This window comes from Cydia amplana, chromosome 17 (genome assembly GCF_948474715.1).
Source record: "Cydia amplana chromosome 17, ilCydAmpl1.1, whole genome shotgun sequence".
Lineage (NCBI taxonomy): Eukaryota > Metazoa > Arthropoda > Insecta > Lepidoptera > Tortricidae > Cydia > Cydia amplana.
This window is the reverse complement of record NC_086085.1, coordinates 12359370-12484229: the sequence shown is the minus strand read 5'-3', so window position 1 is coordinate 12484229 and position 124860 is coordinate 12359370. Positions and strand designations below refer to the sequence as shown.

The window sequence follows — 124860 nt, the reverse complement described above, 5'->3', positions numbered from 1 at the left end:
ATTAACTTAATAACGCTGTACTCTTTAACCCTCTTACCGTCAATAGTGAGGGTGTTAAGTGAAATGACCTTTTTTTGCTTGATTAAAGCATGAAACTTGGCACAGTTGTTCCTTATATCAAAATAAGCCGATTAAGATCGGTAGCCCGAGGGACCCCCCGCTTAAGCCCGAGAGGGGGGGGGCGTCAAGTAGCGCCCCGCCCGGCTTCATTCTAAAAATTCTAACAGGCCCCGCTTAGCTAATAGGTCATATTTGGTATCAATTTCGGATAAATAAATAACGTAGAATTCATTTCTGGTATAAAAAATTGCAATTTGTTGAAAAAAAAAATAAAAAAACACAAAAAATCTAATTTTTCAAGTGTAATTTTTGTTTTATATTTATTGTCAAAATTAAACTGCTTAGTTTTTCTACATACAAAAAATATGACAATAAAGCCTATTTAATGCAGATTTTAAAAACATAACTTTTACTAACCTTTATTAAAAGGAAATTGCATAAAAAAAACTTATATCGTCTCGCGCCGGTGAATATCTTTTTACCGATATCGGCATTGATATAGACAACATCCGAAGTGCACACTCTGGAGACCGATTAAATGTATTGTTTATTGTTGTAGATTCTATTATAAAGATAGAAAAGCGTACAATTTTTTTTAATGTGTCGTTCAGTGAAAAAGGGACCTTAAAAAATTATCACAGCCAGCCTCGTGTTTGTATAGAAGCATACTCGTATTTAGTTAATGCCAACCACTCCATGGACTCCATGGTCCCTGTTCTCAATTAATAAGAAGTAAACTGTAAGTATTCTTTAATATACTTGCTTATTACATTATACCACATTTAAATTTTGCGTCTTGTGTATTAATACAGTTCCTTCCCCCGACACATGAATGGGTACATTTCGTCATTCACGTATATATGTCAGTTTCAACCATATTCTGGCCACAGCAGGGTTGTCAGAACAGTTTGGAAACAGTCGTCTGCTCCTTGCTTTCATTCCCAAGAAGACGGACTGAGCAAGTTTAAAGAGGAACTAAAGTCTGACCCCAAACATATAATCCTATCCTGATAAGGCTGCTTCTATTTCAGTAGTCGATTCATGTAAAGAATTATTTCGGGCATTTTTTAATTATTTAGCAACGGCTTTATCTGTAAGTATCACTTTACTTTGCTTTACAAGGTTATTTCACCTATCATCATATAAAGGTATAATAAAGTTTTGGCGAATGCTATTTATTTACTGCTATTGCTCCATCCTGTAGGAGCTTGAATCCTTGTATCGGCCAGGCTAAAAAGGGTCCATGCTTAGATCTCACTTTTATACACCTTATATTAAATGGGGAACCCGGGTTCAAATTCTAGAAGGCATTTATTTGTTTGTTTATCGTGAATACTTGTTCCTGAATTACCTATGGATGTTTTGAGTGTATGTATCAAATATATATGATATATATCACGTAGTACCCACATCACAAGTCTTATTGAGCTTACAGTATTACAAGGACGATCGAGAGAATGCTTGGAATACGAGTACGACTCCTGGTTTTTCAGGGCCCGATAGAAATAAATTAGAGTTTAATTTACCATGACGGTAAGCTTCACTTATAACCACTGATCTTTTAGTGAAACTCATTTCTTTACCACTAGGTAAATCATTTTGAGACACTGTGTTGACAAAACTTCGAAGAGTTAAAAGTCCTTATTTATGCCATCGCGAAATTGTGTAGAGAAACATGTCACAAGTAATTTTCCTCGTGAGATTTCGAATACTCCAAGAACCATGAAAAGTCCGATTCATTTAATATGATGGCCCTAGTTGCAGATGCTGTAAAACAGTCATTGCAAGGTATTGATACCAAAAGTAGACATGAACGTAGTCATAGCAGCTAGACTAGATTCATGCGTACGAATATTTCCCCAACTACAGGAATTGTGGGCTCACGTTGACACAGTGGAAAACACAATTATATCACATGACACACCATTGCATCCAGGTCAGGGAATTATATTTTAAGCTAATAAAATTATCTATTCTATAAGCTAAGTAAACTATCTTTTATTTACCCTAAAAGAGCGGAAGTCTTAGCCCTGTTTCGAGCATTCAGTGGAAAGGGGAGAAAAAGTGAATTCGAAGCATGGAATCTGTTCAGAGTTCAACCAAACCACTACAAGGATTCAAGCTCTTACAAGATGGAGCAATAGCAGTGGCTAAAAGCATTCCCCTAAAATACTAAAATGTTATTATATGATCGGTAATAAGTGCAATATTGAAGAAGGCAAGTTACACCGGGATATTGAAATGAACAGGAGGTCTAGCACAACTTGCGTTCTCGCGCGCGAGTCCATACTTGAAGTCGCGCCAGATGTATGGACTCGCGCGCGAGAACGCAACTCATGCTAGACCGCCTGTTGTATAATGTTATACCTGTTCTATGAGATTAAGTCACTGCTAAGTTATTTTATTATTAAATTCCATAATGTATACCTACTTCTAACAAAAGGGAGCCATATAAATGCCCTATTACGCGCAGTGTACCGAGGGGTTGATGTTTAGGTTCAGACGTTAGCTCGTCGTCAAACTTGCTCAGTCCGTCAGACTTCTTGGGAATGGAAGCAAGAAGCAGACGACGGGTTCGACACTGGTCTGACACCTGCTTTGGTCAGAATATGGTTGAAACTGACCAGAAGTAAATGCAAACCGGAATAAAAAACGCGATGCAACTACATGAATGATGAAATGTACGCATTTATGTGTCTGGGGAAGGAACCGTATTACGACACAAGACGCAAAATTAAAGTGTGGTAGGGTAATTCGCCAGTAACTGGCCACTTTTAGTAACTGGCCACCCAAAACCAAAAATTCATTTTAGGCCAGTTATGGAAAGCTGGCCAGTTTTTGGAACCTTATATTAAAATGAATTCTGTTTATAGGTGAATAGAATTCATTTTTAGTTTAGAGCGGCTAGTTATTAAAGCGGCCAGTTACTGGCAAATTATTCTACAATGTAATAAGTAAGTAGATTAAATAATACTTACAGTTTACTTCTTATTCATTGAGAACAGGGACCATGGAGTCCATGGAGTGGTTGGAATTAACTATGCTTCTATACAAAAGAGAGGCTCTATGATAAATTTTTCCAAGGTCCCGTTTTTCACTGAACGACACATTTTTTTTCTAATCAAATATTATGTACGCCTTTCTATCTTTAATATATGATCTACAATAATAAACAACACATTTAGTCGGTCTCCAGTGTGTACTTCGGATGTTGTCTATATCGATGCCTATGTCGGTAACAAGATATTCACCGGCGCGGGACGATATATGTTTTTTTAATGCAATTTCTTTTTCATAAAGGTTAGTAAAAGTTATGTTTTTAAAATCTGCATTAAATAGGCTTTATTGACATATTTTTTGTATGTAGAAAAACCAAGCAGTTTAATTTTGACAATAAATAAAAAATAAAAATTACACTTGAAAAATTAGATTTTTTGTTTTTTTAATTTTTTTTCAACAAATTGCAATTTTTTATACCAGAAATGAATTCTATGTTATTTATTTATCCGAAATTGATAGCAAATATGACCTATTAGCTAAACGGGGCCTGTTAGAATTTTTAGAATGAAGCCGGGCGGGGCGCTACTTGACCCCCCCCTCTCTCGGGCTTAAGCGGGGGGTCCCTCGGGCTACCGATCTTAATCGGCTTATTTTGATATAAGGAACAACTGTGCCAAGTTTCATGCTTTAATCAAGCAAAAAAAGGTTCGACCTATTTTTGTTACTTAAAACCTTAACTACAAAGACGTCAGCTGACGCGCGCGGCTACAGCACAATATCAATCTACCTTCGTGCATTCCGGCAAGGTTCACGATGACGCGCCGCACATGACAGGCGTGGCGTTCAAAGAGTTGATAATGGGTAAAACCATAGACTAGGAATCCTCTAGACGGAGTTTAGAGCAGTTATTTCATGAAACCGATGCTGCCAAAAATACTGGGGTGTGGAGGACGAGGTGAGCGAGTCCCGTGCCGTGATTGGTCCGTTCCAAGACACGGACGTCACACAAAGACACTTTGACTCGAAAATGGAGTAAAACTACCGTATATTTGTGGCAGAGGGGGTAGCGCTACTATGCTCAGTCTGGCGGATGTCTTGTCTGTGGGTAAAACGTGAGAGTCGTGCACAAAAACAACATTGTTTGCAGACTAAAAACTGAAAAAAGGCCATATTGTAAATTTTAAACTTTTATTTACAGAAGTGTAAATTTCAGTTGCAGACAGAATAATATTTACCACACGACTTCGATATTCAGTTCAATATCTGAAAAAAATTCAACATACGCACAATAACAGTTTCCCGGTATATTTAGTTCAAATCCCATTTTAGTTTGAATATATAGTCAAATCTGTTATATTTCTCATACATTCATATATGATATACTCTGAAATCGTTAAAATCCCGTATTGGTATATAATCCACACTGAATTTACTTTAAGGACATTATTTCTCTTAATTGATATTAACAAATAAATATTTAAAGTTAGCTGCGTAATTGATGTGACAATGTTATACAATCTCCAACCTTATTCAATTGCGATAAAGTAGAAAATTGTATATCTATGTTTAAGTGTAACAACATGGGTGCATTCTACCCTCTCTAGAACGATCTTGTTTCCACAATAAAAAAAAAACGATTTAGTATACTTTTGTGAAGTTGAATACTTCCATATTTTAGCGGCTAGACTTTTGACTGAAGCCTTTCTGTTTGACATGACATGTTTACAACTTGAACTTATCGATCTATCGTTTGAGCATACGTAGCTCGGAAAATTATTAATTAAATTGACGATATAACTCAGTCGACATCGATCGGCAGATATTACATCTCGTTCTTAGGCTGCTTTTCCACTGAGGAGAAGATTAGAGAAGACGTGCGGGATCAACCAATAGCGTTTTGTAATCCAGAGAGGAGAAAACCATTGCTATTGGTCGATTCACGTATCTCCGCCCCTGTGGAAAGGCAGCCTTACGTCAAAAAGAAAGGTCTTGCTCAAAAACCGCGCAGCAACGTTAAGAAACTAGTGTCATTCTATGGAACTTGCTAACATGTAAACAAAAGTCACTAGTAAATTGACATTCAGAGACAATTTTAATATGGCGGTTTGTTTACGTAGTTAGCCAGTTCCATAGAATGACACTTTAAACTAGTTTAAAACGTATAAATTCGGCCTCTCTAAGGCTTTCTTACAATAATCTATACAATCTTCTCGGAGTCTAAAGCGTATCGGATAGGATCAAATATTACTAAGAGCTTTCAATGAGCAAATACCAAAAAATTAGATTTATTACAGAAAGTATGTTCCACTAAATTACCATAATTATTATTGTAATATTTGTAATGATAAAGTAAAATGCTAGTGAAATTCATAGACCGACTCAGTCTGTTCCGCCCAACATCACTTATGACGTTGTGACTCAAATAGTGGGATTCAAGATGGCGACTCAAACTTTTTTCAACTTGGTCGAACCGAACGATCACTTGTAAATCTTATTGCAAGGAGATAAGGTTTACCTTGATACATGGAATAATATTTGATAGTAGTTATCATGAATCCCATTATTCAAATCATCAATTTAAATAGACATTCCCTGTCTCTGAAAAACAACCGGTACTCAACTTTTTAATCGTTCACATTACTAATTATGTTGAAAATTGGCAATACAAGTAGAAGTAGTTTATTGCTCAGCAAATTTAAAATCTTGCTTAATTTGTTTTAAATAAAAACAAAGAGCTCTTTTACTCGAATATTTGGCCAAGTCTGTGAGAATGAGATAGCTATATTGAGTACCGGCCCCGGAATGTCGACAGTAACACACACACACAAGCACTTACACCGAATTGACACCATCATTTCCGTGGCTAACCCTATTCGTTCCATGGCACTTATTGATTAAGAAATAGAGTTCAAAATCTCACACATTTTTGATTTTAGTTCTAAAGAACAAATAGGCTATACCCATTCTGTACCTGAGACGCAGAGTAAAGTATGTTGAATGACAAGAACTATTTTAGGACCGTGAGCGTAGGAGGGGCTGCAAAGTTGTGGCCTAAATTGGAAATTCAAATTTGATATTTACGCTAACACTACAGTTCACGCGCGTTTCGTTGTGCGTTGGAAGGTCTGTCAACTAGAAACATATTGACAATTTGACATTAAAATTTCGTACCATTTATTAAATCACCTTCTGTGCTACCCTTACAATTTAAGTACGCTCCCTTTAGCTTTAAATATTATAACAAATCGCAGGGTAACTGACAAGAGTGACAAGACTACATGTAGGACAAAAAGGTACTGGCCCCGTGGACAACATGCCAATCGCTAACTCTCCGTAGCGAACGAAACGCGACTGTCACTGTCACACTAATATGGAAGAGTGATAGAGAGACATAAAGCGATTCGATGGCGAAGCGATAGCGGATGTCACCATGGCTAGGCCGCCTGATACTGTAAGTTACTAGACTAGAACCCTCAGCTCTATACTCAACCAAAGCGAGGAAAAGCGCTTTCTTTCAATCTTGTTATAGTCTAGGTACATGAGATAGCATTATGACCTCGGCTGTCACATTTGTTGAACGGTACTATAGTATGACGTAATAACTCTGTTTCTAAGGTACAGAATCCCGATTGCACGCGCCCGCCTCGAGCTAACCGACTGTACAAAGCGAAGTTATATGCTAGAGTAAAATATGGCGACGGCTTTCTACCGATCAGGGCCTGTGAAGTACCTACTATTCAAAACTCCCAAACCCAGTAAAATATGAAATGCTTTTTCAGAATATACACTTTTCCCAAAACAACAGGGTATTTGACTACTAGTCAAATCAGTTTCTTTTTTCGAACTGTCAAAACGATTTTGCTTCTATGGAATTTATATGAAACCCTAGCATGTGACGTCACGATCAAATTACCTACTCTTTATAGTTTTATACGGGTTTTAAAATAGAAATAGTGCCTAAAAATAACTGCCGATTACGTTTCTATTAATCTTTTGGTGCTTTATTTCAAACATGGTGTAAAATAATTTATGTTAAATACAGTCAAATATCCTATTAAATAAGAAGAGTAATGTATTACCTAGGTAAGTAATCGTCGATCGTAATATCGATCAAAGACAATCGATTTGGAAATTAGCCTCCGATAGATGATAGACGGGTTGGTGTTGTGTCGCCCATCTTATAGACACAGGTTACGTCAAAAATACACCAAGAAAGTAAGTTAGTAAAGCCTATGGCAATGATATAAAGCCTATTTATGCTATAGTAAGTAACGTAAGTTTGCAAAAAAAGGTATATCCAATAGTTTGCATTAGATTGAAATTCAAAGGAAATAAAAATCAATTAATTTTAGAACATGAATATTTTGGGAAGATACTTAACTTTTCCAAAACCAACCTTTTTGGAATACTATGTTATATAGGTACATTCAGTAAATATTCCTAATTCGGAAAAGTGCATATTTCGAAAAAAAAATGGGCTTAGAAAATGGATTCTTGGCGAGTAACTCCACGGCCCTAAGAATCTCAAACTGTCAATAGAGAAGTGACCGAAAAAAATGCGGCTTATGTTCTCTCACCTAGATAGGTGGCTGATGGCGACTGTACTTTTTTTGCCTGAAAATTTTCAATTCGTATGTTAAGGTGATCTTCGCAACCTTACAGGTTTTGGACCCGATGTGGTAATTTATTAAATTGTAATTGATACTTATAAAGAATTTGAACTGTTATTATCTAATAACAGTCCCACATCCATAACAGTACCACATCGGGTCCAAAACCTGTAAGGTTGCGAAGATCACCTTAACATACGAATTGAAAATTTTCAGGCAAAAAAAGTACAGTCGCCATCAGGTAGCGGCCGAGGTGCTCAAAAATATCTGAACACGCCCTCTAACGCCTTGACAATAGATATTTGGGGCATTATCTATGAAAAGGGACCTTATTGTCGATGGCGCTTACGCCGCACAGCGTCCCGCGTATTTATATCGGAGCATCGTAAATATTGGCGTAAGCGCCATCGACAATAAGGTCCCTTTTCATAGATAACGTCACATTTGTGAGCACTTTGGCCGCTCCGATATATCTGATGGCGACTGTACCACTTTGTCGGCAATCAATAAGGCACTAAGACAAAGGTGCAAGTAGTATTCGCTTATTGACCGACAGAGTGGTACGTTTTTGTCTGGATATAACCATTGACGTATATCTTAGGACGCGCCTTACGGGCACTAAAAATGCTAGTTAAGCGGTGTCACTCGCGAATTCGAGCCAATCGTGCAATCTAATGCAATTAGTTGCGACCAATTGCGCGCGTGATGCGAACTCATCAACCAATCGCGTTACAGCGGTATCATACCGCTGTACAGCCCTAGTAGCACGGTCGCATTTTTATCGTTTGTCACCATGCCTATCACGTTCTAACAAGTATGTAAGTGCGAAAGTGACGGGCATAGTGACAGTCGATAGAAATGGAACCCTGCTGAGCCCGCTGGCCCCATTCATGCACCATTCTTAATGCCCGTAACGTAAGGCCAGTTTTGAGATATGTCAATGGATATAACACTATATATACGTAATTAAAACGCCTTACTGGCTTCTAATAGTTCTAATCTCACTGGAACGCTCTATTGGTGCATCAGTTATAAGGTTATAACACTTGTTCCCAAACTTTCAGAGCTACTGTTCAACATTTTGACATATTTCCTTCATTCGCTGCAGTGATTTATAAATACATACATTTTAGTACTTATACAATAATTTAAACTTGAGTGAACTAAAAATATTAATAATTTGAATAACAATAAATAATCACAGTACAATATTATCTACAATAATGATAATAGTAACATTTTAGAACAGTGTTTCTCAACTTTTTACCATAAAACCCTTTGGAGTCAACGAAGATTTTTTTGTCATGAATTATGTAGATAAATACCCCTAAGGTTAGGAAGGTTGAGAACCCCTGCTTAAAAATGTCTGATAAGATCAGGATAGAAGCTCTGCTTTACGAACAATCAGCTTTATCTCGTTAGCATAAAACACATTTTTGTTTGGCGAAAGTGCCACATACATGCCATGCCATATAAAATAAGGCTGGGGGCCATCAAAAGTTACACGTCCTATATTTCTAAAATTTTGAAAAGTCATGCTCTGAACTGCTGTAATAAGTAGAGTACGAACGTACTCGTATATAATCTGTGAGCCTATCGCGAACACGGAAATTCGCAAATTACGGGCATTTTTCTCTTTTAATTCAATTAAGGCGTAATTAGAGTGACAGTGAGAAAAGGCCGCAATTCACGAACTTCGGTGTTCGCGGTAGGCCCTCTGGTATATCATGTGCTGTTATGTTATGATATCTTAGGTACAAAAGAGACCCAATAAGCGCCAACCAGTAAAATACAATACAACCCTTGTAAGGTTGTAATATCTGCCCGGCTAGCACATGATTGGCGCGACAGTATCTCGCAGTGAGATAGACTACCCGTCCCTCTTTTATTAAAATAGTTAGAAAAAGACGGGTATCTCACCGCGAGATACTGTCGCGCCAATCATGTGCTAGGGGTACTGGGAGACCTAGCTTTGCTCGGAAAACATATAATTATTAAATACTCAAAAATGCGCGTTTCACAGAGATAAGACCTAGACCTAGCTAGATTGACTTTGCGCCCCCGAAAACCCCCATATAGCAAATTTCATCGAAATCGTTAGAGCCGTTTCCGAGATCCTCAAAATATATATATTTAAATAAATATACAAGAATTGCTCGTTTAAAGGTATAAGATACATTGTGAGCATTTTCAAAATGTTGACCAAATAGGTTTTTATTTTAAAATAAGGTCGTTGAGCCAATAAAAAGTGGCTCTGACCGTATACCGATACAGGTGACTCACACAATGAAAGTTTCGTTCATTCCATTCGTGCCCTCTGATTGGTTGACCTCTAGGTCTATGATTGGTTATTTGAACCCACAGACAAAACATCCTCCAGACTGAGCATAGTAGCGCTACCCCCTCTGCCACTAATATACGGTAGTTTTACTCTATTTTCGAGTCAGTGTCTTTGTGTGACGTCCGTGTCTTTGAACGGACCAATCACGGCACAGGACTCGCTCACCTCATCCCCCGCACCCCAGTATTTTTGGCAGCGTCGGTTTCATGAAATAATTGCTCTAAACTCCGTCTAGAGGATTCCTAGTCTATGTTTGAACCATAGTATACTTGTATCTAGAAGGGCGGTGGCGTAGTGAGTTTGGTAGCAAGTCTCATAGGCCCCTGAGCCCGCGCTTCCATCTCTCTCTGCCGCTATAGTTGCCACTCTTCACACTATCGACAAGGTAACCAATTACCATAGTATACTTGTATTTAGAACGGCGGTGGCGGCGCCGCGAGTTTAGTGGCAAGTTTCATGGGTCCCTGCCCTCTCGCGCTGCGCCGAGCTTCCATCTCTCTCTGTCGCTGTAGTTTGCGCTCTTCACGCTTTCGTCGTATCTCGTCCATTTTTGAGGCGTTGTTTTCTATAATAAACCGGGGATATTACTAAAAATACAAGACACAATGTTAACTTGGCCATTGTGAGCGTTATTGCAACTAAATATGGTTCACCAAAGGCCAGTTAAGTAGTTGTTGTTAGGCTATGGTTTAATACCTAATTGTGATAATTAAAAAGCCAATCACAACTATAATTGCTAAATTATGTATATATGCTTAACCCCTTTCCAGACCGCACCAATCTACAAGATTTTCCCAAAAAACCCAAATATATTCCAGTTAATCCAGCTTTGATGACTCATTTGAAGACAAGTCATATTTCCCCTAAAAGCGATCTAATTTGATCCTTGAAACTGAATGCTAAAGTTGAAATTCTATTGGTTTCGTACATACGAAGCCAATAGAATTTCACACCACACCACATGGTCGATAAATCGTACTATGACTGGAAGTGGGTTAAGCTTAAGTGTCTTAAATTTTTGGTTTATGCCACAAGATGGAAAACCCAACACGCACGGGAGCATGCGTGAACTGAAGGGGGTAGCACCTTCTAATTGGCACGAAACATCAACACCAAATTTACATTTTCGATTTAGGTGATAAGATGAAGGGCACATATATAATTTGTCAAAGGACTGTCTCATTTCAAACATAGACAGAGAGAATCATACTTTTTTATCTTTGTCTTACACTAGTACTAGCACCCAAAAGAAGGATGAGTATAGTTTTCCTGGTTCTTACTGACTGACAATTTGGTTTGACCAAGTATACATGGTGATGGTTACCGTCAGCGTTCTCCTCGATCGGCTCAAACTCCCCGTCCTCCCAACCACCGAGCGAGTCGTTGCTGTTCTGCTGCGCCGCGAGCCGGTGCTCCTGCAAATTGTGTTTATACAGGGTGGATTTTCTTTTTGGGTCAGTGAGGGCAGCTACCAGATCCCGTACTGCTACGAGAAAACGGTCTAAGAAGACCTTCCCTCGATTTCAAATTAATGAAGATTGGCTTTTACAGATTTTGGAAAAAACATACAGGGTGCGAGAAAAAGGTCATTTTTGACAAACTTTTTTTTTGATGCCAATCGATCCCATTCCTATTAAGGATCAAAAGCTTGTATGGAACCAAAAAAAAAATCCGGCTAGAAAAGCCACAAATCGAGGAAAACTTTTCCCATACAATTTGTATGAAAATGGAAACTTTTATTTTTCACATGCTGTTTTTGTATGCCAATCGATTCCATTCCTATCCAGTATCAATAGTTTCCTAGGGGTCAACTTACGGTAATGTACTAAAAAGCCACAAATTAATAAAAACTTTTTCCATACATTTACTATGGGGAAAATGTGAAATGTTATTCTCAATTTTCTATCTCGCCCATCAGTCCTACATCAATGTATTCATACAGTATTATGGTCCTTAAATGTAACAGGACTGATTGGCCAGATAGAAAAATGTGAATTAAATTTCACGTTTTCTCCATAGTAAATGTATGGAAAAAGTTTTCTTTAATTTGTGGCTTTTTAGTACATTACCGTAAGTTGACCCCAAAGAAACTATTGATACTGGATAGGAATGGAATCGATTGGCATACAAAAATAGCATGTGAAAAAGAAAAGTTTTCATTTTCATACAAATTGTATGGGAAAAGTTATCCTCGGCTTTTCTAGGCGGAAAATTTTTTTTGGTTCCATACAAGCTTTTGATCCTTAATAGGAATGGGATCGATTGGCATCAAAAAAAAAGTTTGTCAAAAATGACCTTTTTCTCGTACCCTGTATGTTTTTTCCAAAATCTGTAAAAGCCAATCTTCATTAATTTGAAATCGAGGGAAGGTCTTCTTAGACCGTTTTTTCGTAGCAGCACGGGATCTGGTAGCTGCCCTCACTGACCCAAAAAGAAAATCCACCCTGTATATATTTTTTATTTATTTATTCAGAAACAAAAATATTGGAAGGATGGCAGACCGTTTAATCCTCCTGAGGCCCAGCCAAAATCCAATATTTGCCAGTAAAATTGAACCTACAGCATAGAGGAAATCGAGTTGAAGTTTCTTTATTTGAAAAATTCAATAAACAAAAGAAATGCAACTCTGTGATGATTTAAATCAAACAATAAGTACTATACGTAGGACCTTGAGCCTTTGGAGGCTAGATATCGCAGAGTGATAAAGCAAGATATATTTATAAACGGTGTGATATTGCTTCGATTAGGGAAGGGCGGCATTATTTGGTGTAGGAGTTAGTTATTTTACACTTTCGTTTTTATCGGAACGGGTCAAAAAACGAACCTTAAAGTCAATATTTCTGTTGCGTTAAATTGTATTAATTATTTATTGAAACTTTACTTTATAATATACATATATGTAGTTAGTACCTTGTGTTGCAGCGCGGGGCGCACGTATGTAGCGTTAGCGTTGTTGACGGCAGGTTCTATCCACGAGGAATTGTTCCAAGTTTCCGAGGGACTGACCAGTTCGGCCTCTGCCGACTGAAAATAAAGCAATACAATGTGTAATAGGGGTAATATTGCCCAACTTGTTAGCAAATATCTGGGAGACCGAGCTTTGCTCGGAAAACATATAAAATAAATAAAAAGCCTTTTATTTCGTTGCAGATTACAAAAATAAGAAAAAAAGATACAAGATTAAATTAAATGCTAATATGTTAGTAGTAACTATTCATTTTTGTTAGTAATAGAGTATTTTTTACATTTAGTATAATTGGTATTAATTTTAATCTGCAAGAACCCCTCTGCAGGTGAAGGCTCGGAAAACATAAAAACTCAAAAATGCGCGTTTTCCCAGAGATAAGACCTAGCTGGAACGATTTTTCGCCCTCGAAAATCACTATAACAAATTTCATCGATATCGTTATAGTCGTTTCCGAGATCCCCGAAGAAATATATAATTATTTAATTATACAAGAATTGCTCGTTTAAAGGTAATATCTGGGAGACCGAGCTTTGCTCGGAAAACATAAAAACTTAAAAATGCGCGTTTTCCCAGAGACCTAGCTAGATCGACTTTTCGCCCTCCGAAACCCCCATATAGCAAATCTCATCGAAATCGTTAGAGCCGTTTCCGAGATCCCCGAAATATATAAATATACAAGAATTGCTCGTTTAAGGGTCGCTTGCACCAAACTGTTTGTCGTCGTTAGAGTTCGCTAAATTATATTGTATGGAGAGTTTCATAGTAAACTGCCGCGGCGCGTCAGGTGACGTTGATCGGTCTGTCAAATTCGGATGATGGAACTGGCACTAAAGGTATAATATTCTTACGGGTTGTTCCTGTAACGTGCCCCACTCGCCGTTGTCCCAGTCGTCTTCGCACAGCGTGTTGAGCGGCGCCGCGGCCGCCGCGCTGCCGCTGCTAGCTGGTGACTTGGCGCTCGCTCCCGTGCCTATAAGAAAGAGTCGTTTCTGTGTGTTTACGACTAAAGGTGGGTCCACACGTCACAGACTTTAGTCTGCGCAGCGTGTCTGTACAGACTTAAGTCGGTGCAAATGGGACGTGTGGACGTGAAGTCTCAAGTCTGTAACGACATCTGTGCATTTTTGTATCTGGCATCAAAAAGTCGGCGCAGACATGCGTGTTTGCGCCGACTACTGCACTGTGTGGACGTATGTTCAGACTTGTTTGGGTCAACTTACGACAACTTTGGTTAATTAATTCACAGTTTGCTTTGTTTTTATTATATAAATGAACGATTTAAGAAAATATCAAGAGAATTATTAGTTGAATTTATAGATCTATATAAGTCCCGTCCAGCTGTATGGAAAATTAAGTCCAAAGAGTACAGTAATAGGGATATGAAGACGTCCGAACACCACGAGGTTTAAGGAACAACTAACATGTCTGTATCGTGTGGACGATGTGAGTCGCACATACTTTTGTCCGTGCAACATTCTGCGCAGCGCAAGTCTGCACCGTCTGGACCCAGCTTAACACTAGTTGTATATTGCCTTACCGCATATAACGTTATACTTGTTGGCAAGGTATAACAGTAGTTGTGTGTGATACAAGTGTGAAAAGAAAACAATTCTAAACGAATGTTGTTTAAGAGTATCACGAGTTGGTAATTACTGTACTGTACTGTACACAACGTTGTATTGTGTGTAGCAAAATTAAATTTAAACGCAAAGAGAAATAATTAAAAATAAATATGATTCATAAATAGTGTTCACCTATCTACTTTTCCGCACTTTTAGCTTGTTAATTAAAAATATAGATCAGATTAGGCAGAAAAACTTATTTTAATTTTATGTTTCAGGTCATTGGCGGATGGGTGTGATACGCAGAAGACATTTTCTAGTGATAATTAGGAAAATTGTATACTTATACGTAATATAATAAATAGGAATTAAATTAAATGAATGGACTATTATTTTCACTTCGTTTACGAAACGATTTAAAATCGCATATTAGATTAGGTGAATAAAAAACCGGCCAAGAGCGTGTCGGCCTGCGCACTAAGGATATATCGTACAATACGAAAGAAGCAAAAATAAAAGTGGCTTTTTATTTTTGGATTCCTTAAGACTCTTCTTCAGGTATTACAGATATTATTTATCCCAGTTTTGCTTATTTTCCCTTAGTCAGTGCACTAAACCTTAGCCCTGTACCAAATTTCAGCTCTCTAGATTTACTGGAAGTACAAGTTCTATTTTGATGATCAGTCAGTGAGTCAATGACAACTTATGTAAAGTCGCCATCAGATCTATCGGAGCGGCCAAGGTGCTCACAAATATCTGAACACGCCTCTATTGTCAATGCGTTAGCGTGCGTCACATCACCAAACCCGTTGTCTAAACAGGCGGCCTAGCCAAGGTGAGAATCGCTATCGCTTCGCCATCGAATCGCTTTGTGTCTCTCTATCACTCTTCCATATATTGGTGTGACAGTGACAGTTGCGTTTCGTTCGCTACGGAGCGTTAGCGATTGGCATGTTGTCTACAGGGCCAGCAATGCATAAATCTTCTACAATAGACGCAAAGGCCAATGATGATGAGAGTGCGTGTTCAGATATTTTGGAGCAGGGATGTTGCGAATATCCGCATCGGCAACCACGGAACTTCCGCATTATTTTCAACATCCGCATCTGCATCCGCATCCGCATAAAATCGATGCGGAGTTTAATGCGGATGCGGATGTGGAACAGGTCGGTACAGGAACGTCTTAGCATTCGCGTAAGTGACGACTGCTAGGTAATTTAGTCATTAGCCAAAAAAACCTATTAGAAATGAGCAGTCAAGCGTGAGTGGGACTTAATGTACGGAGGAACCCTTGGAACGCGAGTCCGACTCCCACTTTGCCGGTTTTATGAAATAAAAATTACTAAAATGTAATATTTGACGTTTTTTATGTATCTATCTTGACATCCGCATCCGCATCCGCGGATGTGAGATTGTGAGCCTTTAAAACTCATAAAATCGGCATCCGCAACATCCCTGTTTTGAAGCATCTCGGCAGCTCAGATATATCTGATGGCGACTGTACATGTACGTACCCGCGATCGCGACTGTACATGTACGTACCCGCGCTGGAGTCGATCTCGCCCCACGCCGACATGTCCCAGTGGTCGGGGTCGTAGTCGGACGCGGACTCGCTGTGCTCCAGTGACGTCATAGATGTCACCGACGAAGTTGTAGTCGACATGCTTGACGATGACGGTTGCTCTGAAAAAAAAAATAACGAACTGTCATTAGGTGCGTAAATACCATCGCCCGCACTGTTAACTGTACATCTTTTGTAATAAGGTCCACCGATGTACAGCTAGGGGTGTTGCTGTTTGTACAGCGGACGTATTTCTCCCTATTTCGTGTTCGATTCCACTTGTGTTAAAAAAAAAAGCTTGAGCTGTATTCTAAAATCATTGGTGGTGGATAAAGGAAATCCAAAAATAGAAATTTCGATCCACCCTATTAGGTATAGCATGAATACGTGACTGTAAAACATACCTAGCGAGCCCGGCTTGGACAGCACGGACTTGGGGTGCTGCGCGCGCGCCGTGTCCGAGTGCGAGCGGTAGAACTTGGCCGTGACGGCGGTCACTGCCCAGCCCACGTTGCTGCTACTGTAGTTATAGTTACCTAGCGAGCCCGGCTTGGACAGCACGGACTTGGGGTGTTGCGCGCGCGCCGTGTCCGAGTGCGAGCGGTAGAACTTGGCCGTGACGGCGGTCACTGCCCAGCCCACGTTGCTGCTACTGTAGTTATAGTTACCTAGCGAGCCCGGCTTGGACAGCACGGACTTGGGGTGTTGCGCGCGCGCCGTGTCCGAGTGCGAGCGGTAGAACTTGGCCGTGACGGCGGTCACTGCCCAGCCCACGTTGCTGCTACTGTAGTTATAGTTACCTAGCGAGCCCGGCTTGGACAGCACGGACTTGGGGTGTTGCGCGCGCGCCGTGTCCGAGTGCGAGCGGTAGAACTTGGCCGTGACGGCGGTCACTGCCCAGCCCACGTTGCTGCTACTGTAGTTATAGTTACCTAGCGAGCCCGGCTTGGACAGCACGGACTTGGGGTGTTGCGCGCGCGCCGTGTCCGAGTGCGAGCGGTAGAACTTGGCCGTGACGGCGGTCACTGCCCAGCCCACGTTGCTGCTACTGTAGTTATAGTTACCTAGCGAGCCCGGCTTGGACAGCACGGACTTGGGGTGTTGCGCGCGCGCCGTGTCCGAGTGCGAGCGGTAGAACTTGGCCGTGACGGCGGTCACTGCCCAGCCCACGTTGCTGCTACTGTAGTTATAGTTACCTAGCGAGCCCGGCTTGGACAGCACGGACTTGGGGTGTTGCGCGCGCGCCGTGTCCGAGTGCGAGCGGTAGAACTTGGCCGTGACGGCGGTCACTGCCCAGCCCACGTTGCTGCTACTGTAGTTATAGTTACCTAGGGAGCCCGGCTTGGACAGCACGGACTTGGGGTGTTGCGCGCGCGCCGTGTCCGAGTGCGAGCGGTAGAACTTGGCCGTGACGGCGGTCACTGCCCAGCCCACGTTGCTGCTACTGTAGTTATAGTTACCTAGCGAGCCCGGCTTGGACAGCACGGACTTGGGGTGCTGCGCGCGCGCCGTATCCGAGTGCGAGCGGTAGAACTTGGCCGTGACGGCGGTCACTGCCCAGCCCGCCCACGTTGCTGCTGCGTTGCTGAGGGATGGAGTGGCCGTGTGGACGTCAGCCTCTGTAAACCACAGGTATTGATAGTATATTATACAATCGTCATGAAGAGATTTTCGGTCAAGTACCGTGCAGCCCGGGGAAGGACATAGGATAGTTTTTATCAAGGGTCTCTATTGTTTCCCAAAAAGTTTTAAGTCATAATGTATTGTTTGCCCGCATTTTCGTGTCATAATTTATTTGGTTCAGAAACGAGTCACTTTTCAGGATTGCCATAAAACAAATCTAACCTAACCTATCTACAGGGTAACCTTACGAAAATCATGAAAGTTAACGGTTTCAGGTTTATGACTAATGATAATATATGACCAACAATACATTATGACTTAAAACTTTATGGGAATCAAAGGGACCCCTTTTATCAAACATCATTATTTCACGCAGACGAAGTCGCGGACAGAAGCTAGTTATAAGAAAAGTATCTCAAAGTTTTTGGACAGCAAGTTTTAGACAAAATCATGTGTGAGTACTTACTGTGAGTGCTATTTGATACATACCCATTCCTTCCTTCAGACTTGGATCTTCTGAAACCTTCTCTAACTTGCCTAGGAAGCCCTTGATAGTCCTGAATGCTGCGTCGCGGACCTAGAAGTATAGGTATCATCAAAGACCTATTGATTGTGGAAAGAATAAGACAAAATTTCGTGCTTTTAATTTGATAGCTAAACTAGATGGCGCTGTACAGCTCGATAAATTAGAAGGTAACTTTGATTGTCAAAAGTTTACGTTTGAAAACATATGGCGAGGATTTTTGTCAAAAAAATCATTTTTGATACAAGCTTTTATCGCTGACTGTACTCGTCGAGACAATTCTAACAAACCTAAACATAATTTAGGTTGCGTTGTTTTATCACAGAGATCGTATGGCCACCTCCTGTCTCCATCATTAGATATACTCGATGGTACCAAATGGCATTGTCACCCAAATTACATTACATACGTAGGGGAAGTTACAGCTAAATCGAATAATGGAAGGTGGATCTAATTTAGCTAACAAGATTTGACCCGAACATATACATATATACACATAGAAATATTGCAAGTTAAATAAAAGCTTGTAAAATATGAAGAACAGGAAAAAGAAAATGTAGAATTGGGTACTTTCCTACTAGTCAAATCAGCTTCTTTTTTAGAACTGTCAAAACGATTTGCCAATATGGAATTTACATGAAAACGTGTGTAGTGACGTCACGGCCAACTCGCCTACTTTTTATATTTCTATCTGATTGATTAAATATAAATTGTGTTTAAAAATAACTTCTATCTATGTTTTTCTAAGAATTATCTGGTGCTTTATTTCGTGCATAATGCGAATTAATTTATTTTAAGTAGAGAAAAGTACTCAATACTCACTAATTTCGGAAAGTACATATGCAGAAATATAAAATACCTGAAGTCAATCAAGCATTTAACTAGGTTAACGAACTTTTTGTCTCAACACGCCAGTTACAAAGCGACTCGAGTATTTTAAAGGTCAAATAAATTTAACACATTTTAATGAATGATGACAACATTCGCTTCGAAATGAGAACAATGTCATCAGAATGTCAACCTTTTTTTATCTGCTTGTAGTTTTATAGGAAGTCAGATAATACTACGAATGAACTTTTGTTTATTTTTTTTGTGACTTGACTGAAATTTAAAGATATAATACGCAGAAAACTGGGTCAAAGTTGTCAGGCGCCGTAGCCCATGCTTGCAACTTTAATAGTTTTCGTAGTCGACATGATTCTTAGTCTGCCAGCTCGTGACCTGAATTGAAAACTTTAACTATTAACAGATTAACACCTATAAGCCGGCTGCCCCTAAAGATCACGTACGCTTTATTGCTCTATCTATCGGATATCATCCGCCGATATACCGACCTTCATGTCTTGCGACCTAGAAAATAAGTATTTTTATGTTTTTACTTTTTATGTAATAGGCAGTTTTACTAATGTAGTTTTATAAGTGTCTTGTTACTAACAATCTATGGATCTACGGAATCGGAAAATAAATAATTTTAATTTTATTATTATTTATTTATTGCGTGGTGTAGGGTCTGCCATCTAGTGGATCATGCCCTTAGTATATAACCAAACGGAGTAGCCATTAACAGGTGTTCCCCTCTGTCGAAAATAGGCAGCCAATGGTCATACACTGACGTGTACTGACGTTTATCTGACATGGCTATTTTTACGTTACGCATACATTTGACATGCCCCCCCCCCCCGCAAAAATCGGCAGACTTTTTTGTACAGAAAATTACAGACAAGGCGTCTCCGTTTAGTTATATCCTCGAAGATCACGCTAGTGAATAGGGGGCTTATGTGCTGCCGCCAACAGTTTATGCACGTTATATAAAGAGTAAAAATCTGTCTCCACCTCGTTCATTTCTTACCTGTTTCTCCGGATCGTTAGTCAAAGGGCACAACGCCGGCAGAACTCTGTTAGCCACCTCAGCCAACAGGAAGTACTGCTGTGTAGCCGCCAGCGCTAGCACGCCGGCCTGTCGCGCGGGCGGGAACGCGTCGCGGGTGGCTCGCACGAACGCAGACACGAGGACCTTCTGTCGGATCTGGGGGTGTAAGTGCGCCGCCACCTTGCCTAGGCACACTGTCGTGTTTGTCCTAAAAAAAATATTTATTTCGGGAATTGTAGGGTTGCCATGTGTTGTAATAAACTAATATGTATTTTTGTCAAACATTTTTTTGTCCAATATTACAGTCACATGCGCATGCACTTTAACGTCTTCAAAATATAGGCTTTGATTACATATTTGCGAACACCTTGGATGCTCCAATATATCTGATGGCAACTGTACATAACCCTAACAACCCATCCATAGAGCAAAGAATGATTATTAGTGCATATGCATGCGAATGTCTAGCCTCGTGCCACCCACCATACAAAACTATAGCCAAGGAAGTTAGAACGTTGTTGTATTTTCAATTAGGTTAAATTTAATTTGTTCGAAAATTTTGCGAGACAAATGAAATGCTACCTACTTTGTTAGGGTTCCGTAGCCAAATGGCAAAAAACGGAACCCTTATAGATTCGTCATGTCTGTCTGTCTGTCCGTCTGTCCGTCTGTCTGTCCGTCCGTATGTCACAGCCACTTTTCTCCGAAACTATAAGAACTATACTGTTGAAACTTGGTAAGTAGATGTATTCTGTGAACCGCATTAAGATTTTCACACAAAAATAGAAAAAAAACAATAAATTTTTGGGGTTCCCCATACTTCGAACTGAAACTCAAAATTTTTTTTTTCATCAAACCCATACGTGTGGGGTATCTATGGATAGGTCTTCAAAAATGATATTGAGGTTTCTAATATCATTTTTTTCTAAACTGAATAGTTTGCGCGAGAGACACTTCCAAAGTGGTAAAATGTGTCCCCCCCCCCCTGTAACTTCTAAAATAAGAGAATGATAAAACTAAAAAAAATATATGATGTACATTACCATGTAATCTTCCACCGAAAATTGGTTTGAACGAGATCTAGTAAGTAGTTTTTTTTTATACGTCATAAATCGCCTAAATACGGAACCCTTCATGGGCGAGTCCGACTCGCACTTGGCCGCTTTTTTTTAATTAAGGTTGACTTTCCATCGAAACTGAGTGTACATCCTAATGTGCATTGAGCGGCACGAGGCTAGTAAGTTTCGCGCGTTCAGGAAAACATCTGTAGGGTTTTATTAAATACATTTCTCAATTAATTTGTGACACTATTTTTCCTCTCATTCTTAACTACTCATACCTTATGCCGCCCTGGTCGTTTTTAGACTGCAGCCTAGCGAAGTGCCTCAGCACCTCAACGTTGAGATTATTGTAGTTGAGCTTCGACGCCAGGTGCACTATGGACTTGACCGTCTGTTCGCGTATACCAGGGTTGTTATCTAGATTCCTAGCTAGTAGCTACTCCTACCTTATGCCGCCCTGGTCATCTTTAGACTGCAGCCTCGCGAAGTGCCTCAGCACCTCAACGTTGAGTTTATTGTAGTTGAGCTTCGACGCCAGGTGCACTATGGACTTGACCGTCTGTTCGCGTATAACGGGTTGTTGTCTAGATTCCTAACTACTCATACCTTATGCCGCCCTGGTCATCTTTAGACTGCAGCCTCGCGAAGTGCCTCAGCACCTCAACGTTGAGTTTATTGTAGTTGAGCTTCGACGCCAGGTGCACTATGGACTTGACCGTCTGTTCGCGTATACCAGGGTTGTTATCTAGATTCCTAGCTAGTAGCTACTCATACCTTATGCCGCCCTGGTCATCTTTAGACTGCAGCCTCGCGAAGTGCCTCAGCACCTCAACGTTGAGTTTATTGTAGTTGAGCTTCGACGCCAGGTGCACTATGGACTTGACCGTCTGTTCGCGTATACCAGGGTTGTTATCTAGATTCCTAGGTAGTAGCTACTCATACCTTATGCCGCCCTGGTCATCTTTAGACTGCAGCCTCGCGAAGTGCCTCAGCACCTCCACATTGAGATTATTGTAGTTGAGCTTCGACGCCAGGTGCACTATGGACTTGACCGTCTGTTCGCGTATAACGGGGTTAGTGTCTAAAAACCCGTGTACCACTTGGGGGAAAATTTGGTCGTTTACCTGTGGGAAAGTAAGATTTCGATTGTTCGGAATATATTCCAGATTTTTGAACTGTAATGAAACCAGGTGCCTATTGGGTCGCGTTCTAAGTTACATCAAAGTTTTAATTCGTAAACACAATAGAACCCGCTCAATACGATCACTTTTAGTAAGATTTTAAGTGTAAAACGTCAATTTATAGTGGTCTCTGCAACTTGTTTTCAAACATATTTTCACAGTACTTTCAGAATCTTCGTAAACCGATTTTACTGTAGGTATATGAGTGTGGAGAAGATATTAGGATATATAAATACTTAGAATTTGGATTTCCTTGAAGTGAATTTATCATTTCGGTCCCCAAAAAGGTAGGTCAAAGTTTATTAACATTCAATCAAAGTATTTTCTTGACATCTTTATAAAATAAAAGCGATCTAAAAACACGAGTCTACAACGTTTAATTTATTTCACTTATCAAGAAGACATCAACCTTATTTAACTGTGCACTTACCGTGGTGTTCTGCAGATGCATGATGAATTGGTCCAATTGTTGAAGCAGCCGCGACCGCGTGGTGCGATCGTTTGACGCAAACAACTTTACCACGCAAGGCACGATCTGCTTTTGGTACGATTCCTCGTCCAGCAGTTTACCTAGCTGAAAATTTTATTTAAAATTAATATAAAAAATCACTGATATATGATGATTAATAATAAACTACTAGGATTTTGCCAGGATTTGGCACATATATTAAACCGTTCAATTGAATTATTAATATATAATTGACCTTTTAAACAGTTAAAACCTATCAATCATAATTTTCCTCTTGAAAGTCGCACGTCTTGACCGCTAGGCTACCAACGCTTATTAACCGCTCATAAACATTTTAATGAGTATTAAAAAAATTCTCTTTTAATTTCATTAACACTTAAATCATCTAGGTATTCTAGGTAATACATTTTAAAATATCTGTAGGTATTAACATTTTCTCCGTATTTAGATTTAGGTACCATCTTAACTCTTAAGAATCATAAGAGCTAAAAGACAATACATACTGAAAACCATTCCACGTTATCTAGAATCTAGACTACACTCGAAATTACCGCCGCCATATTGGTTGAACATCAATTTAAATATCAGAGTAATTATTCAGACGCCAATCGTGCAATCATTATCAACATACTCCAATATTTGAACTCCAAAGCACCAATTTATGAACAAAAATTTGTAGTAGAAGAGTTGGATAATTTAAAGCCCCGTCTCCATATCGCGCGGCAAGCTATCGAACATTGGCTCGCGCGGCAGCCGCGCGCAATGAATACCGGGCTGGCTGGCTTAAGAATCAGTGCGACTTTATCTTACACTTTACACCTCATCTACAATGAATACCTCTTATGATATGAACATACCTTGAACAAGGGCGCCAATACCGCCGACCCCGCGTCCCCATAATGGAACGCTGTCAACAACTGGGGCAGTATCTTGTGGACGCACACAGCGTCCGGAAAGCTGTCCAAGTACTAGCTCAAGGCCATTGTAGATCTGTGTACTGAACATACCTTGAACATGGGCGCCAATACCGCCGAGCCCGCGTCCCCATAATGGAACGCTGTCAACAACTGGGGCAGGATCTTGTGGACACACACTGCGTCCGGAAAGTTGTCCAAGTACTAGCTCAAGGCCATTGTAGATCTGTATACTGAACATACCTTGAACATGGGCGCCAACACCGCCGAGCCCGCGTCCCCATAATGGAACGCTGTCAACAACTGGGGCAGTATCTTGTGGACACACACCTCGTCCAGAAAGCTGTCCAAGTACTAGCTCAAGGCCATTGTAGATCTGTATATTGAACATACCTTGAACATGGGCGCCAACACCGCCGACCCCGCGTCCCCATAATGGAACGCTGTCAACAACTGGGGCAGTATCTTGTGGACACACACAGCGTCCGGAAAGTTGTCCAAGTACTAGCTCAAGGCTATTGTAGATCTGTATAGTGAACATACCTTGAACATGGGCGCCAATACCGCAGACCCCGCGTCCCCATAATGGAACGCTGTCAACAACTGGGGCAGTATCTTGTGGACACACACAGCGTCCGGAAAGTTGTCCAAGTACTAGCTCAAGGCCATTGTAGATCTGTATAGTGAACATACCTTGAACATGGGCGCCAATACCGCAGACCCCGCGTCCCCATAATGGAACGCTGTCAACAACTGGGGCAGGATCTTGTGGACACACACTGCGTCCGGAAAGCTATCCAAGTACTAGCTCAAGGCCATTGTAGATCGGTATAGTGAACATACCTTGAACATAGGCGCCAACACCGCCGACCCCGCGTCTCCATAATGGAACGCTGTCAACAACTGGGGCAGTATCTTGTGGACACACACAGCGTCCGGAAAGCTGTCCAAGTATGAGCTGAGCGTGGAGAAGAACCGACCCTTCTCGATCTTATCCTTGATTTGGATCTCTTCTAAAAACAACATAGTGTCTATAAGGTCGTTTTTGAAGTAGCCACCCATTTTTCGACACCTGAGAAGTATACAAAAAAATTGGTATTATTTTCTAAATTATAATATAACAATACAAAAGCTAACGAATTGGTAACGTCCACCATACCAGCCGCGGTAGTATGGTCGCGTTTATCGCCTGTCAAGTTCTAAGAAGTATGTAAGTGCGAATGTGACGCATGACACGACAGGCGATAAAAACTCGACCACGCACCGCCGCAGATGTGGCAAAATGTGAAGCAAAAAACCGGCCAAGTGCGAGTCGGACTCGCGCACGGAGGCTTCCGCACCATCAACAAAAAATAGAGCAAAACAAGCAAAAAAAACGGTCACCCATCCAAGTACTGACCCCGCCCGACGTTGCTTAACTTCGGTCAAAAATCACGTTTGTTGTATGGAAGCCCCACTTAAATCTTTATTTTATTCTGTTTTTCGTATTTGTTGTTATAGCGGCAACAGAAATACATCATCTGTGAAAATTTGAACTGTCTAGCTATCACGGTTCGTGAGATACAGCCTGGTGACAGACGGACGGACGGACGGACGGACGGACAGGACAACGGAGTCTTAGTAATAGGGTCCCGTTTTAACCCTTTGGGTACGGAACCCTAAAAAAAGAAGTAGGTATTAATCGAATTTAAACTGTTGTGAGACATACTAACATTTAACAATTTTGACATTTAAAACATGTCGCGCGAGTGACTTAAAACAAGTGAGTCTAAACAGTAAAATTATTCAATTCAAAGTAGGTATTATTTTACAATTATGTTTTATTACAGTTTTCTAGTACTAAGGTTAACTGTTGACTAGCAAACCCTATAAATACTATACCTCGTAATAATATCAGCAGGGTTGGGCCGAGAAGTAGGGTTGGCACTGACTAGCTCACAATACAGGGTGCACAGCTGCTTCGGAATGTAGTCCAGTGTCTTGAGGGCTGGCTGGGTTTTGAGGGGGCCATTAAAGGCCTCCCAGATGAGACAACCGAGGCCCCACATGTCTGTTGAACTATAAAGCACAATTTGTTAAGATTTTTTTGAAAAATAAGTTTTGGTAATTTGAATTGAAGTAAAGGCCTCCAAATAAATTTGCTAATATGATTTTTAAATGTATGTTAAACTATATAAGCCCAGAATCAACTTTTGGTCAAAACTACTTAAGTTTACGAGCTCTTGTTTTCTACTAATTTAAATTTTAATTAGTAGGAGTTTTTGCCAGCAAGTGGTAAACAATGCAAAAGGCATATATGGGTTAATGTAAAGAAATAAACAAAATTTTATTATGAAACATAAAACAACATATGAATTATGAAGCAGAAAAATAATATTTTATCTGAAACTGTCAAATGCAACATTTCTTCACTTATTGCTTTATTTATTTGTACAAGTGATAACTTCTACTGAATGAAATTAAATTGAATATGTACAGGTGATATTTTATAACAGTAATTCGTGTGTATCTTAGACTGTAAGTGGGTTTTGCAACCTTAATTGTGTTGCTTAACTTCAAACTCAGGTAAATCCATTCGTTCTTCTCAGCAAATATCTACCCTATTACCTTTTCTTAATACCAAAACCGCATAATCTGACACATGGATTTACTCGAGTTTGAAGTTAAGTGACTCAACTTATATCAATAGTACCATTTTGTAACAGCCTTCAGTTTGGCTGGATCCTTTTTCTCCGGAGGATCATATATTTCAAGTGCCGGTAGAATTTTCATAGGAATAGGGTTTGAAGTGTCCTGTCCGTGTGAAGTGAGGAACTCGAAACCTCCGAGCTTCCACTCGCCGGCTTGCGTGACAAAGACAGAGTATAAGCAGACATTGTTGTGTCTCATGTTACCATCATTATTGAAAAATGATAGTGCTCTCTGTAAAAGAAAAAAAAAAGTTACAACATGGACAAACAAGTTTTATTTAAATATTGTAAAGTCATAGGACCTTTATATTTATACTAATTTACAAGTGAAATCAATAATTGAAAGTAGGTAAAAAATAACTTGTTAGATTATAGGTATAGGTACTGTATACTGTTCCAAGTGTAGTTAGAATACAGCTTATAAGATTTTTGAGTGCAATTAAAAATGCAGAGGATTAAAATTTTTAGTATAACACATTTTGAGTATTTTAATTATAGCTTTAATTTTAGTTAAGTTTAGAGTATTTAAATTTAATATTTGGCATGTAATATCAACCTTAATAAATAACATTTTTATTTATTATTTGTTGATATTTGTGTTACAGCCACCAACTACTTCATAGAACTAAAGCTCTACATACAAATGTATATGTGGCAGTACTTACAGTAATTTGGAAAATTCCCCAAGCTAAGAACAAGTCTTTTTGTTGGCCTTCAAGTTTCATATCAACTATGTGGGTAGCTAAAGGCTCTACATATTCTGTAGCTACATATAAAAATTTCTCAGTTTCACAGCTATCTAAATAATGTAAAAGGCTAGGGTGTCTCATAGTCTTAAGTTTCTTGAGTGAGGCCTTTGCTACGTCGAACATCGTTTCCGAATTCTTTTGTACGTCGAACAGGAATATCGATACTTCATCTTGCGTACCCCTTTTCTTTCCCTTGTGCAAAGACCACACAGTCTTATCTTCTAAACCACGCACTGGATCACCCACTTCATAAGGAAAATCCTTTGTAGGATCTCGCGAGAAAAACGACCACATATTGCGTTTTTAACAACACTTCTTTTCAACTAGAACGCATGATTGTTAATGGATGCAGTTACTTAAATCACAAGTTATATTAAGGACTATTTAATTATAAATATAATTATTTTCAATTATAACACCTTTTAAACATTTAAATCCCTTATAAACATTTACGAGAAAAAAAAAGAATAAATGGTGAATGAAGTGATGACAAAACTGGAGTGACAGTTCAAATGTTCAAACTTTTTTAAATGTTGAGACCAAGGTTTGAGGAAAACAGTCCAAAAATAGTCAATTTTAGCGTTTATTGCGGTATCTCAAACAGCTCGGCTAAAAATTTTGACAGATTCGGTGGCAGTTCTAGGATGGTTCTAGGTTATATTATGAAATTAATGAACTTTATTTATTTATTCTATCATTATTAAAATAATTGATACTCCAAGTTATAATTTGTGCTAAGTAGAGTTATTTTTCTTTTCTAACCATGTCTAAATCAGTAGCAAGACTTAAGTCTATGAAGAAAGTTGCTGATAAGATTGATCATTCTTCTAAACTAAGAACCAATATTCCTGCTGGAATGGCTGCTGCTGGTCCACCTTTAGGGCCTATGCTTGGTCAGGTATGCATAATCAAGTGTATTTATCCTTAATTAAGATAATAATATCTTGTATTTCACAGTTATAACCTATATTTCAGCGAAACATTAACATAGCTGCGTTTTGCAAGGACTTCAATGAGAAGACTGGAAATATTAAGCAAGGAATACCGTTACCGACTAGAGTGAAAGTGAATTCGGATCGATCATACCAGCTGACGATTCATCAACCACCTGCAAGTTATTTTCTTAAGCAAGCAGCTGGTATTAACAGGGGTGCCATGGACTCTGGTACGTTTAAAAAACCGGTCAAGTGCGGGTTCGTTTAATTCGCGCACCGAGGGTTCCGTACAAACTTTCAATTTTCTCATTTATTTGGTATTTTTTGTATGGGAACGAAACCGGTATTATTTCGTTCTTTGCTAATTACTTAATTTCTAATTGGACAATCTAATAATACAAAGTCGTTACCTAAAAACACAACTGAGTCCTACATTTTGAGTATAAAATAATTCGAAAAATATGGTTATTTCGTAGTTTTTGCATAAAACCGGTTCCGATCCCTGGAGTGAAGATTGTCCTAAAATATTTATAAAATTTCAGGCAAGGAGATAAGTGGAAAGATCACATTGAAGCATTTGTATGAAATAGCTAAAATAAAGCAGCAAGATCCCCCTTTGGAGTGGAGACCGCTGGAGGAGATCTGCACAATGCTGATTGCCACGGCTAGGACTTGCGGGATTCAAGTAGTTAGAGATTTAGATGCTAAGGTAAATGTTTTAAAACTCTTAACACATTAACTGCCAGGAACTCGCTAGGCGAGTTCACTGTTCGTAGGCGCTTTTCGCTACATACGGTTTTTCCTTGCTCAGCAGCAGGTGCAGCTCGCGCTGGCACTGAATGTGTTAATCGCCATCTCTTAATCTTAAAACTCAAATCTAATTAAAGTTGACACTTCAATTGTTACTGACGACAAAGTGTTAAAATCACTAAGTGTAAGGCCTGAGTGGACGCTCGAAGCGGAGCGTTCGGCGGGGCGTGCAGCGTGGCGTCAGGCTCACAAGTAATTTGAGCAGCGTGCACTAAGGCCGCTCCTATACATTTGCATTTGTTTATCATGCACGCCGCACGCCCCGCCCCGCTGCACGCCCAACTCGAGCGTCAACTCAGGCCTTACACTAAGGGGCTATCAATTCACTATTTTGAGCAATTGTGCATGTGCAATCTATAAATAGATGGCGCTGTATGAGCGCGGTCTGGGTTGGGCGTCATCGTGAACCTTGTCTGTATGCACGAAGGTTGATATTGAGTTGTAGCCGCGCATCAGTTGACGTCTTTGGCAGTCAAATGGTCAATCAACTATTTCTTGTTGTTATTCTGTCCCATCAGCGAGGAGACAATAGTAGCATAGATTGTTAGAAGAACTGCTGTACCATGTTACTAACATGTTCAGTAGATGTCACATTATGGAAAGGTCTTATAACTACCATAAAATGCAAGTTTGGTTCATTTAAATACGAAAAACCTAGAATTTTAAGAATGACTCAGGAGACCGTAACCATAGCAACGTGTGACAAAAAAAAGTTGATTAACCTTTTGGACGCCAATGACCGATATATACGCACCGTAGGTTCAACGCCAAAGACCGATTAATCAGTCACAGACCACAGAGCAACATCGACCTACGTGCATATACATAAAGTTCAACTTCAGTTTTGACACTTCAATGATGTGGCGTCTGAGTGACAGCTTTTGTGTTTGACATAGCGTGGAAAAGGTTAACCCAACTGCTTGATAATAATGATAATCATGTACAGTGCAGCACTATCTAATTACAGCTGTTGAGTTTGCTACAATAAGTACCTACTTTAGGCGTCTCAGTATGCCATTGTCTAAGCTTATAATTATGCTAGTAATGTTTGATTTTATTGCAAAACATAAAACTCTGTGCCCCATAATACGAGATTGCCCCACACATAATCTTTTTTTTTTGCTAGTAATTATTTAACATTTTATATACTTCCAAATTTCAGGAATATGAAGAGTTCCTGGCAGAAAGAAAGCTAGCAGTAGAGGAACAGAAGAAACAGCTCCAAGAAAAGAGAGAAGCCAAAATGTTACGAACTGCGTAGCCCTGACAGTCGGACTGTTAGAAAACCGTTATACTTAGTTTAAATATAGTTGTACAATAGTTCAAAGGTATGTTTGTTTTAGGCTCATTTTCATAATCACATCACGATTCCTGTAGTTTTTTTTAAATCTAGTATTTAAACACTAGAATTACTGCCCATATCACAAAAAAAAATGGCGTTGACGTCATCGAGTGTCATCTCGCATCAGTGCAGTTTCAAAGAGTTAGGGCCACCCCACATCTAGCGTCTTTCGAGCGTCGGCGTCTCTTCGGCGTCTACAACTCTATGGCCCTGCTCGACGCAACGTCAACGCAACTGCGCAGCGACGTCATAGCGCTGACCGACGCCGACGCTCGAAAGACGCCAGATGTGGGGTGGCCCTTAATGGTACTTTTCTCAAACATGCAATGAAATGTCGTCGCTCCGGGCGTTATATCAGGCTTCGAAGTATCACGTTTAGGGCGGAGCAACTCCAGAGAACTGTAAAGGAATTTCATACGAAATTGAAGGCCTAGGCCGGGAAGTAATTTTTTTTTAAATTCTAATGTAAACATGGGGTCTGTGTCCATGAACAGACTAAACAGCCGAATTAAATATTTTTTTTTTATATTTTTGGTGAATGAATGGTTATCGGACCAAAATATCCGTGTTAACGCCTGTTATACACGAACGTACTGATATTAAGAATACGAATCTGTATGATTCAATGTGTAGATGAATAAATTTAAAATTTTGTCTATACGTAAGTCACCAGAGACCATAGACAATATTTAAAATCCTCTGCATTTATTTTATTTATAGAAATTGAGATTCTTATTATCAGATTGTGTATAATGGCCCTAATAAGGTCTATTCGAACACTACACACGCGAAATACGGACGACTTCCGTAAAAAAAAAACAATTATGGCGTGATTGGAAGAAAAATTAAAAAACTTTTGTTGTGAAGTTGGATTTTTATTATAAAGATTATAATAGTACATTACTGCAGACGCCGGGAAAGAAGGGCTTGCCGGGTGAGTAGGTATAGCCGGCCGACCGTAGGGAGGCCGGATAGTGATACGAAGCCGGCAAGACCTTTTCACGGCTAGGCATGTATAGTGCTTTTCTCAAACATGCAATGAAATAAAAAAATACACCACTCAAAAAAACAAATTTATAATCTTTATAATAAAAATCCAACTTCACAACAAAAGTTTTTTAATTTTTCTTCCAATCACGCCATAATTGTTTTTTTTTACGGAAGTCGTCCGTATTTCGCGTGTGTAGTGTTCGAATAGACCTTATTAGGGCCATTATACACAATCTGATAATAAGAATCTCAATTTCTATAAATAAAATAAATGCAGAGGATTTTAAATATTGTCTATGGTCTCTGGTGACTTACGTATAGACAAAATTTTAAATTTATTCATCTACACATTGAATCATACAGATTCGTATTCTTAATATCAGTACGTTCGTGTATAACAGGCGTTAACACGGATATTTTGGTCCGATAACCATTCATTCACCAAAAATATAAAAAAAAATATTTAATTCGGCTGTTTAGTCTGTTCATGGACACAGACCCCATGTTTACATTAGAATTTTAAAAAAAATTACTTCCCGGCCTAGGCCTTCAATTTCGTATGAAATTCCTTTACAGTTCTCTGGAGTTGCTCCGCCCTAAACGTGATACTTCGAAGCCTGATATAACGCCCGGAGCGACGACATTTCATTGCATGTTTGAGAAAATTTGTTTTTTTGAGTGGTGTATTTTTTTATTTCATTGCATGTTTGAGAAAAGCACTATACATGCCTAGCCGTGAAAAGGTCTTGCCGGCTTCGTATCACTATCCGGCCTCCCTACGGTCGGCCGGCTATACCTACTCACCCGGCAAGCCCTTCTTTCCCGGCGTCTGCAGTAATGTACTATTATTTCACGTAAGTAGTACCATTTATAATTAGACATACTTTTGCAAAAGGGAACTACTAAATCAGCATAAAAATTTTGACTAGTTTATTTTGCGAATTTTGTGTCGTTAGATCTCATTTGTAAAATAATATCTAGTGTCTAGTGCAGTATCATTTCATCTTTTCCGAGACTGGTATGATTTGCTCTATGGCGTTTATTAGTTTGAAAAAAGTGTATTGTACCTACCTTCAACTTCTGCAAATTTCATATATATTTAGAAATGAAACAACTATTGTAGTAAAATATCATATTTATTATGTACATATTCACTTTTGCCATCATAAGAGTACTTTGGCCGATCAATTTTAAATAATTATGATATGGCTGCTTCCCACGGCTGCAAAAGTCCAGAATGTATCATTTAAAGTTTCATAACTTCAACTCCAAAATCTTCACATAAAGTAAATGTCCATTCAAGAATAACAAAATTACAAAGTCAACCTCGATAAATTCAATCTTCAAACGCATGAAGAAGACCAATGTACTTTGCGTACATAGGGTAACAATAAGTCTCCAAGTTACATCATGATTCATGATACTGTTTCAAGTTATGTAGGAACATGTTTCTTACATAAATATACACATGTCCCACATATATCTTACCAGTCTACAAGATTACCTACATACGAACTACCGACAAAAATAAACAACACATTTAACAACCCTTGTACTTGAATACTTTTAGAAACGATACTAGGTTGTGACCAGAGTCACATAAATTGTCTAGAAAATAATCTATGAGAACAAAAAACTACTTACCTCCTACTAGGTATCACATGAATAGTGGCCAGCTCCTCCTTACATCAGACTCAAATACTTTAAAAAATAATACAACGAAATCATGCTAAGCTTATAAGAATGACTATACATTATAATAAAAAATATATCCAATACCATACCAACTCTCTATACAAGTCTTCAAAAAATAAACTATAATGTCACTCTCTATACACAACTCAGATCTCATAAAAGGTCCAGTTACATTTGCAACATATCGTTGGTAACTTGACAAGCTCTGGACGATGAAAAATTATTTTTCATAGAAAATATACTTACTAAAGCTACTTTTGTACTTAAATCAATCGTGGATGCGTGATCGTTTGATCACAATTTTGACCAGAAATCGGCCTATTGAGATCTTTGGACTACTCTACTAGTATAGGGCGATTCCGTGCATAATTTTCTTATTAGATAGGATATAAAATAATGTTATTATAGTCACATGTCAGTAGCCTCACCAGAATTAATTTAGGAATGGGTGTCGAGATTTTAAATTGGCAGATTCCACTGAAGTTCAGTGAGTCAGTAGTGGTCATATTGACCGCTTAGCAAGTTATAGTCATAAGTGTATGGTCAAAGTCGTCAACAGATTGCGTCAGGGGCGGCGGCGACGCGCCTAAGTTTGGGGGAGTTGGGTAGGACCTCTGGGAGCTCTGTCACCTTGTCTATGGTGAAGTCGGGTAGGTCTGAAGACTCCTCGTCTTTTTGGAGGGGGATCCACACGGTGCCGCCGAGCTCTGCCTCTTTTCCACCCTGAAAATAACGAAAATTCTAGTGTTCAATCTTGATGAGATACTTTTCTTGAAGGGTGAAGAATGTTTGAAACTATTATACAGTTTTTATAGCAGAATCGTATTGGTATGGTAAGTAGCAATATTAAAAGAGGGTTACATTCTCGAAAGTAAAGGGAAGGTAAGTTTAAAAACATACGCATTTCGTAGTAAATAAAAAGTTAATTTTATACTTGGCGTGTTTCCATTTCAATGTTGACAACATGGGTTAGTTTGAGGCACGTAAAATGCACAGCTGATATTTTGAGAGTAGTTTTTCTTTTCAATTTTACTTCAATGTTTCAGCTAATGAAAATAGTTATTTTCGATACAAGTGCGAAAAAAAGGAAATTCGAAACGAGTGGCGATAAATTAAAACACGACCGAAGGGAGTGTTTTAAATCGACACGAGTTGCGAATTACCTATTCGCACGTGTATCGAACTACGTTTTACAGTACATATAGCACTTTAAAGTTTCGACATACGCACGAAAAGTGCCATTTTACGCACTGGTGCGGAAAAGTAGGCCCATATGTACTGTAAATAGTATTTTCATTAGCTGCAATTAAATTAATAAATAATGATCTTCCAAAGATTTTTTTTAAACTTAATATTAGTCATGCAGAAATCTTTATAGAGCTGTATCTCCTAAAACGTGCGTCGTGGCGCAAAAATGATCAGATTTTCGTTCAATACCCCTATCACTAGGTACATAGTTTAAAACAAAGTCGCTTCCCGCTGTCCGTCTATCCCTATATATGCTTAGATCTTTAAAACTGTGCAACGGATTTTGATGCGGTTTTTAGGGTTCCGTACCAAAAAGGTTCAAAAGAAACTCTTATTTTAAATAGAGTGATTCAAGAGGAAGGTTTATGTATACATAATTTGTTAACCCGTGCGAAGCCGGGGCGGGTCGCTAGTTCAATAATAAAAAAACCGGCCAAGTGCGAGTCGGACTCGCGCACGGAGGGTTCCGCACCATCAACAAAAAATAGAGCAAAACAAGCGAAAAAACGGTCACCCATCCAAGTACTGACCCCGCCCGACGTTGCTTAACTTCGGTCAAAAATCACGTTTGTTGTATGGGAGCCATTCTGTTTTTAATATTTGTTGTTATAGCGGCAACAGAAATACATCATCTGTGAAAATTTCAACTGTCTAGCTATCACGGTTCGTGAGATACAGCCTGGTGACAGACGGACGGACGGACGGACAGCGGAGTCTTAGTAATAGGGTCCCGTTTTTACCCTTTGGGTACGGAACCCTAAAAAGCTCACCTTAATGTCGGTCTCAAGTTTGTCTCCAACCATGATGCAATGTCTCGGCTCGACGTGGAGCAGCTTGCAAGCCTCCAGGAAGATGTGCTGATCGGGCTTCTCCCACGGCAGGTCCCCTGACACCAGCACGCAGTCGAAGTACTTGCGCAGGCCCAGCCGCTCGATCTTCTGCCACTGGGCGCGCGAAGGCCCGTTCGTGATCAGACCCAGTAGGTAATCCTCCCTGTTCATTCATTGCGGCCTACTGTTATTGCGTGCTGTAACTCAGCGAACTATACATGCAAATGTCCTTGCACTTGTACAAGCTCAGTGCAAGAGCATTTTATGAGCTGAAATGACACATGAATTAATGTTCCACGCACAATTTATAGATGCTATAAATTACACATGAAAATGGCTCGGAACTGCTCTTAATGTCATGTTTTGCATTTTGCCGATAATTTATTGCAAGTTTTAGGACATTAGGTATTCATTCACACGGTTAGAGTAAAAGACTAGTTAATAATTGGTTTGGTGCCTTAACATGACAGTAATTATTAAAACAGGTAGCAACTGTGAAGACATTTGTAGCTATAACTTCTTGCGAAGTGGCGTACCTACTTTCACTTTGCATGTTGAAACTTTGAACCAGGACTATTAATCAAAATCCTTACCGACTAATTCGCGTCGAGCTGACCAGTTTTAAGTCCGATCTATAAAGCGTGTTCAAACTAGAGGTTAAGTTATACAGGTTTGAAAATATATCCACAGTTGTTATGAAATTGTTGCGGCAATGGTTTTACCTTCATGATGTCTCCCCATATATTTTACAAACACAATTCAATACCTAAGTGTTGCGCTCGCTGCGCCCGAGTTTAGTCACTCGATGAGCAACAATAGAACTGTTGAAAAACAAGTAATTAATTAGCGATGTGATCAAAGTCGGCCCAACACGCTTGGGAAGACACCCATACTTTCAAAAACAGGCTTTATTGAGTATGCAATAAAGACGATGTTTTCCCAAAACTTTGGCGCTGACTTTATCATGAAAGTTTCCAAAATAAATACTCAGTGCTCTGATATCCATAGTATTATGTGGCATGCGGCACTGGAATCAAACCTGGCATGCTAGACGGTCTCTGAAAATGATGGTTAAATGAATGTCGAATTGTTGATGTAGGCATCTTAGATGCCTACATTGTTACACCACATAACACCATGCAAGATTCTGTCAGAGAACCCACGTATTCCTGATGAAAGTCACTGAAATACACTCCCTTTCAATGCAAGTAACTATAAACTAAATGCGTAGGTAAGAACTGAGGTATAATTGTACATGAACGCAGATATATCGTGCGTATATAAGGACTTTCAGCTGCATTGGGATATTTGGGATTAAAGCCATTTGCGGTCATCGAGTGTGTGCGTAAATTCTATTTCAGAACACTAACATCAGGATATCGTAGGTTTAATACAGTATGTAGGTACATTAGGCAATTTCCATGTTTAATGTTGAACAACAATGCGTAGTTTAACTGGCCAAACATGACCATTACCTATCGTTATCGCACATTTAACAACAAAACAAAGAATTGCCCCATAATATCACAAGTTACGTAATGAATTCGATGAAGAGCTATTATATCATGGAGAAATTATTTATCAATGAATTAGGGTTCAATAAACCTTAAGTCACATTGAGTATTTCTGCATAATATAAATAAATAAACGGATCGCGGAAGAAAACGTACCTCAAAGTCTCTAATAGATGGATAACTTCAGGTGTTAGAGACAAATATTGAAATCTTAGTTTTAGCCATTCTTCAGATATATTTTCTGAAACAAAAGGAAAGCTTGAATGAAATTATTAAACATCGAAAAAGCAAAGTGAGTTGGGTGGAACGCGCAGTACGGTCACCTTGGGTTAAAAATAGTTGTGTGGAAAATCACTAGGTTGCTGGAAAACGCCACTGGAACTTATGTAACTACATTCGTAATTGGGGAAACAAAGACATATTATGTTAGCAAGTAGGTATTGAAACGGTAGCCATAAAATATCAACCTTTCTTTTACGTGAACATGATGAATAACTACTGCTTAGTTTTGTTGTCAAATTTTCATGGGTACGAGTATTTAAATAAAAACATAATGCATATCAAAGTATCATTTGCTTTGACCGGTTTTATTAATGTTTTGATTTTAGAACATACAGCCATATACAGCTGAGCACCACAGCTCATTAAGAAGTGCCTATGGTGATTGTGGTATCTTTACAAAAGTTGACGTTAAATTTTAATTTTACTTACTTCGCTGGGTATTTAAATGTTCATGTGAGTCAAGCAATATTGCTTGGCAATCGTGTATTAGGTACACAAGTGTCATGCCAAAGAAATACATTTTCAATATAAAATCTTAAATAGAAAACAGTTTTTATTTGTAAAGAAAATTTACGCGAAATATAAGTTTCTTTAGAAAAGATCACAGTCGCATTTGATCTGATTGACCGGTTGTGCCAATTAACTTTAGAACACAAGTCGTTTAACGATATTCTTAATATACATTCCTATATTAAATTAAAACCCACCTTTTGCCCGAGACATTAGATAAGATATGAGAAATTGCGCTATCCAAACCAAACAGGAAGCTTTTCATTTATTTTCACTACTTATGAAAGAAAACAGGATGTTTTCGCCGAATGATATTCCCACTACTGTATGCCATATCTCAACAAACCATCAACGGCATCGTGATAAACAAACCTATTACACGTAGTACCTACATGTGGCTAAACGAATATTGATTTAAATTGCTTGCTAACACAACACGGTCAAGTGCGAGGCCCTTACCTGCTGCGTATCAATGTCACACCTAATATAATGAATGGATACCTAATGACGATGTATTTGTTGTAAACTAAATTGAATAACTATAAATTTTAGGTAAACGTGGCCGCGATATCTACTTTGTAGTTTTTTTTTATCTTGTAGGCACCTAACTATAGGTATAATACAACCTGGTGAACCATACAGAGAATTTAATACTAATTTCACCTTACGTTTCACTCAGGTACGTCGGTCCTCTGCCACTGATAGCACTAAACGATATCCATCCAGTATCCATCCAGCTTTATCATGCGAACGGGAAGTGGAACTCACTTCCTCCTAATCTATTCTCTGTCTATTATCATTTGGATCTTTTTAAATCGAAAGTGAATAGACATCTTTTAGGTAAACATACTCTTACTCATCAGTACGGATATGATGGTCGTTCTTGTCTACGTGACAGCGTGATAAAACGGAGTCCGTCACTTTCTTTCCCACGGTGTTAAACAGTGACAGTTATTTTATCACGTGGATAAAGATGGATAAAGCTATCCATAATAGGCTGGCAGGTGAGGTTAGCGGTCAAATGGCGTTTTTCCAATAAACAAAAATATTTTTTTATGAATTAGACAGACAGAAAAGCTTTATTTAACATCCCAGACATTATCTATACCTACCTATACTTTAGTGATTTTCGTTGGCTGCGCAGTTAAAAATAAAACTCCTATTGTGAAATACACTAAATGATTTAAAAGATGTTTCCACTCTATTTCCAACTTCGCATCTATCTCCTTCATTCGCACTTGCGCGTGAGCATCATTTTGTTTACAATATCTATACCTAATAATATCGCATGGGGCGCATGCGTCTGACGAAATTGACGTAAATGATGACACACAGATAAATAAAACTACGCTGTGGATATGGCCTTGTACCTATACTCTAATAAATTTTCATTGGTAGCAAGCCCAATATTATCATGCCATATGAAATGTACTATGTTGTTGTTGCTTTGTGGCCTGGTTTACGCCTACTTATTTGGGGAACACTAAATTGTTTTGACGATACAAAGACCTGGCTAGGAGCCACATCTTACGCGACAATGCGAGCATAAACATTTTAAAACGATTTTATTTGTAGTGACAGAAAGTATGACATACATTTGCGTTTTTTATCGTGTGAAAAATTATTGTAAGTTACTGTACCGCAGGTAAATGTTTACTGTAGTTTTTAATGAGCATTTAGATAATGAAAGGTAAACAGTGGCTTATCCGTGACTGTTATTGCGCCGCGGTGCAAAGGTAGTTGAAAGGTCATGTTCAAAGTCGAGTCTACGGAAGGATAAGATAGACATTCAAGTGCTCGTCACTGTGTCAGAGCATGGCATCTTTATTCTTTAAACTTAAGTAATCGTCAATAGAGGTGAAAGCAGGGCGTTATCTATTCGGCATTATCATGTCGAGCTCTAGGATGTTTACTTTACTAGAATAATTACGAAGCCGTATAAACATGCCGTAAAATCCGAGATGCCCCACTGTAACGTGTAGGTAGGACAGATGTAAGTATCTAAATACAATGTAGCTACCAAGCCCTGGGAGGTAATCGATATGTTGTGTATTTCTGTCTGCAGCGCAGTGCCCGTAAATTTCCTTCTCGCTGGACACACCCCCTTCCATATCTCGCAATGTAAGGCATTAAACACAAGGATATTTGTGCCGCGATAAGCAGTCAGCCGCATTTGCACTTGGGCCTACAAGGTTGAATGCTCAGTAAATACAAAGCGAATGGATAAGCTGTTTGTCTTGTTTTAGAGTCTATAGAAACGGCCTGCCTGGATATTGGTCAACACCAGAGAGCTGTATTGAATGATATCAAGGTTCTGATCGATGAAGATTGATGAGGAGGGGTTCTGATCGGACTTAGCCTGTCACTTAGAATAGTAGGACTGATCTAGAGGTGGGCGAAGTTACATCAGGAAAGATAGTTTTTGTTAACCTTTTGGTGTTACTTTAACGAATGGTCGAAGGGTTGAAGAATTTTTACTGGCGATCTACCAGCAATTTCTACATAGGGTCACCGGCCACTCGTATATCACGAATGAATCGTCGCAAGGGCGCACGCGGAAGTACCCCCAGCAACCAGGTCGTGCTCTTAGAACAGTAGGCCTTATCAGGGAATATTGGAGTTGAAACATTTAACTAGAGCCTCCTATATGTATAGTTTTTCGGCAAGCAGTTTTTCCATAGATGGGCTGGCCACTCGTCTACCTCAGATAAGTCGCCAGAGTTCCATGTCTCGCCTTAGGAGCAGACCGTACCTACTGGAGTCCGGAGTGGAAGGATCATCTAGAGTTCTAGACCGTTCCGTCTCCACCCTAATAGGTATGTACTTATTGGAGCTGTTCCAAGTATACTCACTGGCGATGTGTCTATAGTTCTTCGGCAAGCAGTTCCTCCATAAATGTGCTGGCCACTCGTCTATCGCGAATGAGTCATCATCAGGGCGCGCGCGGAAGGCTCTCAGAAACTTGGTGGCGCTCTCGGAGGCAGCTTCGCGCTGCATCCCGTACTGTTGTTCCAGGACCTCGACAAGCTGAGGAGATAAAGGTTATGATCAAAGAGTAAAGTAAGTATAATAGGTAGTTATGATCATCAAAAACTAGAACTTCTCAGGGCAGCATGTAGATATAGATAGGTTTGCGATTAAGTAACTGAGATCGAAGATGGTCGATGATTAAGAAGAAACGTTGTGTTATTGGAAAAATCGTTTTATAGGGGATTTATGGCAAAGATTTTTTGTGCTCACAAATCAATCCGAAGCAAATCCGAAGCCTGATATTCTATCCAAAGAATACAATACTCAAGGTGATAATACTTCCGGAAAGTTGAAGTATTAAAAAAAACCTAGCTTTCTTTATTCTGACAACTTCCGGCGACTGTGTCATATAAGATGTCAGTGTTTTTGAAAACATTTTCGTTGTGGTGTTTATAGTGTTCAGTGAGTGCCTTTGGATATTCCATGGACTTCATAATTATCAGAGTTTCTAAACTACTAAGGGTAGGTATGTAGACGTAACTTAAGGTAGGTATCCTTATTAAATAAAGGCTACTTTTCATATCAGCAGACACTCGGCAGACGAATAACAGTTGTGTAACTTCTACACGCGATTCACGTGCAGCCTACAGCTTATTCACTGCGTGCACATTGCAATAACACGAACGGATAATACTATCAGTCAATTTATCTTTACTGCAGAGTGCTGACTCCGCTAAGCCTTCCCAGATTCGCTATTTCATAACTGGTATTTTTCATTTCCTTATTACCTGTTTTGTACAAATGATAAACAATCCGTCAGCGACCAACGCAGTCTATAGACTATGTCCTCAATGTTATGCCAAAAATATTAGGCGTAGTAAACAAGTCACTTTTATTCTGGCGATATTAATCATCATGTCTCATCTTGAGACGCAGAGTTGTTTGTAATGATTCTATTTAAATGTAGCGTAACTCAACTCTTCAACCTTTTAAAAACTTTTAAAAACTGGCAATGTTCTGTAGTCAAATATATAAATAATTGCATTTATATAGATTATATCATCTTCATCGCGTTGTCCCGGCATTTTGCCACGGCTCATGGGAGCCTGGGGTCCGCTTGGCAACTAATCCCAGTAATGGCGTGGGCACTAGTTTTTACGAAAGCGACTGCCATCTGACCTTCCAACCCAGAGGGTAAACTAGGCCCGTATTGGGATTAGTCCGGTTTCCTCACGATGTTTTCCACCGAAAAGCGACTGGTAAATATCAAATGATATTTCGTACATAAGTTCCGAAAGACTAATTGGTACGAGCCGGGGTTCGAACTCGCGACCTCCGGATTACAAGTCGCACGCTATTACCGCTAGGCCACCAGCGCTTCTTATTAGCAATAATTATATGTGTTGCATAAATGTTTCATGAACGGTCGAGTTCACAAAAACCTTTACAAGCCAACGTGCCAATAATATATTAACACGGCCTTTATCAGTGTCTTAGAGGCGACAGATACCCACAATTTTATTTATAAAACGGCGGTAGGGTACCTTTGTCTCTAGAACAAATTCAAGTTTAAAGAGAACATTAATATTTTTATTATTATTATTATTGCGAGCCTATTGTGTCCCACTACTGGGCAAAGGCCTCCCCCCTCTTCTTCCACTCCTCCCGATTTTGAGCTACATCTGGCCAGTCGCTCAAAAAGGAGTCTAAGTTATCCCGCCATCGCCGACGAGGTCTGCCGGATCCCCGGTTCGACTCACGGGGCACCCACTCTGTGGTTATCTTGGTCCATAAGTCATTCGGCATGCGGCAGACATGACCAGCCCAGTCCCACTTTAACTTGGCCGCTTTTCGAGCTACATCTATTACATATTTGAGTTTTAGAGCGCAGCGTGGTGTTCCGGATGCGATCCCTTAGTTTCACACCTAATATGCTGCGCTCCAATAGCTCTCTGACAAACCCCGAGTTTGGACTTCTGAGCTTCCGTCAAAGACCAAGTCTGAGCACCATAGGTGAGGACTGGAAGTATGCACATGTCCATGAGCCTACGTTTGAGAGACAGAGGTAGGTCTCCCTTCATGAGATTAATCAACATTAATCTAGCTAGGTTAATTAACTAACAGTCTAAAGTATCACGTTCGTTCTACAGATAGCGATGCCTACTCGTTGTTTGTCACGTGTAGAGTCCGTCTAAGTTAACTTTTGCCACATTTTGTGTCTTGTGGCATTGCAAATGCCATGCAGAATCAGCTTGGTCTGATTCTAGATACTATGACAATTCTACAAGGCATAATAATAAAGAGCTCATTCTTAAGACACGGCGGTATATAAAGATCATACGGAAGTAAGGCTGAAAATAGCATCTTCATTACTATATTGAAAGCGTTGGTCTAAGGGGATCCAGTATATCTGGTCTTTAGCCACCCATAGATGTTACGGATTTCGGAGATCACACCTTAACTGGTTGATCTGAATAAGGTACGGGAATAACTCGGGTCAATGCTCTTGCGAGACGTTCACTCACCTGCTTGGCACAGCATCCAGGCCGAAATTGATACTGCTATACTCCTCTAATTACTGTCATTGTCACTTTCGTTACGTTCGTAGGGTTATTCTCGGTCTGCGTCACAATGAGCAAACCATTACCTATGGGTCGTATGTGGTTAAGATTGTGAAAACCCTTTAGAAGTGTAAAACCTATTCAGCGTCACCTGTAGCCGTACCATGACTTGACACATGACGTTTACGTTAGCGACTGTGTCCATCTCGCTCGCACTGATGTTTTGGTGCGATAGAGTTCACGCAGTCGCTAAAGTACGAGTAAATGTCAAATGCCAACTCGTGGTAGCCGTGCTGGTTCACATAGTTTGAAACCATCACTCAACCATCAGGCCATTCATTAAAGACCCAATCACACTGCATCCATAATACAGACCGGCTCTAGATCCTTGCATAGTACCTACATCGCTTGCGCGTTGGTTAAAATCGCAGACACCCGCCGCCAGAAAGCTGCTGCCATACAAACGAAAGTAACTTCGCGTTCTGCGCTCTCATTTTAAAACAACATGAAACTTGGCATAAAAATTTACTTTACATACATATATGTGTGGTACTAATATTATACTTAAGATTTTATTTTCTATTACCATCCAGAGTGACCCGTTAGCATATGTTGCTCTTATTCGCCTTTATTTCTTTAGGACTATGGGATAGATATTTAACCTTTTGGCCGCCGGACCTAGTCCGCAAAGATGCTCATTCACACGCCAGAGCAAATTTTAAGTAAACAACTAATAAAAAGTTTAGGGATTGCAAATAATGATATCGATATTTACAATTTATGGTAAAAATCTTCTCAATTTGGCTTTGTTCTTATCCAACTTTAATTTATTTCGAAAATGCCAAAAATTAACATATTTTTTACACACGACAATGTTAAAAATAAAGGTCTTTATCATTAAAAACAACCACTAAACAATATCGATTTATGACGTAATATCACCGCACTAGGCTGTACAAGAAGTCGTTTATACAAGACAACGGCGCGCATGGACTGTCCGCAGTGCAGAACGACAAGGACTGTTTCCGCGCGGATTAAGTAATAATAGTCTCTAGGTCAACGGTGTAAGCGCTTGTCGGTACGTAAACTTTATAAACGTAACGTTAGAGCCGCGCATCGTGTGTCGATAATATAAATGTAAGTACCGGAACTGCATTGGGGAAAATTGCACGTGGGTTAATTGAATTGTCAATGAGTGAAGAACAATAATATTGGAAAAGGGTGGGGATCGGAAATGTTCGGGAATGCATGTTTCACATTCGACATGTTCCTTAGATGAGCTTCTCACTTCCCGTATTACTTTTTTTTTTTTTTTTTTTTTTATTATGGCAACAAACAGTCATTACATCAAAAGATACAAAGGATGGATTACAGAGAAGACAAACAGTGCCGAAATTTACAAGCGTTATTGTAGAAACATAGGAGTTGATACTGAGTGGTAGAGAGAGATCCATCGTACTACCCAACAGACAGGCTCACAACATTACAACTGACAATTTATTACTTTGTATACATATATGTATATATATAATATATTTTGGAAACCTGTCAGTTAAGTTGTCGACGAAATCCAGCTAACAATTTAAATGACAATGACTAGGAAATATTAAATGGTAAATATTAACAAAGGTTCTTAAGATCTATACCTTATGATCTATGATATATCATTTAGGTTTTACATTATTCAGAGTTCCAATTATCAAGAGTTATTGCGTGGGATGTAATAAGCAATTAGATATTTTATTTTTAAAAGATGAAATGGATACATTAAAGGGGTTTATATGCAAAAATTTTTTGTTATACATTTGAGGCGCACGGGAGAGAAAACAATTTTTTGTATATTTTTTCTTAAAGTGGAGAGGTGAAAATAGATATTTTTTACGTGAGGAGCGAGCTGGACGATTACTACACGAGAGCCTTATTTTAGATAACAAAGTAGGAGAATCGATTAGATTATTTATAATTTTAAATAAAATTGTCGCGTCAGTTAAATTGCGTCTATTTTCTAAAGATAGAAGTCGGTAGTGTTGTAGAGATTCCTGGTAACTTGAGTTAATACAAAAATTGCGATAGTTGAGTATTTTAATAAATTTTTTTTGGACTTTTTCTATTCTAGATTTATGACACTGGAAGTAAGGGCTCCATACAACACTACCGAAGTCTAATATGGATCTTACAAACGAGAAGTAAAGAATTTTTATTGTTTTGTTGGTTTTAAAGGGTTTACTGAGTCTATTGATGAGGCCTAAATTTCTAAATGCTCTTTTAACTATTTTGTCTATATGTGCATTAAATGATACCTTATCATCCATTATAATACCTAAATCTCTAATATTAGTAGCACGTTTAAGTGTATTATCACAAAGGTTATAGTTGAATATTATTGGATTTTTTTTACGGGTATAACTTATGACAGAGCACTTATCAGCATTTAAGAATAATTGATTTTGTAAACAGTATGACGACAATGTTCTAAGATCATCCTGCAAGTCCCAACAATCTTTGATTGAGGTAACTATTTTAAATAGTTTCGTGTCGTCAGCATATAACAAGTGATTGGAGTTATTAAGTGTTGTGCCAATATCATTTATATAAATTGTAAATAAAAGGGGCCCCAAATGGGATCCCTGAGGAATACCAGAAGGCACGCTAAGAAAATTAGAACGGTACCCTTTAACACATACGGCTTGACTACGGTTACGTATATATGAGTCGATCCATCTCAGAAGGTTGCCGTGCACACCGGCGTTCAAAAGCTTGTTTATGAGCAGATCATGATTAATTTTATCGAAAGCTTTTGAAAAGTCGGTGTACACGACGTCCACCTGTTGGTTTCTGTCCATAGCTTGAAGTATAAAGTCTGTAAAAGTTAACATGTTGGATTCGACACTCCTACATTTAAAGAAACCATGTTGATGTTCAGATATGTGGTGTTTCAATGCTGAAAATAATTCAGTAGTAACGATTTTTTCAAAAACCTTCCCTAGTACGCACAGTTTAGAGATCGGTCTATACTGGTACTGGTCAATATGTGCCTTACCCTCTGTTGTTTTGGGTATGGGTGTTATTAAAGAGGATTTCCATATGCATGGAAATATTCCTGACTTTAGAGAGAAACGGAATATATACGTAATAGGTTCAGCAAGTTCAGCTGCACATTTTGAGATTAAGAGTGGATGTATTCCATCTGGGCCAGCACCTTTATGAACATTAACATCGCGCAACTCTCGGAGGATTATATCTTTATGCAAATTAATGGAATCTATATCTACGGTTGTTTGAGATGTACTTGAAAAGTCTAACATACTATTTGAATTGTTATCTATAAACACGGAATTAAAATATTGGTTAAATGCGTTGCATATATCAATACCATCAGTTAGAAAATTATTTTTGTAACACATTTTGTCAGGCATGTCATTATTCATCGTTTTATTTTTGACAAAAGCCCAAAAGTATTTAGGATGCTTATTTATTTTTTCCTCGCTAAAATCAATGTAATTGTTGTAGCAATCATGTTCCATTTTTTTAAATCTCTTTCTTAAGGTGGCATAGGTTAGATAGTCTTTTTACATCCTCCCTACCATGACAATTTTTCGTCAATTTCAAATATATAACATTCTCATAGTTAAGCGACACTGACTATATAGTCCTAGCGTCAGCCTGTACCATTCTTGTGCGAAGCGGTCACTGCAGGGTATCACTCCCCACTACACTATCATCTTAAAATGAATCTTTTGTTCTGCAAATAAACCACAAGGACAGATTTACTTGTCTGACTCTACTATCAACAGCTGAAGAAGCTCCCTGAACTTCAGCTATACTTAATACCTGTCTCTCTCGTCTTGTTTCACGTATTCTAGTTACTAGTTACCACCAATTGGCATTTAACAAGTGTTCAAATGCTTAAATAAAACCAGATTTGCGATTTGATAGTTATTTTGAATATTCTCATATCGAGTTAACATTCCCATCCCTAGCTGTCTTGTATACAAGACAACGGCGACGAGGAACAAGAAAAACGTTGAAATCTGGAGCAATTTTTTTGAGAGCCTTATTATAAAAGAATGGATTTCTATAGCTGCAATAAATACAATTTTTTTTAAACAAGGGCCTAAAACATTAACATGAGTGTAAAAAATATTATAATTGATATTTTTTCCACATCTACCGAGCGGTTGAATTTTTGTCTTGTATACAAGACAGCGGCGCCAGTGTATCGTTCTATCGTTGTCTTGTATACATGCCAACGGCGGTCAAAGGGTTAAATCGTTTCCTGCCTGCTCGGCTGCTGCAAAGCTCAGAAGATTATTGTGGACCTTAATGATGGCCACTATTATTTTTTGATTTTTGCACAACAAGAATAACAATAAAGCATTGCTTGCTTACCAGCAAATCAGGTAATTGTCACAATGAGTAGGTATCTGGTCATTGTTATTTTTTTTGCTTACGCAGAACTTTAACTCACAACAATTGTCATTTTCATGCTGAGTATTTTTCTTGGAAAATTAATTGTACAAAAAAGAAACAAATACTTTTTGCATCCATAATTTATTGTATAAGTTGCTTGTTTATTATGTTTTAACAGTATTTGTCAAAGAGCTTAAGAGCCAACAGGAGTGGTCATTTCTCCATACAAACGTACTCGACTGTTTCCTCCGTGGGTTTTGAAGCTAGAGCAATGATTTTTTCAACACAGATTAATATTGTCAATATCTGTGTCGGACTGTTTTGCTTTTTTTGATATTTTTGTTTTTTAAGGCGCTAGAGCCCTTCAAAAATGGCCAAAGTGGCCTAATTGACTATGCCGCAATGAGAGGCGTGCTATTCAAAACTGATATCAATTAGTCAAAAAAGCAAAACGGTCCGACACAAATAATGTCATAATCATTTAGATTTCCAAATTTGGTTACGATTGGTTAAGTTTTGGAGGAGGAAACAGTCGAGTACGAAACCTCGATTTTTGATATTTTTACGCAGGATTTTTCGCCTTGTCCTTATCGCACTAGTTTTAGGAGCCGCTTCCGTTAGCGAGACGGGTATATTTACCTAAAATATTTCAATCTTAGCTCCTGTTGGCTCTTAACTGCAGCACAAAACTGCAGATTTTATATTAACTAGCGAAAATATAAAACACTTTTTACATAGTTTTATGTACTAAGGAAGATGGAAAGATAAAGAAGACTGGCGTTAAATTCACAAGTTTCACAACTCAAAATTAAGTACCATTAGTATAAAAATGTATGACAAATTATCATAAATATTCTATCTACTTAGTCTCCAAACAATTTCTTGCCTAAATCCATTAATCGGTGGTTTCTGCACATTTTCAGTGCACCTCCTTTCTTAAGGACTGGGATAGCACCTTCATTTGAGTCCACTAGTCTGCAAAGGAAGTCCTCAAATGCAGATTTGACATTGGGAGGAAGTGTTCCAACTTTAACCTTAGCCAGCATTTCAGCAATGCCCTCAGCCCACCCACTCTCAATGGCAAACTCTGAGATCCATGGTACAATAGTTAGCACTCCACTCATGGTTTGCATACCAAGGAACCATAGATCAGCAATTTCACTCCAGTTTTCTTTGTAACTCATGGACACAACAAGAGCAGTGGGATCATTAGACTCGTCAACATTGTAAGCGTCCCAGAGGAACCGAATCGTAGACTGAATATATCTGCAAATGGAGAAGTCATTCTTTTTTACCTTACTAGCTTGCTGTTTCAGTAAAAGGAGGCCTAGGACAGCTAAATGACCATGCAAAACCAAGTTTTCAGGAATTTGTTTCAGCTCTGGTAAGTTGTTGAAGATAAACTTCAGCAAAGTGTTGAACAGGACACTGGTGTCTACAATTTTAGGTGCTAGTACTGTAAGGTTCATGAATATGTTGCACAGGCTGACCATGGCAGCTCGGGAGTCCTTCATGTCTTCTAATACTTTAGGGTCTATTTCAGCCTCGGGTTGAGTTTTAACTTTCAAGCGTTCTGACTTTGGTACTGGAGGTTTCTTGTAGTGAACTATTGACCAATGGAAGCTCATGGCCTCATAGAGGATATCTTCCTGTTTCAAGTTGAACAGGATATCTCTGGCTTTGTCTTCTACAGCCAAATGACAGAGAGCCGGTAACATTAAACGGAGTAAATCAACTTGACCCATTAGTGTTGTGTCCATGTCCATTCCTTCTCCATCTGATTGGTTCTTCTCAGCTAGTTTCCTTGATCGGTAAGCATGGAACGAGTCATTGGCAAGTTGGAACATGAATGGGAGTAGTGCATATATTTGCTCACGCATAGCTGTAGTTTCCTGTGCAATCCAGGCAAATAGTACTCTGACCATGGCACAAACATACACCTTTTCAGCATCAGGTAACTTGTCCCTGTTCTTGTCATTGGATACTTTACCCAATTGTGAGACAACAGCATTAAAGGCTCCCTTAAGGCTTGTGTAGACGGACTGTTTCTCTTTCTGTTCCAAGTCCAGCTGGTCCGTAGCCATGTAGTTGATGGATAATTCCAGTACAATAAAGCAAGCAGTGATTAAGTCAGCATTGGCAAAGGCTTGCTTAAAACTTCTGTCGTCTAGTTGCATTCTGACTTCAATAGCGCACAACTGAAGCAACAACAGGAAGAACTTCTTAGGATTCTCATCATCGTTGAACGTCCACTCAATTCCAAGTAAATCCACAATGTTCGCTGCTAGTTTCAAAGCGGGATCTCTCTGGTTTTTCCCGATCTTGCTAGTCAAGATGTCATGCAGAGCTCTGTAAATGCTCATTGGCCAATTTTCCTCTGAAGATCCAGGTATAACAGTGCTTTTGTTGCAACTGTATATCAATGCACTCAATATAGTAGCCAACTCAAACTTCCTTTCTGATTGATCGGTAGCAAAATCTAATGCTATTTTGTTGACTAATGCATGGAACGGTTTAGGGTCATTACCCCAAGCAGCGGGGCCGTATCTGCTTACCAATTTCACAAGGATGTTAAGGGCTTCATCTGTTTGGAAACTTTGATGTGAATAGATTTCAGACATCTTAGTTATAGCACCCACTTCAATCAGAGCCTTCTGACCCGCTTCATGCTCAGCGATGCACTGTAGACATGTGTATGCTTCACTGATGATGATGAGGTTGTCATCATAGTCCGAGTCATCAGAAGTCTGCACTATGTCCAGGAACACGGGTATGTTAGCCAGCATTTCCGGATGTGTGGCAAGCTCCGGCTCATTGCAGAAGCATGTAAGAACCGAGAGTGCCACTGACTTATACACTGAGGGCGGGCAGTCATCTTCTAAGGTGCAGGTCAGCAGTTTCTTCAGGAATCCGAACCCGATAGCTTCAAACAGCGCCTTCTTCGCGTTCGCCTTGCAGTCTTTCGCCTTCACTAGTTTAGTCACCATGAAAAGCGCGGCGAACTTTTCTGTGTCGGTTTTCGCGGACTTCAGAATGAGAACGCATTTTTGAATTGACTCCGATATATCACCCATTGTCACAAAACACTTTTTGGCGAGCACGTCGTGATTCGCGCTCCACTGAAATCCACTGAGAGCCAACAAGCGGCACACGTTGAATCGGCCAAACGATCTACATCACGGTTATATTTAGCTTGAGTTCTCTTCCAAACTATCTAAATCTGGCTGCAGAGCTCGCGTTCTCCAACCGAGAATATCCTATTTATAAACATACATACTGGAACGCGAGAACACGCGGTGCAATAGACAAGCTCAACTACGTAACACAAAAAATATACGCGATGACAGCGCGCGCACTGGCAGTGGGTCACAGATGACCGTGACAATGTCAAATCATAAAATCGAAATTTTACAAACCTTATTGCAGGCTCTGCTATCGCACTTCCTCGTCTGAATTAAAGTGTTATCTAGGTCGAAAAATATCGCCGAAACATCACTATTTTCATTGTACGATTCACAAGCCATGATATATCTTAGGAAAAAGAAAATAGCAAAATAGAGTTCCTGTGTATTTTAGTTCGCTCTCACTCGCGCACGGCACAGCAAGTAATGTAATGGAATAGAAGGAAAAATTACATTTTTGTTGAAAATCTGTAGAAGACTACGCCATCTAGTAGTATTTTGTGTAATAACCACATTAGCTGCCCAAACAAAAGAACCAAAGAAGTTAAAACCATGACTGTGCATGACACTGCCATACATACAGTCTTAGTATAAAAATAAACCGCTAGATGGCGGTTTTATAAAACAAGGATATAATCACAACACTCGACGAGGCAAAAAGGTTTTTTTTAATATTATCAATATTATCATTTCACTGATTTAAACTATCACGATTTTTACACATTATTAAATTATACAACGGGACTTAATCGCGTATCTAAGTTTTGAGTCTTCTCCGAGACCACGGGGACAACGCCGTCCTCGAAACGTCGGAGGTAAATCTTAAAACTTAGATACGCGATTAAGTCCCGTTGTATAATTTAATAAAATATTATCATTTATTTTGATCAATTAATGGAATTATAGCTGGTCAACCAAATCTTGTCACTAAAAAAAGGCGCGAAATTCAAATTTTCTATGGGACGCTATCCCTTCGCGCCTACATTTTTCAAATTTGCCGCCGTTTTCTACTATCAAGATCTGGTTGACCAAGTATACACACAACGTGACACCGGTAAATAAAAATATGGAAAAATAATTCTACCATAATGGTGCTGGACTTGTCTATTGTCATTAACTTCCATTGTGACTTGTATATCGCCAAGATGTGTCATTGTACGCGTAATTTTTTTCTACGTAGGGGCCGTGCGTGTTGGAGTGTCTGCCATCTTGTGGCCTTAATCGGAAACATAAACTTTACATCGACACTTCACGCCAAAGCAAGTGCTGCCCACTAGAGTTCACGCACGTTTTATTTTGTATTACATAATTAATTCCTAAGATAAATCATTCCTAATAAACAAAATATTCTGAACAAAAGGTTTCATGAAGTTCTGAAAAATTGATGATGAAGTAAGCTAATTTTAAATGGGACATAGGGGTTTTCGTACAAATGAAATCTACCAAATATCTAAAAATATTTTTTAAAAATTTAATGTACTTAATGCGTTTTGAATAAGGACGTTATTTTATCTTCAAGAAAACAAAGTATTGTTTCAGTTTCGTTAATCAAAGTAAATATTAAACTATCTCAGAATTAATTTCAGGCCTAAAACTAAAGAGGACAAAGGCAAAAGACAAATGTACAAACTTTTTGAGATATATGCTCTTGTAGGTTAGTCTGCAATCTTGCGGGCTACATTGGAAGCTTAAACTTGACATTTACACTTCGCGCCAATAACCAGGAACGCCTGTGTTGCCCCCTACAGTTAATGCACGCTCCTTTAAGCAGGTACTTTACTTAGATGTACTATTCGCACTGGTAGTTCCGCTATCCTCGCTCGGAAATGACGCATCATTTTTGGTTTTTGCCTCCAATATGAGCAAGTTGCGTAAACCCAGAGACATATGAAAGTAATATGAGAGAGGATGAGTTACGACCATAAGGGACACGTCATTCTTTGTACAGTGAAATTCTTTTATCAACATTGTTTCGCGGTAATACGGCCTTGGACGGAGGGTTGATTTTTTATTTACGACTTTATTATAAGAAGCGGGAAATGTTACCAATGTTTGCTGGGCTCCTAAGGGAATAGTATGTGGTAATAGAAAAACAGTTTGGTTTAATGTTTAGTTAGCCTAAGATTGCAAAACCGTAGAAATATAGGAAATAGATATATTAGGAAATTTTCTATAGGTAAAGAATTTTCCGTGTGAAATGTCTTGACACTTCAATTTTATTACCAGTTAAAGGCTTAATAAGACCTACAAGAAAGGTCCGCCCTGTCCTTGGACACCCATTTGTCCACGCAAAACCAGTACCTACCTACTAACCGTAGTGATTATCCATCCATCGGTAGTGGGTGGGTAGTGGTTTGTATCGTTTCTGTCAATCATTGTGTGTTCTTTAGTAGGTAAGTAAAGCCTGACCAGTTAATAAAATGATCATTGTCATTTGTCAAGAGGGCGCTGTTATTCTCATGTAATAAAGTGACAGTTTAGTATAGTATGAAAAAATTAGTTCCAGTGAAATTCCGCAACATGGCGCGTGATCATATATTACTGGTCAGGCTTTATCTAAGTATGGTAGGTAGTCCATTCGAATTTGATGGCCCTCAGGTAAAAGTAATGACAATGACTACTTAGCCTACGCGACGTAATAACGAATTTGCTCTGAAAAAGAAAATTCGCGTAAACTGACGTCTCCGCGGAGCCATTTACTTTTTGCTGAGACAAAAGCTTTGGGTAATTTATTCTGAATTTATCGAGATATTACGCAAGCGTCTAGTGTCTAAAATTCTTTGAAAGTTCCGAATTCTGTAATATTTTTTTATATTTTTGAAAATGTTTAGGTTGTACAGTTGATCCTGGTTAATTTGTTTTGCTGCCTTTTTTATCAAAAAATAAGGTGTGTTCAGGTAATTTCGAAGGGTTAAAAAGCTGAGTACGAATATCGCGACATTCGCGACACACCTGTATGGTGTTTAATAGCTTGGTAAAAAAGAGAAGAAATTAAAAAGTGGCAACACTGTAGTGTCGTCCCGTTTTTCTTAGACTGATTTGAAAGGGACGACACTACAGTATTGTCACTTTTTAATTTCTACTCTTTTTTGTCAGATTGTAGGTACAAATCTAGTTAACCTTGCCAATATCGGCGCCTTTAAAAATAGGCAAAAGGCAAACACTACGGGCAAGAAAAGGGCCAGCGTTGAGTGTGTCAACGCGCTCAAGAGCTATCAGAGCTGTCAGCCGCAGCCGCGGGCTTGTTTGCCAACCATTTGCCAACATTACGACTAGTAAAATCACTTTTGATCGTTCATTAACAAATAATCTATTAATTAAAATGCATGGTCATGCTGATTTAGGTTCTAATTTTTATTTACTGTAGGAGAAGCGCTGGTGGCCTAGCGGTAAGAGCGTACCTACGACTTTCAATTCGGAGGTCACGGGTTCGAACCCCATTACTAATGAGTTTTTCTTTCGGAACTTATTACGAAATATCATTTGATATTTAGGTACCTACTAGTCGCTTTTCGGTGAAGGAAAACATCGCGAGGAAACCGCGGACAGATCCCAATAAGGTCTAGTTTACCCTTTGGGTTGAAAGGAAGGTCATATGGCAGTTGCTTTTGTAAAAACTAGTGCTTACGCCAGTTCTCGGAATTTGTTTTCAACACTATAAGCTCTGCCTACACCTACAGCAGTGGTTCCTAACCTTTTCAGTCCGGTCACCCCTATGACTAACTAGGGAACCTGATTTTACCCCTCCTCCCAATGGTAATAAAAAATAAAACGTGTACGTTTGTTGTACCTATTGTTATATTAGGTTAGCTTATTACCCCCGTAAAATACCAGTTTTACCCCCACGGGGGTAATTACCCCCAGGTTAGGAACCACTGACCTACAGGCACCTATTTATGTCGTTGCTTCTCAGAAGAGCCGGGATCTACAATCTACAAAACAAATCTATTTGAAATGTATTTCTGCTTTCTGGATGAATATTCATGGTAATGTCCCATCTCGCTGCAAGTTTAATGCGTGTATAAAATACGCAAATGCTCTTGGAATTGTACTAATGTATCTTAATATTTGCATTGATAAAGGGATTTGAGCGACTGTGGTTACATTGTTTGGCGGAGACAGTGCAGTGCAAATTCTATTTATTCAAATTTCTTGTGAAATATACTTTCATTTATTCACCACAAAAGTACTTTTAGTTTAAGTGTGAAAGATGGGGTTTAATTTAAATTAAATTGTATATTTTCATGATACTAATATGACTAAACTATAAGGTAGGAAAATAAATACTTAAGTGCCACAGTATCAGAATAAACTAGTAGGAAAAGGAAAGCACTTGAAACTAAATGCTTTTATCACAAAAGCATCGCCTCCAATCCCGATATAGCCGAAAGGATAAACAAACCGGTTTAAAAAGTTCAGTCTAACTCTCAATTTAAATCTGAATTTGTAAATAATCCGCAGAGAGCTGAAAGCGGTATTGTAAGCCGGTTATAAATAACTTATTGGAAGTTTCCAATCCCAAATTGAAGGTAGCTGATATTTTTCAGCTGCAGCGTGGCGGCTGCGCGCTAACTTGGATTCTCCGTCGGTCATATTTATTGCTTCCCGATCCAGTCGGCGTGGAAATGTCAAGGTAAGCGCATAAACAGTATTTTAAAGTCTAATGCAGATGTAACATTTGGACTGTTCGCGTTTTGAATACGTATTTAAATAGGTACAATTACGAGTACCTGGGTGAATAGCTGGGTGGTTTGAATTTGTAATGTTCTCTAACTTTTTCATATAATTTTCGTCGGGTAGTTACACAAAACTCTGTTTTGTCATTTTGCTAGGACATCTTAGTTATCCGAGACCGCGTCCGGTGTAATTTGCGTCGAATCGTCGACCCGATATAGGTCATTGACTTATATCTCAGGACTGGCCTTACGTGTACACAAAAACCGGCCAAGTGCGAGTCGGACTCGCGCAAGGAGGGTTCCGCACCATCAACAAAAAATAGAGCAAAACAAGCAAAAAAACGGTCACCCATCCAAGTACTGACCCCGCCCGACGTTGCTTAACTTCGGTCAAAAATCACGTTTGTTGTATGGGAGCCCCACTTAAATCTTTATTTTATTCTGTTTTTAGTATTTGTTGTTATAGTGGCAATAGAAATACATGATCTGTGAAAATTTCAACTGTCTAGCAATCACGGTTCGTGAGATACAGCCTGGTGACAGACGGACGGACGGACGGACGGACGGACGGACAGCGGAGTCTTAGTAATAGGGTCCCGTTTTTACTCTTTGGGTACGGAACCCTAATAATAGGGTCCCGTTTTTACCCTTTGGGTATGGAACCCTAAAAATGGTACTAGTTCAGCGGTGTCACTCACGAATTCCAGCCATTCGTCTAGTCTAACGCAACTAGTTGCGACCAATCGCGCCGCCGCGCGCGTGATGCGAACTCATCAACCAATCGCGTTGCAGCGTTTTCACACCGCTGTACTGGCCCCATTCATGCTCCATTCTTATTGCCCGTAAGGCTAGTCCTGAGATATATATGTCAATGATGATTGTTTTTAACTAATTTGTAAAAGTGGTTACTTAATTTTGATGCCAATTGAGGTTGAAGTGCAGAATAATGAAGAATTACATCAATTTTTTTAGTGAAAAATCCATCCACAAAGTGAGTCGGTTGAAAGTTCAAATGAAACGGGCACTCGGTTTAGACTCTTACTTACACTTAGACTCGATTGCACTTAACCTTATCACAAAATGTTCGTAGAAATTGTAATGAAGTGGAAAACTCAAAAGTTCTTTGCTGAGTTACGTTAATCAGACTATCGGCTATGGTTGATCCAACCGGACTGTTCATGGCAACGTTTACTGGTAGTTACCATTACTTGGGACATACTTAAGAGTTTCAGTTTGTCAAAAACTGTATTAATTAGTAAGGCAAAAAATTTCTGTCAAAGTTCAAAAGGTTAATGTGACTGGCAGGCAGGTACTCTATATATATACATATGTTTCACCTATTGAATACATTTATTTACATAAAAAACAGTGGTACTACTAAACTAAATTCATAACTAGCTTGAATCTAAAATAGGCCCTTGAGGCATTGTATCAAGTAATTATAGAGTTAAAATACTGGTTCTAAAATTTTAATGTGTTGTTGTTGTTGTTGGGAAATATTCTACGGGAGGAATCTGGAATACTCCGCTGTGGCGAGTAGCTGAAGCACAGACAAGACATCCTCTAGACTGAGCATAGTAACGCTACCCCCTCTGCCACAAATATACGGTAGTTTTACTCCATCTTCGAGTCAAAGTGTCAGAATCCCGTGCCGTGATTGGTTCGTGTCTTTGAACGGACCAATCACGGCACGGGATTCGCTCACCTCGTCTCCCGCACCCCAGTATTTTTGGCAGCATCGGTTTCATGAAATAATTGCTCTAAACTCCGTCTAGAGGATTCCTAGTCTATGAGCTGGAGCAAATAAAGTAGCCCTGTGTGGCTGCTTACTTTCAACGGTCCCGTTTTGCTTTTTTCGTGGTAAAAGGCAAAAGTTGGATTTTGTTATTTCAAATTAGATTACTTTCTATAATGAAGGTAATAGAATGATTTAAGGGGCCAACTGATTAACAGACCGCCGGACGATATCGCCCTGTCAGTTAGAATAAAAAATTGACAGCTCGGAACAACTGACAGGCCGATATCGTCCGGCGGACTGGTAATTAGTGGGCCCCTTAAGGAATGCAGGCAATAGAATGATATAAGAAGATTGAGAATACTTCGAGTCAACTCTAGATTTATTTCGCTCCTCTGATAGAAATGCGGTTATTTTTCGATAGGTAGCTTCAATTACAACTTCCATTATTATTCTTAGAATCTTAAATGTTTTATAGAGAGGCGTCTAGAACAATATCATTGTATAAAATTTCTTAGAAAGCTTTGTCTCCATTACAATCAACTAGGAGTAGGTATCTGAGTCATCTAAAAAGTCCTCACCGCTTCCATTCGGCAGTTCCTAAGGTCCCATTGTTGTCTTATCAGCATTCAGCGCCCTTACCTACTGAATAGTGCCCTCAGCAATTAACACGGATGTTTATTAATGTAGACCACGCAATCGCGCCTAGCACGTTTTTTTTCTATAATATAGAAGGCAAACGCTTTTTTTCTATAAATGTAAAAAGCCATATCGAGGTTACTCCAGCATAAAAGCGACATAAATCGCGTCCAGAGGCCCGTTTCTCAAAAGCTTGTAACTTGTAATTCAAGTGGAAGTGTCTTTCTAACAAAAGCTGTCAATAAGGGACTTCCACTTGTATTACAAGTTCCAAGCTCTTGAGAAACGGGCCCCAGGTACTGCAGCGTGCAGCGACCGTACATGCGCCGTCTATTCACACCTATATCCGTGTCAATTAACTCGCGATGCTCATTAGCAGCTCGTTTTCATTCGCCGGCCGTAATCCGCCAGGGAGTTGGTAACTTTCTTCGGAACGGCCCGATTTACTGTATCACGTGCGCTAATGTGCTGACGGAGCTGACGCCATTGTCTTTACTGCCGATTTAGAACACTAAGTGGACTTTTATGAGGGCTGCTGATTAAACTGTTTGAGTTCTGTAGTTCTGCTACTCATCTTAGTACTTTCTAGGACCTTTTTGGAAGCCCCATCGGGTCTCATGTAAACGCTAATGTAACTTTCGGAATAGCCCAATTTATTGTATCACGTGCGCTAATGTGCTGACGGCGCTGAAGCCATTGTCTTTACTGCCGATTTAGAGACATTTGTGAGGGTTGCTGACACTGACTGCACTTTAGTCAGAGCTCCGCTATTGCCAACTTAATCCTAAGAATTCAAAACTTTTTGTTGCGATAGCAACAGTCACCTGATCTTTCAACTCAAAGGCGGTGTTGTGTAGCTCCAAGAAAGTCATTGGTACAAAATGTATAACAATCACTACCGGCTGCTGCGGAATGCAGGCGATTACATAATGAACAATTTTTATGAATCATACGATAAAAACAATTGAACGCTAATCATATAACAATCAACTAATCATTTAGACTTTAGACCGATGGCAGCGCGCCAGGCCGTCCGTCCGCGCATTTACAATTCATAGCCATCTGTGAGAGCGTTACGATATGCTGCGGGGATTCTGCAAAATGCAGACTATTAATTAACAATTGTTATTAATCATACGTTAAAAACAATTGAACGCTAATCATGTAACAATCAACTATCATTTAGACCGATGGCAGCGCGCCAGGCCGTCCGTCCGCGCATTTACAATTCATAGCCATCTGTGAGAATGCCACGATCTGCTTCGGGGGATGCTGCAGAATGCAGACGATTAATGAATAGGTAACTATTAATAAGGAAAAATTTTAATAAATTTTAATAAAAAAAAATCTCCACCCGGATTTATAAATGCTATTGTACTTAATGTATAAAGGCCATAGTACAGCTCTCTAGCTACCTATAACAAACTCTGAGAATGTACCATTTGATAAAAATCACTTTACAACTTCGACCCCACTTCTTTTTTTTTTGGCTATGAAAGCTACATGCGTGCCAAGTTTTAACGGATGGAAAACCCTTTCGTAACCAAGCACCTTACTATGTATAATTTAAGCGAAGCCTTACGCTGAGCAGACTGAATGGCTGTGTATTAGTGTGTATGTCTAAGTATGTTCGTAGTGCGGCGGGCATAAGCGCAGTCAATCCATCGGCGTGCGGCATGTTTGCGCGTTGCTATCGCCGCCTTGCACCTGCCTTATCCGGCCGCCATTGTTGTAGATTACCGAGCAAGTGTGAATCGAACCTTCTGGTGAACTGCTGAACGAAATGTTCAACAAATTCGTGTACGGTTGCCATCACATCGCCATTCGCACATTCGTCAGGTCATGGTGACTACTACAGTGTTATGTTTTGTAAATGCAAGAAATTCCATAACTCGCTCTCTGATCGTTCTTTACTAGTTCTCCCGGGTCGCCAACACTCCAACAGTTATATGTTTGTGGTCTAATAATTAGAATCTAATAGGGGGTATTACTGCAATGTTCTACCGTCAGAGTGCAGTACTAGCACAACACAAATTGTAAATGTAATCCATATAGAGTAACTTACATACTGTAACAGTTTTTTGACAAGTTTTGACAGATCATAAAATATGATATTATACATCAAGGCAGTTTGTTAACAAAGGGCCTACTGGGACACGTAAAAATCTGAATGTCGCTATCTGTCTCTTTATTGCTCGAATATGAGAGCGATAGGGAGGTACCTAGATAACGAAACCGATTCGATTTTCTTGTTTCGCGCCCCGGACGCAGAGTTTTGCCACGGCCCCGTATAAATTGTATGGAACACGTCACCCGTGCTCTCTAGTTCATGGGAAACGTGCGGCCCGGACGTCGCGGTGATGCACTCGCGCCTAAGCCGCTTTGCGAATTTGATGCATACGAAATGTCAGGATTGCGGCGATGGAAGACTTTGGATCCATCAAGCCTGTTATTACTGCGTTTTAGGCAATTTCTAGGGCATAATAATATAAATATAGATATATATCGATAGTCTAATACTGACCAACCTGTGGCCGCCCGGTTGGTCGACCAAGATACCACTGGACAGATAGCGTTGAAGCGGGTCTGCGTCAGCTTCAAGCCGATAACTGGCAGGAAGCGGCGCAGGATCGGGAAAACTGGCATGCTCTTGTTTCGGAGGCCAAGACCCTCTTTGGGTCGCTGAGCCATTAGTTAGTTAGATAGTCTAATATTATATAGCACGTCACGTGTGAAATTTTACATGTGTCAGCAAGTATTCAAATGAAATTGATTATAAGTGTACCTATTTGTATTTTTTCCATTTTTAGGGTTCCGTAGCCAAATGGCAAAAAACGGAACCCTTATAGATTCGTCATGTCTGTCTGTCTGTCTGTCTGTCTGTCTGTCCGTCTGTCTGTCCGTCCGTATGTCATAGCCACTTTTCTCCGAAACTATAAGAACTATACTGTTGAAACTTGGTAAGTAGATGTATTCTGTGAACCGCATTAAGATTTTCTAACAAAAATAGACAAAAAACAATAAATTTTTGGGGTTCCCCATACTTCGAACTGAAACTCAAAATTTTTTTTTTCATCAAACCCATACGTGTGGGGTATCTATGGATAGGTCTTCAAAAATGATATTGAGGTTTCTAATATAATTTTTTTCTAAACTGAATAGTTTGCGCGAGAGACACTTCCAAAGTGGTAAAATGTGTGTCCCCCCCCCCTAACTTCTAAAATAAGAGAATGATAAAACTAAAAAAAATATATGATGTACATTACCATGTAAACTTCCACCGAAAATTGGTTTGAACGAGATCTAGCAAGTAGTTTTTTTTTAATACGTCATAAATCGCCTAAATACGGAACCCTTCATGGGCGAGTCCGACTCGCACTTGGCCGATTTTGAATGATAATGATCGGTTTTGTGGTCTGAATTTATCCGTCGATACGAACCGCGATAGCTAGACAGTTGAAATTTTCACAGATGATGTATTTCTGTTGCCGCTATAACAACAAATACTAAAAACAGAATAAAATAAAGATTTAAGTGGGGCTCCCATACAACAAACGTGATTTTCGACCGAAGTTAAGCAACGTCGGGCGGGGTCAGTACTTGGATGGGTGACCGTTTTTTTGCTTGTTTTGCTCTATTTTTTGTTGATGGTGCGGAACCCTCCGTGCGCGAGTCCGACTCGCACTTGGCCGGTTTTTTTTAAAGACTGGGTTATTCATAATTTATTTGCAAACATATAAAAAACCCCGCTAAACAAAACCTCTTCAGGGTAATTAGAGGCTTTGTTAAATTACCACTGCATTATGTTGAATCAAATACCTAGGCTAAAGCGAAAACGGCTAAACAAAGAGAACATGAAACCGGTGCGACAGTTTTTAGGTAACATCGCACTCACCGCACATTTCAATAAACATTATTAACCTCCAATCTTTACGTTCAACTGTATCCAAATAGCTATCGTATTTCAAGGAGTATAAGGGTGTTTTTAAAGTTGTAGAGTTCAGGTAGAAACGAGTTTGTGATAGTAATGGAAGGTTTTATTTGCTACATTCTTCAACGGACCGCCGCGAGCCTTTAATGACGGTCCTCCGGCATTGCATTCGGTTCAACCGCTAGATTTATAGTTCAAAAATGCTGCAACTACCGACCCTAGCTCGTTTAAACGTACTGTGCCGCTGTTCTTATGAACTAGCTGCACCTTGTTCAAAAACATTAAAGTTTGCTGCAATTTTCTCGTTTTCATACAGTAAATACGTAGGTATATTATGTACTTAGTCGTATTTGGTGTGCGCTGTAACAGAGATGCGATTTATTTGAAATACTTCTATTTAAAATGCAAATACAAAATGCAAAATACCTATTTTGTATTTTGCATTTAAATGCCTTTTAGTAAAAACCATTTTGTATTTTATTTGAAATACTTTTCGAGATGTATTTTGCATTTTTAATATTCATTTCAAAATGCAAAATACTTTGTGATTAAGTTTAGCCCACGGATTTAGAGTTAATAAACTGGATCGAGTACATTGACCAAAAAGTGTGTCCACATGAGAAGTCAAACTAGAGCCCTGCATCTCGTTCTAATTAGGGTGACCATAAGACATCTGTATGTGGGATATTAGGATAACATGGAATATATCAGTAGGGTGTGTCATTTTCTAAATAAAGTGAAATTTTAAGTGGTCAGGTTTTTTTTTCATTTGTAGTCGGCCTCTTTCGCACTCACTCATGGTATGTTCATAAAGGTAGGCTTCCCTTTTGTCCACTTCAGTTTTTTTAAAGTATAAGCGTCATTGAAGATCTGTTTAGCAAATATGACGTTTTTTTTAAAGTTGGTGCCTTTTTTCTATTGACGGAAATGTGTCCTACCTATAAAGAATCGATGTCATATATAAACAGTTTAACACACCTAACAAAATATTATGTATAAATGAGAGTCTGTAATGTTTAAGGAGTTAAGCACTTTGGTTTTAAATTTTGGCAATTGAAGAGATGTTTACAAAAACAACATACCTGACTACACTGGTTGACACCTGAAACGATTAACAATGTTCTTAAAAAAGTGTCAACCGGTCTAAGCAGTTATGTTGTTTTTGTAAACATCCCTTCAATTATTCTACAACAAATCTTAAATTAAACATGCCGAAATAAAGATTATGTTAAACTTACTTTTACATTACCTACGTTAATAATAACTAATAAGAATTCTGTGAGACCGATTCAAAACGTGCCGACATCATAGTCACCCTAATGAGTTTGACAATGTTGTCTTGTATTTTTATAGTAAAATGTAATAATTGTGGCTTTCTTGTGAAACAATATTCCACAATTAGCAATTATTTCACTCCAACAACCTTTAACACAACATTTCTTCACAATTTTTAAGAAATTTCGCATTCACGTGTTTTGAAGAAATGTCATCAAGTTGGGGATACCAATTAATATTTAAAGTTACTACAACTTCTACCATACTAAAATTTAGTTTTTTTTGCTTTGTATGCGCTTGGTTTAATCAGTTAATAATATTGGCATCATAATTATTTACAAATTACTTAAAAGATATCAGAACTGTAGTCTGAATATAGCACTAAAATTGTATAAGAAGGTAATTAAATTCAGTAGTTTATTGATATAATTTCTACCATAATGGTATCTTTTTAACATTGGCAACATGTGCGAGTGAGACACAGGGCTCGGGTTTTTCTATCTCAAGTGGACCGTTTTCTCTAGTCTGGTACGAACAACTTTCTGTCTCGGTGATAAGGTTCAAATTAGTATGGCAAAAAAAGTGACAAATCGCTCCAGTTTAAAAAATATAACTTCATGGTTTAGCCAACATTACCAGTCAAACAAAATGAAATGAACGAATGACGCTTGTATTGCCGAATTTGACCGATAGAGGCGCCTGCTAGCCATGCGCGCCCTTTTTTTCTTCTTTGGTCAGAGTGCGCGTCTTATAGCCGTTTAGAGTTTAGACTCGCGGCGCGTCTCGTGGCTCGCCTCGACACACTCGCATTCGGCTTGTCATTCGGTTATAAACCTTTTGCCGTGCCGTTAGTGTTTAAATTATATTAGCTCGACGAGCTTGCGAACCACGAGAGTCTAAACCGGCTATTTATGTCTGACTAGTGTCAATGTCAAACGAAAACGACGAACATTATCTATTCTATGGCTATTCTCATGATAAATACCTAAAATAAATAAAAATATCTGAGATTTGGTCAAAAGGTATTTTATTTTGAAAAAGTATTTTGAAAATACCTATTTTGCATTTAGCATTTGAAATACAAAACGCAAAACTATTTGGTATTTTGCATTTGAAATAGTAAATCTGAAAAGTATTTTGCATTTTGTATTTAAATGCTTTTTTAAAACCATTTTGTACATCTCTGCGCTGTAATTACGTGCCCTTTCGTAAGAACATTTTCAAGAAATAAATTTTGTTTTTAAAGTGCAATAATTATTTACGATACATAATTCGACACGAGTTGCGAATTATCTAGGTATTTGCACGTGTATTGTACAAAGTTTTATAGTAGGTACTTGTGGCATATTATGACCCTTTAAATTTTCGACATAGGCACAGAAAGTGCTTATTCAGCACCATATGCACCATATGTACTGTAAATTTTATTTTTTCTTTGTGCTAGAAAATTATTTAAAAAAACCGGACAAGTGCGAGTTGGACTCGCCCACCGAGGGAGGGTTCCGTAGGTACTTTTTAGGGTTCCCTAGCCAAATGGCAAAAAACGGAACCCTTATGGATTCGTCATGGCTGTCTGTCTGTCTGTCTATCTGTCCATCTGTCCGTCCGTATGTCACAGCCACGTTTTTCCGAAACTATAAGAACTATACAGTTGAAACTTGGTAAGTAGATGTATTCTGTGAACCGCATTAAGATTTTCACACAAAAATAGAAAAAAAAACAATAAATTTTTGAGGTTCCCCATACTTAGAATTGAAACTCAAAAAATTTTTTTTCATCAAACCCATACGTGTGGAGTATCTATGGATAGGTCTTCAAAAATGATATTGAGGTTTCTAATATATTTTTTTTCTAAACTGAATAGTTTGCGCGAGAGACACTTCCAAAGTGGTAAAATGTGTCCCCCCCCCCCTGTAACTTCTAAAATAAGAGAATGATAAAACTAAAAAAAAAATATGATGTACATTACCATGCAAACTTCCACAGAAAATTGGTTTGAAGTTGAACTAGATCTAGTAAGTAGGTAGTGTTTTTTTAATACGTCATAAATCCCCTAAATACGGAACCCTTCATGGGCGAGTCCGACTCGCGTTTTAATATTTGTTGTTATAGCGACAACAGAAATACATCATCTGTGAAAATTTCAACTGCTAGCTAGTGATAGCTCATGAGTTACAGCCTGGTGACAGACAGACGGACAGTGGAATCTTAGTAATAGGGTCCCGTTTTTACCCTTTGGGTACGGAACCCTAAAATATGACCTGCGAATGAATGGGACTGTAAAAGATAATTAATGGTTCAATTCAAAAATTTGTCCAATGTACGTAGAACATAATCTTTTGGCAGACTTACTAACATTGTTTAACTAATTCCTTTGCCAGACGTACTAAAGCCCCTAAAACCTTGGGTTGCTGAATAAAAACATAATATCCTGTAGGAAAATATATCCCCATGGAAAATATACATCCCATCGCTGTTATTTATGTTATGGCATTCAAAGCTTGTTTTGAACCGAAATATTCAAATTTGGATCTTCATTGAGAGGTTTTCGATAATAAATTGTGAACGGCTTTTAAGAAATTGCCTCTATCCGGCCGTTCACATGAAATGAATATAATACTTAACAACGGACATGTTTTTAAATAGACGTCGCATGCACGGCGGGCTAAATGGAGGTACTTTTGAAAAAAATGTGGAAAGAAGAAGACCCTATAGTTAGGTACCTTTAAACTTCACAACGAGTAACATATGTTCTTTAAACTTTTTTTAAATAGTATGTACCTTAATATTCACCTAGATTTTACCTTTATTTCTTTTCAATTGACAGTGTAAATAATAGATGTATTTGTAAATTGAAACTTAGAGAAGTTAATTCATTCGTAAGGAAAATTTCGTCAAAATCGGTCAAAACAAAAAGATCTTATTATTTATCGGAGTTACTAGAATACCTATGTGTCTTTGAGAAATTAACTTAATTTACTCTCCCTTGAAATTAACTATCTTGAGTTAAGTGTATAAGTGTTACATCTAGTACTAATCCATGCACCTAAGTATGCAAGATGGTAGGTTTGCGTAGTCTACCCAGTTATATCATATAGCATAAATGTCTTCATACAATCTTGTGTATTTATATCTTAAGTATTTACGGGTACATACTTAATATGTTTCCTACTTATGTTTATTATACCTTTCAGGGGAATTTTATTCAGCGACTCTTCAAAGCATGTTTAGAAAAAATATTCATATCACAAAGTTCCCTGGCCCTTTCAGTGCTTAGCTTTGAGTTGGCTTAATTCATTTTGCGTTTGATACTTAGGTCTCCGTTGAAGCGTGTTTAACAAACATTCTTCGTTGTAAATATAAGCCGATTTTGGTACAATTAGAGGGAAATAAGATACGGAGGTGTCAGAGTCACGCGAAAAAACATCATGTACCATTCATAAATATTATTTTGTCGTTTTTGTGCCAATGAATATTGTTATCTTTTTTAAAAATTAACTGTTTTGACTATTTTTTTGGCTTTAAGTAAGTATAGTCCTTAAGTAAGGACGAGTATTTGCGGCGCTTAAGAACCTGGGCCTGGTCAGCCGCACGGCCGGTGCGAAGGTATGCACGTTGCGTCCCACACCAGAGCCCTAGGGCCCGATTCGGATTTTGAACTAGATATCTATTAGACATCGACAGACATGTCAAAACACTTTTTTGACACTGATATATCCAATCCATATCGTTTCGATATCTAATATTTAACGTATCTTAAAGTTCGAATATGGCTGCTACTTTTTTAGTTTCCACGGCATCAATGTGGGTGGCCCCGTCGGGGCGCTTGCCGTCGTCTCTCGCCACACCCGCGGGTTCGAGAATTGCAGGCGAGGCAAAGAGGCGGTGGCAAGCGAGCGATGGACCAAATTATTAATGGTAGGTACCGCGGCGCAATAGGTGGCCGGCGCTTTTGGGACATGAAAGGCGCCATGTCGGCCGGTCGACGCGCGACGTTTTTACCGCAGGCACTTGTGTGAGGGACACACATTTTGGACCCAAGCCTTAATTCACGTACATTAGTATTAAGTACCTAAATCCTAATCGTACTTATGTAACTGTTCGCTTTGTTTTTAAATAAACCACACTTCACTCTACTTGACTAGTACACGATGAGAACATTTTATCACCATGTCGCAGTAACTAATTTAAGCAATCTGATCCACTCCTACTGCACTACGAGTACGGCAGGGTACTAAAACTGTTCAGTTACACGGTAAGCGGGTACCCAAATTATCATTTCAATGAGCCCCTTGCATGTTTGTCTTGGAAATGAAATGGACAGAGATAATCCGATCGCTGCGGTTAAGCCGGGGGGCATTCAACTTAAAAAAAATTAAATTGATTTCAATTTTTTATTCATGATTGCAAAATAACTGTTTTTAAGTACCCTACCGCCCTTGCCGGCGTTTCAATGCTGTCCGAATCCAAACACAACCTAACTGATTAGAATCACATAGTTTGAACAGTAACGTAAAAGTAAATTAATGATTGGACGCTACACGTCGATCGGCAAAGTTCTGAAGGCGAATTAGGCCGAGCGCTTGTTAGCGTTTCTCTTTTGTTTTGATTACCTACTAGCACTAGGGTTCGCTGGTGAAGCTTAATGTCATATAAAAGTTTTTAATATTTGTCGTTTGGCGTAAGTAGGTCAGAATTCAACGCACCTCACTCGCACGTAACATAAACTTAACAGATCAAGTTGATATTGTAAATTTAGAGTCGATTTTCAAGTTTTAAATTTCTATTGTCGCTCCATAACCAGCGCTCGCGCACGTAATAGCAGCAACGCACGTAGCACGTAGCAGTAACGCACGTAGCACGTAGCAGCAACGCCCGTAGCACGTAGCAGTAATGCACGGAGCAGGTAGCGTAACGCGCGTATCGTGTCCAATTTTTTTGCCTGATCTGGGCCGTGTTGCATAATAAACTACAGCTAATATTACAAGCGGAACTCCTTATCTATTTTCAATTAGTTGTAGTACTTGACTGTAGTTTATTATGCAACACAGCCCTACGCTTGAATGTGCCAAAACGTAAGAAAATGCTAAAAATACGGAATGCTGTATTTGGGGATGAGCAGCTGCTAGATGCCTGGATCCAGTGATAAGGATAGTAGGTACATATACAAAACTATTTGTCTAGTTTCGTTATTCTCATTATCATGTAAGGTCAATCAATAAGTGTGGCTGGCTTTTATATTGGGACCTATTTACACATTGAGTGTCGCTACAAACACAAACTGCTCCGTCGAATGAAAAACACTCTGTTTCACGCGGTGTGCGTAGGCCCTTACACAGGTAATTAACATCAATAATCTTAACTAATTGACCGTTAGAGGACCTTGTATCATTGAAATAAGGATTATGAATGTTCAGTGAACATCGGACTATGCCAAGTAAACACAGGGTTAGCAAAGATAACGAGATACCGCAGTTTACCTGCTTGTGGCAGATAATTAAAAATCAAATTAGTGTTATGTTCACATTATTTGCTTTTTATAATTACGTTGCATTATTTGTTAAGTCCGCAGTCCTAGAAGCGTATTCAGATGTTTGAAACATGAAATCAACATGATAGTATTTCGGCTTGTAATATTAGTGCGAAAAGTACAACCTGAGGTTTGTATCATCTTTTGAAGATCTGAAAGTGCCTCCTAATCAAAATAGGAGGGGACTTTTGTAAACAAATAGACGCAGAAATGGGCGGCGAAAGGGGAATCACAAAGGGTATTTTTCTCCTGTTAATTAGGTATCAGATAGCCCTTTCTATTATTATAGTTTCACAATAAATCCGCTGGCTTTTTACCCTATGGTCAAAGAAAGAAGAGTAATATTTTATGTAACATGCATGTCAAAGTTGTCGACATTATATTTATGACACACACAAGTAATATAAAGTAAGCAAAATGTCACCCCGCTTGCCTCTATGCCCTAGCGCTAGACTGCCTACTGCTAACATCGAAAATCGAAATTGCCGTATCAGCCTCTCTGTCGCTCAAATACGCAACAGCGATATTTAGAGGTAGACGACAATATGTTGAATATGATCCAGCCACAGCGCATACTCTCCGGGTTCCTCAGCCCTCAGCCTTCGAACCTACGGTTCTCGTATCTGTACTGTAAGTACAACTCACAACTTATTTAATACTTAGATACCTACCACTCACGGGCAAGAAATTACCAGTAAGCAACGTAATTTTCTTCCAAGCCTTTTAGTAAAAGGAATCTTCATAAAGCTACCAGTTAATATAGAAAATGTCGGTGAAAACTACAAAGGTGAACATTTAAGGCGAAAGGCTGTGGCGGGACACTGGGCCCTTTTACTATTCAAACCAAAAAAGCCTTATCACCTAAACTTTCTAACAAACTTATGCCCTTTTAATACGAAAGGATTACGTCACTATTGTATTTAAGAAAGGACGTAAGTGCCACGAATATTTAATAGACTTAAGTCTATTTAGTGCCGGCCGGTGGTAAGCCATTATGTGAAGTGTCCATACACTCTCAAGATTGATCCGAACCCGAACGGATCTTAATCCCCTTACAGGTATTGAATTTGTAAATTGAAATTAATATTAACATGGATATGTATTAAGCGTATATGTCACGGTTTATGCGTGAATGTGAAAAATGAGCCAAGTTCGCTATAAAAAATGGATTGAATCAGAATGATTTTGCGCTGAGCATAGCCATCTGCTAAGTGTAGGGGAAAAATTGTGGAAATATTATGTTATTATCAAAGTCTGTTTATTACTCAACCAGTCGATGACGAAGCTTTGAGCGATATACCTAAGCCGAACAATATGGACGTTGAGTCGAGGACGTTGACTCGAAAAAAGATGGCAATGGAATGGGCTAGGTATAATCCAAATAAATAAAACTGAATTTTAGTTGAATAATGATGTAAGTAATACCAATGTGATAAGAGTAACTATTTTAACTTAGCTGTCAAACGTCAGCTTTTAATAACCAGAGTTACAGAGTTACGAAGCACAGCGTCATCTAGCATGAATTTGTCTTACACTTTACTCATCATAACCACTCAGTTGCTTTTGGATTTCAAAAATTGTAGCGTAAATTGCTTCGCGTTTTTAAGCCAATGTCCGCGCGATGCAGTGTTTTATTGAAAAATTAATTAATTGGCGTCTAATGAACCATTTGCTATGATTTTTTTACACAGAATAGTTAATAAAACAAGGAATCTGATTCCGTTGCTTAATGTATGGGTAATTAAAATAAAAATAATTATAAAAAATGCGTAAACTTGACACACTAAAAAAGTCGAAACCTTCAAGCAGAGATGTATTTAAAAAAAAAAAACTAAAGCGATAACACCTATTTTTTAGTATCGTAAAAAAAAGTAGATTAGTTCTTCTTTTATTTAGTACCAAATACCATATAAGTGTATATTAAAAATCCTTAAATAAACATCATTTCATTTTATGACACGTCACGCAAGAAATACGCAGGACGGATCGAAATGTTTCGTTGATTCATGATGTATTTTTGAATGGTTAAAGAGACTCAAGTACGGAAATATAGTTCTAATAAGAACAAGTAACTAATAATCTTTAATTAGAATAGTCACAGTTTGAAATTATCGCTTTCATTACGATTTTACAAGTAAATAACAAGAAAGTATTACGTACCACCGCAGTTTCGGGTTCTTTTGCCGATCAAAAACAACACAATATCACATTTTCACTACAAATTTTTCACATCATTAATCACAGAATGTTAGAACAAAACCATATTACACAAAAGAAAACTGCTAAATACGGAATTACACTAATTTAAACGTAAATAAACAAAGCCGATATAAAAACACCCGCAACACCTGATCCGACGCCGGTAGGACTGGCCGCCATGTTGAAAAAATGGCCGCCGCTGGTGATTAGGGTCGGGGCACACAGAGTGCGTTAGGCACAGGTAGGTCCAGCATTCGAAAAAGTATGCAGACATTATTTTCAGTCACCGTCATATTCTTATCTACGTTATTTAAGGTACTTTTCCTTCATGTGACATAGTCTGGGGACACCCTGTATATGACCATGCACTAATAAAAGATATACCAATAACCATGTGCAAATAATGTCAGGTTTCCCCAAAACACAATCTTAGTAGTTGAAACATTAGTAGGAACACATAACAAGAATGTACCACACGGGCACGCAAAGCGTCTAGTGTGCCTCATGCCTTACGACGTCCGAGCGAGACGTTCGCTAAATTGCTTTTGGTAGCTAGAGTTACCAGCCGCCCGGCACATACTTACAATTGTTTCTTTCGCTAATCCTGTATAACATATCACAGGTTTAAATGATTTTATGATTATAAATGAAACTTTATATTTAGACTATTTAAATAACAATATTTTATTTGAAAAATATGACTTATTCTTCAAAGTCTTATCTTATTTCAATCGCAAGTAACCGAAAAAAATCACCGTTTAACTACTTTGAAGTGAGATAGTAATTCATAATTCTACATTAGAACTGAAATATACATTCTATCTGTTAGTTAGATAAATACATAATCGTTTGGTATAAAATTTAGATAGTAAAAGAGTAATTAAAAATACTTACGGCATTTTTAAAACACCGACCACTTTTCCGCAACTTCACTTTCGCACAACTTTGAAACCGACAGCTGTTTAAAATATTTTTATTTTATCATGTTGGCTAATTTTTTTTTTCTGTATTGCCATGTTATTTGTCTATGCTCGGAACATAGTTTAAACCGCTTCTAAGCCGCCACTCACAGATAAAAAATCAAAAATCGTACAATGGTCGTCTGGTAGCTCTGGCTACCAGAAGCAATTTGTAGGCGTTCAAAGTTGGTAGCTCTAGTTACCAGAAGCAACTGAGTGGATAAACAATGAAATTATTTTTTGTTGTTAAAACCCATTTAAGGTTTGCAGCGACTTGTACCCGTACCAAGAGTCTCTGACAGTGTCCACGTAATTTACATTCTAACCTATCCATTCTATTTCTATTCGCACTAATATGCGAGTACGAGCGAGATGCATAGAAAGTAAGTTACTTTTTCGATCGCGTTTATGTCAGTGCTAAACTGGTGGTAGCCATATGGAGTACAACAAAGTGAAGGAGTGTCATTGTAAACGTCATATTATCATAAAAATTTGTCAATTTGACTTTGAATGATGACATTACCACATTCATTGCCAAGTAGAGTTAACTTGGTTCAATTCTAACGAGCTTGGCTAACGCGCTACCGTGCTTAGAATTATCGGTTCGATTGTGTAAACTCTAATTGAACCCGCGTTACACAGCGCGATATTTAACATTTCGATGTCAGATTATATTGGATTAATAATAAATGTGCTATAATGTATGTACGCGCAATTAATTGCTTAGCTAAAAGGATCGACTGGGGAATTTGTGTTTAATGTAATTATTAATGTGCCACCATTTTATTAAATGCTAAATATGGAGTTAAAGTTAAATGTAATCCTATGCATTATTAAAATACATATAGTAATTAGTGAACTAAACATTAGTGATGCATATTAAATTGGTATTTGTTTATTTTCAGTGCTCATTTTAACGTATGCCCATCCTTTAAGTAAAATGAATATTTTTTTTATAAACGAGCAGACGGTTCACCTGATGGTAAGCGATTACTGCCGCCTGTGGACACCAGAATGGTTGTAATTGCGTTGCCGTCCGTTAATAAATTATGTTTCATAAAGTCTTAGAGTATGTTGTATGTTTTTGGTCATTTCAAACAAAAATGAAAAAACAAACCAGAATATCTTAGAGCGGTTTCGCACTACGTGCGATCCGAATCCGATCCGAATCCGTGAAAATATGGTCCGAAGTAGCCGTAGAACTATTTCTATGGTAGTTTACGCACTAGATCCGATCTCCGTCATCCGGTTTCGGAAAGAAATCAGACGGATCTAGTGCGAAAATTACCATATAAATAGTTCTACGGCTACTTCGGACCATATTTTCACGGATTCTGATCGGATTCGGATCGGATGTAGTGCGAAACCGCTCTTACTCATAATATACTCGTTCTCTATGCTTGGAAACGCCCCAAGCCGAATGGTTTCAGCCGAAATACCCAACTATTTCAATTGCAAAGCTCGCCAAACTTAAAAGGGGCTTTAGAAATACATTCCGCTATTATAAAGTCTGGAATAGATTGGTGTAGGCAATGAAGCGTGCAAATGGCGGCTCTAATGAAAACCGCGCGGCCTGTGCTTCCTTCCAAATATTAAGTTGCCAAAGTAACTACGTAGGTATAATTATACATATACACGCGATTTTTTAACTATTTTGTACCTACAAGACACTTTATATTTCTGAATTAGTAGTAGATGTAGTAGTACTTCAAGTCCGGATGTGAACTTTCGCGATTTTCACACATTATTAATTACTAGCGACCCGCCCCGGCTTCGCACGGGTTAACAAATTATACGTAAACCTTCCTCTTGAATCACTCTATTTATTAAAAAAAAAAACTCATCAAAATCCGTTGCGTAGTTTTAAACATCTGATCATACATAGGAACAGACAGACAGCCGAAAGTGATAAAGTGACTTTGTTTTATACTATGTAGTGATAAAGCGCGGTTTTTAACTATTTTTGTACCTACAAGATACTTTCTATTTCTGGATTAGTAGTACTTCTAGTTCGGATGTAAACTTTCACGATTTTCACACATTATTAATTATTATTTTCTTTAACGGTACTTAATCGCGTATACTTAAACTTTAAAGGGCCTTCCTCCAAGAACATGGGGACAATGCCGTTCTTGAAACAAATGAATAATTTAATTTAATTTTAAAGTTCACGTTACATATGCGATTGAGTCGAGTTCAAGCAAATAATAATATTACTCCCTGGCACGAAACTTCTAACGATTCTAAAATAATATAGTAAAAAAGTTTTCAGATAAAAAGATTTCTGTAATATTTTTATTACCCCAGAACTTTTCAAAGTTTTAACTTTTTTACGATGTTGGTCTTAATATTATTTAAAGTAAAATTGTTCACTATTTTAGTAGGTATACAGGGTGGCCCATTTAGATCGGTCAGTATGGGAAAGTCTGAAACTATAAGGCATACGAAGATCTGTTCTTAGGAACCATGTCATCGATTTTAATAACAAGAAAAACTGCATTCATACATTTAAAAAAAAACCTGTACTCAGCTCGGGAATCGAACCCGGACGTTTTGAAAAATCTAACTAAAACTATTTCTATTTAGATATCGATTGTGTAGGTCTTAAGCAGTAAATTTTACTATGAAACATCATGTCTAAAATGCATTGTTTTCATATTCTTAAATTTATTTTAGTAAGTGTTCGAAATGACCACTACCTTTTTATTATTTTGGGTACAGGTTTCTTTTTATTAAATGTATGAATGCAATTTTTCTTGTTTTTAAAATCGATGACATGGTTCCTAAGAACAGATCTTCGTATGTCTTATAGTTTCAGACTTTCCCATACTGACCGATCTAAATGGGCCACCCTGTATATATTGTTATTCTTTAAACAGAAAACGAGCACCAACTTTTTTTTACATTTTGTGGACTGGATTATTATTAAATCAAATTTTATTGATCTAAGCTTGTACGATTTTGTCATACTTTTTATATATTGCACATAGGGTTTGCAATCCGGATCCGAAATGTATGAAATTATCCGGATCTGGATCCGGATCCGTGGATATCCGCATACATTTCAGATCCGTCGTGCAAACCCTAATTGCACATCTAACATATAATTATTTAGATTTACGGTTTAGGACGTGCCGTTGTGTCCTTGCCAAGATGACAATCGTACATCGACAAACGCCAAACGAAATTGTCATCTTGGCTAAGGATAGGAATTTTGCAACATAAAATCTCATCGCTATCTCTGCAATAGAATATTCCAACTACTATATTTCGCCAGACTTAATAAAAAGGCAAGATATCACGGCACTTAAATAGTCAAAGAACGGTAATTGACGCCGCCTACTTCAACTCAGAGGGCCTACCGCGAACCACGTTCGACGTGCTGCCTCTCTGTCGCACTTGTAAATTCGTACGTAAGTGTGACAGGGACAACAGGTTCGCGGTTGGCCCTCTGATTTAAACAACTACCTGCGCAGCCCGATACTGACGAACGTAAACAAAAGGCACTCGTAGCACTTTTACAATTTACTTATATACTCCTTTTTCCCTTTTGAATTTTGTTTTAAACATTTCCCTTTTTGAAGAGCCGTTATCTCGGTCGCCTTCTGCTTTCCATTTCGCGATTCTATTCACTTGTTTTTTTTTTCAGTGTACCGGGTGCGTTGGATAGGAGCGGAATTACTTACGGTGTGTGGCCGGGCGATAACGGGGGCTATTATTTTGCGATAGAAACCCGTACTTGCTTTTGTCTGAGTAATTATGTACGAAAAATGACCCGCTAGATGGCGCATAGCTCTCTTAAAACGCGCTAACGAAGTCTTAGTGTAAGGCCTGAGTGGACGCTCGAAGCGGAGCTTTCGGCGGAGCGTGCAGCGTGGCGACGGGCTCACAAGTGATTTGAGCAGCATGCACTAAGGCCGCTCCTATACGTTTGCATTTGTTTAACATTAGGGCTTGCAATTCGAATATTCGAATATTCGAATTTGTCGAATATTCGACCTGTTTTGATATTCGAATATTCGGCCGCTCAGGTTTCGAATATTCGAATATTTTTTATTACTATAAAAAAATCTATGTCATCCGCTGTAGTTACAGTTTCTGTGTGTTTTACGGGTATTTACAGTGAATGAGGAAGGGTAGGTACCCAAATACGAAGGAAATAATATTTTTACTGTATTCCTCTCGATAGACTTCGTGAATACAGTGAAACCTAACTCAATTTAAAAGAAAACGAAATCAAAAAGTATGTTATTTTTACGGTGCGTAAGTTTTAAGTTAAAGGATCATTCTGTTTATTCAGTATAAGCGTACGTTAAGCGAATTTTTGAAGTCTAAACCTTGCCACTTATCGCAATTCTCAAATTTAATCATACCAAACCTGCCCAACTTGGTAATCTAACCATGCACCTTTAGCTGACGAATAATCCACCCAGTACTTAACTAACATTTTCCCTTAAATATTCCAATATTATATAATTAGCCGACCATTAGGAATAATAACTTGCCAAAACAAATAAAGTCAATAAAGATTCAAAATACAATGAAATTAAAGGCCTTTAATTAGGTACCTACTAAAAAAAATATCTTACATTCCTAGGTGTTTGGATGGTTAAAGTTATATTATTTCACGCAAAGACGCATTTATAATAAGTTTTATCTAGAAATATTAAATACGTCTAATTTTGGCGTTTTACTTGTTTTTAGAAATGTGGGCATCTTATAAATAGTAGGATGATAAAATCTAGTCAATTAAGTGGATTTCTGCCAAATATCCTTAGTTTTAGCAATATGTGAAAAAAGCTTTTGAATAAAACGATAATAAACCGATTTCTCGTTCCTTTTCTTATTTTTTATAATATTCGAATAATTATTCGAATATTCGAATACGTCGTCAGAAAAAGTCGAATATTCGAATATCTGAAAGTTTCGAATATTTGCAAGCCCTATTTAACATGCACGCCGCACGCCCCGCCCCGCTGCACGCCCAACTCGAGCGTCCACTCAGGCCTTACACTTAACGTAGAACCTGTGAATATTTTTGAGACATTTGTGCTGTCGTTTAACCTAACAATACCGTACAAAACCTCTACAGTCACGAAGTTTAATTGCTTAGCCTGTTAGGGATTTCTTTCGATTCAACATAAGTATTAAACTACCAAATTAGTTTAAACCCTAACTGGTTAGACAATTACGTAATGACCGTACGTGAACGTACAAACTTAAAGAACTGTAAAGTTCTGAAAGTGCCTTTTAGAGCATCAGCTAGCTGACGCGGGTGACATTGTACTCGTAGGTAAAATAAAATCCGTCACACGTGTCTGCGCCGGTTAGCGTTGCTCAAATACAAATACAAATAACTTTATTTTGATAGATAGATAGATAGATAGATAGTCCATTTATTTGTTTGCCACAATACACACAAGATTTTCAAAGTTACAACAATGACAGTATACAAAAAACAATCCAGAGAAAAATGGAAAATTACAAAGACAGATAATAGTCACACAGATTTACACAAAAAGAAAAAGAAAGAAAACATACATAAAAACACTTTTCATACAAGTAAATGCTGTGTGCATCGCAGCAAAACAAAAGGGTTCTGACTCAGTATTACGCTTCATCCATTGGGAGAAGCACTGGTATTCTGCCAGGACCAAGATCACGTCAACAAAAATCAGTGAAAAAGATGAAATTGTGAAAAGTTGGTACTTACCTAATTTTGCATGAAATATGGTACAAAAGATGGTCAAACAATGGTATACATAAGTAACACATATTTCACCAGCATGGCATGCAAAAAACTAAATTTACAACTAAAACTAAGTTTAAACATCCATAATAGTCAAGGCCTATATTATAATATGTCACCTACCTCGATCAAAAGATGCCATGTATTCCTCATACTATTTTTCGTTAACTCGCTCACCCGTTCCGTGCAATCGCGCCAGTCTCTTTTGAATATCAGTCATAATAGCTGACTATATATTTCTTTTGAATATTTGCATGAAGTTATTCGACAGATATGTTAATGTCGAAAATACTTAAGTGTCCATTTTATTTTCCAAATTCACACAATATAATCGACGTAGCCTCAACATAAATGCGAGAACCATTTCTTTCTTTATTTACTCGCAGTATATTATACGGAGAGCGCTAAACATACATCTGCATAATGATAGAGTCTGAGAGTACAAAGGCTAGTTCATTCCAGCTAAATGCATGGTTCCGCTGGGGTAGTTTAAATACTCGGGTTTTGTAGCGAGAAGATCGTATCTTATAAATAAACATCGCTTTAGACGGGCCCAAACCCAGGCATAATATTGTAGGTACACCAACCAAATGTAAAAATGTATACTTAACTACCGTAAGAGCGTTTAAATACTGTGAGGTCCGATATTGTCGAATGACTTTTAGAGAAAACCAACCGCTAGAAAATGCCGTTTGGTATGAAAAAAGTCGTCTTATTTTGCATTAACGCTTAATTTTGAACCACAAACAATAATTAAATGTATAAAATAATAATGCAATAATAAATTAAATATTCATTAAAACTCGGTCACAAATTATCAACACAAATATTTTCATCAATACAACCATTAATATCAATAACGTCTGCATTTTCAAGCATGTTTATACCTAGGTACATCTCTTGGTTTTCTTTGAAAGTAAATCATTTGAATAAGTCTAAATTATTCACTGTTTATAATTTATGGATGGGAATGTAACATGCTAAAATTACAGGTAGATTTAGATATTTTAAATTACAAATCGTGTTATATAACACTTTAAACTCTTTTATACACATCATGTAGTCAGTAATATCATCATGGGTACCAATTTCGGAAACGTCAAAGTTTGCACCTTATTCCTTAATCATTTTGCAAAAAATGTAAACAAACAAAATCATTGACGTCCTCATATAAGTTACCTACTTATTTATTTTTATTTATATGAGCCTAGAGTGTCGTACTGCTGGGCAAAGGCCTCCCTCTTCCCTTTCCACGTATCCCTGTCTTGACCCGTCTCCCACCATGTTCCTGTCAAAGGCGTCGAGGTCATCCCGCCAACGTCGTCGAGGTTTGCCGCGACCTTGAGTTCGATTTTGTGGGGCCCATTTGGTGGTTGATTTAGCCCACAAGTCATCTGGCATACGGCAAATGTGTCCTGCCTAGTTACCTACTATTACAAGAACCATTTTTTCGTCGGCGTCCTAACGATCTTTTTGCCACAAATGCCAGCTACGTTCTATCCTTCAAAGGCTGTTTCCGCACAGTTATATTATACATAACACTAAGATGTTAAAAGAAGAAAGTTGATGTTAAATTTTTATACTTAAATAGCATACCTGTGTGGGCCAGCGAAGAAAATACTTAGGTGTTGTAAAACATAAATCAAATTCAAATGAACGTCATTAAATATTTATCAAAACATCATGTAAAAGTCAATTCTACCAGCCAACAGGAAACAGCTGATTAAATGCAACTTTTTCATCAGTTTTTGAAGAATAAAGAGAGCCGTTACGAGCGGTGTGGTTACAAATATAAAAAAAAACCGGCCAAGTGGGAGTCGGAGTCGCGTTCCAAGGGTTCCGTACTTTAAGTCCGACTCACGCTTGACTGCACATGGCTGCAATAGGTTTTCCTGTCATCTATAGGTTAAGAACTATCTTGTGTATTTTTTTCAAAATTTTAGACCCAGTTTATTGCTTATTTTCTTGAATAACTGCTAAACTCTTTATCTTAAAATTATAAAAAAAATATATTTGAGATTCTTACAATGAGCTCTTTCATATGTAACACGATATAGTTTGATAAACTTTATTATTTAATTTTCTCATTTACCCCCCAAAAATGGCCTCCATATTTAAAATTCATTCATTTACGTTACACGTCCGTCTTTGGGCCTCACTTCCATATGTGTGCCAAACAACTTAATTGGTCCATTAGTTTCGGAGAAAATAGGCTGTGACTGACGGACAGACAGGCGCACGAGTGATCTTATAAGGGTTCCGTTTTTTTCCTTTTGAGGTACGGAACCCTAATAAACAAAAAACGAAGTAGCATCTCATAAAACTGTTTAAAAATAAGCAGAAGCTAATTGGCTGATTCATGCAGTACTTTCGGAGTAGAATTTTAATGGGCCATTCGGAGCGAACATCTGTCGCCGGGAACTTTCCAAGTGGCCGCGGGAGCCTCCTCAATTCTTTACCTTTAGGGCTAACTACACTGCCGGGTACATAATGTAGTGAAAAGTAAAATGTTTGATTTTGTTGTTCAGAAAAAAGACAGGAACAGAGCCGCTGTTTCTGTGTTTTTTGTGCGTCAATGAATATTCCAATTTATTTCTAAAAGTAAGCTTTTTCTAAGATACATACGTTTTTTGTTATTAGAGATAATGAAATACCTACCTACTACCAGGCGTGGCTCACTCCGCGATTTCGTCGCATTGCTACAGGTAGCTAAAAGTACATCCGTTCCACACCAATTTTGGTGGCTAGCCATAAGCCGCGAGTGGCGCTGTCGCCACCTAGCAGCCATATCTGTCCTGATCGTAACAGACGCGTTTTGTTAGAGAGTGAGTCTTCTGTACCTAGTACTATTATTTATTCTGTGCTACCTACATCCTACATACTTAACGATAAGTAGGTAAAATCTATTAACAACTGAAACAAAAGTATAGTTCTTCTATCTGATATGACGAGGAAATCGACAAAAGGCTGAACACACAGCACTCCCGTCGAGGTTAAAAGCTTTGATAAAATGCATCTAAACCCATCGCAGGATGAAAATTGAAATCTGCGTGCATAGTGCTGTGCCCGGGAATCCACGGGCACTATGCCTGGGATATTCCCGTTTAAGGCATTAATATTTCAACGAAAACATACATCGTTTACATGAGAAATTTTTTATGAATGTCAACTGAAAAAATAATTTCTTTGAGTATAAAACATTAATACTTAGTGATACTGAACTGATATAATAGTATAAAAATGTCAACAGAAGGTATAAAAATGGACTATCATTATTTTTGTACAATATAATACTTAGAATTCGTACATTACCTAAAACCTCTCTTAAGACATCATCAAGACAGTGTAATTAAAAATACAAAAAAAAAAGAAACGACATTTTAATGAAGATTTAGAACAAGCAATGAAATTAAGAGTTTATTCTATGTTCCTATCGTATTTAAAGTTTTGAAAATCAAAGAAAATAATAAAATTTTGGGGAATATGGTCACTAGGTTATTATGTTCACGAAGAGAATTCCGCAGTACATCACTATGCGTTCCTGAACAATGCCGGTATAGCAGAAACAAAGTAATTGGCGGGGAGAAAAATTACGGCCGCGAGCAGTATTTAAAAAGAACAGAGAAAGGGAATTGCTGCTGGCTGCAAACAAAGGTTTTCATGCGTGTATGATATGTGATTCGCAAAACATGTCTCGACTGTTTGATAGGCTATACTGTAACTTGACCTAGGGCCTGATTCGGATTTTAAACAAGACATCTATTAGACATCACCAAGATATGACAACGATATTTTTGATCTAGCCTGTCAAATTTGAGATTTCCGCGATTCTAGAGATATTCTTGAACGATTTCCACAATGTCTAAAACGTCTCGTTATTTATTCTTAGTATCAAAACAATTTTGAAGCGATCTTAATACGATAATTTAACGTAAAAGTGACATTGGTTGCCCGAATTGAGCTGCAGAAGATATCTAGTTGAAATCGAAACTACAAGGTATCTAGTACATATCGTATCGTTCTCTTCTCTAGAACGGATCTTGTTTTCCGAATACCGCGGCTATACCTAACGCGGCGAATGATGATCCCTATGACAGTTCCTCCAAGTCACTTTTGGATATACTTAATTTAAAAAAATAATTGAAGAAATAGGATTTTACCGTATATTTATTTTAACATTTCTAAATAAAAAAAATGTTATAATAGTACAGTCGCTATCAGATATATCGGAGCGGCCAAGGTGTTCACAATATCTGAACACGCACTCTATCGCCTTGACAATAGAGGCGTGTTCAAATATTTGTGAGCGCCTTGACCGCTCCGATATATCTGTACCAATAAAAACCTACAATATATACAATTTCTTGTCGGCCTATAGAGGTTTCCAAATATAAATAATAGTATATAGCTTGTCATTTTGCTACTGCTAAGATGTGAGCCCCATAGGTTGGCCACGGTTGGTCGAATGCGTACGGACTATAATGGGTTTATGAATAACATCCCTGCAATTATTGGCGCGGGATGCGCCGTTTCTTTGCTGTGTGGTCTACTTGTTGCTTCCGTTTCGGTTATGGATGGTTATGGTCCATGATATTGGCAAAGTTAAACAACAGGGCCGGTTAGTTTGCCTTTTCCACGAGGGCGTCATTCAAGCATTTTAATACGCCTTATGGATAGCGATCACCGTACTCTTTACCTTTTCTGCGATAAATATATTTGTCTCTGTCTTAAGATTCGACCAGCTATAATGGTCGCATTTTTATCACATGTCATGCCATGCGTCACTTTCGCACTTACATATTTGTTAGAACGTGACAGCCATGATGACAAATGATAAAGAGCCGGCCATCTTAGCCCTACTGAAATACACAACTTTAGTTTTCATTGTTATGTTGAAACAACCTATACAAAAGATGTAACTGATCATTAATAAGAACAAGAATAAAAGATAAATTTCTTAATGATTAAATCAACTGACATGAGATGCACTGTAACTATATTATTATTTGAATAGTATAGTATTTTTAACTGTCTTATAAAGTCGAGTTTTTGATCAAAATTATTCAAATAAAGGCATAATCAGAATCGTAATATGAATAATCGTATCTCAATAGTTACCTACCATCCTCGTTCTATATCTTGGACAGATAAATGAACCAACATATTACAATTCCCTTTTACCTATTCATATTATTTTGCTATAAAATCTGTAGAATAATAAAAGCAACGCTAAGGATTCTTACATAACAACCGCCTGACCCGTGCTATTCTTAGAAAGGGTAAGGATATATTTTTGCATGGCGAGTAAGCTGAAAAGGAAGAAAAATGAAATAAGTGCCGAGGAAAGATTTTCTATAGGATGACACGAGTACATATTTAAGTATAATAGAAGCTTGTTCAAGAAATCAAATAGGTAACACGTGTAAGTCAACTTTACGCTTGTATGTGGTCTATTTAGAGACGTACTAACTTCGTCTCACGACTTTGTCTGCGTGGATGTTGACGATGATTGATAAAACTATCCTATTATGTCCTTCCCTGGTCCTCATTATGACCATACCGAATTCTATCTAAATTGGTTTAGCGGTTTAAGCGTGAAATGGTAACAGATAGAATTTAAATTAGATCTGGCGGTCTAGCATGAGTTGCGTTCTCGCCTCCATCTCGACTCCATACATCTGGCGCAACTTCAAGTATGGAGTCGCGCGCGAGAACGCAACTCATGCTAGACCGCCTGATGCTACAAAAATATGCGTGCGAGCGAACAATTAAGGAAAGTGAAGACGATTTATTCTTATTTATATGTTCCTATACCAATTAAAATAAGTTTCACCCTCTACATAGAATATCCAGCGTCCAAAATAGTATATTATTGAGTTTGTATGAAATACATATGTGTAGTAGCAATTACATGTCTCTGTTTGGCCCGATGGTTGACTGGTAGAGAATGCTATTATTGCTATTAGGCATTAAGTCGGCCATTTGTACATAATTATTGTGTATTGTGTTCATAATTTATTAGAAAAATATTCAAACTAAAATAAGTAGGAGGGAAACCGTTTTGTAAGGGCTCTGGGCGACTTATTCAGTTTATGAGAAGGGTTTGAATATGTTGTTTTCCCCCCACGCCATGTAATACACCGTTCCATATTAGAACCATTATACCCGAACATATTAAACGAAAGCATATCACAACGCGACAAAAATCGCGTTAAACAACAAACAAGGCATTGTGAAGTCGAGATAACAAATAAACAAACGTCGTGTAAAAACAAACACGGCTCAGCTCTCTAATGCCGTTTCTTATGAGTGTTGTCTTTGCTAATGCGTTGTGTTGTAACTCTTAGAGTGTGGTTGGATTAAAGAAATTAGATTGACCTTTTTTTCACCATACCAGCTCGTAAAGACTCTCATTATACTTTAAAAACTAATGAGAAAATTGTATTTTCATACAAAATCTCCATGGCGCCTAAAAAAAAAATGAGCACCTTGAGGACATGAAGTAGACGAAGCGTATAGGCCCAGGGGTTATTTCTTTAAGGAAACCTTGTATAGTTTGACTTCGGAGTCACGGTCACAAAATCATCCAGTATATCATCTAGGGTACTAGAAGATAAAATAAGAACTTTAGTATACCAACTAATTAAAGTAATTTTAGTATACTTATATTTATAAAGTTGCACAGCTACTATCAGTCAGTTCAATGTCATGCTAAACGTAATTGCTAGAAATACTTAAGAAGTTTTATTCCAAAACTTTAGACCCTCCCCTGACGGTTTGACCCTCACTGATTGAAATTAATATTTTAATTAAAATCTTCTAAGAAACCACTCATCGAGATTGTAATTATTTTTCGCAGAGAATTCAATTCGATTTCTAATGACAATAATTATGTAAGTTTAATTTGATTTGCTTTACAATTGCTGCAAGCCTTACATGTTCGGTCAAAGACAGAAAGAAAGTTAGAGGTTATTTTTTACTTTTATTGAATTTAAATTCAGTCCTGGTTCACCTTTTTCTGGTTCGCCTTTAAACTATAGAAAGATTAGAAAGCATTAATAACTAGCCTCAGAAATAGCTTTTAATAACTTTTTCTAGTAACTAGATTAAGTCTAGTAATTAGGTTCCTAAATGGATATTTCATAAAGCAGCTTTAGGTATTATATTATAAGTTATAACTCAATGATATATATCCAAAACGGCTGCATTCACTGCCTTATATCTATGCTTCTATTCTTGCATGCACCATTATCGGTTAGTTTTAATGTTCGAAGCGATGCAAAGGGTGTGAGGGAATCGCCGCACGTTTCAATTCACCACAAGTGAATCAGGAAAACCTTGCGGAAGTCCGGTGGTTGCGGATTCAAATCCTGGCTCGTACCAAAGTCTTTAGAACTTATGTATGAAATATTATTTTGATATGTACCACCAGCTTTTCGGCGAAGGAAAATATGTTGAGGAAACTTGCATACATCCGCGAATAAAGCCAAAAGGTGCATGTGAAATCCCCAAACTGTAGCATGGCCCCAAGTTCACTCGCGGCTGAAATTATTATGCTAATACTAATAAATACTGACTATACCTAGCATATCGGGACCGGATTAAGCTCTGAAATCTTTCAGTTTTCACCAGCTCAAACGGTGGAAGTAACGCACAGGGTGCGAGTCAATCCCCACGCGCCGCAGCAAGTGAATCTGCGAAATGGCGGCGGGTATAATTAATTACCTAACTTCAATGGGCATGGACAACAAAAGACGATTGTTTGCCTTCCGCGCCGTTGAATCGATGTCGGCCCTAAAATCCGGATAATCTCGCTCTTTGTATCTATTTAATGGAAGAAAATAAAGTTTTTTTTCTCTCAGCATTAGCGTCTGAGATAACATCGGGCATTTTCCGTCACCAGTCTTATTTGAAGCCACAATTATCCAGAATTTTGACGGCATAATTACGTTTCAGCGGTTATGAACGTAAAATTAATTTAATGTTTATTATTAGAATGTTTTTTGGGGGATTTCGCGACTTTTGCCAGGTTCTTGACATTCCATGGAACGACTTAGATGTGTGGGTGAAATTAGCTCAATGCTTATAGGATTTTAAAGAACCCCCTCTTGTTCATGTGTGTGGGATGTTAACGAAGTAAGTAGCCTCTTCTTTCTTTTTGTATGTAAGTACCAGATTACAGTTAATATTATTGCTAATTATTATCACTACTACGCTACCGCTCCATAGGGACTGCGGCGCTACATTTTGTGGAAGCTGTAATATTGAGTATATACGTTAACTGTCGAGTCGTCGATTATGTTCCTTCAGTAAGGACAGAGGGGCCATAAAATGCTGATATAGTTAGTACGTGTAAGGATAGGATAATTGACGATGATGTTCGACGAGCAGGCACTCCATATACTCAGTCTCCATCGTTGTCTAGTCTCCATTTATTACCGCCAGACATCAATATAAAACGTAACAGCTCGGTCACCAAGTAACGATCTCCAAGCAAACTGTTACAGGGAAGGCACTTTGTTGTACAAAGCTAAAAAGACTGGTCTGCAGATAACGAGCCAGGCACAATAGACCCCTCCCGCCCACCGCCGAATATGAACTCTCATTGTCTACTTAATTACAACGGGTGTCTTTGAGATATGCCCTGTACACATTCCGCCACAAAGCCTGTCACACACAAATAATATTTTATCATTCCAGCAATGTTTTCTCCCCTTAAGAGGCAATTATGCCTCCAAGTGAATACGGCGTCAATCAAAAGGAACGCGGCCTGCCGCGGCCCGATTGCGACCCAATAAAAGCCCGGATACCTACTCAAATTAATGTCCCGATTTGATCTCGCATGGAATAATTGACATGTGGAAGTTCATTAAAAAGTTACCGAGATGTAATTCAGTTTGCGACGTTTTATCGAATGACGAAACAGCGCACTGGTAATTTAATGATTGCGATTGTACGGCGGGAAACAACAAATATTTATAACCAAAGTAACATGTACGCGTTATCTGCGGAAAAAACCGTTATGATCCTCCGTAATAAAATTAAAAGGTTTGCGATAACAATAATTTTAAATTAGATCAATTTGGGACGATAACGGCCCGAGTTATTATTTCCATTGCTGCGATAAAGCTTGTAAATGGGTTTCCAAACGTCCCGGCTGGGCGCCGAGCCTTTTTATTAGGGTATTTGTCAAGATATTCTCGGCTAAAGGGACTATAATCGAAAATTTTACGTTTGGTTACCATACGCCTTGTGTTCTGCTCGACTGGGTAATTTATAGAATGGTTTGGATTACGGACGTATCTGTATATCCTTATTAAACGAGTTCATTAGAGCTGCATTGTCGTGCAAACAAAAGAGTTTTTTTTATATTTATTCAACTTGCCTGATGAACAATGTTGAGCTATGTAGTAGAACAGTGCCCACACGCCTTGTTCGCAGTAACGCACCATGATCATACACAATTTGCATGTTTAATGGAATCATTGCGCTCAATCGGCAGTAATTGGGGTACTAAATTTACCACCTAGTTATACATACCATGCAGACATGTGTGGAAATTAGTGTAGATGATGTATGAGTAAGTAAATATTAGCCTAGCTAGCAGATCTGGTGGTAACTGAACTGAGGATCTACCGCGAAAAACGAAAGTGAAATTTCTTGAGCACAAGACGTTTCAATCACGCTTTGTGCTTGCTCGGTTAAAAATGTAAAAGCTAAGACAGCAAACAATGTTAAATAAAACAATCTGTCATTTTTAAATGCTCTTGTTCTTCTTAATAAAATACATGCCAAATGATTTGTCATTTATCCCCGAAAAACTCTTCACAAGTTAACTATACATTTATGACATGAGGTTCTACCGCGAAAAACGAAAATCGAAATTCCATGAGGACTTTGCTCTCACTCGCTTAAAAATATAGAAGATAAGACCAAAAACAATGTTAAGTAAAATAATCTATCATTTTTAATTATTCTTGCAGTAAAATATGTACATGCCAAATAAATTTTACGTCACCCTAGGCCCGTAAGTGGGATTTTCTTCCCGCTACGCAAGAAGAAAATTTCACTTCCTGGCCACGGCAAGACGTAAAACTTTAGACAAACCACGGGCGGTATTCGTAAAGCCCCAGATCGCATACACCTGCGATCTGGAGCATTTACGGATTCACCTCCCTAGGTATGTAATGTTCTATATAATTATTCCCGAAATATTCCCCGCTAGCTGTCACTCCGTATCTGTAATGAAGTCCATAACTGCAGCTAGCGGTTATCGGCAGCAAATGAGTACATTTCCTGCGCCGAGTTGATTTCCTCCCACCTGCCGGATATTGCCTGACCCGCGCCAGTAATCTGTCTGCGAGTGGCCGCTACATTATACAGCCCATAATATTGGTTAGGGTACCGGTGCCTAGGCATTCTTAATAATTTTATGAACTACAGTTAAAAAAGGTTTATGGGTTACAAAATACCAATTACCTTCCTTAAGTTCACATAATATTTATATAATTTATTTACATAGGCCTGGAAGAGATTTTCTTCATTGGCAAAACTGTTTGTACCTAAAATGAATGTAATCGAATTTAATTAAACTGTTGTGAGACATACATTTAAACAAGTGAGTCTAAACCGTAAAATTATTCAATGAATGTAATGTTTGTGTTAAGTATATTTAGTATTAACTTGCTAAAAATGTAATAGGTAGCTTAATGTTTATGTAGTTATGTATGCTTGCTTATTTGTTATGACAGTGTATTAACCTAAAATTGCGTTTTCTTAGTTTTACTGTAAGACCTTATTTTGTTCTTAATACATCAATTTGACTATTCAAATTAAAACCAATAAATAAATAAATTAATACCTATGTATTATAAAATAATTCTACTTAATACAGCTAATAGTCGTAGTGGGTATCTACACCATTTTTTCTACAACGGTTTTTAAAACTAAACGAACTATCCAGATTTATTAAGAAATTCCATTATCTTGAAATTTTACATAAAACCTTCAAGCTTACTAAATAAGCCGTGGCGGCTCCAAATAAGTTTTTTCTCATTCAGTCCAATTAATTTTAGATATTATTACGCTCAAATAATCTTTTTTTGCTCTCAAAGGGTCTAGATTGGCCAATTAAAACTTTAAGCTTATTACTCGGCGCCCGGTTTTTGAATACGTTTAATTAATTTGCCCCTCGGTTTCCTTCCAGCTGTCAGGTTGGGAGTAATCAAAAATCGCTTCTAGAGGGATTATATTCATTTTGTTAATCGATTTAGAGATAACTTTATTAGATACTGGGCGGGGGATACTTTTTCTTCCGGAATTTATTCTGTCAGTTCATTTGCCGTGTTAAAGATACGTTATTGAACTATTGGGAAATAACTCGCATGCTCATGCCCCTTTTTGGGGTTTAACGTTATTTTAGTAAGTGTTCTGTACCAGGGATGTTGCGAACATCCGCATCCGCATCCGCAACCGCGGAACTTACGCATTATTTTCAACATCCGCATCCGCATCCGCATCCGCATAAAATCGATGCGGAGCTTATGCGGATGCGGATGTCGAACAAGTCGGTACAGGAACGTCTTAGCGGCGGCGTAAGTGCTAGGTAATTTCGTCATTACTTATAACGAAATCGTCTAGATCCAGAAAAGTCGGCGAAGTTACTGTTTATTAAATATAACGCACCTATATTCTTGCTCAAATACTAAACGTTTAGTTTTTTTAAATGAAAAAATACTAAAAATGTAATATTTGACGTTTTCTAAGTACCTAATCTTGACATCCGCATCCGCATCCGCGGATGTGAGCCTTTAAATATCCGCATCCGCATCCGCATCCGCGGATGTCAAAAAATCTGCATCCGCAACATCCCTGTTCTGTACCAATTTTTGTTACGTTGACTTTTTTTATTGAATTGAATTAACTGTACACTTTCTGTTTCATAAATGTGCAATTTAGGTACTTACTTAGTTATATAAGTAATAGAGTAGGTACCTATAAAACTTGTAGTAGGTAGGTAGTAGTACTAGTTAATAAAACGCATGTGGATTGTTGTACTGACTTTTATCTGATTGTTGATTAATCTGCATTAACCGAGACACCTACGAGTAGGACCTATGATGTGTGTTACTAGGGTATGCATTAAAAATCGAGCTGTTAGCTAAAATTCATTACCGAATTGCAATAAACGCTCCATCAAACGTCCAAGTTTGATATAAAATATTCAAAGCTAAAGTGGATTCCGCAAAGTCTGCACAAATATTCCAATTCGGGTCATCGCGGCGCATGATACATGAGGATTGCATCGTAATTGAAAAAAATATGTTATTGCTGTTTGACGCATTGCTCGCTCGCCTCCGCTGACGATATTTATGAGTTTGCGGTTATCTGTTGCTTGCGATTTACCCGTGCTCCAGAGGGTAGTCGAAAAATCGAAATGTATCTTCTCTGGCTCTGGCTTATAATGCGAGAGGTCGAATGGGAAAAGGAGCGTGCATGAACTGTAGGGGGCAGCACAGGAGCCGTCAGATTTTTGCGCGAGGCGTAAATGTGAAGTTTATGCTTCCGATGTAACCCACAAGATGACAGAACCTACTATATGCACAAGAAAACGCACGAGAACGGTAGACGGCAGCATTTACTCTGGAAGTGTCACATGTTTATGTTTCCGATTCAGGCCACAAGATGGCAGCGCACGGCCCCTATAAATATTTTCGTGGTGGCATGTCGAAATTATATTTCCACTTCAAAAAATATGAGATGTCTTCTTATTGCCATGGTTCGAAATACAGATATCTAGTTTTAATTTATATCTTAATAATGGATCTAGTACGTGTTCCAAGAAATGGATCTTCAAAATCAGTACAGAAGAAGGTTATTCAGTGGTTTAGTTCACTGCTGAACGTTTGGGGGTTAGATAATCGCGGCAGATCGCAGTCGAGCCTTTGTCGGGAACAATACGCGGCGAATGGCTCGCTGCTGACTTTATAATTAACGTACGAGGGCTGTTTGATAAGTACCCGTTTTCCAAATGTATTAATATCACGGGCCGAAAATATGTATACAATCGTTTTAAGCCATTTTTCAGAGGTGGGAAAATTTAAAAAAAAACAGCATTCTTTTGTTTTTTTCTCATTTGACAGCGATTCAGTGAAAGCGTGAACTTAAAATTGTGAAAATAGAGAAAGAGCAGTATCGGTCTGTAATTAGATTCTTGTTTTTGGAAGGAAAAACATGTGATGAAATAAAAGTAAGAATGCAAGCGGTTTACCATGAATGTGCTCCTTCTATGACAACCGTCAGATACTGGTTTAACGAGTTTAAGCGGGGGAGAACAACCGTCTTTGATGAGGATCGCCCAGGCCGCCCAATTGAGGTGACTACAGACGATATGGTTAAGAAAATTGAAAATATCGTTTTAGCCGACCGCCGAATTGAACTTCGAGAAATCGTTGATGCTGTAAATGTTCCAATCGAGCGGGTACAAAACATATTAGAAGAAAAATTGGGTATGAAGACAGTATCGGCGAGGTGGGTGCCGCGTTTACTCACGGAGGAGCAAAAACGGAACCGACTGACTACTTCGGAGCAGTGTTTGGCCGTGTTCAAACGTAACCCGAAGGAGTTTCTGCGTCGTTTCGTGACCGTAGACGAAACGTGGGTCACCACTACCCCCCGGAAATGAAAGGGCAGTCGAAGCAGTGGATTTTACCGGGTGAACCTGCGCGAAAGATAGCAAAAATCGTTCCATCGGCTGGAAAGGTCATGGCGACCGTTTTTTGGGATTCGCAGGGTATTATACATATTGAGTTCTTAGAAAAGGGGAAAACGATAACAGGGCAGTACTATGCCAATTTATTGGATGAATTTGACGCTGGGTTGAAGGACAAACGACCCCATTTAAAAAATAAAAAAGTACTGTCTCATCACGACAACGCACCAGCTCATTCGTCTAGAGTTGTGATGGCTAAATTAACACAATTACGCTACGCCCTATTGCCTTACCCCCCGTATTCTCCAGATTTGACCCCATGCGATTTATTTTTGTTTCCCAACCTGAAAAAATGGCTCGGTGGTAAGCGATTTGGATCAAATGACGAAGTCATTGCCGTCACAGAGGCCTATTTTAATGACTTTCCGAAATCATACTTTTTGGATGGTTTATTGAAGCTTGAATATAGGTAGGTGGAACAAGTGTATAGAGTTAAAAGGAGACTATGAAGAAAAATAAATGCATATAAACAAAAACAACTGATTATTTTTTTCATAAACGGGTACTTATCAAACAGCCCTCGTAGTCTAGTAGCCTGTATAAATAAGTTCTATGGAATAATTAATATAATAACATATAATATAATTAATTACTTACTTACATATAATTAATTAACCTAATAAGGCGCAAGAAATGGCCAACTTGTTTTCTTTTAACTAACCTAGTTTGCATTAAATAAAGTTATTTTTGGATCAAGGTTCACTTCCAGTATGCAGCTCTAGAGCACTGCCCTAGTAGCACGGTCGCATTTTTAGGGTTCCGTAGCCAAATGGCAAAAAACGGAACCCTTATAGATTCGTCATGTCTGTCTGTCTGTCCGTCTGTCCGTCTGTCCGTCTGTCCGTCTGTCCGTCCGTATGTCACAGCCACTTTTCTCCGAAACTATAAGAACTATACTGTTGAAACTTGGTAAGTAGATGTATTCTGTGAACCGCATTAAGATTTTCACACAAAAATAGAAAAAAAAACAATAAATTTTTGGGGTTCCCCATACTTCGAACTGAAACTCAAAAATTTTTTTTTCATCAAACCCATACGTGTGGGGTATCTATAGATAGGTCTTCAAAAATGATATTGAGGTTTCTAATATCATTTTTTTCTAAACTGAATAGTTTGCGCGAGAGACACTTCCAAAGTGGTAAAATGTGTGTCCCCCCCCCTGTAACTTCTAAAATAAGAGAATGATAAAACTAAAAAAAATATATGATGTACATTACCATGTAAACTTCCACCGAAAATTGGTTTGAACGAGATCTAGTAAGTAGTTTTTTTTTTATACGTCATAAATCGCCTAAATACGGAACCCTTCATGGGCGAGTCCGACTCGCACTTGGCCGCTTTTATCATTTATCACCATGCCTGTCACGATCTAACAAGTATGTAAGTGCGAAAGTGACGAGCTTAGTGATAGTCGATAAAAATGGAACCGTGCTGAGCCCGCTGGTGTACCAACCGAGCTACCGAAATGCACTTTGCACTGTCTTCCTTGTTTTTTTCGTATCCATAGTAAGAGGGACGTCTTAAAGGCACCAACATCGCTCTAATTCGGAAATCTGAAGTTAAATGTACATAGTAATTATTCGTTGTTGGTATCCAAAACTCACCTTTACCATTTATCAGAGTAGGGGCGGATTTAGACGGCGTGCGAACTCGCATGCGATTTTAGTTACATTGCGGACTGTTGGTTACGAGTTCTCGCATCGTCTAAATGGGCCCAGGATATCAGAATATGAAATCGCGGGTTAACAAGAGTATCTAACGCTTCCTCTCGATTCCTCCGATAATAGGTATTTGCACATGACAGGGCGGAGTGACGTGGCTGTTGGCAGCATTTCTAGCAGCGAGTTACGAAAATACAAACAAACATACAAACAAAATATTTAGGTATTTGCAGGATAAAGTAAATTTGGTACATTACATGTGTAGACCAACACATGTAATGTACCAAATTTGCTTAATTTGCTAAAGGGGCCCACTGATTACCAGTCCGCCGGACGATATCCGCCTGTCAGTTGTTCGGAGCTCTCAACTTTTTGTTCTAATTGACAGGCCGATATCATCCGGCGGACACTTAAATCAGTGGGCCCCTTAAGGCTAGCCTTAGGCTATATGCTATAGACTTATAAGTCCACTGTGCTATTTATGCCATTTTCCTGTTTAAACAATGAGCAAAATTGATTTTTATTCACTTTAATTTCATAATATTTTTTTATATTGCATAATTTATAAACGTAAAAACACAAAAACATTACAAATGACGAATTAAAGTTAGGCCTTCTCTACATTTGGCATAACATAAGTGACAAGAAGAAATGATAATTATGTAAACGAAAAGAAGAAACCCTATACACATTGCGCCGGGTGACCAAGTTTCCCTAGGTTCCCCTAATGGTTTTAAAACTATTCAACTTAAGCAGTTTGTTAAACTTTAGAATTTTCATCATTAAAAACAACAAAGTTTAATCGAACTACTTGAAATAAAATTTAAATCTTTTACTAGTAACAACACTAAAGAATTTACAAAGGTTTTAGGGTTTTAAATTTAATTATTTAAGAGCAAAGTTAAACACAAAAGGTTGCCTAAATTTTGCTTCCAGGGCGGAATGTCGAAGGAAATAAAAATGTTGTACGTAGGTAGTAGGTATATTGGCAAACAGGCAATCAGTAGCATTTGCTTCGCAAACACTTCAGCTCAAGTGCTTGTCAAATAATGCACCAATTCTTTAATACCTTACAATTGAGTCCGAAAATAATGGCATTATTCTTAACCTTTTAACCGCCGTAGATTGATATAGCTGGTCAAGCAGATCTTGTTAGTAGGAAAAGGCGGCCAATTTGAAAAGGAAAAAATGTATAGAAGGGATTTTGTTCCATAGAAAATTTGAATTTCGCGCCTTTTTTTACTGAGAAGATCTGGCTTTAGATGCCCGAAGGGCAAACTGCGCAGAAATCCGTCGACTCAGGGAACGGGTCAAAGATTTTGACGTTTCACGATATGCCTAGGAATTTCACGATATGCCTGAACTTACGATCGGCCGCCGACATATATATAAGACATGAAAATCGGGCTCATTTCGCCGCTGTCTGATAAATAAGACAAAACTTCGTGTAGCTTCGTACCCCCCGGCGACACGAAGCACGCCCGATGCCGTATTCATCTGAACAGACTTTCAGTTATCAAATGTATTATTTTTCAAATTTAAACCATTGTGAGATATACTAACATTGAATAATTATTATTTTTACCTCATCTTAAAAATGTATCATATTTACCTACTATTTTAAACTTAAATTTTGACTTTTGCTTTTCTACTAATTTTCAATTTTGACCTCAATATTATTAGACACGGGAATCAGCTTTTTTTATATTAATTGTAATTTTAAAATGTATCCTAATTTTAAATTTTAAGTCTTTCGTCTTGACCTCAATTTTAATTTTAAACGTTTTCCAATTTTAATTCGACATGTAAATAAGCTTTGTTTTAATTTTCGATTGATTGTATATATAATTTTAAGTTTAAGTGTAAGTGTATAATTTATTTGACATGTAAATTGGCTTTATGAATAAACGAGTATGAGTATGAGTATGAGTATTCAATGGCGGTTAAAAGGTTAAACATCATATGTATAAGTCTCAATTAGCTATTAATCGTTTGTTTTAATCTGTCATTTTGACTTATGTATTTGTATGATAAAAAATAAAGTACCAAGTAACTGAAGTTTGTAAAGTTTTATGAATAAGGGGATAAAGAAAGAGAGAAAATAAAGCTCTACGTTTGTAATTTAACTATGGAGATAACCCTTCGTGTAACCTATCGCCGCTATAGGTACTTACTCAACCTCGTATCTGCAACACTCATTTGATGACAAAAACACCCGTATTCCGAATGAAAGAAAAGCGACATTTCCATCAAATGATTGTTGCAGATATGAGGTTGAGTAAGTAAAGCGACGCTATGCTGTTCTCCCGCTGCTGCTGGGAAGGATACATTCGCTTCGTATTAAAAAATACTAAAACTTGGACAAATAAATTCTATAGGTAGTAACAACAATAACTTATGTCACTCCTAGGCTGCCTTTTGATTCGGTTAAATTGTGTTTTTTGAAAAACAAATTATAGTCAGCTTTTTATGAATGTAGTATGATACCTTTGGGTATGGTTCTTTACGCACACTAGCGTCCCAACCCCTACCCCTGCCGCAACACCCCCTTTTAGTATGGGGTATCATACTACATTCATAAAAGGCTGGCTATAATTGGTTTGTCTTCTCCATACATTAGAACACAAGTTAACCGAATCATTGTAGTTTACCTTACTAAATATGTAACACAACTTTTGGGAACAAATAAAATTATTTTATTTAATGGTTTGATTTGTGTTTTTTTAAGTAATCACTTTTTCTTTAATATACCTATGAGATCTATTTGAGTTTATAACTTACTAAATAAGTTAAGACTTGCATATGAACACAAACATCTCACTCTAATGAACTGAAGTGTTCTTACCTAGCTATAAATAACCTTCACACTGTCGTGCCCACACTAATATGAACAGCCGTAACTTAGGTCAAACCTATACTAAGATAAGCCTTTTTCCAACTGGTGTTTTTCAAACCAGCCCTCTAGTATAAGTAGTCGTAACTCAATTAAAAGATACATTTCAATAAGCCCTTCTTAAACTGGGCTTGCACCAGGCTCCTCTTCAAAGTTAATTAGATAGTCAACACCGCACGGTAACCGTGACGTCATTCTTCAGTGCTTTGTTTCTTTTCACCCTTTCACACTTTGTGAGATTCCACACTATCGTCTTTTGAGCGGCGTCTAGTCACTCTAGTCAGTGGTATGAGCCCCTCCAGACTATGTGCGTGAATCGCGGGCGAAGCCGCGAATGCGAGTGTGGAGTCGATTTCGCTGTCCGTGAAAATCGACTCCACACTTGGGCGTTTTTCTTTTGTTGTCCCCTACACTTTTTTTTCAAATTTGGGATTTTTTATGTTATTTCTACTCAGAATCACGAGCTCTTTCTATCCTAATAGGAGAAAAAAAGTGTCCCAAAATTTCCATACATTTTTCGATCTTTCCATTCCGCGACCGCCATACAAAGTCTATGAAAAATGGTGACGTAATGGAAATAAAAACCTTAGGACACTTTTTTTCTCCTATTAGGATAGAAAGAGCTCGTGATTCTGAGTAGAAATAACATAAAAAATGCCAAATTTGAAAAAAATGTGTATAGGGGACAACAAAAAAAAACGCCCACTTGCGTTCGCGGCATTGCGCCGCGATTCGCGCACGAGTGTGGAGGGGGCTTATGGAAAATAGTTTCACTGCACAGTGCACAGTTGCGCCAACCTTGCGTCGAGCAGCGGCCATAGAAATGTTTAAGACGCTGACGCTCCGGAGACGCTAGTGTGGGGTTTCCCTTTGTCTTATTTCTTGAAACTAAAAACCTTGTTGTAACTTACTTTTTAGGGTTCCGTAGCCAAATGGCAAAAAACGGAACCCTTATAGATTCGTCATGTCTGTCTGTCAGTCTGTCTGTCCGTCCGTCTGTCTGTCCGTCCGTATGTCACAGCCACTTTTTTCCGAAACTATAAGAACTATACTGTTGAAACTTGGTAAGCAGATGTATTATGTGAACCGCATTAAGATTTTCACACAAAAATAGAAAAAAACACTAAATTTTGGGGGTTCCCCATACTGTGAACTGAAACTCAAAAAAAAATTTTTTCATCAAACCCATACGTGTGGGGTATCTATGGATAGGTCTTCAAAAATGATATTGAGGTTTTTAATATCATTTTTTTCTAAACTGAATAGTTTGCGCGAGAGACATTCCAAATTGGTAAAATGTGTCCCCCCCCCTGTAACTTCTAAAATAAGAGAATGATAAAACTAAAAAAAATATATGATGTACATTACCATGCAAACTTCCACCGAAAATTGGTTTGAACGAGATCTAGTAAGTAGTTTTTTTTAATACGTCATAAATCCCCTGAATACGGAACCCTTCATGGGCGAGTCTGACTCGCACTTGGCCGCTTTTTTTATAATTTACTTATACCTTGAACTGCTTGCGACTCCGTCCGCGTTGAAGACGTTCATAACTTTCAACCGTAATTTCACCCCCATAGGGCTTATAATAAAATGTGTTTCAAATTTGAAGTTCCTAATTTCAACCCTATGCGTTGTCTGCGGAACTTAGTTCTATTATAGGTACCGCCATAAGTAGATAAAACCTGTCTGAAAAAAAGGATGAGTTCTATTTTTCCAAATGTATTTTTATGGACATCAATTTTCAACTACTTATATATTTTTGATTTTAAGGTTATGGTACAGTAGGTACACTATACATTATAATTTAAGGTTAACAGCTTTGCTTATATACACACAAAAACTGTATACTTACTAAAATGGAATAGTTAAATAATGTCGTTTTTTTTTCTTGGGCTCTGCATTACCTACCTATACATTTTTTACATTTACACCGACCTCTAATTTAATCCGCTATACTCAATAGGGAATATTACTGCAATGTTTTGCCGCCAGAGTGCAGCACTAGTGACTGAAGTATACCATAGAGTAACTTATACATACTGTACCGTAAACTGTTTTTTGACAAGTTTTCACAGACAATCAAATATGACATTGATACATCAAGGCGGTTTGTTTACAAAGGGCCTATCGGGAAACGCGAAATCGAAACTCGGCTATCTGCCTCTTTATCGCTCGAATATGCAAGAGTGATAGAGAGGTTGGATAACAAAATTTTCGATTCTCTCGTTTGCCGTAGACCCTTAGATTGTGACTTATTGTAAGAGTGGCGCCAACTACGCAGTTTCGTGTAACATCCCTATTAAAAAAAAATATTTACTTCCACAATAATCATTAATCATCTTAAAATTAATGATTGGAACCTCCTTTTAAGCTTTAAAGCCTGTGCCAGGAGGTACATATATACCGTTCTTCCTTATCAGAGCCCGTACCATGAGTCACTGACAGTGTCAAAACTAACATTTACGCCATCGAGAACGTAATTTACTTTCTATACATCTCGTTTGCACTAATATGCGAGTACGAGCGAGATGTATAGAAAGTAAATTACGTTCTCGACGGCGTTTATGTCAGTGCCAAACTGATGGTAGCCGTACTGGAGAATGTTAACAAAATTGTGCTACGTTTATGAGGAGGTATGATAGGTAAGTAGGTATTACATTTGATTAAATTAAACATACAATAAAAATGCTGAAAACCTACAAGTATATATACAAAACATGCAAAAAAAATCAATTGGATCGTAATAATAATAAAAAATATTTTTTTGGCATACAAGATAAAATATTTATTGTCTAAACCGTCAATACCAATTGAAAACGTACGTACTTGTTAATTTGCAACGAAGTAACATTAATATATGTTATCCGTTTTCCTGGTGCGTAATACCACAATATATATTATTTATCTTTTGTGTTTTCCTGGGTTCCCGGAAGACACCTATTCCCGGCCGGCATATCGACAAGCGGCTTAGTTTAAATTGAAACAAATTGGCGGGGAAAAGTCTTACCTTTATACGAGTCACATTCGTTTGTACTGAATATGTACTTACTTTTTGTTAGTATCTTGGGAGAATTTCCAGATATTGGTCAAGTAACACCAATAGGGACTGTCGAAATGTAATAGTATTTTTTTTTCACATTTTCCTTCATAAGTAATTTTTTTTTCGCTATTAAATAAAATAAGAAATGTTTTAGGATGTTAAATTTGAGCTCTTTCAAATGATATCCCACTCGACCTAGTCACTAGACTTTGAAATTTGCCCCCTCTTTATATTGGGAATTTTCCATAATTAATAAAAAAAAAAATTATAAAATAATAAATACATCCAATGTGTTTGGGTTAACTTTCTTCATAACAATTCCAAATTTCAAATCGATAGCTTAAGTAGTTCTCGAGATATTTAGCAAATTGACAGACAGACGGACGGACGAAAAGAGTCACACCATAAGGGTAACATTCCATTTCTGACCGCAGCTGCACTACTGGTACTGAACGCGTCGCTGTTACTGTCAATTTCCATAGTAAAATGAACAGTAGTTCAGTTTTGTACCTTTTTGGTACGGAACCCTAAAAATCATACAATAACGCGGTATTCTCATAAGATACATGCCCGCAACTGTACCTAACGAGTGAAGCAGTCGGTAATTTAAATAACTCAGATACGAAGAGTTAATTAACATTGCAATTAAAATTCAATTCCAGTTGCAATCACAGTGATGTGCGAGGATTTGTTGATGACCGCGGCCGTCACTGCCACTAGGCCACTAGTGACTAGTGAGCCGACCAATGGCTAATGGCCGCCACACAAAGTAGGTATTTCACGGTACAAGAGACTGCAGGCCAATTCCAACAATATAATGTGACACTGATCTAACATCATTCCAATAAGAGATGGTTCCAATGTCCTTTAGACAACCTGAATTTCGTTGCATTATGTCAACCTTCAATCAAAAACGTCACTTTTGACACTGACAGATCAGTATCAGGTCAGTATCAGATTACGAGTAGTATCAGATCAGTATAAGATCAGTATCATATCAGTATTGTATTGGAATGAGATTCAATATGTAACTATAAACTCGAATTGGCCTGAAGAATTAGAGCCCGATTCAGATTTAATAACTTTATACGGTTTTGATACGACCTTATGTTTAAGGTACAAACTTTTAAAACGTTTTCTCTATTTGTCTTTAGATCTAGCTTAGACGTAAGTAATGATGATTGTGAAAGCCTAATTAAACAAGAGCAAACATAAACAAGTCCGTATTGTTATAAAACTAAGTTTGAAACAACACTTCTTGGCAGATAACGTCGGCTGTTCTAGTGTTGGTAAAGACTCGAGTCTTTATTTGAATTCTCATCTGTAGATTGGCTGAGTTTTCTAGATTTTATAGGTAGCAGTCGTATTGTAGTACATGTTTGAGAAATCGTATTTAAGCCCCGTTCAAATTCCTTAAGGTGCGGTTGGTTCAGCCAGCAGAGTTCTTGATAAATCGTAGCGCTTTTTTAGATCACAATACGGTTGGCAAAAATTTAATTAGCAATCTTGAGACCTATTTCTAGTAACTGCATCGATTAGAAACTTGATTTCATGACTTTCGCTCGATAGAAAAAAAAAAATAAGGAACATAGGTCTAAAACGCGTCTTAAAATTTTGTAACAACAGTTAACTTTTATGGAGCAACACTGTGCAACACGGTAACATTAGGTAACTTACCTCGTCATTTATTTTAAAAATGTATTAAAGGTATAAATATGGCTTAATCGATTAAGTTTGCTTTTTATACGTCCTTGCAAACATACACAAATAAAAAGAAGTTAAAACTCTCAGTTCAAGACTGAAGCATTTTAAGCGTAGTCTCGTAAAAACTAGTTGAGTTTTTTTTAATTTAGACTCCTAAGACTCAAGCTCTACCAACTCTAGCTCCCTCGATGTACTCTTGGTTTACGAGTACGCAGCTCCGTAGAGTCCGTAGCGCTTTTACCGAGCGCCGCGACGGGCAGTGGCGCCCTCATAAATTCACATTTATCGCTCTACCTGCCGAACTTTCTGGACGCCTCACTCGCTCCCCCAAGGAAACCCTATTTTATATAACTTCTTTATTCCGTTCAATGGATTTGGGGTTTCCGCGCACCGCCGAAAGTTAATTATACATGAACGCAGATGTTTATTTTTGCGGAAATAAGTATGAATTTGTTTGTGTTCCATTGTTGAATTGCCGGGAAATTATTGCCGTTTCATGTAAGACGCGATTGCTTGAACGATGGCGCCAAGGAATTGTGTACCTACATCCCGCAAAATAACAAAGAAATATTAGACTTTCATTGTTAAGCAGGGAGAATAAAAACTTTATTAAAAACTGGAGACGAGAAAATAACGGCCAACCTCAAAATGTCTGGATTTAATAAACTAACATGAATTTTAATGTTTATTCGTGAACATGAAGAAATGTTCTTTTACCTAGTTTTTAATCTGACGCTCAAATGCTGAATGAAGCAGATGTAAATATCTACTGAAAAAACAATGTAGAAATATGTATGATACGAAAGTATCGTCGCCTCCTAAAAAACTCAACGACGGAGAATACTTGTATTTATTTTATGTAAATGTCTGTTTTATGAAAATCAACTAGAGTGTTTTGGTACTTGGTAGTGTATTCCGTCCTAGAGCGGCATTCCGAAAAATCTGTTATTAATTTGATATTGAGTACGCTCAGTGCATTTCGTACGTGCTTATTTTTTTTACAGGTTACAGATGTGAAATGATGACGATCGTTGATAAAAACGATCTGTCCTTTCCTGGGCCTCAAAGTATCTCCATACCATTACATCCAAATCGGTTCAGCGGTTTAAGCATGAAGAGGTATTAGACAGACAGACAAACAGACTGAGTTACTTTTGGATTTATAATATTACTAGCTGTTGCCAGCGACTTCGTACGCGTGGATTTGTATATTGGTGGTTATATATTCTACATTAGCTTAGAACATTATGCAGCAAGAGATTGCGGTAGGACGGTTAATCATTTGTTAATTATTAATATTATACAAAGCATGAGACTTTGTCTTTCACAAACTACGAAGTTTCAAGCCCCTAACTGAATAAAATTGTCCTCGATATAATCCCTCTAAACCCCCTTAGGCCCACTTGCACCAACCCACTAACCCGGGGTTAAGCGGTTAAACCGTTAACTTAGTGTCAAATTGTACTGGTAACCATGGTAACTCCAGGTTTAACCGGTTAACCCTGGGTTAGTAGAATGGTGCAAGTCGCGCTTAGAAGATTTTCATGTCCTCTATTTAATAAAACCTACTACCTAACTACCTATTTACGAAGTTTGAAGTTCCTAGCTTTAAATAAAATTTGAACCCTATACAAACTTTCAACCCCTTTTTAACCATTTTAGGGGATGAATTGTTTAAAAGCTGAAATTATTTTTCTTGTATTCTAATAATATGCCTTCATATATATGCCTTTATACAACGATTCAAGTTCCGCACTCAAAAAAATGTTTGGCCTCCATACAAATTTTCAAACCCTTTTTCACCACCTCGAGGGATGAATTATCAAAATCTCTGAAATTCGTTTTCTTCTCTTTTGATAAAATACATTTTTACGAAGTTTCAAGTTTGTACCTTTAAATAAAATTTGAACCCTATACAAACTTTCATCCCCCTTTCGACCCTTTAAGAGATGAATTTTTATAAACGCTGAAATTACTTTTCTCGTACCTATTTTAATAATATACCATTTTACAAAGATTCAAGCCCCGCACTCACAAAAATGTTTGATCTCCATACAAAATGTTAACCCTTTTTCACCACCTTAAGGGATGAATTTTCAAAAACACTAAATGAGTTTTCTTGTCTTTTAATAAAATACCTTTTTTACGAAGTCTCGAGTTCCTAGCTTAAAATAAAATATACATATAACAAAATCCCTGATTCTATTAAAGACGTTGAAACTTATAATATATTTCGAAATAAACTCAAATCATGGTTAATTGCTAAATCATTTTATTCTTATCAAGAATTTATGGCATCTGACAATAGTGATACGACTGAGAATTAAATGAATTATTATTATAAATGAATTGACACTATTATTATTATTTTAATTGATAATGTATTGTAATGTCATCGGAAATATATTTGGATTATTCAGTGTAGAAATCAAAATTATGTTATGTTATGTTTTAAGGTAATTTTAAGTATTTAGTTTTTAAGATTATCATGCTATACCCTATTCAGGGTCCATGCTGTTACAATTTAAATGATTATAACACCTATATGTACCATGGATTGCAGTAAATAAGTGAAATGAAATGAAATGAAAATTTGAACCCCATACAAACTTTCAACTCCTTTTTAACCCTTTTAAAGGATGATTTTTTTTAAACGCTTAAATAACATTTCTAGTATTCCAATAATATGCCTCTGCACAAAGATTCAAGCCCCGCACTCACAAAAATGTTTGATCTCCATACAAACTTTCAACCCCTTTTTCACCACCTTGAGATATGAATTTTCAAAAACGCTGAAATTAGTTTATTGCCCGTTTAAAATAATACCTTTCTACGAAGTTTCAAGTTCCAATATTAAAATAAAATTATAACCCCATACAAACTTTCAACCCCTTTTTAACCCTGTTAGGGGATGAATTTTACAAAACGCTGAAATAACTTTTCCTGTCTTCTAATAATATCCCCAAATAGAAAGATTCAAGTCGCGCGTTCGAAAAAATGTTTGATATCCATACAAACTTCCAACCCCTTTTTCACCACCTTAGGGGATGAATTTTCAAAAACGCTGAAATTAGTTTTCTTGTATCTTAATTTAATACCTTTTTGCAAAGTTTCAAATTCCTAGCTTAAAATAAAATTTGCACCCATGCCTTTCTAAGAAGTTTCAAAGCATTTGTAATGGATTCAAACTTTCAACCCCTTTTTAACCCTGTTGCGGGATGAATATTACAAAACGCTGAAATTACTTTTCCTGTATTTTAATAATATACCGAAATACAAAGATTCAAGTCCCGCATTCGATAAAATGTTTGATATCCATACAAACTTTCAACCCCTTTTTCACCACCTTAGGGGATGAATATTCAAAAACGCTGAAATTAGTTTTCTTGTATTTTAATAACATATATTTTTACGAAGTTTCAAGTTCCTAACTTAAAATAAAATTTGAACTTCATACAAACATTGAACCCCTTTTTAACCCTGTTAGGGGATGAATTTTACAAAACGCTGTAATAACTTTTCCTGTCTTCTAATAATATCCCCAAATACAAAGATTCAAGTCCTGCACTCTCAAAAATATTTGATCTCCGTACAAACTTTCACCCCCTTTTTTACCACCTCGGGGGATGAATTTTTAAAAACGCTGAAATTAGTTTTCTTGTATCTTAATTGAATACCTTTTTACGAAGTTTCAAGGTCCTAGCTTAAAATAAAATTTGCACCCCAGGGCAAAGTTTCATTCCCATTTTTACCCCCTTAGGGGTTGAATTACCTAAAACGTCGCAAATACTTTTTTTTTTGTCATCGGCTATTATGCCTTTCTAAGAAGTTTCAAAGCATTTGTAATAGATTCAAACTTTCAACCCCTTTTTAACCCTGTTAGGGGATGAATTTTCAAAAACACTGAAATTACTTTTCCCGTCTTATAATAATATCCCCATATAAAAAGTTTCAAGTCCAACACTCACAAAAATATTTGATCTCCATACAAACTTTCAACCCCTTTTTCACTACCTTGGGGGATGAATTTTCGAAAACGCAGAAATTAGTTTTCTTGTTTTTTAATATAGTACATTTTTACAAAGTTTCAAATTCCTAGCTTAAAATAAAACTTGCACCCCATACAACTTTTCATCCCCTTTTTAACCCCCTTAGGGGTTGAATTTTTCAAAATCGCTTCTTATCTCTTGTACACTTTATAAATTCAACCTAGTGTGCAAATTTCAACTTTCTAGCTTTTGTAGTTTCGGCTCTGCGTTGATGAATCAGTCAGTCAGTCAGTCAGTCAGTCAGTCAGTCAGGACACTTGCATTTATATATATAGATTAGCAGGGAGTAGGAAAAAGTAACAAATTTGTAAAATGTGAATGCCTCTCCTATTCTGTTTATTTATTTTGAAACAGGTAGGTAGGTTGGTACAACTTTGCTTACTTTAGTAAAGCGTAGTGATACAGAACGTAGCCTGTGGCTACGTTGGTTCTATTATTTGACTTTCGGTCGAATAATAGGGTTTCCAATGTATAGTACACTAGCTTTTGTTCGCTACTTCGTCTGCGTCGTGATGTAGATGATTGATAAAAAAATAACCTAGTTATGTCCTTCAAAGTCTAAGACAAATATTTTATTGCGTTTCATGTGTACATTTGATAAATATATACCTATAGCTTAAAAGCTAAGTAGTCTCAACATGAATCCAGTAGGGCTAATATGGTCGGGTTTTTATCATCTGTCATCGTGCCTGTCGCGTGCGAAAGTGACGCATTAGCGAAGTGATGAAAATGCAACCATGATACCGCCGCTGAAAGGGTATAGCAACATTAAATATGAATAGACAAGTTACTTCTTTTAACCTTTTCCACGCCGTGTCAAACACAAAAGCTGTCACTCAGACGCCACATCATTGAAGTGTCAAAACTGAAGTTGAACTTTATGTATATGCACGTAGGTCGATGTTGCTCTGTGGGGTGTGACCGATTAATCGGTCTTTGGCGTTGAACCTACGGTGCGGATATATCGGTCATTGGCGTCCAAAAGGTTAGGCAACTTTTAAAATCTTAATCATATCTACGCTGTTTGCTTCGGCCTCACGCACGCCTCCGTACTTTGCTAATTAAATGTTGTTTTAGTTATGTTTTAAATCTATGAATTTTGGTTTCTGTCGACTTTGGAATTTTATTGTATACACTAACTGACATTGCAAATGGACCAGAGTGTATCATTTTTATATTTGAGTTAGGCCGGGCTAATCTGGTATTGGGTCGTAAATTTGATAGACGAGAGTACTGCGGGAAAAGGAAAATATTATTTTTAACAAAAGTGCTTAATTCTAAAATGTACATTGAAGGCAGAGTTAAGATTTTATGTTGAATAAAGTATTTCTTACAGCTTGTCTTAACCCTTAATTTGGCGCAGTCAAGTATACTTAACACTTACTTTGAAAAAATGTAGACATGTTATTTATTACGTAAATTCTAAGTTTAATTTCTATGTATCCTTTAAATTATAAAGAATAAGGAAAAAAATAAAATTTGACTGGCAACAATGTTATATGATAGTAGTGAACCAACATAGCGAGTAGAAGCTCGACACGGCATATTCTATCCAGGTTTTGTTATTTTTTCGATTTTATTACGCGAAATTTTACTGCATATACTATTATTATATTTAATTATAGTATAACGTATACTTTACATATTATACCTATTCGTCAAAACAAGTTATTTCCATGTAATAAACAAGCGAAAACAACTGTTAAGCATTTTTAACAAATCTTTATGGTGCGAGATTCTGACCGCGCCTGGTTAGTTAAGCATTATTGACAAAACGTTATGTTACAGTTTTAATAGTTGCACAAATTTCACTACCTACCTTTATATTTTGCCATAATAGAAGAGATTGAATGCTATAGTTTGATTCGTTATACATTTATAGCTTAGCATGAAACAAAGCGAACGCTATACACGTTTATATACACGTTTTTTTTTTATAAAACTCCGCGTTCGCTTTGGCGTATGGCTATGTATATTCAAGGAAACTAAATGATAACTTAAAAATGGAGTTAAATGAAATACCGCTGTCTTTATTTTTTTTTTTACATAATTTAAGCTTAGGAATGCACCCCTAAAATTAACGTAATTAAAAAAAAGAACACTGTATTTTGCATGATAATGGCTTACGCTGCAAGGTGTTTTTTAACCGACTTCCAAATCTCAAAGAAGGAGGTTATCAATTCGGTTGTATGTTTTTTTTTATTTATTTATTTTATTTATTTTTATGTTTGTTACTCCATATCTCCGTCATTACTGGACCGATTTTGAAAATTCTTTTTTTGATTGTATATGCATACAGATTGGTCCCGTTTTTGTCAAAACCCAGTTCTGATGATGGGATCTATGAGGAATCGAGGGAACTCCTCAAATCTTAAAGGCATACATATAGTGATTTTTGTGTTTTTATCAACAAATCAAGCATATACATTCAAAAACGTAACATTTGATGAAGTGGAACTGCTGATGATGACCAGAACGAAACTCTTTAACGACGCATAGCTCGCGTTTAGCGATTATTCCTCTTCGTTATGATTGTTAAGCAAGTTAGGTTTTTAAGCCATATTTATGTCAAGCTCAAGTTCTGAACATGGGATCCATGAGAAATCGAGGGAACTCCTCAAATCTTAAAGGCTCACGTATAGAATTTTCTGTATTTTCATCATAAAATAAAGCATTAACATTAAAAATTGTTGCATTTGATGAACTGAAACTGCTGATGATGATCAGAACAGAACTCTTCAACAACGCATAGTACCAGTGAAAGCATATAACTGGAAACCGCCTTTGGGAACATTACCGTTCAAATTCTCGGGCCAAATTAGCACACATACACAATTACGCCTACATTTAAATAAGACGATACGTTTACAGAGCCTGTCTCTATTACACTAACGTACACAGCTAAGTGTAGATGAAATGCATATAATGTCAATAACTACCAATCAGCGACATTAATCCGCTAATAACCTTCTTGCTGTACGTACTGGCCGCTGAGAGTTCGCGGTTCATATTTGATTAGAATATGACTTGGACAGGGATAGGTTTATGCCATACATTGAAGAACCAGTCAAATAATTCACGTATAATAATTTAATGCAGATTAAAAGATAACTAGTTAAAATGTTGTTATGAAATTAAATGACAGACTAACTCAACATAATTAAATATTCATTGTTGTAGGTATAAATGTATTCCGCTATAATAAGTATTTTGTATATTTTATTATCAATCTGTATGGCAGTGCGAAGTCACGTTCAGAGCCCGTACCATGAGTCACTGACAGTGTCAAAACTGACATTTACGCTATCGAGAACGTAATTTACTTTCTATACATCTCGTTTGCACTAATATGCGAGTACGAGCGAGATGTATAGAAAGTAAATTACGTTCTTGACGGCGTTTATGTCAGTGCCAAACTGATCGTACCCGTACTGGTATAGTCTGTCCGTTTTTCTAAGATCAAGTACGCCATAGTAAATGTATGGCGAACTTGATCTTAGAAATCGGACAGGCTATACAGCCTGCAAAATTTACATGGGTACACGAATCGGGTCAAAAACATTTGAACAGGCGGAGTCACAATAAATCCCCACTTTCAGTTCCAATGGAAATATTTTATATGTATAGCAAGTTTGTCAGTAGAAAAAGGCGCATAATTACAATTTTGTATGGGACCATAACCGTTCGCGCGCTTACATTTTCTAAATTCGCCGCTCTTTTCTACTGACGGAAATGGCTTGAGAGAGAACATACATATATGTGACAGTAGAGGGTGGATTAAAATGATCAACATTTTGAGATAATGTGTGTATTTGTTAAATTAATTCAGTGAAAGCGTGATAGAAAAAAATGTATCTACATATAGGAGACCGGGTATGATTATCTCACGGGTTATCTCATGAATAGAACATTAGATATCTTGCCAGACATCCACTCAATTTCATGTCTCTCTAATTGGACAGCTTTTTTCCATAGTTATCTGCGAATAGCATCTTGTGGGAATCTGAATGGAAAGTAATGTAAAATGACAATACCAAATTTGATTATTAATTTGAAATAACTAGGTAGTTTTTTTATAGCTCCATCTCATGAAATAAAAAAGGAAAATACAAATCTGTAAGAAGGAATTTATTACTACATTTATAATTACAGTGGAAGCCGTTTATTATCCGTTTATCCGTTTTTTATTTATTTATTATGACTCCGCTTATACTGACCAACCGCTTACTATGACGCAATTACTGTGCGAAGTTTGGTTTTCATATGAAATTCTTTGTGACAAAGTCGGATAAGATCATAAGATGACTTCGACCTATAAATACTATTTTTATAGAATTATGTCCGGTTATACTGACAAATTCGCTGGTTTTCGTGGCCGGCCCCACATCTTTCCCTGCGAGGACGTCTGTGGCGTTTAAATTGTTTTAGTTTTTACTCTCGGTGAAAGTTGATAATTGGTATAAGGTTAATAAAACTCATCTCTCACAAAATAGTTTGAGATTAATTTGGAAAACATAAAATAAAAAGTTTATCAACTATGCTTTATATGACATCCGCTTAGTATGACATGTTTGTTACTTCCCTTCAATGTCATTATAAGCGGGTTCTACTGTATATAGAAAATACCTAAACCAATCATAAGTTAATAAAATAGTCTACTTCATTTGGCATAAAACCATCCCTATTATACTCGCAATATAAAAAGTCGTATGTTGTTATGAAAGTCGTATGCAGTTGTTACGTTTTAGCTTAGCACGGTAGTATTGAAAAAATGTCGTCATGTTTATTCCAAATTTTACTGAAGTTATCTGTTTACTACAAGTGAAAAGTGATTCCACTGTCCTTGATATGAACTAAAACAACTTCTGCACCACTTCACGACACATGAAGACATTTTTAATTACAAAAAAACGTAGTTTTTATAAACCAATTTAGCCATCCATCACTGACTGTCATCTCGGCCGCACTGAAGTTGCCAATCGAACAGTCTGTAAGCACCGCCTACAATCGAATACTTTACGTTGGGTCATAATTGAGCGGACAGAATACTTCCATGGTTTATATGCGTTCACTGGCATAGTACACGTTTGGTGATTTCGAATTTCGACTGTGACTTGGACTGGGACCTGGACTCGGATCCAGATCCGGACTCGTACCCGGATCCGGTTCGGACCCGGACCTGGACTCGGACTCGGACTCGTACCTGAACTCAGACCCGGACTCGGACCCGGACTCGGACCCGGACTCGGACTCAGACCCGGACCTTGACCCGGAAAACCACTATGATACCTAAACTAAATAAACCACTTTGATTACCTACCATAAAATGTAGGTATAAAGTATGATGAGGCCAAACCCCTCCCGCTCAAACCCCCGTACACCGCACTGCATGCGCCGTTAAGTGGGTTAGGTTAGGTTTGAACTGCTATCCTCACAGAACCGAAGTGGGTGGTTTTACCTCCTTTTCTACATAGCGCACCATCTACAATAATCTTTCACCGGGCCGCACAGAAGTCGGTTATTTTTTCTTAAAATTTTTTTTTTTTTTGCTTTTTAGGTTTAACTTTCGAAACGCTTATTAGCTCTACTGCCTTTTTTTGTAACTGATTAAATAGTGTGATCTCGAGATCTTTTTGGCCTTTTGCTTAGATTAAATTCCAAAAATTGTTATTGTTTTGTCTTTGTTTCGATACCCTTTTTTGGAATTTGTTAAGTATATTTAACACACTAGGTTTGACGAGCATGCGTTTTTGTTAAAAATACTTTACATTCGATTTTCTGGAAATCTTACAGTAAAATATTTTTTTAATATAATATTTAGGACATATTTAAAGGTATAATAATAAATAAATGTGCACATAAAAGTTAAAATCAAGTTTTTATTTTCTGCCAAATTAAGGGATATTGTCTAACTTAGCAATAATTCTTAGGCACCGTTTTTGCAGCACAAACAGTTTTGCTGTATCAGGACTGTTCCCCCAGAGTACTATGCTCTAGAGTAGCCATGCGCGAGCATATGCATAGTAGGCACACATGGCTGTCTTCATGTGTGTGATTTTTTTTTATTCATATAAGGCGTAAGTAAAACGGCTCAACTTTACAAATACTGCATGTATGTGCTCTTTCCAATTAATCGTCGAATCGATGTGTTGTTCGTAAGCGACATTATGAGTTTTAAGTTAAAGTTCAAAAGAACGACAGTTTTCCCACTTTCCAATCAAAACACGCGCTGAAAAAGGCTCCTGCGTTATTTAAGCGGAAACACACAGTTAAACAACAAAGCAGTACCTCAACAGGGTTCCGACACTTAATAAAGGAAATTGAACGTCCCCCTGATAGGTTTTTCATGTAATATATACAGATGCATAATTCAGAGATAAATGTAAATGTTTGCTACGCCGTGATTCGCGCGAAGCCGATCCACCGTAACACGAGACGTTGTATTATGTATGAGGCCTTTTCAATTCATTTGGGCAATACTCCTGTACCTTTGTCCTTTCCGGGTCAGTTATTTATTGCCAGTCATTTAGACTAAATCTGCTGAATGTATACAGATGATGAGGCAGGCGTTTTCAATTGACTTCGTAATGTGTTAATGTGATCGTTACTTGGTAAGTTCGTTTTGAGTTTAAAGGTGGGGGGAATGCCAACACACTCGAATTCAGATCCGACAAGATGACAACCGTTTCGTTTTCTACAAACGCATCATCTTGGCTTGGCCACAGCTAGGGCTTGCAATTCGAATATTCGAATATTCGAATTTGTCGAATATTCGACCTGTTTTGATATTCGAATATTCGGCCGCTCAGGTTTCGAATATTCGAATATACTTTATTACTATAAAAAATCTATGTCATCCGCTGTAGTTACAGTTTCTGTGTGTTTTACGGGTATTTACAGTGAATGAGGAACGGTACTAATGGTAGGTACCCAAATACGAAGGAAATAATATTTTTACTGTATTCCTCTCGATAGACTTCGTGAATACAGTGAAACCTAACTCACTTTAAAAGAAACGAAATCAAAAAGTATGTTATTTTTACGGTGCGTAAGTTTTAAGTTAAAGGGTCATTCTGTTTATTCAGTACAAGCGTACGTTAAGCGAATTTTTGAAGTCTAAACCTTGCCACTTATCGCAATTCTCAAATTTAATCATACCAAACCTGCCCAACTTGGTAATCTAACCATGCACCTTTAGCTGACGAATAATCCACCCAGTACTCAACAAACTTTTTCCCTTAAATATTCCAATATTATATAATTAGCCGACCATTAGGAATAATAACTTGCCAAAACAAATAAAGTCAATAAAGATTCAAAATACAATGAAATTAAAGGCCTTTTTACAGGCCTCTGAGTGATTACAAGTTAATTTAAATCGGAAAATGATTACCTACTAAAAAAAATATCTTACATACCTAGGTGTTTGGATGGTTAAAGTTATATTATTTCACGCAACGACGCATTTATAATAAGTTTTATCTAGAAATATTAAATACGTCTAATTTTGGCGTTTTACTTGTTTTTATAAATGTGGGCATCTTATAAATAGTAGGATGATAAAATCTAGTCAATTAAGTGGATTTCTGCCAAATATCCTTAATTTTAGCAATATGTGAAAAAAGCTTTTGAATAAAACGATAATAAACCGATTTCTCATTCCTTTTCTTATTTTTTATAATATTCGAATAATTATTCGAATATTCGAATACGTCGTCAGAAAAAGTCGAATATTCGAATATCTGAAAGTTTCGAATATTTGCAAGCCCTAGCCACAGACATAAGCTCAAGAAGTATAAAGTAATGCCTGTTTACTTTACGAAGTTATAAAAAAATAAAAAAATATATATTTTTATTGACAAAAAACAAGTTACAAAAAACAGTTATACTTTCTATTTAGGTACCAAAGTCTTAGATAAATAAATAAGTTTTTAGGTAGAGTGCTTACTCCACACAGGCACACACTAACAGATAAAAATCCATTATAATAAGTTTTAAGCTCAATAAGTATTCCACTGAAAGTACAGTGCCAGCCACTTGAATAGCCTCACTCACCAAAATTAATATTTCTCATAGTTATATAAAAAAGAGATATACATTAAACATTAAATATGAAATAAAACAAGAAGCCTTGTAATAGTAAATAAAATATTTATTGTTATCTAATCAAAGTTTTAAGAAATAACGTCAAACAAATAATTGACCCTTCCACTTGAATAGCCTCACATGCTAAAAGATACTGTTTAGTTATTAAAACTCTTTCGTTTAATATTTCGTATACCTTCCATTAGACCTTATTAATTCGAAAATACGATTAGGTAGTGATTCATATAAAGAATGTATGTAATTAACGTCCACAGAAGCCCAAACAGTGTAAATAGCTTGAATCAGTTCTTCTTTATTACTAAACTGTCTTCCGTTGTAATAAACTTGCCGAGATAGCCAACCCCAGGCATTTTCCATGATGTTCAGATCAGGGGACAAGGATGGCCACTCTAGAACTTCAATCTGGTTTTCTTCAAACCACTTTGTAACTATGGCTGACGTGAGTATGGGAGCATTATCATGCTGAAAAAACATTTTTTTTCTACCTATTACTTTTCTGAACTTACTTTTTGTTTCTTTTAATAAATTTAAATACTTTTCAGCATTTAGTCTTCCGTCTACCACAATTAAATCAACAGTACCATAGTAAGAAATTGCTCCCCAAATCATTACCGATCCGAGAGTTGAATGATGACGTGATAGAACTTTCGGTTCTTTCCTTAGGTCATGAAAATTATATTTAAATCCATCTGGACCATCTAGATTAAACTTTTTCTCATCACTAAAAATCACATTTCGCCACTCGGTTTTCCAGCACATGTACTTTTTAGCAAAAGACAGTCGACCCGCTACATGTTGTTCGCGCAAAGGAGGTTTACTCATGATTTTTTTTTCGTGTGAGGTGGGATGATGTTCTAATAATCCGTCGAACTGTAGAGAGAAATGCTCTAGTATTTATTTCACTAGCTATTTGCCTGGCGGTCTTGGTGGAATTTGAAGCAGAGCATAAAATAAGTCGACGTTCATTATCCGTAGTGGCAAATTTTGTGCGTCCTGTATACTGGTGGCCGTAATTTTCCTTATTTTTAACATCATTATTAATAACTTTAGGGCTGCGACCTATTTTTTTAGCTATCTCACGATGGGATAATTTTAGAGTTAAATAAAAATTAACCTTTTCAATTTCTAAACTTGTAAGTTTTTTACCACGTCCCATAGTCACAAAAACACTGTGTTTATCGCGTTACTGCAGGTACTTAATAGAATGCCATCTGTATTATCTAATCATAATAAAATAAATTTGAAAGCGAAACTTAAATGCACGGTTTGGACGATTATGTTACACTGAGGCTATTCATGTGGAGGGCCCGTATTAGCTCTTGCGTCCACGACGTTTCGCGCGCAGACAAGTTCGGACTTGTTAATGTGTCGTTCGATCAACGTCAGGGCGTACAATTCAAATTTAAGATATATTGATAAAAATAATCACGTATAATTATAATACTCAAAATATATAGGTGAGGCTATTCAAGTGGTTGGCACTGTATCTTTAAAACATATTAATAATAAGATTTACCGAACCTACCATACAGCTTATTATTACCTAATAAGTAAGGATAGTCGTGTATGGTGTGAGCACTCTAACCTTAATTCTCTATGCCAAGGTACACAGTTCAAGCAATATTCCTGAATATTTTAATTAAGAGCCACAAGTCTGGATTCGAATCCACGTCCTCCGGTATAAAAGTCTCATCGCGGTATTCGGAAAACAAGATCCGTTCTAGAGAACAGAACGATACGATATGTACTAGATACCTGGCAGTTTAGATTTCAACTAGATATCTTTTGCAGCTCAATTCGGGTAACCAATGTCACTTTTACGTTAAATTATCGCATTAAGATCGTTTCAAAGTCGTTTTAAGATCTAAAAAAATACGTTTTAGACATTGTGGAAATCGTTCAAGAGTCTCCAGAATCGCGGAAATGTCAAATTTGACATGCTAGATCTTAAAAATATCGTTGTCGTATCTTGGTGTTGTCTAATAGATATCTAGTTCAAAATCCGAATCGGACCCACAGGCAACCCCTGGCTACCAGGGTCTAGAGATGGGCGCCGACCCCTAAAATCGCGGCGGCGGCGCGCCGGCAAATAGAGGCCGGCGGCGGCGTGACGCCGGCGGCGTGGCCATGGATTTTGATGACCTTGGATACCTATGGCTCCTTAAAATCATTTTTTTTAAATGATATACGAGGCAAACGAGCAGACGTAACACCTAACGGTAAACGATTACCGTCGCGCGTTTGTGCGTTGCCGGCCTTTAATATGGGAATACGCTCTTTTCTTGAAGGTTTGAAGGTCGTATTAGTCCGAAAATACCGCAGGCTTACTCCACAATCCACATTTCACAGTTTAGCTGTGCGAGGCAGGAAGTTTCTGGAGAAACGTACAAGAAACTGCCAACCATCTAAGTGGTGAAGATAGAAATCTTGTCGCGAAGGGCGATTGCGGAAAGAAGCGACAGGGAAACAAATTCCTCGGAGCACTCCCCGTTGTACAAGTAGGTACATGCCATGGAAAATGCAAAGCGAGTCTACATCTGTACGCAGCGCCAACGAGTCAAGCCCATCTGAATTATTACGATGGCAACTGCCAATTCGTCAGTCTTCGTTGGATGCGGGCCAGAGGGAGAAGCTGGTACTGGGGTGCCCCTGCCCACTGATGAGAACAGTATTCCATGTGTGGGCAACTGGGCAAACCCGTGCCTTATAAAGCTGTAGGAGGTGGGCCAGTGTGAAATACTATCTCGATCTGTTGAGCACACCGATGCAGTTTTGAGACTAATTTGGCCTGACCTTCTAAAAGGCCGCGGAACTGAACTTCACTCGAGATGTCGTCGAAGTAAAGAAGTGCTTTACGCACTGAGCTTTAATTGGTTGAACCGGACATCCGCCATACAGCTCTCCCACTGCGATATATTAGCGGCGCGGCTCTCCCGTCATCCAGTGTCGAGTTGTACGCAAAGAGCTTACCCAGAATGTCGGCTTGTCCGACCGATGAATCATTTCCCATGTGCAGAGACGGAAAAGATGGCGTGCAGTAATTCCCCTGGATAGCTTTGACAAGAGACCCGAACGCACGAGTCCCCGAAGGAAGGTGCTCTAACTTCTCGCAAATCCTACCAATGTGCAGCGACTATGCTTTGGCAACTACCTACTCTTTTGAAGGACCTGGAGGCAAAGTTAGACTCGTTTTTTAACGCGCTAGTCTAATTTATGAATGAAAATATTAATAATGCGCTATTTGTCGAATTGTGTCCACATATCTATCGTAACTAGATATTATATTCAACTCTGATGCGCTTCGATAGCGACCCGTAACTCCCGCTAGTTGGCGCTGGAGTGCACGGCGTCACGCCGGGCTTTGATCAGGCGGCGGCGGCGGCGCGCCGCGGTCTGACGGCGCGGCGCCGCCGGCGCGGCGCCCATAGCTACCAGGGTCCTTTCTTCCCCTACTCACAAAATAATCTTCATAAAAACACCTCAAACGTAACGTTCAGCGTAAAACTTGTGTAGTTCGAACACCGATAAACTACACTTGTATGATCGCTGCGGGCAGGTAGCGGCGTCAACAGAACTTTCAACGCAAACAAACCAATAAATGTCGTCTCCGGGACAATTCTGGGGAGGCAATCTATTTATATTTCATTTGATATTACCGATCCGCGCCCCTACCTTATGTATACGGGGTGCTGGGATTTTTAAATATTTAGTTTTACTGGTACAACAGAGGTAATGGTTAGTTATAGAACTACATATATTTCTTATTTTTAATTTTTACGAAAATCCTAATATGGGAACATCATATCATAATGTTTATTGGTATATATTTGTTGTGATTTGGTATGCATTAGTTGAAATGTTGTAAGCCTGTCTGTTGGGTTGCACGATGAATCTCTCGCAGTATCAACTCCTGCCACAATATCACTTGTAAATTTTTCGGCACTGTTTGTCTATTCTGTAGTCCATCCGTTGTATCTTTTATGTTAAGACTGTTTGTTGCCATAATTGATGATTTTGCAGTAAGATCTCGTAGTACCATATTCACCCTGTACGTTACCCACGAGGAAACTTTACTTTGCAACTGTTTGTTTCCGAATTGAACTAATCCATTACGGTAATCCTGCCGGGTGCGTCAGGTTAGTTCGAAATATAATATATGTTTAAATTACATTTCTAAAGCAAGTATTCTATGATGCCAAGTCCGTACTGGATGGTCTTAAACATTGAAGTATAAGGTACTACGTACATAGAACAGACGGCACGAACAAAATCAAGGTAGCAAGCGCGGTAGTGCGGGGCGCGGGGAGGGCGGCTAACTAGACATACGATGTCACCGTCGCAGACGCGACACTTGTTTATATTTTGCCTAAATAATTAGGTTAAAATGTATCATCCACGTTCCCGGGAACGTGGATGATACATTTTTTAATATTAAGATTATCAAGTTATATGAATATTGTCTGTTTATTTTTAGTTTATAAAAATAAATGGTCAATTTTAATTAAGTAAGTGTAGTATTTATTACACTTACCTCTGAGGTATGTACAGTCGCCATCAGATATATCGGAGCGGCCAGGGTGCTCACGAACATCTGAGCAGGCCTCTATTGTCATGGCGTTAGAGTGCATGTTCAGATATTTTTGAGCACCGTGGCCGCTCTGATACAACTGATGGCGACTGTACATATATTAACTGGTTCAGGGGGTCATGGAAAGCTTTTTGCTTTTATAAAAAAAATTGCCGTATAGTTTTGTAGTAATATTATTTTTATTTAATTACCCTTAGGGCTTGCAAATATTCGAAACTTTCAGATATTCGAATATTCGACTTTTTCTGACGACGTATTCGAATATTCGAATAATTATTCGAATATTATAAAAAATAAGAAAAGGAATGAGAAATCGGTTTATTATCGTTTTATTCAAAAGCTTTTTTCACATATTGCTAAAATTAAGGATATTTGGCAGAAATCCACTTAATTGACTAGATTTTATCATCCTACTATTTATTCCTTTATCCTTTAGCACAAGTGAAGCATTTTAAGTATTTGGGCCACTGGGTCACTGATGACATGTGCGACAATATGGACATTGAGAGGGAACGCAGAGCGCTGGCTGTGCGCTGCAATATGCTTGCCCGTAGGTTTGCACGATGTACAGAGAAGGTGAAGGCTACGCTTTTTAAAGCATATTGCCAGTCCTTCTACACGTGCAGCCTATGGATCAGCTATACGCAGCGAGCATACAGCGCTCTGCGGGTCCAGTACAACAATGCGTACAGGGTGGTATTCGGGCTGCCGCGACACTGTAGCGCCTCGGGTATGTTCACGGAGGGACGGATCGATGGCTTCCACGCGATCATCAGGAAGCGGTGTAGCTCGCTGTTGAGGCGGTGGCGCGCCAGCTCCAATACCATCCTGTGCACGTTGGCCGACCGGTGGGACTCACCGTGGCTGAAGCACTGGGTGCAGCTACATGCCCCAGTGTGTCAGAATTTGTTTTAAGATTATGTTTGTACTAACCCTAGTTTTAAGAATTAGTATTTATGTTACTAACACATTATGGACTTTTGTTCGAAATAAATGATTTCAATTTCAATTTCAATTCAATTTATAAGATGCCCACATTTATAAAAACAAGTAAAACGCCAAAATTAGACGTATTTAATATTTCTAGATAAAACTTATTATAAATGCGTCGTTGCGTGAAATAATATAACTTTAACCATCCAAACACCTAGGTATGTAAGATATTTTTTTTAGTAGGTAATCATTTTCCGATTTAAATTAACTTGTAATCACTCAGAGGCCTGTAAAAAGGCCTTTAATTTCATTGTATTTTGAATCTTTATTGACTTTATTTGTTTTGGCAAGTTATTATTCCTAATGGTCGGCTAATTATATAATATTGGAATATTTAAGGGAAAAAGTTTGTTGAGTACTGGGTGGATTATTCGTCAGCTAAAGGTGCATGGTTAGATTACCAAGTTGGGCAGGTTTGGTATGATTAAATTTGAGAATTGCGATAAGTGGCAAGGTTTAGACTTCAAAAATTCGCTTAACGTACGCTTGTACTGAATAAACAGAATGACCCTTTAACTTAAAACTTACGCACCGTAAAAATAACATACTTTTTGATTTCGTTTCTTTTAAAGTGAGTTAGGTTTCACTGTATTCACGAAGTCTATCGAGAGGAATACAGTAAAAATATTATTTCCTTCGTATTTGGGTACCTACCATTAGTACCGTTCCTCATTCACTGTAAATACCCGTAAAACACACAGAAACTGTAACTACAGCGGATGACATAGATTTTTTATAGTAATAAAGTATATTCGAATATTCGAAACCTGAGCGGCCGAATATTCGAATATCAAAACAGGTCGAATATTCGACAAATTCGAATATTCGAATATTCGAATTGCAAGCCCTAATTACCCTTAAACAATATAAGTTTTGTTAACTTTTGCCGCTTTGAGAAACGCCTTCCCGGACGGGTGGACGGACGGTAACCAGGTCTCTTCGCTGCGGTTGTTTTGGTCAAATTTTATCAATTTTTCCCTGTTTTGCGCCCCAGACGTGGAAAACTTGAATAAAATAAGACAAATTATCACTTTCAAAATTCAAGGATAGTTTTTCATAGTTTACCTTTTTTCATCCATTAACTGTCAGTTCTTTTCTAAATAATGTGTACAAATATTATATTCCGCTTTAAAAAGAAACATCACCTTTTACTATAGCTGGTCAAGTAGAAAATCTTGTCAGTAGAAAAAGGCGGCAAATTTGAAAAATGTAGGCGCGAAGGGATATCGTCCCATACAAAATTTGAATAACGCGCCTTTTTTTACTGACAAGATTTCCTTGACCAGCTACATCCACACAATGTACACAATGTCACGTCTCTTAATTTTTAGTCTATGACAAATGACGCAACATGGCGTCCACTAAACATTTTGTTCAAATTAAGATTTAAAATGATTATAGAGTTACTTACCGATGGAAAGTTACTCCTTTGCACTTCGACGTATTGCTTGAATTATTAGTGCAATATCGCAGTACACACGAGAGCATATTTACCGAGTTTTTACACTGTTTCGTTTTAAAACAAATACGACAGCGTCGCTTTAGAATTCGCAAGCGACTGAGTGGCGTGCGGCCGGCCGGCCGCAGTTGAACGGAACACAGTAGTGATGGGCGATGTCTCCTCTATACGTTAGTAATAATAGCTCAATGGTCTTAAATGGAACTTTCCAGTGGGAGTAGTAGAGAGACCACACTTATCACCTTTGTATACTTCTACTTGATTAAAGGGGTTGGCCCTTGATTGTTTAGTCTGTTAGTTGTTTAGCATGGCCCGACATAACAAATTGGCACGGTAAATAAATACCTAACATCAGCGGGCGCAGCATGGTTTCGATTTTATCGCCTGTCACTATATCCACCACTTTCGCACTTACATACTTGTTAGAACGTGACAGGTATGGTGACAAGCGATAAAAATGCGACCGTGCTATCGCCACAGGCAGGCAGTGCAAGACATCCGTCTGTATCTAAATAGGCCCCGTAGACAACATGCCAATCGCTAACGCTCCGTAGCGAACGAAACGCAACTGTCACTGTCACACTAATATGGAAGAGAGATAGAGAGACACAAAGCGATTCGATGGCGAAGCAATAGCGATTGTCACCTTGGCTAGGCCGCCAGTACTACAGAATAAATAATAGTACTAAGTACAGAAAACTCACTCTCTAACAAAACGCGTCTGTTACGATCAGCACAGATATGGCCGCTACGTGGCGACAGCGCCACGCGCGGCTTATGGCTTTCCCCAAAATTGGGGCCGAACGGATGTACTTTTAGCTACCTGTAGCAAAGCGACGAAATCGCGGAGTGAGGCACGCCTGACAGTACACCGTGATTCACTTTAAATATGCTACGCCGGCGTATTACACTATACTGGTCAAATGTGTAAGGTTGAGAGTGAACTTTAATATCTCACTTAAGAATAACTGTGTGGTCTCAAACTTGTCATGGCTACACGAATGTCGGCCGTGCTGGAACTGTTACGTAAATTTTAATAACTTGTATGAAGGAGTGTATTGGGGCGACGTATGTTAGGAAGAGGAAGGAGTTTTTCTGCAGAATCTACCTAGGAATTCTGTGGAGGAATAAAAATAGTCACATGCTATGTATTTAGTAGTGCTTCGGTTTAGAACTGTAAACTTGCATATTTGGAAATGGAATAAAATAAATAAATATCTTAAAAAGTGGGTCAAATAGTCACTTAGATTTGGTAAGTATCTATTATTGTTATTGGCATACATATTGGGCATAAAGGACTCAAATTATTCTAAGTTTTACTCAGTTGATAGTATATATAGTATAGCTTTACTGGCTTGTCATAACATAATCTGAATCTATTGGAACAGACAAGGTGAACCAAATATAACAATGGAGGCAAATCAACGCCCCAAAATGTAGACTATTCACTGATAAAGATCCCCAGTCATGAGCGAACGACCAGAGAGAAATTATAATGTGAAAGTAGTCTCAGACGTAAGTTTTAGCGTGTATGAGGAATGTTATGAAAGTAACGGAAGCGAAAGAGGTATGTCAGGATCGTACTACTACTTACTGCTGTGGCGCAACGACCCGAAGTGGATCTTGGCCTCCGACACCAAAGACGCCATGCTACTGTGTCCAAAGCCGTTTTTGTCCAGTCGACGGCGCCGAGTTCGCTAAGGCCTCAGGATCGTAGCAAATGGAAATCCGTGGTCTCTGTCTGCCCCTCCGGGAAATAGGCGCGATTATATGTATATATGTATGTATGTAAGTTTTAACACCTACTGCTTTTATACAGCTGTTTATTCAGATGACTTCAAGGCCACGATGTGGGTGTCATCTTTAAACCCGACTTACAGCAACCCTTGTTAGGCGACGCAGGATAAGCCCTCGTCGACCAATACATCCGACTAACCTTGTTTTGTGTATCGGTTTTACTAAATTAATGGTTCGTTATTTTCCTAGTTTTGGGTTAAGACAAGGTCTGTTAGATAAAAATGACACGCTTTTTTGTTTATTTTGATTGAATGTTGCTATGGCTTATTTAGATTAGGAATTAAGGATTTAAAGCCTTTAAGGTAAGGGTTTTCAACTGCTACTTAATAAAATTCTTTATTTTTTTCTTCTTTTAGTCTTTAAGAGTAATTTGTGTTTTGTGTATTCATGTTATGTGTTTACCGAAAATCTTAGTATGTAGTATTTATCTTAAATCTTATCTTATCTTATCGTAATAAAAATTATTCCATATATCCCTTATTTCTAAATTACAGCAAGTATACGAATATTATTCGTTAGTTTACCCTCCCTATTTTATTACATCTTGTTAACCCCTATAAATCTAACTCATGTGGCCAAGGGGCAAACAAGCGTACTGCCCACATGCATAGAACGTATTACTGTGCAGGCATACGTGAAGTTTACGGGGGTTTGAAAGGGCTGACCCTTTCTTGAAGAGGCCCACAGTACCTATTCGGGTATGATTTAATATGGTTATTAAATACTTATTATTGTTTTAAACATCTTAAGAGATCTTGTGAGAAAGTCTCTTAAAAAGTGTCCCTTTGACTTTCTCTCTTATACCGAATTGAAGTATTCATAGTTTCTTATTTTGTGAGACCTTTTACCTCCCATTAATGTAACTCAGGTAACCATCTGCGGCGCGGGAGCAGCCGTTCCCAAGGCGGCGCTAATACTGATTCTACCCGTGTATTGTCTATTGATGCGAGCGACGACCGAATCAAGTTCTCGTCCGAACCAGTGTACAAAGTAATAAAACAAAAAAATACCTTGTGTACCCAAATATAATAGATCAACGCTGAAATCGGTCTTGGCATAGTTCTCAGATATAGTTCTCGAAATTATAGGCAATGGCACCAATGTTTTTTTTCAAGCGGAAACAGAATAGACTAATTATAACAATAAATCAGTCAAACTAGGGTAATGAAATGAAATGAAAATCTTAATTTTCAGGCAACTAGGCCCATAGATAAATAGGTACCTTAAATGAATATAATAAAGCGAGCAATATAGTTATGATCGGAACTTCTCTGCGGGTTTAAATTAGAACTGAGGAGATCCGCAAGAGGGCCAAGCCTCTCCAAGTGCATTGCTCGTACATAGATAAGAACTTGTTCTTGAGTGATGACAGCAATCTGGAGGACGCAGCCACATAAGGGCTCAGTTAGGTGGACTGTTCTGATAGGAAACTGTTGGATGTGGGTAGCGCATAACAGGTCCTTGTGGAGGTCCCTGGAAAACATCTACCTACAACTACATAAAGCATATAACGTCTTTCGGTTAATATAACGATGAACTGCTTATGTTTACCACAGATCCCACTTACACTGGTTTCCCTGTGCCCTCGGATAGCCGGCGCTCGGAACGACATCCTAGAATTAAATCAAAAGATATTATTGGGGGTTAGGAATCATTACATTTAACGAGCTGGATAACGTCATTGGATTTTATTTGCAGGTAACTATGGAGGGAATTGGCGGATCGACTCTATTTTATGATGGGCTTAGGTAAGTTTGGTATAAACTAAATTTATTGAAGTGGTTTATACTTATTTGTATATCAAGAGATCAAAGTTTGATATTTCTTCGAGTGCTTATTTTGAGTCCCGTGCAAGCGAAAGATTCTATACTATAATTTAGAATCTTGAGCGTAGTAAGGGGCTCAAAAGCGCACGAGATGTAAATAACTTTGATCTCTTGTAGTTCACAAAACTTTTCACCTCAGCAGTGAGAACATATTAGAGAACCCGAAAAATGTATTCCTTCTTCATCACTTACCTATTCACTCATGTTTTCTTAAGATATACCAACAATTAAGTTTTCACCTCAGCAGCTCGAACAAGGGTACTTTGCTACTTAAAAACAGTGAGCAAAATCATTTTGCTCACTGTTTTTAAGTAGCAAAGTACCCTTGTTCGAGCTGCTGAGGTGAAAAGTAAATTACTTTAAAAAATGGTAAAATAAAAATAAAAACGTAAGCAAGTAAACGCACATAAATATAATAAAAATTGTGACATAAATTCTAACAACTTTTAACTTCTTTATACCGTTTACTGTAGTTTATCAAATCAATAAAAAAAAATCAAAAAGCATTTATTTCGTTAAATAGTATACAACATAATACATTCATGGCTGGGACTTCCTAGTAAGTATATATAATACCTGGGACAGGAAGCCCCGCTCTTCTTATGTTTATGGACGCCAACTCCAGACCTTACATACTCATTGCTGACTCTCTCGCAACCTGTATTATTCCTTCGAATTTAAACTGTTGTGAGACATACTGGCATTGAATAATTTTACGGTTTAGACTCACTTGTTACTCGCGCGACATGTTTCGGAGAGCATAGGTCTCCTTTCTCAAGCACTAACAGTGCGAGCAGCGTTCACGACGGCCGTGTGAGACCTAGGCTCTTCAAAAATGTCGCGCGAGTGACTTAAAACATGCGAGTCTAAACCGTAAAATTATTCAATGTATATTCCTTTTCTGATGAACGCCATACTGCTGTCCCTCAAAAAGCTGTGCATCAAATAGACGCCTATACCTTTAAGGGGTTATTCTATTCAGCACTAAACGCATTGATAGTTAAATGCACCGGACACATCTAGCCGTCTTTATGTCCTGCATAATAAACAATAACGCGTCCGCCGAGACAGCCACCGCGATCGCATGCCACAAGAAACTTTGTAATCTTTTTAACTTTTTCCGAGAGCAACGGAACACATTCGTTTCAGCCACGTAGTAAATTTTATTTTCGCCGAGATCAGACGTTATGGCGGGGAAGTTGTGGGGATAGGAGAGATATTTCATTTACTACTTTGGTACGTTTTTCCTGTAGTAAAAATATTTACCAACGGACTTTATTATTCGATAAGTTAACGTTTTATTCACTGAATCCTGTTTTTTGTACGCGATATCTTTTACAAACTTCGGGGAATCAAATAATAACGAAAACAAAAGTTGTTATGATAAACTATCCTCATTTTTCTACAAATGTAACTCATATGATAAATATAAATAAGTAGAACTTACATGTTTGTCGTAATCGCATTCTCAAAATTTCCTCTAACGGTTTTGAAGAACTCATTAGTTATCTAATTAATACCTCATTCCTTCAAAAATTCAGCAACGGAACCTATTTATGTATCAGTTCAGGGTCCAGACTGATGATAACGATTTTGATACTCGTTGTGGTTATAGGCTACCCAAAAATCGAACAGTCGTATAGTAGCGCTAGAGAGTATAGAGCGCGAACGACCAAGTACTTATTTTTATTATTTACGAGTTGGGAGTATAATTAGACGCTGTATCTAACAGTTCACGTCGCAGTGTCGAACGCCCAAGTTTTGTTTGTTCGTTAACAATGTATACAGTTTTGTTTTAGAATTAAGTGCAACTTTC

At 38.0% G+C, this 124860-nt stretch overlaps 4 protein-coding genes across 4 annotated transcripts; 1 reads left to right on the top strand and 3 right to left on the bottom strand.

The window, feature by feature from the left end:
- Positions 1-10410: 10410 nt before the first annotated feature.
- On the bottom strand, positions 10411-27710 carry LOC134655960 (N-terminal kinase-like protein). The gene is made up of 15 exons (XM_063511473.1): positions 27099-27710; positions 26436-26665; positions 25625-25801; positions 24587-24815; positions 22791-22934; positions 22122-22303; positions 20098-20326; positions 18215-18302; positions 17673-17721; positions 16507-17540; positions 16084-16224; positions 13828-13949; positions 12922-13035; positions 11336-11426; positions 10411-10576 (listed from the first exon to the last, which is right to left on the bottom strand). The coding sequence occupies exons 1-15, from the start codon at positions 27474-27476 to the stop codon at positions 10425-10427; spliced, it is 3360 nt and encodes a 1119-aa protein (XP_063367543.1). The 5' UTR covers positions 27477-27710; the 3' UTR covers positions 10411-10424.
- Positions 27711-27824: 114 nt separating this feature from the next.
- Positions 27825-30245, top strand: LOC134655961 (large ribosomal subunit protein uL11m). Its single transcript, XM_063511474.1, has 4 exons — positions 27825-28080; positions 28158-28347; positions 28660-28826; positions 30090-30245. Exons 1-4 carry the CDS (start codon positions 27946-27948, stop codon positions 30186-30188), a joined length of 591 nt encoding a protein of 196 aa, XP_063367544.1. The 5' UTR covers positions 27825-27945; the 3' UTR covers positions 30189-30245.
- Positions 30246-32376: 2131 nt separating this feature from the next.
- LOC134655973 (N-acylneuraminate-9-phosphatase) lies at positions 32377-50902 on the bottom strand. The gene is made up of 5 exons (XM_063511488.1): positions 50696-50902; positions 40191-40365; positions 36703-36787; positions 34973-35195; positions 32377-33677 (listed from the first exon to the last, which is right to left on the bottom strand). Exons 1-5 carry the CDS (start codon positions 50801-50803, stop codon positions 33507-33509), a joined length of 762 nt encoding a protein of 253 aa, XP_063367558.1. The 5' UTR covers positions 50804-50902; the 3' UTR covers positions 32377-33506.
- On the bottom strand, positions 48007-50599 carry LOC134655968 (neurochondrin homolog). The gene has a single exon (XM_063511483.1). It carries the CDS (start codon positions 50351-50353, stop codon positions 48143-48145), a length of 2211 nt encoding a protein of 736 aa, XP_063367553.1. The 5' UTR covers positions 50354-50599; the 3' UTR covers positions 48007-48142.
- Positions 50903-124860: the final 73958 nt, after the last annotated feature.

Excerpts from the sequence above, each read along its gene's own strand:
- LOC134655960 (XM_063511473.1), bottom strand. The coding sequence starts at position 27,476 with ATGTGGTCGTTTTTCTCGCGAGATCCTACAAAGGATTTTCCTTATGAA. Across the intron at positions 24,816-25,624 it reads CCTGCTGATATTATTACGAG|GTGTCGAAAAATGGGTGGCT; the intron begins GTATAGTATTTA and ends TATACTTCTCAG. Across the intron at positions 17,541-17,672 it reads CTCAGCAACGCAGCAGCAAC|CAACGTGGGCTGGGCAGTGA; the intron begins GTGGGCGGGCTG and ends CTACAGTAGCAG.
- LOC134655961 (XM_063511474.1), top strand. The coding sequence starts at position 27,946 with ATGTCTAAATCAGTAGCAAGACTTAAGTCTATGAAGAAAGTTGCTGAT. Across the intron at positions 28,081-28,157 it reads TAGGGCCTATGCTTGGTCAG|CGAAACATTAACATAGCTGC; the intron begins GTATGCATAATC and ends CCTATATTTCAG. Across the intron at positions 28,348-28,659 it reads CAGGGGTGCCATGGACTCTG|GCAAGGAGATAAGTGGAAAG; the intron begins GTACGTTTAAAA and ends ATAAAATTTCAG.
- LOC134655968 (XM_063511483.1), bottom strand. The coding sequence starts at position 50,353 with ATGGGTGATATATCGGAGTCAATTCAAAAATGCGTTCTCATTCTGAAG.
- LOC134655973 (XM_063511488.1), bottom strand. The coding sequence starts at position 50,803 with ATGGCTTGTGAATCGTACAATGAAAATAGTGATGTTTCGGCGATATTT. Across the intron at positions 40,366-50,695 it reads ATAGCAGAGCCTGCAATAAG|CTTGTCGAGGTCCTGGAACA; the intron begins GTTTGTAAAATT and ends TTATCTCCTCAG. Across the intron at positions 36,788-40,190 it reads GAACTATAGACACATCGCCA|AAAATATATCTGAAGAATGG; the intron begins GTGAGTATACTT and ends CTTTTGTTTCAG.